This window comes from Megalops cyprinoides, chromosome 9 (assembly GCF_013368585.1).
Source record: "Megalops cyprinoides isolate fMegCyp1 chromosome 9, fMegCyp1.pri, whole genome shotgun sequence".
NCBI lineage: Eukaryota > Metazoa > Chordata > Actinopteri > Elopiformes > Megalopidae > Megalops > Megalops cyprinoides.
Window position 1 is genome coordinate 6,747,908 of NC_050591.1, and position 135,528 is coordinate 6,883,435.

General features: G+C 41.9%; 5 protein-coding genes across 10 annotated transcripts; 4 read left to right on the plus strand and 1 right to left on the minus strand.

Annotated features, from left to right (window-relative positions):
* The first annotated feature begins 3,873 nt into the window (after positions 1-3,873).
* Positions 3,874-13,903, plus strand: LOC118783493 (adapter molecule crk-like). Its single transcript, XM_036537388.1, has 3 exons — positions 3,874-4,399; positions 6,679-7,256; positions 13,722-13,903. The coding sequence occupies exons 1-3, from the start codon at positions 4,186-4,188 to the stop codon at positions 13,857-13,859; spliced, it is 930 nt and encodes a 309-aa protein (XP_036393281.1). The 5' UTR covers positions 3,874-4,185; the 3' UTR covers positions 13,860-13,903.
* Positions 13,904-21,931: 8,028 nt separating this feature from the next.
* On the plus strand, positions 21,932-40,491 carry LOC118782734 (14-3-3 protein epsilon). 3 transcript variants are annotated; one of them, XM_036536254.1, is made up of 7 exons: positions 21,932-22,147; positions 30,338-30,537; positions 30,792-30,898; positions 31,675-31,881; positions 32,140-32,276; positions 32,898-32,943; positions 40,297-40,491. In XM_036536254.1, the coding sequence occupies exons 1-6, from the start codon at positions 22,084-22,086 to the stop codon at positions 32,903-32,905; spliced, it is 723 nt and encodes a 240-aa protein (XP_036392147.1). In that variant the 5' UTR covers positions 21,932-22,083; the 3' UTR covers positions 32,906-32,943; positions 40,297-40,491. The 3 variants fall into 3 exon arrangements, with proteins under 3 accessions (XP_036392147.1, XP_036392145.1, XP_036392148.1); XM_036536252.1 differs by lacking the exon at positions 32,898-32,943; XM_036536255.1 differs by lacking the exons at positions 21,932-22,147; positions 32,898-32,943 and adding an exon at positions 22,287-22,330.
* A 9,130-nt stretch (positions 40,492-49,621) lies between these two features.
* On the plus strand, positions 49,622-98,413 carry myo1cb (myosin Ic, paralog b). Of its 4 annotated transcripts, none has more exons than XM_036536173.1 (33): positions 49,622-49,700; positions 49,842-50,039; positions 78,316-78,471; positions 78,631-78,746; positions 79,569-79,767; positions 80,372-80,452; positions 80,717-80,896; positions 81,340-81,438; positions 82,550-82,663; positions 83,934-84,005; positions 84,158-84,277; positions 84,833-84,915; positions 85,288-85,393; positions 86,304-86,384; positions 86,572-86,663; positions 86,849-86,943; positions 87,149-87,195; positions 87,573-87,653; positions 88,753-88,858; positions 89,075-89,192; positions 90,039-90,152; positions 90,946-91,022; positions 91,952-92,020; positions 92,226-92,310; positions 92,465-92,624; positions 93,908-93,991; positions 94,118-94,211; positions 94,984-95,039; positions 95,833-95,968; positions 96,069-96,139; positions 97,029-97,126; positions 97,522-97,621; positions 98,310-98,413. In XM_036536173.1, exons 2-33 carry the CDS (start codon positions 49,947-49,949, stop codon positions 98,334-98,336), a joined length of 3,210 nt encoding a protein of 1,069 aa, XP_036392066.1. In that variant the 5' UTR covers positions 49,622-49,700; positions 49,842-49,946; the 3' UTR covers positions 98,337-98,413. The 4 variants fall into 4 exon arrangements, with proteins under 4 accessions (XP_036392066.1, XP_036392068.1, XP_036392067.1 ...); XM_036536175.1 differs by having other exon boundaries at positions 49,623-49,700; positions 49,890-50,039; XM_036536174.1 differs by having other exon boundaries at positions 49,649-49,700; positions 49,865-50,039.
* A 7,219-nt stretch (positions 98,414-105,632) lies between these two features.
* Positions 105,633-113,630, plus strand: si:dkey-118k5.3 (NLR family CARD domain-containing protein 3). Its single transcript, XM_036537071.1, has 7 exons — positions 105,633-108,023; positions 108,259-108,690; positions 109,340-109,426; positions 110,550-110,633; positions 111,200-111,283; positions 111,529-111,612; positions 113,363-113,630. The coding sequence occupies exons 1-7, from the start codon at positions 106,105-106,107 to the stop codon at positions 113,454-113,456; spliced, it is 2,784 nt and encodes a 927-aa protein (XP_036392964.1). The 5' UTR covers positions 105,633-106,104; the 3' UTR covers positions 113,457-113,630.
* Positions 113,631-125,276: 11,646 nt separating this feature from the next.
* Positions 125,277-131,769, minus strand: LOC118782912 (cardiotrophin-2-like). Its single transcript, XM_036536534.1, has 5 exons — positions 131,765-131,769; positions 129,284-129,374; positions 128,860-128,961; positions 126,076-126,258; positions 125,277-125,498 (listed from the first exon to the last, which is right to left on the minus strand). The coding sequence occupies exons 1-5, from the start codon at positions 131,767-131,769 to the stop codon at positions 125,277-125,279; spliced, it is 603 nt and encodes a 200-aa protein (XP_036392427.1).
* Positions 131,770-135,528: the final 3,759 nt, after the last annotated feature.

The following is a 135,528-nucleotide window of genomic DNA, read 5'->3' on the forward strand; positions in this document are numbered from 1 at the left end:
GAAGAGTATGAAGGACACAATTCCACAGAGAGGGGGAAAGAACTGTGATCAGTAAGAGAGTGCAAAGACAGATGTACAGTGAAAAGGGGTAGACAACTGGAAGAAAAAGGAGATAATTCAATAGGAAGCATATAGGAAGCAATTTGCTTCAAAGTAGACTGAAGGATCCAGGATACAGTTCATGACTCCAGCAAATCAAGAGGGACTCTAAAATGACATGACTTGATTTGTTTGTACAGGGAGTATGAAATGAGCAGAGGGGCAGTGGAGTTTATGTAGCTTCTCTCTTTCTCTGTTAAGGGACTCCATGATATGCTCACATAAGGTGTCAATGTATTTGTTTTAGATTCATCACGTTGCATAAATATGTTTACCCTGCTTCATTGTCTGTTGACCATGTTGCTATGGTGCATGTAGCACGTACTGTATATTCTCTCACCCTGTGCATATTTCTCAGTGTTTGATGTTTTGCTGGGCCACCAAAAAATTCTTAAGAATTATAAGTATGCACTTTGCTTCCTCTTTTCTGTATGGAAGTGTAATTGGGAATGAAGTGCAATCGAATAATATGATTTATTTTGCCATATCTATTGTAAAATTGCTTCCTAAAGTGCTTTCGCATTCCGATATGTACTTCATATAAATGAAGCTTACTGGAGCTTTATCTTGAAAACCTTGATTCTTAAAACGTAAAAAAACCCCACTACTATTCCCCAGGAGAATTTCCCAGGGGCATAGACACTGGAGATCCAGCTCCAGATTTCCATCCCATTTGTGACTGAAGGCTGCATCAAGGGTCATGGCTGGGGATTTTGATGCATTTTACATATGCTTCAGGTATATTCTTTACTTTTCTGCCAAATCAATAATGCGTTTAAGACTATTAATAAAGTTTTTCATATGACAGACAAGCATTTTTCTGTGGTCAATGATAACAAATAACCTGGTATGATCCCTGCCATTTAACCAAGAGCCTGCTTTCTGACATACGAAGGAAGAACAGAACCTAGTCAAGGATGTTGTCCTTGAAGATCTTTCATGCCACTGTTTCTGCTGTTCTTGAGCATTGGCCATATTCTCATGAACAAAGTCTGCCAGCTTGTCCAATTTATCTCTTGTCTTAAAAATTTCATTTTATGTCTCAGCTGCTCTCTCTCCCAAGCCCCTCACAGCACCTCCAAGGGTCACCTCATATATCAGCACAAGGAAAGGCAAACATCCAGTTGGATGGAGGACCTCCCCTGGAGGCAAACAGGACATAAAGGAGCCACTTAATCCCAATCTAACCCTGTGTCAGCCTCTGACTTTACAACATGCTGTTGAGGGTCTGGTTAAAGCACTCAACAATGCTGTCTGCGTGAGGGTGGTATATGCATTATATACTCAACAAATACATATTTAAGCATATTAGATATAAGATTGGTACCTTAGTGTGCAAATTATTTCTCTTGGGATTCCAGACCATGAGAATAGCTGCTCCAGGGAGTTCACAACCTTATGGGCCATTGACAGGTTAACCAGAAGTAGGTTTGGATATGCTCAATCCCTGAGTGATCCCAAGCCCCTCTTATACCCCATGGTATCCTCTGGATGATCTTTTAGCAATAATGAAAGTCTTAGCCAGTTCCTGCAGCTTGTTTTGAAGTGGTGAGTCTGTGCTTTTTAATCCAGGAGTGTGGTTCTGTAATTGTTTTGTCTCATCTAGGACTGCTCCAGGACAGCGTATTTATCTTGGGGAGGTCCGTATCTCACGCAGGTCCTCCAGCCCTGCTTGAAACTTTTTGGAGATTTCAATGTTCTGTACAAGTTTTCTTGGGAGCTCTCACAACAAGATCTCAGCTGTCACAGTGTGCTCATAGCCCATGTTGACATACGTGGCCTGCACCTTGGCAGTCAGTACTGGTGCAAGGTGGACTGACCACTCCTCAAGCCCAACAGCATGCAGTAACTTTGTGCCCAAATTCTACTGTTCAATGACCACATCTTTAAGGAATGGTTGTCAAAACTGGAGTGAAATGAGATGTCAATGAAAGTGCCCTTCAAAATAAGGCTGGCTTGCTGACAGCTACACCAGCTCTCAGCCTGCATCCTTGCTGTACTTCCTACTGTCACAGTCCAAATATAGCCCAAAATAGTCTAATATGTACAGATAGTCCAGAGGACCTGTCACCTGTGTTCTGGGTTCAGTGCCCATCCCTTCAATCTTTCCACCTGGACTTGCCTTGTCAGCAGTACATGATGCAACATGCAGAGCTTTGTCACACTCTCCTATTTGCATTGAGACTGGACCTAAATCTTGGCTGCCCCCTACTGGCCAGGAATCCCTCCACTACCACCAAATGTGAGAGTGTATCATACTAGTGAAACACACTGCCAAGAGAGGTGGCAGCAGTAAAGTAAAGCACACCAAGATATCTACAGAAGGCAGTGATTTATTCACAGCAGGGGCAAAAAGAAAAACACAGTGGTATATACGTATACACAGCTACATACAACTAAAATGGTGCAGTGCAACCAGATTATAGACCTACTGTGGGAAGTCATACAACTGAGTCTGACAGACACACAGGGGTTTGTATACTCTGGGGCATCAGGGTTTGCCCTGGATCAAGCCATAATTCCACAATGAGTCGTAACTGCATTACCAATAAAAAAGTGATAAATAGCAGCAGTGGTATGGCGCAGTAGTAAGTTAGAGAGTTGCTGGTTTGATTACCCACTGGAGAATCTAGGACTGGTTTACTGTTTTTATACCCTTGGACAAGGTACTTAATCCACAATTGCCACAGTAAATATCCCGCTGTATAAATGGATAAAAACTGTAACCTACATATATGTAAGTCGCTCTGGATGAGAGCATCTGCTAAATGACAATAAGTAATGTAACAGAATATTGGACCATCTGTGCCATACAACAAAGAGCTGATTACACCACTGAAATACTGCCTCATGCACATACAAGAATTTAGTTTACACTCCTCATACATCAGTGATTATAAACGTAATTTATCTGTGGGGATATTATATGTAGTACAATATTCCTATCAGTGACACATAATACATAGCTGAAGTTTACTTGCACATTTTTCAAGAACCAGAAGGTTATTGATTGTTGCCAGCACTACTGATTTCCTTTACAAGGGAGTATGAGTAGAGCCTAACAGCTATTTTATATAAACCCCCACCACTCTGAACACAAGGGGTGTTTGTACATTTTTCAGATTTTCCTAGGTGAGATTGAAGAATTACAAGAGCAGGTTTACCTTTGAGTTTGGTGAAAGTTTCTTTGCGTGTCATACTTTTATTTCACATATATTTAATGGGGTGTTTTTTTTATTAAAAGATAACTATATTGTTCATCCTCGGTCAACTGATGTATAAAAATATATAGTAGCATGGTTATCCATATCGCAAACATACACATAATTAATATGCTGCGCTACAAAATGTAAAAATAAGAAATATGTTCTTCCTATGCGCCCTTCATATTGTGTTACTCATCGGTGCCCGTTATCTTCTACAGGACATCTTGAACATAGTCGTTTAACTCTTACTTTAATGGTAAGAGCTATCCATCTGCAAATACTGTAACAACCTATTGAGAAGACAGCTTTCGGAGCACAATATGCAATTAATGGCCACTGTCGGGGAAGATAATTTCCAGTCTATCTGAATTATACCCCTCCATGGCTGGAATGTGAGATATGTGCGGATATGCAGCGCCTTCAAGTTGCTGACACAGAATGATGAATTGATCTGCGCAGCTCCTGTTCCAAACGGATGCGAGTGAAAGAGCAGGTCAATGTACACGTAACTGGGTCGAACCATCAGGTCCAACGCGCCCTTGTTAGCCACGTTGCGTCACATCCGGAAATGAAGTCAGTTTTTCTCCCAGGTCCGCCATTTCATTATTTTCAAGTTTGTTGTCTTAACTTCTGAGATTCGTAATAAAGTTGGCATAAATATTTGGACGCGACGAGACTAAATACTGTTTTAATAAGTGCACAACAAGCGGCCCGATTGACAGAATAGCAGTTTTTTCTTAAAATAAGCGGACGAAACGTGGTAAGAATGTCGTGCATGTTCTGAACGTGTTCTTAGCAGCGAAAGTTTTTGTATGAGTTGAGTCCTAGTTGCGGAGGAGAGGCAAAGGCCTGGGAAAGCCTTGGTGTTGGATCGGCAGCCATGGCCGGGAATTTTGACGCCGAGGATCGTGCGAGCTGGTATTGGGGGAGGCTGAGTCGACAAGAGGCGGTTTCTCTTCTGCAAGGACAGAGGCACGGTGTGTTCTTGGTCAGGGACTCCATCACCAGCCCAGGCGACTGTGTGTTGTCAGTTTCGGAGAATTCAAAAGTCTCCCATTATATAATCAACAGCATCAGCAGCAGCCGGCAATCAGGTAAGGCAGGCATGGGGGGGAAGCTTGGTTTTAAGAGCTCCTCTTGTGAGGGGTCTTGTCTTGTTGATTGTGGAATGAAAATAGCGTTAGCAAGTTAACGCAGCTATCATACGAGCGAGGGATCTGTGTGTTTTATTTGTTTACTGAGTTAACTTTATAGTCTGCTAGGGTTGTTGTCAAGTAGCGTGCCAGCTAGCTAAATGAGGACGAAGCGCAATTTGTACCTTAGCTTGCTAAGCAGATCTAGCCAGTATGCTAACAATGCACCCCCTTAAATGTAACGGGGTATGTAGTTAACTTCTGGACCATTTTCCTTGTTGCCGTCTCACTAAATCAGAGATCTTGGTTAACTAGCCAGCTAACAGACTGTCTGGTCAACTTGACCGCTAATTATTTTGCCCAATGGCCACTTACCCATAAAAGACGAACCGTGAACCTGAAATCATTTTGTATCTAGCTTCACGTGAGTACTGTGTTTGAGTGAGCTAGTCTAGGTATGACTGATTACGATACTTTGATGTGTATTATGTTACGGGAAATTCTCACTGATAGGTAGGTAGCGACATTATCAGAATAATGCCAGGATCATCTAGCTAGCTATTAGACTAACTACCTATGCTAAGTGGGAGAGACATTGACCTAAAACGGGCTGAAAAATGATTAGCTTTGCTGAGTACAGCTCCTGCTGTTGGACCGTAGTCAGAGTTTCATTGATTGCTTTGTTCATGGAGTATCACTGATAACTTGCATAAATAACCGAGAGCCGACCTAATACAGATATCCTATTGCAACTTGTGAATGGCCAATTTCATTTGTTTGAGGCATGACGGCTTGGCTGGCTTGCTTTGTAATCGGTGAAAATAAAGTACTGTCGCAACGTGCAGCACGCCCAAAATCCAGAAGAAAGCATTGTTGTTGTTCGTTCAAAACCATATTGGACTATTTGATCGGGTTCCAGGTACATGGTATCTCAACAAGACGTAGAAAGCACACGGGACATAATCTAACTGATACAGATGGAAATGAATTTTGACGATGGCCAGCAGGAGAGGGAGAAAGAAATTTCCTCTAGCCCGGCTGAAATACTTCTAGACCAAAGTCCCTATCTTGTGCCATGCTTATCAAAATTCAGAAAACAAAACAAAACAAAAAAAAGATTTGCAGCAGATATCTGATGAATTGTTGATGTAAAGAAACAAACTGTGTTAAAAAGAAAACATCAATCAAGACAATAAGAGAGTAACTAGATGAAATATAGTGCGTAAAGGACGGTCCACATGTTGTCATCCAGAAAGCCGCTGGCTGTCCCTCATTGCGCGTCTAAATCATGTGCCGAATTTACGCATTAAATTAATCCCTGACAAGGGAATACCTCTTATTTTTTAAATGGACGAGTTCACTATTTTAATCAGATCAAGCGTGACTGCAGTCACTTATTTTGGATTAAATTGCAGATTTATTCAAAAGGTTCGGATCAGGCGAATACAGCCTACCACTAAACCTTTAAGCCAATCAGAAACACTGTACTGCACACAGGGCGTAAATTGGCCAATCACGTTCTGTGAAAGGAATGCGCACGAAAACATAAACAGCGCTGTTGAAACCGCACTTCCATATCCAATATAATAATGCAGCATGTAACATTTTCTCAGGCTGGGCCAAAATCAAACAGTGGATTAAACAGCTTCACAAAGAAAATGTTATTGCACAAAACGCATTTTAGGATGTCAGCCGCTAAGGAACTACTTGATGTACTTCCGGTGTGGAGTCATGCCATAAATGTTGCATGCCAAAACGTAAAAGATTAAGAGGAACAAATGTTATTCTCATATGCTGGATATATCAATCTCATGAATGTCAGTCAAAAATTGGATATAGCTTCACAAAATCAAAGTAATTTGTCTCCTGTTGCTTACAGTATGCAGTGTAGCTAAGTCATAAATTTACCATTTAGTTAAGGCATGTTTAATCCCCCAAAGAAGGTAGAATCATTACATTTGCGATTTATAGAGATTTTAGTGATGCCCTTTTTGATGGGTTTGACATTCACCACTGAGGACTTCAGATGACAGCAGCTACCAATTAAATCTCTGCTTTCTGCATTGCAGTTGAATAGGTTGACTCCTAGATGGAATGGACTTAGTTAAAGTGAATGCTTGGTCTGCAACATTTTCCTCGAGTGGGAGTTAAGTGAGGATGAGTCACTGTGGGTCTTAATAAAAGAATGACGACAGTTTGTCTAATTCTCGTGCTTCCCCTCTGTCCCCTCCCCACCTCAGGATTGGCTCCGCCACGCTTCCGCATCGGAGACCAGGAATTCGATGGCCTCCCCGGCCTGCTGGAGTTCTACAAGATCCACTACCTGGACACTACCACCCTGATCGAGCCCATCAACAAGGCCAAGCACGCGGGCTTTGTCAGCACCAGCGCGGGCACAGGGAACTCTCAGAGGCCAGAGGAGGCAGAGTATGTGCGTGCCCTCTTCGATTTCCCCGGGAATGACGAGGAGGACCTGCCCTTCCGCAAGGGCGACGTGCTGCGGGTGCTGGAGAAGCCAGAGGAGCAGTGGTGGAACGCGCAGAATTCAGAGGGGCGTGCCGGGATGATCCCTGTGCCGTACGTGGAGAAGTACCAGCCGGCGTCTCCAAACTCCACGGCCTCTGCTGTGCCGGGGGGCGCGGGCGGCACGGCGGACGGCACGGGCGCCCAGCCCCTCCCGCCGCTGGGAGAGCCGGGGCCCTACGCCCAGCCCAGCGTCAACACGCCGCTGCCCAACCTGCAGAACGGACCCGTTTTCGCCAGGGCCATCCAGAAGAGGGTTCCTAACGCCTACGACAAGACAGCCCTTGCTCTGGAGGTACTCGTTCACTCAGGCCTCTCTCCTCTGTCTCCACTCTGTCACTTTCATTTCGAGCTCTGATGACCCAAACCTCAGTCATACTAATCCTGTCCTCAAAATTTAAGGGTTTCATTTGTTTTGTGTTGGTTTGCTAGCTTGGCAGCATGTGCTCTCAACTCATAGCAGACTGCAAAGTACACCTCTTCATAAATAAGACTTCAGCTGATGTTCACTTTTGATTTTGAGGTTTGTAAGTAAATTTCCCATAAGACCAGCTGTCTAAACCAGACACCTTATTTAAGCAAGTATTGTCCTGTTCTGTACTGCACTGCATTGTTAGCAACTATCTGTCTAGCAACATCACTATCTGTTTACATCAGAGATCCGAGGTGATGTAGCTCAGTGCGAACAGGTGCAGTTTTCCTAAATTCTACTCCCCAAAGGAAGATTGTGGCATGCACATTCAGTCTTTTTAGTTTCAGTTGTCTTCAAAAGGTTTTGACAAGCAAATGTTTCAACAATCTACAGAAATGAAAAAGTATTTGGCTAACAGTTTGTTAGCATTGTTGTTTGGCTGTTGCGCCACTTTAAATTACAGACTGTCTCTGCCGTGCTAGATTGAAATAAAATGTTGACAGAATTTTGAGAAATAATGTGGAGCAAGAAATGATGGGAACTAGAGATGCACCAATACTACTTGTTGGTACTCGTATCGGGCCGATACAGCATGGTAAATACTCGTACTTGTTATTGGCATCATAATTTAATGCTTCCAATTACGAATACACTGACATACACTATATGGACAAAAGTTTTCGGACGCCTGACCATTACACCAACAGGGACTGTAGTGACATTGTATTCAAATACATATACTTTAATATGAGGTTGATACCCCTTTTGCAGCTATAACAGCTTCCACTCTTCTTGGAAGGCTTTCCACAAGATTTTGGAGTGTTTCTGTGGGAATCTGTGCCCATTTATTCTATAGAGCATTTATGAGATCAGGCACTGATGTTGGACGAGAAGACCTGGCTCGCAATCTCCATTCCAGTTCATCCCAAAGGTGCTCGATGGGGTTGAGGTCAGGGCTCTGTGCGGGCCAGTCAAGTTCTTCCACACTGAACTCATCAAACCATGTCTTTATAGTCCTTGCTTTGTGCACTGGGGCACAGTCATGTTGGAATAGAAAAGGGCCTTCCCCAAACTGTTGCCACAAAGTTGGAAGCATAGCATTGTCCAAAATGTCTTGGTATGCTGAAGCATTAAGATTGCCCTTCACTGGAGATAAGGGCCCTAGCCCAAACCCTGAAAAACAGGTGTGGCCAAATACTTTTGTCCATATAGTGTATAATGACATAGCCTGTAAACTTGCCACGAAACTAACAGCGGAGCCCTAGTATTGCAGTCAAACTTGGAATCATGTCAGCCATTTGGAATTTCTTTAAACTCAAAAACAAAGAAAGTAAAACTGCTAATTGTAATATTTGTAACACAACCAAGCAATTTGATAAAACATTTAAAGAATCATCATCCTCACGAGCACAAGACGTTTGTTGACACCAGCAATGCTAAAGCTAAGCAGGGAAAGGCATGTTACTCAGCAGACGCTGACACAGTCCCTGCATATGCAAGAAAAGCTGTCTAAGGACAGCACAAAGGCAAAGAAAATTACAGAAAAAATAACTGAATTTATTGCTCTTGATGACCAGCCTTTATCAGCTCTCGTGAAATTTCTATCAGCGCCATGCACTAGTGTTGAGAGCGAACGACTTTTCAGCGCAGCTTCTCAAGTTGTTAATGAGAGAAGAAACTGACTTGCATGTGAGAGAGCGGAAATGCTTCTCTTAGTAAGAAAACCTTCCCTTTACATTTACGTTTACTCAGACAAGCTAGATAAGCTATGTTTGGTGTCAGTTAGCTAGACTGTTTGTAGCTGGCTACTGGCTTTATAGAGAAGGCACTTTTCTGTGTTTCGAATAATAGACATTTCTTTGTGTAAAATAAGTACTCGTATCGTACTGTACTGTACTCTGTATCGGCCGATACTGTAAAACTAAATACTTGGTACTCGTATCGGTCTTAAAAAATTTGTATAGGTGCACCTCTAAATTCCGAACAAAATTCAGCCATGTCCTTTTAACAGTAAAACATTGTGGTACCATTGGATTACTGAATATTGCCATCTAATGTCAATACAATGAAATGTGAATGTTATAACACCACTTTACAGTAATTGCCAATGCTTAAGTAAGCGTTGATGTTTAATTGCGGTAGTTTCAACTAGCATTTTAGATGCAAAGTGAAGTTTCTTCCACACATATAGAAACACACACAAAGTTTTTGCAGTAATAAATCTCTTTTTGTATTCTGAATGAATAAACTTCCAGACAAAGATAACAGCAGTAGACAAGAAGTCAGTGTTTAATGTTTGAATTGTTCAGAATGTTTAGTTTTTCATCATTAGTCCATTATCCCTTCCCATTCCCTCTGGAGTGCTGCCCACCCATACTTGAATGATATTGGGGCCCATCGAACATTAAAATAAACACTAATGCATTAAAGTATTAACATTAAATTAAGCACTGACGTCTTGTCCCACTACTGTTACAACTTTGTAGGCCATCTTTGACATTATTTTGTTTGAAAGATCCAACAGAACTGACCAAAATGACCCTGGGCTCTCTCTCCTTACAAACATTTACTTTTATACCATCTAGCCCCCTTTGAACACACTGAATTCATAATAATTTACAGTAAATGGCAATACTTGGTGACATTTTGCAATTTTATTCCATCTTAAACTGCCTGCTTCACAATCCTCTATTGAGCCTAATAATACTTGTTACTACTGCTCTGTCCTGTGTGGGCAATTCTGTATCTTTTCACACTTTTTGTGAATGTGTGCCGCTTGATATCACCATTTCATAGTCTCTGACCTTCCATTAGAGATATATTAGAAGTATTTCTGGGGTTTTGCCACAGAAAATAATGACATTACTAGAAGGGCTGATTTTGGCCTGGAGCCTGCCTGTATATATGCTTTTACTTTGCTGCTTTCGCAGGCCCTTTGTCACTCTCTGTATTTTGCTGTGCTGCTTTCTTGCTTTTTTAGGCGCTCCTCGGTGTCTGTCATTTTAAATCAGACACCGAGTGTCTGTGGCGCCATTTTTTTCAGGTCATCTAAATAGACCGTCATCAACCGCATCACCGCGAAACGGGGACTGCAGCTATTTTTAAGCTGTCCTTCGATGCAGTCACAGGGTGCACACAGGTTGTGTGCGGCCAGGCTTTTTTCTTGGTTTTTTTTTGCAAGAGCAGTTGGAATTCAAATGATTTTGTAGAAATTTTCCAAGTTCTCCAAATTTTCCAAAATCCCAAATACTAGGAAAAATGTAACTATTCCAGATTCTAAAAAATGTTTTCAGCAGTTTGTGCCCAGAGCCTGCTGATTACCAACACATCTTGTGTCGTCTTGGCAGTGTTCATGCATTCACTCCAAATTTTTAATCCAGCTAAGTGGTAACAAGCTAAATATCTCGGAGCTGAAACGCGCCATCACAAATCTGATGCACAAAAGAAGGAGAGGTACGAACCAGGGTGAATCGGGTTATATTCTACTCATTGTTTTGATTTTTATGTTTGTTACATGCCCTTATTAGTTACATTCCTAGTGACTGCATATATGGACAGCAATATTTTACAGTGTGGCAATGGACAGTATTATCAGTCACTTGCAACAAGTAGCTGTTTTTGGTCCACCACACACAAGTGCCGTGGTGCATGTTTGGCGGATGTGTCAGTCTGAATGGAGTTTAAGGGCTACAACCCTGTTCCTTCCTTTTTAGACTCGGTGGCTGTCTGCGCTTGATGTGTCTTCGTCCAGACTGCAAACTTTCAAACTGTGCACTCCACTCACGTCATGTCCATAGCACGCAAGCCTAACGGGCAGATGTTAATGTTCCAGCTTGAACAGATGAGCTGGAGTGTGGAGGACTGGCTTTTCGGTCTGCGTGAGGTTTGATGCTGGAAGGATTGCAGACACCGCCAGGGCGTCACTTGTATTTGCCAAGGGAGGTGTGATGAATGAGTGATGCCTCATGTTGGAAAGCGAGTGAGGCAGTCTGTGTGGCACGTGAGACAGAACGGAAAATGGGAGCAATGCGAGATGCCCAGCCATGGATCAGCCGACAGATGGTTACGTCCATAAATAGACATCAGAGAGCCAGGTGACAAAAAGGGGAGCTTCTCTTGAGTAAAATGCTGTAGCCAGTGAGGCTTTTCCAAGTTTTTTCCCTCAGCTGGGGAGTGCAGTGTCTTCACATATGATCGGTAGACCTCTTTGGAAGACAAATCATGATTTTTGTGCTAGATCTGCACATAATCAGTGTTTTTCACCTCAGTGTCTTTGTTGCAGTCTCTCTAAATCAGGAATACGTTATGAACGAGATTTTTTCCCCCTTCATCGTTACCTTTTTAGACGCCAGTCTTTTTTCAGCTCTGCACAGCAGGAGGCAGTGAGAGGCCTTGCCGTGATGCACACTGTCAGTGTGGCTGTGTTGGAGTATCAGTCACCTCAGCTCAGGAGGGAGAAAAACCAGACTTATACTTTGCTGTCACCTCATTTTCAAGAACCTGCAACAGATGGGGAAAAGACAGCATGAATGGGGGGGGAAAATATAATTTTGTATGTAATGCATAGGTATTATGGACAGTGTCCCCTATTAGTTAATTCTAACTGTGCAGCCCAGCTTGGTACAATTCAGCACTACCACTGCATTACCACTGGGGCAGCACTGTAGCTTAGTGGTTAAGGAGCCAGACTCATAACCGAGAGGTTTGCAGTTTGATTCCCCTCTGGGGCACTGCTTCTGTACCCTTGGGCAAGGTACTTAACCTCAGCAAATATCCAGCTGTATAAACAGATAACATTGTAAAAATACCATAACCAATGTAAGTCGCTCTGGATAACAGTAATTACATTACATTACATTATTGGCATTTAGTAGACACTGAGAGAGTTGGCAGCTGAGACTGTGGGACCTTCTGCAGTGGGTTTGTGTGTACGGTAAGCTTCCTGTAATGAGTTGAGAGGGAGAGGGCAATGAAAGGCAAAGTTGCCTTACGTCTTAGAGACATTGCTAAATGTTGAATGTCTTTGGCACCCCCTAGTGGCTGTTAAGCTCAAGTGCAGTCAGATTTTGCAAGCGGGTGTTTTTGTGTGTGAATTGTTTTACACCATCATGGATTTGGGTGAAATCATTTACAGCCTAGGTGGCCTGAACCACTGAAGGTGGTTGGCCAGCTTTTATCATTTTTAATACAAGCTGTGAACAGTCAGATAACTCAGAGCACTGAGGTATTCACTTAGTTTGATTAAGTGGAGGCTAATCACTAGCTAACGATCAAGCCCAGACATTTAATGGGTAGTTTAAGTGCAGAATAATTGTCCATCAGATGCGGTCTGTTTCCAAAGGAAACTTCAATGTGACTATATTAGTCATGGCATGGGACAGTGGAACCACACTAAATGGCAGCCAGAGACCTATATATAAGATTGGTGATTCTGCTATGCACAGTGACAGGTTAAAAGGGTAACCTCTTGATTTCTTGATTTGGGGTCAAAACTCGACAAACCCTCTTGCCTTTTTTTTTTAAGATGTAGTGTAGGCAAAAAGTGTTAGTCCTTAGTTTGTGTAGTGGCAGTCTTAATGTTAGAATTTACCTACAAAGAGCACAATGTAGTAATTGATAGTCAGGAAGACATTTAGGAATAAAGAATGCCGTTTTGTCATTTTCAGATGTCCAGTCGTTGAGTACTTTTGTCAATGAATGTATAGTAAATGTTGTCATTATTAGTAATAATGAGGTGTAGGAAATATAAATTCTTCATTTTAAAGTTTCTGTGCAGAAGCATCCTGCCCACTGTCTCTCAGGCTGTGGTACGTGGATAAAGACTGTAGCAAAGGTGCAATGTCTCCCTCTCCCAGAAATATTTGTAAATTGTAAAAATTATTAATTTCTTAAATGCAGCAAGGACTAATTTTCATTTTTCAGAATATTCAATATTTTTTCCCTAGTTAATTCTTCCCTAATTTATTGCAACGTAGGAGAAAATTCATCTGTTTTTTTTCCCTGACTTGCCTCAGCCATCTCACATCTCACTTGAATTGATCTTTGTACTTTTCTCTCGGTCTCTCTCTCTAAGCAGCTGAGTGCTGTGCTCTCTCTCCCTCCCTCCCTCTCTCTCTCTCTCGCTCTCTCTCCCCCTCCCTCTCTCTCTCTCTCTCTCCCCCCCTCCCTCTCTCTCTCTCTCTCTCTCCCCCCCTCCCTCTCTCTCTCTCTCTCTCTCTCCCCCCCCCCTCTCTCTCTCTCTCTCCCCCCCCCCCCCCCCCCCCCTCTCTCTCTCTCCCCCCCCCCTCTCTCTCTCTGACTGGCTGGCTGGCGTGAGTGCAAGTTGTCAGTGTCGTTCTCTCCCTACAGGTGGGCGACATGGTGAAGGTGACTAAGATCAATGTGAACGGCCAGTGGGAGGGCGAGTGCAAGGGCAGGCGTGGCCACTTCCCCTTCACACACGTGCGACTGCTGGACCAACACAACCCTGAGGATGAGCTGAGCTGAGAGTGGAGCTGGGTCCTCGAACTTCCGCTGTGTCACTCACACACACTCACTCACTCGAATTTTTTACGGCACTATTTTGATGCACTTTGGAGTGTCGACTTTGCATGCGTGTTCTCACACACACACACACGCACACGCACACACACACACACACACACACATACACAGTCCATTTTTGCGTAGCCACTGACTGAAGGGCAGCTTCTACTTCCAGCCGGTAAAATAGCGGAATGTTTACTGTGGAGAGGAGATTTGGACTGGAAACACGGATGACCTGCCGTTTCTTTGAGGTACCGTCCCTCTGCTGGCTGTGACCGTGACTGAAGCTAACCATTGACACCACAGGACCTGCTTCAATGACACTATGAAGGGCTCCACTTTGTGCTATACTACAGATACAGTACTCAGTGCACACTACAAGTTCTGAACTGAAGTTAATAAGTCTTTTTTGTAATAAAATGAGGTAGAAAATATTATAAAGGTATTATACAAATATGTATACCATTACATGCTAAAATCATGTTAGCTTTTTTGTTAATTGTGATCTGTGCTCTCTCTAGGAGGGCTCAGTGTTTTTGTATGCTCCTGAACAGGAGCAAAAGAAGCCCCTACTGTATGTGGTGCAAGTTGTTTGTGGGAAAACCAGATTCGGGACAGCTCCATTTGGAGGGGACACATGCTCCAGTGGAAAGTTGAGAAGTTGTTCGGACAGAGAGTGGAACGTGAGCAGAAGAGCATCTTACCATTTTAGTTTGTTTTTCTACAAGAGAGGGTCTGCAAATGGGTCTCTACTGCAGAGGCGAAATCCTCTTCAAATTGTCCGTTAACCATTTCAATATTAGATTCCATCCTGCCCCTTTTTCGGACACCTCCATTCTCTCAAAATTTTGCCAGTTTATCCCATTATGTTGAGCTACATTGCAATATTTCCCACCAAGTATGAACTGAGAATTTCTGCTTCCTGTTCTAAGGATCAAGTGTTAGTTTCCTGTAGTGTGCAGGTCTCTCTTTTTTCCCTTTTCTGTTTTGGGCTGGTTGTCTGCATGCAGTCACCACCCTCTCTCCTCATGTGCACCACATTTTTGTTGCCCCCCCATCCCCATCCTACCACAGACTCCTGGGAAGTGACCTTGGTGAAGGTCAGAGGGAAGAGGCTCCCTGTGCCCACCCCCCACCACTACTAAAGGATGCTTAAAACCCTACTGCCCAGATCTCTGCCCTTGGATGTGGGTAGCTCAGTCACTGTGCAGGCTGTGACTGAAATGACTTAAGGAAATTGAAGAAGCAGCATCTCCCTCTCAGATCACCTGGAAACTCACCGCTTCACCTGTACCTGCCGTGCTCAGTCCCCTTGCCCATTGCACCGTGTTGAGTTGTAAGATGAACCATGTTTGTCATATACATGTGTTTGGTCCTGTGTGTCTGTGTAACCAGTGGTCCCAGCAGCTGTGTCTACAGATAGTTTGTAAAACACTATTTACCTGGACAGAGGGTTAAACAACACTAACAGACTGTTTAATAGCTGACCCACGGTCTGACTACACTACTCATGGTAAAGATGGACCTGATAACCACTCTTCACAGGATCTTGGTGGGATTTTACTCTAAATGTTAATCTGTAAACACAGGTCAACACAGTGTGGGTTATTGTTCTTTTTTTCCCATGACCCCCTCAATTCTTGATGAAATCTGTCTCCCAAGATGCCTGATGTCCCAGTAACTGTGCCTGATTCAAAAGCTTCTCTGTGTATTCATGAGGAGGACTGGGATGCAAGGATGAGGGTAAAAAAAGGCAAACAACGAATCACCTGAAATGCATCCTGTCTTTGAGCCTGAGATCATGTCTGTAGCCCTGCACTGAGGAAATGAGGAAGTACACACTACTTATTGTGTTAGTATGAACAGTAGCACTGTATGCAGATACCCTTAATAAAGATGTATGAGGAAAACCTTTCCCTCTTTTAAGTGTTCAGGTTGATTAGGCCATAGGCACAAAGAACCACGCCCTGAGACTCTTGCTGTAGGCAGATTTGCTGTTTGCAATTTAGAGTATTTGTGCAAGGCAGCATTTGGCATTCCCAGGCTGCAGAGGGCTGCACTAACTAATATGCCCTTACTTTTTGCTGACATATTACAAGTGTTTACATATTGTGGTGTGTGCGGCCACTGAGCTTAGTTTCGGTTCCAACATGGAAGAAAGTTGGGGACAGGGGACTATCTTCAGGGACCATGTATTCCCTGTTGTTACAAGCTAACTATAGGCTGTGTGGGTCAGTAACATTGTCTGCTTTCTAATGGTCGAAGCAAATTGTTAGAGCAAAAAGAAATGGCACTGCTTACAGAATGGCATGGAAGAGATGCTCTCAAACAACACGAGGCACCAGCTGCCAAAGTATTGAAATGTTTTTTCACTTTAATTAGGCGCCCCTGCCTTCTAACCCTTAACCGTCCAGTAGCAACCATGTCATTTTGTCTTCAGAAATTTAAGACATAACGTCAAATATGCTTTAAATGTGACATACACATTTATTTAATGAAAGTAATCACATTTCATTGGAGAGAGATGTCTAAGGTCTGCCTGTTAGCATGTGAGTTGAAGTCCTCACCTTTTCTGCTTGATTTAAAATGGTTTGAAATGTTGACCTTGCCAGACTGCTACTTTGATTTTCATGTCTCATAATTCTACTGCCCTTATGATCTGCATTTTACTATCTGGTAAATTTGATATTTGGCACATCTTTTGCCCAGGGCCACTCAGTTGCATTAGATGGCTGTTTTGATGCCACACTGCCACCAGTGAGAAGTGATAAAATGAGAAGTGAGAGAAACTTTTCATTTGAAAGGTTTATTTAAAAGGCTCTCTTGCAAGTGTCTTCACTTCGGCCTTCAGATACTGTGAACAAACAACATTCATTTACTTTTTTAAAAAAGCAAGTGCATTTGCACTATTTTGAATTGCTTCCTGTCTTTTATTTTGTGATCTTTAGACAATATTAACTTTGTTATAAAGGAGCTTCGTTCTCAAAGGCTTCAGTAGCGGAGGTATGACTGTATTGCATAATTACATAAATTGCATAGTTATGACATGTTTAAATGTTATTTCTGGGTGTTGAGAACCAATCTGCCTTCGCACACAAGTCTGTTATTAGTACAGAACAGTATTTGTGGATTTCCCCATTCATGGAGATCTCTAGAACATTTCAGTCTCCTGTAACAGAAGTCAAGTATTTAAAAAAGAAAAATCATTGCGTAATGTTGCTTATTGCACACCAAACTACTTTGCTTTTACTTCTGTCCTTGCTGTCATTATGGCTGAGGGTGGTAGTTGAATTTGTTATTATGCAAAGGTGAATGAGAAGCTGTCCCAGAATTATGCAAATTAAAATAGTGAACACTTAATCGCTATTTATTTTTCCCTTGCTACAATGCCCCATCCACTGCAGTTGTATTTCACTTTTACACGTAGTAATCCTCTAGATCTCTATACCCACCCCCCACCTCTTTTGCTGTATCTCTGTGTCACAATGAAGAATACATGAGCAAGTGGCTGAGGTGGTGGAGGCTACTTCGATAGCGCAGAGAGACAAAGTGCACCCATGCACCCATAATCAGAATTGAGCCGTTTCTTCCCTTATTGGCTAACTAATGTCTGTAGACTCTGCAGAAATTTGTAAGAGATGAGATTTAGTACGAAAAACGTCCATTTGGGGAGGGGAGGTGTTCATTTGTGTGTCCAGCGTTTCCCTTTGTGGCCTCTGTGCGATGTTTACTTTGATTACGTTTGACTGATTAACGCACCACTGTTTCAGTGTATGTGAGTGGTGTGGTGTACAGTTGCAGTGTTGTAGTTGCACTGAAATTGTGCATTACATTGCTGTCAGTCCAAGCATTTAGAAACATTTGTCCCCTCCGGTCTGTCTGTCTTTTTTTTTTTTTTTTTTTTTTTTTAACTCTTACCTGCCATACAAATGTTTGGAGTTAGTTCACGTTTACATAAGGGTAGATTGTCATAAACAACAACATTTGCATTGAAACAGATGTAAAACGTTTGGTAAAAATATTCACATGTGGTTCCTTTCACTTTCCCTGGTATTAGTCTTCTAATTGACTGTACTGCAAATGTGCTGATCAGCACTGGGAAGCAATGTGTTGGCGGTGTTCAAAAGTTAACTTCAAAAGTGGAGTTAAGGCAGCCTATGTCTAATTCTGACTCTTATTACGTGAACCTGAACCTTTCTGTATCATTTAAAGAGACAGGTGAATCAGACGGCCACCCTATTTTCAGAGGTCTAGACAAAGGATGCGTTGCCTTGTATGAGGTCACTCCATCATAGCAACAGCATACGCTCATTATGTAATTCTGTGGAAAGAGGTGATCTAGTCAAATCTGAGATTTTTGTGAGAAATGGGAAAAAAAGCATTGCTGTGATCATTGATTAGCTGTATAACCTGACAGCTTTTTGGTTTATTCAGAGTAGCTCTGCCATCACTTAAATGTTTGACATTCCTTACATTGGGCTGATGAAATTTGGTCACATAAGAAATATGACCCATCCATCTTTTTAGTTTTATTAGTATATTATGAGTATTGAGTCACATTTCATACATAATTTTCCTGCATGCATTCTCTACATGTAGTACATGTTTGAAATGAATTATTTTGTCATTCATGACTATAAATATTTTATATTTTTGTAATAATCTTTTGTAAGTAAAGTTTTTTGGGAGGGAGGTTTACATTGATTATATTATGAAGATGTTCCATTGTACTATAACACTATATTATTTGAAGACAGTTGAAATGTAACCTTTATTTGCTGTAGCATGTAATGTCCTACTTCGTAAATAAAGTCCCTTGGCAAGTGATTTTGCCTTCACTTTCTAAAAAAAAAAAAAACATCTGAAAGCAATCAGCCAATGTTTTTTTTTTTTTTTTTTTACTCTATTTTGGTCATTGATTGCATGACTACTCTTGTCCATGAAGTGAATATATATGTTTTATATATGTTTCACAGCAGCTTAATTAATTGGCTGTAGGTATCACCATTGTCAGAGGTGTCCACATCACTGTTTTAGTGGAACCCTCGCGTCTACACTCCCCCACCACACACCTGTCTAATGTGTACCCTCCACCAACACATCCAAACCCAAGCCATCCCTCATCCTTCATCTATCTGACCATTTAATTATTGCAATTAATAAAATGATCATAATAAACACATAATTATTAATATTAAAATATTATAATTAAAATATAATTACAGGAGTAGAAAACAGCTTGAGAATCTGAGCTCAGTATCAGTGTTAACAATAGATCATTAATGTTGCACACCTAAAAATGACTTCAAAGGCTGCTAAGCTTTAGAATTCAAGAGATCCTCTTGTTGAGAAACGCTCCACATCCTTAGGAGGGGAGGGTTGACCAGCATGTCCCCAGATAATGTTAATGATTTGTCCAGCCAATAGAGAAGCAATGACAAGGATATACAACTGTGTTTTCAGTAAATGTAAACCTTCTGGGGCAACTATAAAAAGCACTATGAGTGGGAGTATGGTTAATAGGCTTTTTATATCCGTAAAGCACTTGCAGTGAAAAAAAAACGGCAAGTTACTCAAAAGAAGCACGTATCCTCAGGTCAGCAGACATGCTTGGAATAATGAGTTTGCCATTAAAATTGTTACAGAAAATGGAGACAAAACACCCCAAACAATTTGAGCCACATTATCTCGTACGAACTGAACAAGTGCCATTACTAAGCAAACATCCATAACATTTCCTATATTCTTCTATGTAACCGCCCTGTAGATTTTTATATATAAGCTAGCTACCAAGAGTAAACCATTCTCAGCCTTATTTACCATCTTGCTCGCTATTTGGGGTGCAAATTTTCAAGTTCGTTATCTAGCTAGCAAGATCAGAGCTTAGTCAACTTCAGACAATTTTATCGATGTGGCATAAATAAGACAAGTCTACATGCATGCAAATAGTCTACATGCATGGCATATTAATGTAAATGCTAATTACCAACATGTTTCTGGAATTAAAAGGTGTTTTTAAATCAACACTAATAGGAAAGTTTCTGAAGCAACATGAGAGATCTTGAGAGAACAGATTTTTAAAGAGGTCAAATAGTTGGTGCCTGAATTGCAAGTGTGTCAGTCACAGAAACATCAAAATAATTTAATTTGTGAAGTGGAACAGTACTGAAAATCATGACAGCAAACCATAAAGAAAAACTGCATCAGGAAAGAGGACCAGTGGTCAAAAGTTCATGCTCACTGACAGAGATAGACAGACGCTTAATAAAAGTAAAAACAGTTCACAAATGAATACTTTGTGAACAATTCAACCGAGAAGAAGAGATGTGAATTTGGAGCAGGCTACGTCTGTCTGGCTTTCAGGGTTAAAAGTGACAAAAGCAAGTGAAAATAATTTTTTTAAAAGATTTTTCCAGAGACCCCCCAAAATTTTACTGTTGAGGCTTTCAGGGGGTCTCAAGTGTCAATCAAGGGGTCTCGGACCCCCGAGACCCCCCATATTTCGCACCTTGCCCCGTACCTGTGCCATTCATGATATTAAGTGTATCTCAGATGATCCATGGCCAGGGTTGCCGGCATTTTTAATGCTAAGTTTGACCTTTTTGCCAATTTGACATTTTGGTGCTTTTTCTAAGTCAAGGAAAAAGTGTGAAAAGAAGTAAATGGAAAAAAATATTTCAACAATAGCATTATGGCCTTTGATGAATTGGGCCTGCTTCAGTACTTCAGCTTTATAAGCAAAGCAAAACAAAGTGAAATGGGGTTAATGTCAACATTGTTTTCTTTGATATTAGGTCACAGATATTGTTTCCCATGAGAATGGTTAACATTAGCTAGTTCCAGAGGAAAACACCTAGAAAATAAGACATTGTTGTCTGACAACCCTGCCCACACCATTTGTATGATGGGCAGAGACAGCTCAAAACAGTGATCAGGTGGACAGTGGTTTAAATGTGGAGAGCAATCCAAAATGGAAATTTGGTGGACACTCAATTGATTCTATGTAAGCAGATGCACACAGGCTCATAATGTTTCTTGTCACCGTTAAAGTAATGTATTGCACTGATTCATCACCTAACCACGATGATTTGCATACCTATGTTACGTATTGAAACAACAGACTACCTGCCTAGCTTGCTAAATAAAGCAGTACATATGAGCCCGTCATTATAATTAGTTAACAGTTATATTGGCTATTTGATAATTAGCTTGCTGGCTCACTGATAATACCTAGCTAGTTCTGACAGATAGCTACCCAGCTCCGTACACTTGAAGACAACCATTTGGCACTTCGGCTGCTAGCAATAGCTGTTAACCACGTGCTGGCTGGGAGGCCAACGATTGCCTGTTAGTATAATATTTTTCTCTCTTACTCTGTGACATGACACCATTGCTTCCAGATGCTGGGACAGGTCTGAATGTGTCCTGTAGTAAAAATTTACACCTCCCGCCTTACTATTCGCCAGCTGAAGAGATTCACTCGGAGACGCCAGGAACTGTCCCCGTCGAGGGTGAAGCAGACAGAGTAGAGGAGGCGGATTGGGATGTAGCCAGAACCTCTGTACTGAATCATCAACGCTTTCACCCTTTATGCCATTCATAAAAGATGTTTTATTTAAAAAACAACAGTGGCTTATCAACTGTGGCTTCTGCTTTAATATCTTTAAATAATTATGACCTAGCCTTGATTCCGAAACACGGTCAAACGTTGTTTGTGGTATGACACGCTTTAAATGGCAGTCGATTTTAATGTGATGTTTAGAAATACATGTATTTAACTTGTTCCTGTTTGAGCCTGTTGTCATTAATAGTCATTGTTGGTCAATGTTAAGGACATATAACCTAAGCTACCGAAACACGCACCACAAAGAAAAAAAATCTGCACGTTTACCGGTATGTTTATTTCCTTGGAATGGCTGATATAGTGCCATGCTGAATAAATGTGTATGGTGGGGGTGGAGAGGGAGGTTGTGTGTGTGTGTGTGTGTGTGTGTGTGAGTTGGGAGGGGGTGGTTTCCCGGATAGAGCTCCGTCGCCATCTTTACTCCAGAGCTACCGGTACAGCGTTACGCTACTCCAGCCGCTACTGCTCCGCCAGGAACCGCCGACCGGCACGGACGGACTCGCCGCCACCGAGCGTACATCTTCTCGCACAGACAGCAACGCGTGTAGCGGCCTCAACACCATGGGAGATCGAGAGGATCTAGTCTATCAGGCCAGACTGGCCGAACAGGCAGAAAGATATGATGGTAAGAGCTGAATTAGAAAGCTTTGCTGGAAGGACCATCGGTACTGAATGGCGAGATCTGTTACATTCGCACCCTTTCGCTCACCCTCCCTCTAGCGGGGGGCTTGGAAATGAGGGGTAGCCCGGGTTTGAAGATGGATACATTTTCAGGGAGATCGGGGAAGAGACAAAATGGCGGACACTGGTAAAGTTGTGGACCTAGATAAGGTAGACTGGTTAGTTAACATGAATTCGGAGGTGATGGAGAGGTTCCGAAAAAATATCAAGGCAAGTTGGTTAGCAAGCTGCACATTCAGTTGCTGTATATCACCGCTGCCAGCAGCGCTTTTGACCAGCCTCTTCACACAGTGGATTTTGAAGTGGCTGTCCATTGACTATAACAATCTTACTAATAGGAATCGTGTAAAATGGCGGCAAACAGTCGCTACATTCCTAAAGGGGAATACATCAGAGTGAATAATAATAATTCATAAGCACACATTGACATTTCGTTGTTTTCAGAACATTAACCGTCTTGGTAGACGAAAGACGGAGGCAGACCGTTGCTGTCTGGATATTAGTTGCGCAATTGCTTCCATCAAACCAGTCAATCGGGGGACTGGGAGGTGTATTCACTATTCACCCGGCTAGCTAATTTGCACATACAAGGGAAACTAAGTTAGCCAACGTTTGTCTTCTGTTATCTGAATTGTCTATGTCATATCTCCGCTCAGATATAGTGAGGTCAATCATTGCCATGCTGTTGACCAGTTGAATAGCGCAAACGTGGGTTTCGTCAAAAATGGCGACCGCTAAGTGGAATGGGATTTAGATTGGGCTAACTTTACTAAGCTAGTTCGTCAAACACGCCTTGTTAAAGTTACACGGTCCTCTGTTACTAGTGAATGGATTTAAATAATTACATGTGTTGTCATGTAAGCTAACTAACAGCCATTCCTTAAATTATTTACATAGCTAGCTAGGCTAGGAACCTTTACATCGACTAGTGGCTAACTGTGAAGGCTAGCCGGCTAACCTGGGCTAAATTTTAAACATAGCTAAGGTTACAATGCCAGATAACTAGCATTCTATTTACTTTGGTGTTCATTTTGAAAGTGCAACCAAGTCAGATAGCTGTTTGACGTTATTTAACTTAATTGTAAAATAAACTTATGCCACTTGGGTATCTTAAGACAATGCTAGGGACATACATGTTTGTGAAGATTTTATGTAGACAGTCGAACTAAATGACTTGGCAAGCCCGCTCTCCTGTCAATCTGTGCAGTTTAATTGCGATTTTGTGGCGCTTTAGTGGGTGTGGTGTTCGCTGAGATCGCAGGGTTTTTTTTTCAGCTAGCTAGCTAGCAAGCTAACGTTAGCTAGGCAGACAGTAGTGACCCGCTGACAGCGATTCTCTGGCTTGATCAGTGCTAGCTATTTAGTTGCATGTTTAGCAATACTTCTAAAGGGAATTGCATTCATATTACGCTGTGTGGTGTAATTAACGGTACAGCCAGTATTGAGTGAGTGAGCGGCTACCCAGGTTGTTAAAAGCTAAATGGCCGCAATGATAATTAGCTAATGCTAGTAGCCCGTGTTCTTGGAATGGGTAAGTAGGTAGGTAAATGCAAAATAATGTTTTCTTACTCCACTTAGTGAATACGTGCATGAAATGCATCTTCAGAAAATTCTTAGTAAATATTTCCACACCGGTAATATTTGCTGCATTTCTTACAGTAAAATCAGTTAGCTAACGTGAGTTGGAAGAGGAGGGCTCCTCCCTGGTCCTGGCAAAGCTGCAGAGTTCATTCATTAAAATAAGGCGAGCAAATGAAGATTAAACCAGATACTTTCATGCCGTCTGCAGTGTTTTTGTAAAAAAAAAAAATACTTATCTGAAAATATCTGTATATTTCAGCAGTAATTTAAATTCCTCTTTAATTTACTGGTTATTCCTGTGTACTCCTTTTTGTCTTGCTCTCTAGGCAGTTGCTGTTTTTAGATTCATGACAGCAGGACACAATTATCCTATGCACAGTTCTAACGGTGTTTAGGCCTAGCTATACTGTGGACAGTATGTGCCAATTTTTACAATTTCCTTGCTGTCCCTTGAAGCCTTGTCATAAACAAAAAAGCTGTTGAGACCTTCTGTCCAGATTGAAAACAGTAATGCAGTGATAGGTTCACTGTAATGACATTTTAATAAGAAAATGTATTAAAAATGCATTTGCTGTGACCATGGTGCTTAATTGAGTGGCTGTTATTTGCTCAAACATTTAAGATGAAACTATAAATAGAAATGAGTGTGAATCTATAAAAAAAAATTATTGTTAATTGAGCAAGTCTAAAAATTTTGATTGACTGACTTTGAAAAAAAAAAAAACAGTTGAATCAATCAACACAGTACATTCCTAATGGTTATATTGATAGCATATACATAAAATAACTCACATGAGATTTTGCTACTTAAAACAAGACCTTATGTATGTGCAAATTACAGGCATGGGATAATATATAGAAATGCTTTTGAGGAGGAAGTATGAATGTTTCTGTGATTGCATTATGGTGGTTTATATTGCTGTCACTCTAAAAATATCAATTGTAATGAAGTGATGCTGCACTGTGGGTGTTGGGAGCAGCATGTTCTGTCTTGGTCTGTTGAGGTTGATCTTTTAGGGAATCCCTTTTGGTTTTGAACAACTCTTGGGTGTACTCTGCAATGTCAAACATTTTTTCAGGTTTAGTGATTCGTATGTAGACTGTGACATTGACTATAATAGACTGTTATTAAAATTAAGACAGTTCTACCAACACAATGTTTTATTTTGGTCTGCACACTTGCATTGCGTAAGCTTCAAAAGAAGTAGCCGAATGAAAAAGAAAAGACTAAAAACCACCATTGGGTTCACTCTGTGCCTGATGTATTAGTTGGACGTATGCAGGATTTAAAAACTTTATGTTCACATGTGAATGCTACTCTGACATTTAAGTTTGTGTAACATGGAGCAAAATATTTGATGTGTTCTGTGTCTTTAAGCAGTTCTTTATTAAATAAAATAACTTTACATTATAATTAGGAATTTTACAATACAAGTTACTAAATGCTTGATTCATAAGCAAAGTTTTTGGGGTTTGAATTAAGTGAAAATTAAGTGTTTTGGTCTGATATGACATTTGGGTGATCCAATAGGGGTTATCCTGCTAAGTGCATTGCAGAGTTAGTATTCAGTTACTTTTGGGGGAAAATGTATAAAAATAGCATTACCTCATAGATGTCTGGGTGAAGCTGAAACAAAATATACAGAATATTTAACATCCTGGTATTGGCGGGTGCTGATGTTCATCTGAAGGTGAGAAAAGACCATGCCTTGAGTTAAGGGTACCCCCCCCCCCTTTACACTACTTGCTGTTTTTGCAAAAATCTGGACTTTGAGATTTTGCTTCATATGTAGCCTCTAGCTTTATCTGCAGTCATATCATTTTATTCAGAAAATAAGGTGGAAGGTTCACTGTAGCAGTTTGAGTAGCTTTGCCCCAGTTTTATTTAATTTGTAATGTACACAGTATGGATATTGAGTAGTACTAGATTTACATTTTTATTGATGTGCTAGTTTAAGTACTTGTTTACCCCGCACCCTCACAAAGAATTGTCTGTCACACAGCAATAAGTTGCTACACTAAAAAAGTTATTAAAATAAGAATACTAAAAAGATATTAAAGTAAGAACTGGTTGTATGCCATTCATGTGCATGGTCAGTAGTGATCAGATTTGAAACCAGAGGGGTCATCTTGGTCCAAAGATGTTTATTTTAGACAAGAACTCTAACTTCTAAGTCACCTCACAGTGTTTTCTGAAAGTGGACTGCATGATATTACAGTATGGCCTCAACTTTCATATTTGTGTTTTGTAAATAAGTAAATAGAAATGAGACATTTAGCTATTTATTTGGCTGTAGAAATGCCTCATCTTTGACCTGGGTATACCTAACTTGGCTATAATGAGTCAGTGGAAATATGGCTCTGTTTTACAGTGTGTTTGTCCACATGATATAGGACAAAGTTACTTGGTCTGAAGGTGAATTTGATTCTCTTGTAGCTGGTAGCTGGGCTTCCTGGACCATTTGTATTCATTTTTAATGTATGAAACTGAACAAATTAAGCTAATTTCCTGCCATTTACTCTGACTCTTGATCCCTAATGGAATGGGACTGTGCCTCTATCGTAGTTCAAAACTTAAACAAGAGAAGCTGGCTATGCATGTGGTAAATGAAGAAAGCTGGTTAGCAAAACGAAATGGTCAACGTTTGGAACTTAATTCCACTTTTAATATGTATTATTTCTTTTTCTCTATTTTACTTTATTTTTAATCCACCCAGCTGTTTGTAGCCAGCCATCTTGCTAGCTAACAAGAAGACAAACAGTGCGTCCTCCCAGGCCATTAATTTGGTGTATCACTCAGGGAAGTACAGATCACAGTAGGTTTGGTAGCACAGGGGCCTCTGCAGGGCAGGGCTCCTAATTCATTCTGTGCGTTTCAGTTTTTGGCCTTGATATTTGGCTGCATAGTATTGTTTCATGAGGACAAGACTGAAATGTTGCAGCATTGGCACAGGGACTTTTTGGCATAAAAAATGGACACAGTGTCCAGGCAGTTCAAACTGAATGGTGAATGCTTAAAATAAAATGAAAAAAAGTAAGTAAGTTTACGGGCAAGTCCTGCATTAGTTTGCATATAGTCAGTGTGGTTTAGTGGTAAGGAGCAAGGCTCATAACCCAATAATTACCAGTTTCATTCCCTGCCAGGACATTACTGTTTTACCCTTGGAACAGGTGCTTAACCCACAGTTACCACAGTAAATATCCAGCTGTCTAAATGGGTAACATGTAAGAATTGTAACCTATGTAACTCACTTTGGATAAGAGCATCTGCTGAACAACTAAACGTAAGTGTAATTGGCATACTAACAAAGGAACAAGATAGCAGTGATTTACAGTATGTTCTACACATAGAGGAACCTCCTTGTTATGTGCAGTGTGAGTGAGGATTGTTTAACTTGAAAGGATCTGGTGAGAATCTCTTCGCTTGAACTGATCGTTAACCTTGCATGAAGCTTTGGCTGTTGTCAGACCACAGGCGATGACCACACTTCCTCGGTCAGCCATGTAATTCCGACAGTTTAAGGGTTGGTGACACTGGCTCAGAATCTTTTGTAAGAAGAATTGACTTACTAGGTAATCGGTGTCCACAGCAGCCCATGTAGTGATTTTCACACTCTTAACTCTGAAACAGCAGTTGTCAGACACATCCCAGCTAGTTTCAGTGCCCCAGCCTTTCCTGCTTCTTCACGGGTATCATTTCAGAGCATGTCCACTGATCTTCTGCAGCTGAAATAGTAAGGGATCGGTGCAGCACATGTTTTAAACCGATGCATCTGAACAAGTCTTCGTTTAACAAAAACTCAACTTTTGTGGTCATTGCATGGCATCTGCACAACTTCTTGCTCCTGGTTTGCTGCTGTTCTGTTTTTCTTGCAGGCAATCATTCTCTGGAATCATGATGCATTGCTGCTTGCTTCAGGTCTTTTTTATATGGAGTCTTTCTTCATCCTTAAACTGACATTAGTCTTTTATGTACAGGTTACATGGTCAAGAAAAGTCAGTAAATGACATACAGAAATAAAATAAACAAGACGGCATAAAGAGGGCTGTTAGTATATGTGATAGTTGAATGTAAAATTGTCCAGCCATTGACAATGTGCAATATCAGACATGGTTAGAATTTTTTTTGGCAAGATGTAAGTTAGCTACAAATATGTTTGGATAATGTGTGTAATTTGGAGCAAAACAAGCTGTCCATGTAAACTTTCTCTCTCTCTGAAAAGACAACAGCCTAAGCCTCTTAATTACAGTTTTGGAAAAAGTATTCATTTTTAGGGAATGCGATTGGAGACATAATTTTGTTATTTTATTAATCATAGACTATAAGGATGTTTTATTGGAGTTCTGCTCCTTGTAATACTTTAGCTGGTTTTACCAACAAGCCACTATATGATTGTGTGTAATACAGGTTTACTACTCTGTTGGAAACGGTACTTAATATTATAAAATATTTTAAAGTAAGAATACTGTTTGTCTGATTAGTTCTTGTTCATAATAGAACTTGTAGCCTGTGAGGTTTTGAAAAAGAGATGATTGTAAGATTGTGTTCATGCTTTACGGCTCAGTCTGAAACTCAAACCATTCAAAGTCGACCATTGGATTTGTTCATGCGCAAGTGCAGTTGGGACAGTGCCTCATCTTTGCAACCAAGTGTAAAGTGTCCCCTGTCAATCCCAGAATTCCTTTGTGATGTGAAAAATGACTCTAGAAGCCTTTGGCTAATCTTTAGTGGTAGACCTGTGGTTTAGTTAGTACGCACACAAGTATATGAAGGCAATACCTGTGGAGAATTGTACAAAATCCAGCTGTTAACCTAATTTTTGGTAAGTCATTACTTGCTGTTTAATCTTAACTGTATATTGAGTCCTTTCCTTAATAAACAACTGACACACACCTGGGGAATAACTTAAGGCTTTTAATCTATTACAGAGTTGCATGTAAAATCTTAGTAGGCATGGGAGAATTTTATATCCACTATATAGTGGCAGCAGTTTTCCTCTACAGTATATAACATACATAATAGTGCCTCAACCAAGTACAATCTTTTTTTTTAAATTACAATATTGTATCACATCCTAGACCCCCGAAATTGAATAGTGGGAGAATACATTTTTTCATAACGCACATAGTGGGTATTGATGAGAAGTTGTTCTCACACAAAGTGAGAAATGGAAGCAAAGGCAAGATTATCTGAAACTGAGAAATCCCTCTTATCTGGCAGTAAAGTATGAGCACAGCCTCATTCTTTTTGCATGTGTGATTGAGGAACTACAATGGGATAATTGTTGGACAAGCATCCTCAAATTGAAGCTATATTGACCCCTTGGAGCTGGAGGGTTGAAATGCTTTCCATAGAACAAGTGCAGAATTCCTGGCCATAATTGTTGTGCATCTCTAATCCTCAGTCATGTATTGCACTCAGAAAAGTGTATATATATTGATAATCCTGTGTACGCCATTCAAAATGACATGATATTTTTCACTCATATGTGATCAGAGGCACCACTAAGTGTAATATGGATATAATATTGGATTAATCAAAACAGAACTGATGAAAAATTATCAGCCTGGTTCCTTGTGTGCATTTATAAGGTCTATTGAATGATTTTCTCATGTGTATTTACACACATGTAGGGAAAATCACATGTAATCACATGTATGCATATATCTACATGCGCAAGCAACATGAACAATTACTACCCATACAATCAAGTATACCAAAGGATGCAGAACAGAGCAAATAGAAGTGTTTCCAAGAACTGCAGAAACACATAAATAATGAGTCTTAAGAAGGTTGCAATGGTGAATTTCCACAGAAATCCTAAAAAATATGACTGCCATGTGCCCTCTCCAGAAGGCTGAGTAATACAGTAATTTCCCATTGAAGAAACTGGTTGTTTATTAAGTTGTTCATTCCCAATACTAGCGTTGTTTGCCAGTGGTTAACTTGAAATTATATCCTTTTGGTTCCCCCTTTTATCTTTTTAATGCCTTTGAATGTTTCTCATTTTGGTGTTTATCATCAATGTTTTACTGAAATGCCCTCCTTATGCATTGGTTGGAATTGCCTAAATATTGTAAACATTATGTTTGAACAAGCTTTTTCAAATATTGCTCATTGACATGTCCTTTGTTAAACAATATGGGTCCCAGAAATCTGTTAAATTGCAAGTATAAATGAAAGTTTTCGGGTTTAATCCATCTTGGCAGGAATGTAAAGACCTATAATTTTTTGTTTTAAATAATTGTCATTTTTTTCCCCAAATTAAGTAGCTACTAATGTAGTACATTAGGAAAGTTGAAAAACTCATAAAATGCAAGCTTTGGGCTTTCCAATTGGGCTAATTGTAAACCTTTTAAGGAAGCTCCTGACCTTTGGATAACCTTGGATTTGCCTTAAAGGTCAAAGGTCTGAGTGATTTGAAATGGGCATAGGTGGACAGTTTCAATACTTGAGAGCCTCTCATTTTTTGTAATAACATTAGTGCAGATAAAATATAATGGTGTGTCAGTATTGTGATGATTAATTGGGGTTTCTCCTCCATCCTCACAGAAATGGTGGAATCCATGAAGAAGGTAGCAGGCATGGACGTAGAGCTCACGGTAGAGGAGAGGAACTTGCTATCGGTGGCGTACAAGAACGTGATCGGTGCCAGGAGAGCGTCCTGGAGGATAATCAGCAGTATTGAGCAGAAAGAGGAGAACAAGGGCGGAGAAGACAAATTAAAAATGATCCGGGAATACAGGCAAACGGTGAGCCAGAAGTGCTGTGTTATTTGCCCAGATGGGCATACTGTACAAAGAGTAGTTTCCACTGGATAGCAGGTGCACTTCTCATTTTGCAATGTATTCTACATTCTTAAACCTGCTCGCTAGTTGTGACCTTGTGAAGGTCTTTTCAAGATGAAATGTCCAGTTTTTTTTTTAAATGCACTATCAAATGTTACCTCTGCAAGATGTTTTGTGGTGGTTGTTTTATTTACTGAAATCTGCCTTTCCGTCTGAAGGTTGAGACAGAGCTGAAATCAATCTGTAATGATATTCTGGATGTACTGGACAAGCATCTCATTCCAGCTGCAAACACGGGGGAGTCCAAGGTTTTCTACTATAAAATGTGCGTTCTGTTCCTCTGTCTTCTGTTACAAATGCTGAAATATCAAATGTGCATTGGCATGAATCTGAACTGTATTCCTGGCATCAACATCATTTGTCCTTGGGCTTCCAGTCTTTCTCAAAGGGTTTTCAATAGGCATTAGGGCCAAGGACTGTAAAAGGCTTAAATATTAATAGGTAAGAATAGGAACTGAAATTTGTTTAACGGTAAAGCAAAATATTGCTGTAATAGTCACCTCATGAGAAAAAACATTTACAAGGTAAACTTAAGTTGTTAAAGCATTATTCACTTCTGAAATATAGGGATTTTTTTTTTAATGCAATATATTTTTTTCCATCCCATCAGCACATTTTGATTCCATCTCCTTGGTTAAATTACTCTGTTCTCTCTGGGATAAGGAAATTTGTTTCCTTGCATATGCTGAACTTCTGTAAATAACAAGGCAAGCATAACTCTCAGTGTTACGCCGCTGATTATCCCAGTGTGAATAAGTTCTCGAGCTCTCATATTCAGGTGTGTGACTATGTATGTAAAGAGCTAGGGGAAACACAGGACATGAGGTCATATACTTCTCAAACCCCTACAAAACTGTTACGCTAGCATGCTGAGACAGTGCATGATCCCTCTTTTGGTCAACACGACTTAAGACCACATATAAATTAGAAACTGGTGTACACCTTGAGAGCTATACCAGTAATCCTCTGTCCTAGACCATCATAGAGCTCATAATTGCTGTTCACCACTGATGTTCTGTCTCGCTCTCTTTTCCTCCTCAGGAAAGGTGATTACCACAGGTATCTGGCAGAGTTTGCCACAGGGAACGACAGGAAGGAGGCCGCAGAAAACAGTTTGGTAGCTTACAAAGCTGCTAGCGATATCGCAATGATAGAACTACCGCCAACGCACCCAATCCGTTTAGGTCTAGCACTGAATTTCTCCGTATTTTACTATGAAATCCTCAATTCTCCAGACCGCGCATGCAGGTAAGTGTTCCATTTCCCTCAAACAAACCAAAATGGTCACCTCCTAGTTTTTTGTTTTGTATTAAGTCGAGACTTCTGTGTTAAAATTTGAGGTTCTACTGACTTTAAATATGATTGGTTTACATGTTGAAGTGCCCACTATCACATCCACTCCCTCATCAGTGTAATCACATGCCATGAAGTAGATTCACTTAGCATGGCCAGTGTATTAAGGTATGTAATCGCATCCAATTGTAAGCACTTCGGTTGTGTTTTCAGGTTGGCAAAGGCGGCATTTGACGACGCCATTGCGGAGCTGGACACATTGAGCGAAGAAAGCTACAAGGACTCCACACTTATCATGCAGTTGTTACGTGACAACCTGACACTATGGACTTCAGACATGCAGGGAGATGGTAAGTGCGAGGGCGCAGATCGTTCACACTCACGCAGCACTGCACAGTGGACTGGTGGAGCAAAACGCACCTTTTAAAAAAAAACAAAAAAAAAAAAAAAAAAAAACAAACACTGAAGTGTGTTATTCCTGGTCCTGAGCCAGATAACATGCAGAAGAGGATGATGGGAATTACAGAAAGGATGATGCGTGCATTATGACATCAGCTTGGTGAGGGTTGGTGTGGGGTGCTGTGGGCTTATCTCCACAGCTTCCCCCTTTCGTGTTGAACTGAAAAACAGGAGCTGCTGAGCGGATGCTTTTCCCCTTTGGGATAGTTCTCCTACCTAATTACTCCTTGAAGAGGTTTGTTTTGTCTTTACCGATATTCCTTGTAATTATTACAAATTGAAAAAATGGTCACATTGAGGATCAATCAGTGGAACACCAGCCTCTTCTCCATTCCTGTCTGTTTTTCCTGCTTACTTCCAGACTCCCCCTCATTAATATCAGTAGCTATTGATCCTTCCAACCTTCTTACCACACTGCCTCTCCTACTGCCTCATGATCTTTTACCTCATTAATAATATGGCTTTTGTTTTTCCTCTTTTTTTTCCCTCGTTGTTTTCATTGCCTTGTGTAGATTCCTAAGGAACAACAGCTGTTCATTCCCTATAAAATGTTACTTTGTAAGTCATCTTCTCCGGCATCTGTGTTTCTCTGGCTTGCTGTTCACTCTGTCTTCACTAACTCGTAACCGCATCACCCTGCTGTCCCACTTACCTGTGTGGTAACGTTGGCCAAACGTGAGCCATTTTTCCTGGCTTTCGTGTTCCTCCGGCTTGCCGTTCTCTCTGTCTTTCTCTCCCCACTAACTCCTCACTGCATCACCACTGCCCCAACCTCATGTGCTGTAGGGTTGGCCAGATGTTCTGATTGGGGTTATTCACTCTTTATCACAGCCATTTTTGAAAGCCGTCAGCTGGTGCCTCAGCTAAGGACCCTGTCATGTGAAAGCATACTAAGTAGTTGTCATCATTAAAGGGGTGTTTGCCAGCTTTGGTCTTGCCAAGCTCTATTCCAGCAGGGCTCTTATGTATTGGCACTGTGGAAGACACCCATTTTATCCGGCCTGGTTTGTAGTTGCAGCTGATTGTTAAATTAAGCAGACAGCTGTTCAGTTCATTGTGCCCAGCTAAGTGTTTCACTCTCTTAAGTGTCTCTCCATCACACAAAGACCAGCCTCTGGGCTGTATGATGAAGTGCAGTGTGTCTGCCTCAGTGACAGAGGTTGACATGGCTTCTTTTTTTTTTGTAAGATTCATAGGTCCTCTGCTTTTGTTTCTTACATACTGGGTGATATATCTTGTATCATGTAAAGTATCTACTAAGACTAGGCTGCAGACTGAAAACTCATCTGTATCTGTTCAAACTGCACCTTGGCTCAACTAACCCTGCAATCTGACCATTCATAATATATCCCCAAATATATTCCCTAAATAAAAACATTGCATACTCAAATTCCCTCTTAGACCTACTATGGTACTAAGCAGAATGCTGTAGGTTATTTAATAGACTAAGATAGACTACCAGTAGTCACAACCAATAAACTAAGACTGTGACACATTTGGTTTGGTGTTGTCTCTGATCTTACACCAGTGCATGCAAAACACGCTAAGTGGCTCTGGATAAGAGTATCTGCTAAACGACCAAACATAAATGTAAAAGTCTGTAAAAGCGATGAAAATCAACGGCTTTCCTTAGTGCTTCCATTAACTCCCTTCAAGACACCTTTTTTTTCGTATTTACTTTTAAAAAAGAAAAAGTATATATGGGTAAAAGAAGATGGTGTCCACCACATTGTAGCCAGCTCAGGCCTACCTTCCAGCTCAGGCCATATTGTGCATCAGTAGAAGAAGGTGGCCCGGTTGTTTTCTGACTCACTCTGCAGTTGTCTCCATAGTTGCAGTTTCCTGCACATCCTTGTAGCACCAGCAGACCTTGCCTGCTGCAGGCCATGTCAGTCACGTGCCAGGAAAAGAGGACAGGACTGGCAGTTAGCAGTCCAGTCAGATTCAAACCCGTGCTCTTGTATTCACTCTGCAGTGTGGCCCAGGATTTAGCTTTGCTTGAACTCGGTTAGCTAGCTCTCTTGAAGCAGTGGCAAATTAGAATCTGAGCTATGTAGCTATAAAACAAAGGCAGGCTCCGTGTTACAGTCTGTTTTCACCATTTCTGACGGGAAGCACCAGGTCTGATGGCTCCCCTTGCTCTTCTGTCTGTCTCGGTCACTGTAGCACAGCCTCTGTCTGCTTACCATGCTCATTTATGCTGGGTGCCATGGTCTTATTTTTAATGGGTTACCCTTGTCCTGCTCAGCTGCATGGCTCATGGACCATATTAGTTTTTCATTCGCAGCTAGATAGCAACAAAATGCATTGCCAGAAATGCTGGTCTAGCTAGACGGCACAGTTTTGAAATAGGACTGTGACATACGGGCTATTTTCCAGAAACTAAGCTCCCCTTGCCCTTACAGACATTCGGCAGTTGGAAAGATTCATCCAGCCACTTAGCTATGCAAGCTTGGTTGCCATTAAGTCAGAGCTATTGCAGGTGGCTAAGCTGCTTTGGGGTCTGTAGGATGGCCGTACTCCAGTTGGCAGGGCTCAACCCTTCCCCCCAGTTAGAAGGGCAAATCAAACAGCTGTCTCTACAGCCTAGACTGTACTTCTCACTTCTCGAGAGAGTTGGGAAGGTTATTTTGAAAATGCATTTTGTTACTGGCTGTTATCTAAAAGTAACATATGCATGGTTTGATAATTACTCATAGTCAATAATTGAGTCTGTTTTCGTTTGCTTTGAGGGTACTACTTGTGTTGGATTAAACAAACTAAAAAACTGTAGTTTACCTATTAGGCAGATTTTAATTTGACTTATTTCTCCATAAATGAAATTTAAAAATATTCAAATTGATTGTACAGACTTCTGTATTTCCTCATTTTCCTCACGTTCACCGAAAAATACTTTTATTACCACTGATTCAGAAGTATTAATTTATTGATCATCTTAGACTGGCTACTGAAATTTAGATAAATGCATAAAAGTGATTTTTAGTTGCTTTGTTTGTATGCTGCAAAGGAGGCAGTAGATCAGTGTTTCTGAACTTGTACGCTGGTTGAGAAATGCTGCAGCTGGAAAACCATGTGTGTTGATTTATGTCACAGTAGGTGTTGATTTATAATTAATAATATCATAGCCAGTTCTGCCCTATAAAACTGATTTTGCAGTGGTTTGATTTGCCAACAAGTCATCATGTCCAGCTGTTATAAGAAACATGAAATTCTGTCAGTGCTGAAACTTGAACCTGGAAAAACAGGAGACAGGTAGCCGGTCAGCTGCAGATGGATACAGAAGAAATTTGACCGGATGCTTTTCTGAAAGTAGCAGTAACCTAATTACCCCTGTAGTGGCAGCGTGATGCTGCTGTGCATGGATCTCAGGAAGTTTTCAGTGACAAATGGAACCTGTTACAGCTGGTGGAAGGGATGCCGTTTGGGAAGAAACTCTGTCTTCGGCCTTGGCACCTGATCACTATGAGGAAATCCTGCCATTGGGCTTGGCCCCTGAGCGCTGAAAAGCTGCTGTCACTGTTGATGCAAGGCACAGTAAGGTAGCTGCTGTGACAGTTGCAGAATGATCCAAGTGGCACGTATACAGGCTCCAGTCGCAGTTTCAGTGATGGCACATCCCACCAGCTGTGTGCCGGCCTCAGGTGCATTGCCAGCTTGCGGCCCGGTAGGCCTCACCCTCCGTGTGTCCCAGATTCTATCATCTGAATGTTGCAGACCACCCCTTCTTTTGGGTCTACAATGGTTAGTGCCGCTTTCTTTCCCACGGTGCTGTTTAAGTGCTCATGCTGATCTGTGAGCACAGCCTGGTGTAGGAGACTAGCTCAGCAGATTGAGTCTCCACCCTTGACAGTGCCTGTTGACTTAGCTTGGTTTATGTCTGTGGCGCTTTATGGGACTTGACTCATCTAATTGGACTTGCCCTTCTTCAAGCAGTGTCCTCTGGCAGCCTCGTTAGCAAGAGCCTTTACTTAGTGTGTTTGCAGCTATATTGCGCCCAATGCCTTTCACTGGATGTGTTAGTCAGTTGATGCATGCTGCTGTCCTCTTCTTAATCTTTCATAGAGAGTATTCCACTTTGAAATTCAGCCCATCGGCAGTCTTTACAGTACAAAAAAGCCAAGTTAGCCAAGTTACAGTTATCTTGTCATTCCTAACAGTAATTTGATGAACTGTACTGTGCATGCATGCAGTGTCCTTTTATAGGTTGCCATGGCAGCAACATTTCCCTTTGTCATACAGGTAGAAGAGCAGCCGCAGAGGAGAGGGCCCTCGGTCAATGCACATGTCATCAAGAATGGACAGAAAATAGGAGATGCAAACAAGCACTTATTACAGTTAGTGCATATACTGAGGTTAGATGGGCAACACTGAACTTCTCAAGGTGAACGAAACAGCCAGGGTGGCAAACATGCCGTTTTCCCCCCCTTTTTTTTTCTAAAAGAAGTGTAACAGCTAGCTTACCTTGGTGAGAGATTTTTGATTGATTGCGCGTCCTTGTATTGCCCGGTAGCTGTCTTTCATTCAGAGAACAAAGTTACTTGGCTAACCTTGCGTTCTCTGTAGCTGTTGTCGAATAAATCCACCCTGCTCGAGCCCGTCACGGTGTCTGCACTCCCAGGATCGTAGAGGAATCGCTCTTTTTTTGCGAGCCCAATTTTTGCAGTTGTGCTGGCAGGGGTGCGGAGCCGTGGATAGAGGGGCGTGCGTTGTGTGCTGCTGGAGACCCAGCTGGTCCAGAGTGTGCCTGCTTATGGATGCAGCGCTGAAGGTTTTTGTCTGCTTGGCACGAGTCCTGTCGATGACTCACTCTGTGTGCAGCTCCTCCAGATCTTTAGGGCACACCGTAGGCTTATCCTCAGAGAGCCTGGAACACCCCTCGTAGGAACTATGCCTTTTTGTGTGTTGTCATTGTGCATCGAGAAGATGATACTGCACTGTCTTTTTCTGATCACACATGTCACCAGTCATGACTAGAGGCAGCCATTTTGGGCCTGTCCTCTTGTAATTGCTGTATATGAACGGGGGCCATATATGAAATGTGGTTGTTTTTTTTTCTTCTCAGGAAGATTGAAGAAATATTTATAGCAGTGTTGACTGATATGATACTTTGTTTTGGCTTATGGCGGTGCTATGGTAGTAGGAATGATTTCACTAGAAATAATTATTTTTGACTGTGCCGAACTCTTTATCTCTTTAACTTTTAGTCACAAAAAGGGTCTTTATGGTCCTTAGTAGAGTAGTTATGGCTCTCCCCTCTCTAGGAACAGTTCCGTAAGGTCCACAGTATTTGAATTTCTGCTTTTTTATTCTCTTGTGCCACATCTTCTCATGAACTGTTGGGCCTATCAGTGCTTAATTTTGTGTGGCTAATCCTTGTACCATGATAAATTGCAAAGGAAAGCAAAAAAAAAAGGTTTCCTGCATGAAAAAACTGGCTGTTGTAAGCTAATTGGTTTGCAGCATCTGGCATATAAGCATATGAGCTCATCTCTTATGTTGTTTAGTCATTCATTCTCAAATGCAGCTTGCGTAAAGGTTGGGCCATTCCAGTATAGTGTTACAAATTTGAACACAACATGGTTATGGATGCTGGCAGCAATTGTAAATGTACAGATTTAATCACTTAAAACACTTAAACCATGTACTCACCTGTCGTGAGTCTGATTGATGTAATGTTTTGTATGGAAGACCATACAGTGAAGGACAGTGTGGCAAAAAAAAAAAAAAAACTGATTACTGCAGTTTAGAAGTTTTGTTCCAAATGAACATGCTGCACTAGCTGGCAAGAACTGTTTGATCCAAAGGCATACAGGTGGCTGTGAGTCAAAGGACGTGTGAATGCTGATTGCAGTGGCGTGAACACATTTAATCATGTTTTTCAAAAATGCATTTTATAAAAGTTTATTGTAAACGTGCGATTTTGGCTGCCCTGTGTCGCAGTTTTGAAGTAGAACATTTTCATCTGTTGCTGAAAAATACCACTTGCTTTCCTGATTTTTTTTTTTTTCCTGTTAGTTGTTACTATATAAAAGATTAAATTTGTAAAAGAACAAATTTTGAGGCCACTATTCATGATTAATTGTTAATGAAAATACTTCCATTGCTAATGGTTCTCAGGTTCAGATGTGCATTTGGTTTGAGCTGTGTAAAAGCCCAATCTGATAATGTGTTGGTGCATGAAAGGAATTCTTAGATGTGAAATGGCCCTGTAATCCTCTGCTATTTCCAGGGCATCAGTAAATAGGCTGGCCTTGCTTCAGTGCACTGACAGATAATCTCAGTACAGGTGCTTTTCTAGAGTTGGGAGACTTGACTTTCAAACAGACACCTCAGCACAATCATGCACTGATGGTATGAAAGAAAGAATGGAGTGGAACATCACAGGAGCTGAGAGAGGCGTTTTGTAGAGGTTCTCACCGGGCTAATGCAAATGAGCTGTGCGTATTGCCAGTGAAGAGCGATTGTGTGTCGTTACCTGCTGAGCCAAACTGTGGCAGTGCGGGGACTGCATGCATCACGTGGTTTGGTCCTTCCCTTCACTCACCGCCTTCACTCCCAGTAACACACCCAAGATCGTCCTCATTTGGAGAGAGACCGTCCATCCACCTAGCACTACCTCTATGCATTGGTTAGACAAACCGTTGTTTACAGATGTGAACCAAAGTTTGACTCATTCATGGGGATCTCCTCTCCTAACTGAGGTGTTTGCTGTATGCATGTAAAGGAAGCATGAAAGAATTCTTCCAGAAATTAGCTATGGACTAATTTTACTTTCTTTAAATGTAATGTAAATTTTTACTTCTGGGATTGTTTGCAGTGTTTGTCTTGCTTGGACTCATATATTGCTTGCCCTTTTCTTTGTTTAAATAAAGGAGAAGGGTTAGCATTTAGCCTGACCAATGGTGTATGTTATAAAAGACTTAAAGCACATGAAGGTAAGGGTGTATGGTCCAATGGCTGAATAAATCTGCAGCTTTCATCAGACAGATTTTAGAAGGAAATGCCATCTTCTGTTGCTTGTGAGAGAAAATCTGTCTCTGGACTCATTCTAAAGCTCAAACCAAGAGAACAGTGTTAAGTGAAATTTGATTAACTTTGACATGTGGGGAAAGCAGTGTATGGTATGATTATTTAATGGAATATACTAAATTAAAGTGTGTGCAACATGAAACAGGCTTGGGCCTAAATGTTGACCCAAGAAAATGACAAATAGGCTGCTGGAATATATAGCAAAAAGTGCTGATTACAAACCAAAGGAGGTTATATTACTGTCTCAGCATGGCTTTGTCAGACAATATTTCACTGTAGCCGGTTAAGAGCATCTCACTATGATGAGAGCATAGAAACTGTTGAAAACTGGAAAAAAACACAAGATGCCACACATGTCATGTAGACAGACTCAAGTTAACACTTAATCCATTCAGTAACAGCAGAAAGGGGCTTTGGTCAGGGCAGATTGACATTTTACATGTTTTGAAAAGGATTAATAAAGTAGACATCAAAAGCTATTTCATGGTGATCTTTCTCAGCAGAACAAGAGGACATACGTAGAAATAATTTCAGTATAATTTTTACAGACACAACCAAGCGTTTTTCACTTAGAATGCATGGAGTTGATTAGTTGACAGCTACTTGTAGTTGAAGAGGAGACCCTTAGGGTGTTAGACGAGGCCTAACAGTGCTAGATTAACTCTATAGACTACTGGTAGAATGATGAGTTGTGCTAGTTGTACTTTTTCAAACAGGGCTGCAAGGATTTAAGAAATAAGTCCAGAGACTACAAATTGAAGGACGTTTGTAGCTAAGGCATGTGCTAATTTAGGCAGAGACCGCCTGCCTTAACTAACTAGTTCTGGGGGTAAATGCTGCATCACTCAAAGCTCCTCTCAAAAAATCTTTTTCTCCTCCCAGGTGAAGAACAGAACAAAGAAGCTCTGCAAGACGTGGAGGACGAGACCCAATGAGACTTCACAGCCAATACAAGAACCCCTACCGACCCTCACCAGAACCCCAGTATCACAGTGGGAGCCACCAACCCCAACTTGTACCTGCTGGCTCTCATTGGCTCATTGCCCCTTGAGGCATCTTTGGGTTTACCCCCACCCACCCTCCTTTTTTAAGTTTTTTTTTTTTTTTTTTTTTACTTTTACTTTCATTCAGATACATACAACTAAAATAAATACATTTTTGAGAAGGCAACACTCAAGAGTCCCTGGATTTTTTTTTCCTGGTACAGGCTGTCTTGAAGTTCTTTGTGTTCATATCTCTGTTTTCATTTGTTTTGTTTTTGATTCATTTTTTTTTTCCTCGACAGTTTCATCTGCCGCTGGATCTGTACGTATTTTTCTTAATGCAATTACGTAAAATTAACTTTTATTACAGATATGCCTTCTATGATTAGATGTGGGATCTGTAATATTTTTGTGTTTAGTGCAAACATCTGATGCAAATTAGAGGAAAATATCATTAAACAGTCATGGAGAAATGGAGCAAATTTAAAGAGGATTAAATACCACTTACTTTTACCTTCAGTTTTCAGAAGAAATTCTGCATAGCCAAGTGGAGCATAAACCTTAACAGCGTAGTGGATATCGTAATGTTCTGTAGTGTTTTGGACTGTACTTTGTGCTAAAATACTGTATGCGTACACTCTCACTGATTTCTGAAGATGGCTGGTAGCAGTTTGAAAAATCCCAAGGAGCCTTGTTGCATTATTTTCTTGGCTTGTCTCAGAAAAAAGCAGGCTTCCATTGGCATCTGTTCAAAACAACAGTGAACTAAGATAGTTTAAACCCTTCATCTGTTAGTTTTTATCCCACTCCCTTCCCCCTCTTATTTTGACCTATTTATCTCTCTCCTCTATTTTGTTTGTTCAGTATGTGTAACTTAAAGCTAATTTGTACAACTGGATATCTGACTGGAGCCACAGATACACTATCTGTATTCTTACTGAAACACAGCATGGAATTAACATTAAAATTCAAATAAAACCAACCTAAATTAAAAGTTCAAGTGTCTCTTTAAAATCCTATTTAAATTGGTTTCATCTTGTTGCCATTACAGTCAGTTCTGTGTGTTGTGCTGCGATAATTTGAAGTCAAGTTGTCATTACCTGTTAGCATGAAAAGAGTAGCAAATGTAAATGGAAGACAATCAGTCATTAAAATGGGAAGAAGCAGTGTGTGTTGGTCAGTCAATCGTAAGATTACAGTGACAGATCAAAGTGTAAAATTAAATGCATGACAAGCAGTTGACCTCAGGAGGTCACATGTTGGGTACTGCTTGCACACTATAGTTAGAATGTCTTCTGTCTGTAGCGTAGTTTTCACAGTTGGCTATTATGTGATGCACTTCAACAAGAGAACTTAATCTGATTAATGTCAGCAGTTACCTCTATTTGGTTCTGGCTTTTTAAAGCTTGAACACACATCAGTAATGAGCGTCTCATTGCCTCCAACCATCAGATATAGTCTTGTAGGCTAACAGCTGCTTTTAATCACTAAATATTCATGCTAAAGGTGTATATTTTATCTCAGACATTTATCTTAAATATGGTAATTCCATTACACATACATTAGATTACATTACATTATATATATATTTAGCAGGCACTCATCCAGAGTGACTTCCATTGCAATAGAGCATAAGTGCATGCATTCAATTTAAACAAACAATATCAGACTAGGCTCATAACACTCCCAGACCAGTGAGTGTGAGCATAACACTGTTTAAGCCTTACCACAAGTGATCTTGTGCACTCTGACAAAAGCAAAGTATACTATGATACAACAGGTCCTAGAACACAAATTCATAATGCAGCATAATAATACTTATCAAGTTAACACTGAATGCAAGAGGTAGCAGATATTAGGGGGTGGGGATAGAAGTGGAACCGAGATGCAGTCTGAAGAGGTGGGTCTTCTGTCTGTGTCGGAAGATGGCCAGTCCTAACCCCAATGGGGAGTTCATTCCACCACTGAGGGACCAGTACAGACAAGGATCATGCCTGAGAAGAGCGACCCCGTCAGGTCAGGACAGTCAGTTGCCCTGTAGCTGCAGAGGGCAGCAATCTTAAGGGAACATAGGGTTTGAAGAGGGGTTGTAGGTATGACGGTAAGTTTAGTCATTTTTGTTCTCAATTCTGTGATTAATGTGCTGTTGCTGCTGGCCCTGTGGATCTGAGATACTCCTTTGACGAAACAGGAAATGCTGTATGCTGAGTTGTGACTTCGGTTTGCCATGGCCTGCTGAAGTATTATGCAACATTGCAAGGTGCACCTGGAGCAGTCTGTCCAGTCTGTCATATGGGAACATCATGTATGCAATCTGACATGAAAATGTGTGTAAAATGTTTTTTTTTTTCTCTCAGTGCATTTGACAGGGAAGGTAAGATTGGAAGGTAAGAGGGAAGGTGCAATTGTTTCATTGGGATCTGTGAATTCCACATATTTCCTGCATCACCTACTTCAGAATTAATTATCATCAAGGGTCAGTTTTAACAAAATCTCATTTTATACAACTAATATTTTAAATCTCTTAGTCTGCAAACTTTGTATTTGCTTAACTCCTTCCCTGGCCTCTAGACAGTAGAATAGCTGGCCAATGTTAGGTTGGGAGCTACTGACACCATGGCTCACAAATGAGTTGGGTTTGGGGTTGGGGTTAGAGTTAGGGTTAAGGTTTGAGGTTGGGGTTAGGGTTTAGGTTGGAGGTTCAGAGTTTGGATTTTAGGGTTAAGGTTAGGGTTGGGGTTTGGGGATAGGGTTAGGGCCAGGGCCATGGCCAGGGCTAGGGTTGTTACGTCAGGGTTAGAAAAGGACCCCCTGTCACACAAGAATCAAAAAGTAAAAAAAAAAAAAAAAGGGGGGGGGGGGGGGGGGTGGGTGTGAAACAGGAAACACGAGGGGTCTGCATGGGTACGCGCACAGTCTCCATCACCCTACCAGGCCAAACACGCATTCACACCTTTCCACACAATTATGTGCACTATTAGAGACAGCTTGGATCTAGAGTTAGGGTTTTTGGATTGGCATTGTGGTTAGGGATTAGGGTTTCAGGGTTGGGGTTAGGGTTTTAGGATTAGAGTTTAGAGTTTAACAAGACCTCAACCACTTTTGCTTTATTGCTTTTACGAGATTGATTTATGGAAAATAAATTTGCCATATCTCTTTGACAGAAGGGTATTTTTGATACAAGTGTTAGTAGTGTATTTCAATAAATGGCACTGAACAGTAAGCTTTCAGCCATTGGAAATGTTACAGGGTGCTGCTAAGTTCCCCTGCTTTGAGATCAGTAGCAGCTCTGAGTAAGCTAGGAAGACACGAGAAAATGGCACACATAGACGCAGCCAGGAAGACACAAGTGTAGGTCTGAGTAAGCTAGGAAGACACATTTAGCTACATATGGCTAAAAATAACTGTTGATTGTTTTTGTTGTTAATTGTTACTAAATTGTTTAGAAGTGGGTGTATAAGGTGAGGCTAAGCTTCAGTTCTACCCTGCCACAGAGCAGGTTACCTGATGACTATAAGTTGCCTTAGCTACTGAGTGAGAATTATGATAAGCTTCTTTGATTGAACTAAAACTACTGGAAATTAGTCAGGCGTGTTGAAATAGGCGAGGCTAACTCATGTAGTTCACTTTGTGGAATACCTTCCTCTTTTATTAGCCTGTGGATGACTACAGACTGTTTGGCTGCAGCAAGTCTCCAGCAGTAGGGTGCAGTGTTCACATGCTAGCTCCTGTGTTTTCTTGAGATTTAAAATAAATTATTGTTTTTTTGTAAGTTTACCTCCTATTTCTTTTTTGAGAGAAGTGTCGACCAGCTTCTCCACAAGATTTCATTTTTGGTAATGTGGCAAGATGTTGAATAGACCTTTTTATTTGATTCATTTCAAATAACCAAGATTTGTCTTCATCCTGTTTCCTGAAGTTTTCTACTCACTTATTCACCAGCTAGCTGTTTCTTGTAAAGCCATAAGCTAGCTTGCAATGGGAATTTTAAGATTGTTAGCTGACCACTCATCAACCCACTTTTAAGTATTGAGCTAGATTTTGGCCGCTAACCCAAAGAATGAAAAACAAAGACATGAAATAAAGTTTTTTTTTTATTTTGAAAATAGGGTATTTGGATGTTTCTGATCAAATTGCAGCAGAAGGTGTGTTAGCTTATTTGCTGGTGATCTATTGCCATTGTCCAGCTAGTGTTTATACTCCAGGGTTCTTGGTCCTATGGTGGTCCTATGGCGCGCAGTTTTTAAAAGGTGATGCTATCCTGATGCATATTATACCTTTTTCATAAGTAGAGCCTACTGTGGCTGTGTCACATCTGGAATTTTTTACTGTTAATTGTAGAATGCAGGGAAGACTCTAGTTTCATGATTCTGCACCCCATTGTACATTCTGATAACAGTAAAAGCATTGTCAGTGTTGAATTTCATGGATTCGCAACATGTAACTGGTGGTTATCAAGATAAGATTGATTAAAATTACGTATTTACATTGATTACACTTAGATATTTGAAAAAAAAAATGCCAAAGTTCCAATTAGATAAGTGAGTTGGTTATAGGTTATATCTTTGTTCATATTAAACCCAGTGATTCCTGGATGCATTCTCAGGATTTTTATTTAACTCTTTGGGAAGGCTGTCAAGTAAGACTCAAAAGCATTTTGCATTTTGCCGTTAGCTTCATTACTGTCTTATTGAAGCTACATCAGATATTATTCAGAGCTCAAACCATGAAAATGTTTCATTCATTCATTTCTTCATATGTGTGTGAACGATTGTTTACCAGCCATTATTGCACTTAAGTTAGTTCATTTCTATTGCCACCAGAGGACAGCATAATCCACAAAAATGCATCCTCAGTCAATGTTTCTTGGGTCACTTCATATTTTTTTTTCCAGGTAACAGCCATTAGTCTTGAATTTGCACCTGAATTTTTAAAACAACAACAACCACCACCATCACCATCATCATCATCGTCATCATCATCATCATCATCATCATCGTCATCATTATCCTTATCATTATCATTATCATTATCATCATCATCATTATCATTGCCATTGTATCTTAGCCATGAGTATTGTAGGAAATATTTTGGTGGTCAAGCCAAGTCATTGATGAATTGCATTCTTTTGGCTGCTCTTACTTGTTCATTACTCGCTGTCCAGTGTCTTCCTGTGGAAACTGCTGTGCTGTAACAGGGTGTTACTGCATTCAAATAAGTGTTCTAGATAGGACTAAAAATATGACAGTGACAGACTGACTTCCTATGTTTTTTTTAGTTTTATAAATAACTGCAACTAATAAATGAAACCGACAAGAGTTCTCTTTTACAGACAAATGAATACAGAGATGCACTGTCCCACAGAAATGTCAGGTAACATTCATTTCAGTAGGAAACTGTTCATTTCATTTCCATAGGTTACGGCTCCCACTTTTGTACCCACAACTGCTACCCTGTCTTTTCCCCAGCCCAACACTGTGTGCCCTTCCTGTCCTCCACAGATATGACCCCTGTTGTTTTATCTAACAAACAGGATGTGTTTCCTCCAGCAGTCTCTGGTATGTGGGCATGTATGAATGTTTGAGTATGTAATAAGCTAGTTCTTCCCTCTGGTCGTGTGTGTGTGTGTGTGTGTCTGTAAATGTGAGTGAGTTGCTTGTTTCTGGTGGTTTTGTGTGGGTGTGAGAGAGAATGTGTTTGTGAGCGAGTATGTGTGTGCGCGGGTGCATCCCTCTGGTACCACATGTGTGAGCATTGTGTCATTGGTTCTTCTCTCCGGCTCGCGAGAGTGTGGTCAAGTGCTTTTTTTAACTTGGTTCACCAACATGGGTTCTTTTTTGGGATATCTCTGCCACAAGCCAGGGGCCATCAACATACACCCCTTTTTTATGAGATGCTTGGACTGGTTAGGTTCTTGGTAAGTAACAGTGTTCTGTGTTCTCTGCTTTGATTTCCACTGATATTACCCAGCTGTGTGTTTTCCTCGTGAGCAGTTGTCTCCTGGAGCTTGTGGAGCTCAGGAACTGCAAGGCCACTGTTTCCTGTTGATGCTCCACCATCAGGAATGTCTCAAACAGAGATCACGAGCTGAAGGACACGGGTCAATGTCACTTCCCCTCGACACCTCCTTACACACCGGCACACCCAGAACCTGGGCGTTATATACAACTGCACAAACAGCCTGGTAAGCACACCGAAGACCAAATAATATATAGCTTTGTTAGCAGCAGCCAGGGTCAGGGTCAGTTCCATTCCAATTCAGTCAATTCAGGAAATGAACTGAAATTCAGTTAAATAGCTGCAACATCTTCACAGAAAATGATGAATAATTTTCAGTTTATGTATTCAATTTCAGTTCATTTCCTTAATTGACTGAGTTGAAATGGAATTGACCCCAACTCTGGTGGTGGGTTGGTGCTATCTGGAGTGGGGATGGGGAGAAGGGAAAATGCTGGACAATGAGTATTTTGGGGTGCCTTCACTGCAATGCTGGGAGTATAAAAAAAGAAATTGCTTTTTGGAGATATTCCTGTGATGAATGGGAACTATGACATATTTAGCATTACAGTGACTTTGCTTAGCATATGGGATTGAGATGGGGGTAAGAAGATTGCTAGGTATTACATTACATTACATTACATTACATGAATTTAGCAGATGTTTTTTTATCCAGATCCAGCAATTTCCAGCATAAAAGGACAGAACTGTATCCACTGGAACAGTTAACAACACTCCCAAACCAGTGAGTGTGTGCACAACACCACTCAATCTGAAACTAAGACAATGTAGAAACTGTGGGAAGACGTCAAATACATACAATACCATAAATCACATACAATACCAATAAATCCCTTAATATACCATAACTCACAGGCAGTAATACAAGTAGACAAATAAGAAGTGAGTAATGTAAGTAATAGAAGTAGTAAAAGTAGCAAGTGCTAGGGGTGAGGATGAGAGGGAAACTGAGATGGAGTCTGAAGAGGTGGGTCTTCCGTCTGTCGATGATGGCCAGAGATTCTGCTGTTCTGACCCCCATGGGAAGTTCATTTCACTGCTGGGGAGCCAATACAGGCTGGCATCATGGTTGGAAGGAGTGACCCAACCAAGAGGAGACATTCAGTTGCCCCATGGTTGCACAGCAGAGTGATCAGGCAGGTGTGTATGGTGTGAAGATGGATTGGAGGTATAATTGACTGTACTGTATGCCAACACCAAGGACATGATGAACATGATGCAAACAATAACGGAAAGCCAGTGAGGTGAGGTAAATCGGGGTCTGATGTGAATGTGCAGGAGTGGGAAGGTATAAACACAATATATAAACTGATCAGAAAGGTTCTCATGATTTCTGAATACATGTCATTTCAAATTACTTGAGTGTGCAGTTGCTAAGGAAGTGTTATACAACAGATAAAACTGGTTGTCATACATATTCAATGCCCAGACACTCATGTTGACACTTTTAATTTACAATGCAACTTGGCTTTTATGATATGCTGGGGTTTCTTACTCGAAATGAACAAAATGTGGGGAATATTTGTTCTGCCTCTACAATGAAATGGTCCATCCTGATTCTGCTGGCAGGAGCTGGGCAGTAGAAAATGAAGGTAAGATGGAGCATTAAGTGTTGGTCATGTCCCCAAAAAATGTGAGCGTCAACTATACTTTCAGCTTCATGTTTCATGGATCTTTTTGCGAAGTGTAATGGCAAGTCCACAGTCCATAGCCCATGGCTAATTGTAATACCTCAGAAATAATACCCATTAAGATTCAGTGGACACCACTAACATAAGAAACATGTTCTCCCAAAAAGAGTGAGGCTTCACGCATGTGCAGTAATAAGACATTCACTTCATTTTTATGCAAACTAAGTTGTAAAAATGAGGGGTTAATGCAAAGCAAGGCGCCACAAGACGTAATGAGGTGGATCACAAGGAACAAGTTTTGTGCATGGGCCTTTCTCTTGCACTTTCAATAACCAGGTGTCAATTTCTGAGAGGACAGAGTGATCAGGGAGATCAGAACGCTACAGAAAAAAATGCCTGATAAGCTGTTAGCTGAATATTGTTTAGCAATTATCATTCATTAAAAAACATCCACAGACTGGAGGATAATTTAGAATGACTGTCTCAGTGAAGTATTGGTATTTTGAGATGGCACCTGAGACACTTGATCCAAAGCTTCTGTTTTCCATTTTTCTTAGCATTTGTGCTAAGTGGATGCCACCAGGGTTTTACCATTTTTCTGACTGTGTGCATTGACACTATAGTAGAGTCCAGTACTATTTAAATGGTCTTGTCAGCCAGGTAATAGGTACTTTAAACACAAACTTAAGTGCAAGTCTGTAATATCAGAACACTTAACAGGGCATAATTATGAAAAAATAAAGATTGACTGCGAGAGGCACTGACCTACATTGTTCTACAGTAACAATATTGTTTATAACACCTTTCCTGTTATGTAATGTTTTAGTTCCTATGTAATCAGGGATACAAATAAATACTGAGGGCACTGTATACATGCAGCCTAGAGTATGAATTCACCTACTACTACTATGAATTCACATCTACTATTCACATGTATATAACTGCATGCACCGAATACACACAACTGCCAAAAATATTTCACTTGCTTTCACAGTTGTACCTAGACTATGCATACTCATGGCACAATTTTTCACAGCGAAAGCCATCAATTGATGAGATGCAAGATGTCACTTGTTAATAGAGAATTAAAACCTTGTGGTACTGAGCCCACATTAGCAGGATGGTGGTGTTGCCTGTTCTGATAAGGAGTGGCTCCTGCACTTAGACAGGATGCTGCAGCCAGGATTAAGGTCAGGAAGGTCACGCGTGTGTGAGTGTGTGCGCGCGCGTGTGTCCGCAATAATGAGTCACACCCCAGTCTTTGGCTTCTTCCTTCTGTTGCTCATTAACACATAGGAAATCTGTCTACAATGTTTTTACAATCAGTTTGTTCCCCATGTCCTCAATGAAAGGAAAAGAAATAAAAAGCGAAAGCAGTAATCAACAATAAAATTCGTGTGCACTATGCAAGTTCGTGTGCCTTACTTTTGTGTATCCAGGGGAAACAGAACATGTTCCTCCGGTGTTTACGCTAGGAATATCCAAGACAGGATGCCGGGTCTTAGAGGAAGCCCTGACGACAAACTTGGAGCCCAACGAGGCAGTCTGAGAGAAGGAACATCAATTATACTGCAGGGCTGGCTGTGGGAGGACTGTATATATGTTACCCTCTCCTGTGGAGTGAAATAAACACAAGCACTCTGTGCAGCAACAGGTAACGCTCTTTTTTGTGAGTTTCTGATTTGCTGTGTTTAAAAAAGCTGGGGGGAGGGGAGCTTTGACTTTGCTTGTCACACTGAGTGCTGAGATTACCGCTCTCTGAGACACCACAGCTCTCTGTCCTACTCATTGGCAGAGCCCTGCCTTTCCTACTCACAGTGAAAGGACTGTGGCATGCTGACAGGTTGCTACCGGGCTTACTGACTGTCAGACAGCCGGAGGGAGAAGGGAGACGGACATCATGATGGAGCTGAAGATTCAGCTGGTCCCCACGGGAGAGATCATCCTGCCACCTGGGAGAAATGGGGAGAGTCACTGTCACAACTGTAGCAAGGTGAGCTGAGCTGTCGTCTGCTTGCTGATCACACACACACAAATGAAATGGGTGTTATTTACTTACGTGGAAAAAATAAACATTTATATTGAATTAAAATTGCTGCAACACCCAGATGTTTCTGTTACTGAATTAAAAGGTCAGAGTCTTCTCATATTTACTATTGGATAACAATGGGTCTTACTGTCCTCACAGCTAGTAGATAAACATTGGTCTGTAGCCAAACCTAGCCCTGACTTTTACCTGCACAGACATGGTCTGATAGCCAGTACATCACCTAAGATGAGTTGTGGATGTTGCATTTAGAATCATGTGAGATACAGCACATGGGATTCCATCTTCAGCTTGATATCACAAATAATGAGAGTGAAAACATCACAAACTCTTACTGCTTTCTGTGTGATGGCTGTGAGAAAGGAGGTTGGGTCAGTGTTAAAGAGATGGAACATTACACTGGAGTGTTAGCATGGTGACACTGAGGTTAAACAATCTGTGGCTGAATGTTCATTCAATTTCATGAAATATATCATGAGCACCCATTTACATTTCATATTTCACATGAAATGATATTCAATTACACAGACGTTATTTCTTACTGGAAATATTAGCACAGCTAATAGCTCAGCTAGTATTTTCTGATTCTTCTCATTGGAAACTGAGATAAATGGAAGAAGCAGTTCATAAAAGGGGAGGGTCTCCATTTCTGACAGATATAATTGCACAGTCTAAAGAGGGCAGGGTGTGCCTCTACCATATGTGTAGAGAAATACTGATGCTGAATGGTAAGGGGGTGTTGTTATGCGTGAGATTGCAGTGGCTGAGGAAAGGTTCTCGGCTGCCAGTAAATTTTGTGGAACTGTTTATGTCCTTGTACTTTCCGTCCATCACTCTTTCATTGTCTGAAAACAGCTTGTTTTTCCGTTTTGGATTTTTGTCAATGACAGCCTCACTATCATAAACATAAAAGGATTTATGGTTGCTATTGCATTTTTTTATAGTGATTTTGTCAGCTGAACATTAGAAATTAAATACCCACTGGTACAATATGAATAATAGCACTTTAAAATGAGTTCATAGGCTACTTTGGCTACTAATGTATTGTCGTATGACTATTATTCAGTTTTAATTTGGAAGTTATCCACAGCTAACTTTATGAAGAATTTATATATTACATAGCTGAAAACAGGCCCATTGCAACCAACATCACTTAAGCTCTTGGAGGCCAGGTAAATCAGGTTTACTGATTTATCCAGAAGAGTAAATCAAAATCTTAATACAACTGAAGGTGTGGGGTCTTGAATTTGTTATCACCTCACATTTATTAATTGTACTTTGCAGCCCTTCAAAATGAAATACAGTAAATCTATGTACGATGTTAGTTTGTATATTCCCTAATGTGACTGTGACTCGATGATGACATAAATCCTAAAAAAATATACTGTCATGTATTTACTTACTTCCCTATTATTTTGATTTTTTAAATATACTTTTTGGTATGAACTATTGAGTATTGTCACTTACATGCATTGTGATAAATACATTTTAATTGCATAATAATGCCATGTAAGCTGCCTTGGACTGATACATCTACTTAATGTGTGAAATAATAGGCAACAGGAAATGACTACATTTTGATTTTCAGTGTCAATTTCAAAAATACAAAATAGAGACCGAGCCATATTTTTGTTTTCCTGTTGGTGGTCAGAAAACAAAACTGGATGGAAAGAACATGGCCGTGATCTCTTCACTGACTGTATTTCCTCACCCCCTCTAGTTCAGCTGCACCTCCAGAATTTTTTCCAGTGTTGAGTCAGTTTAATGTACAATAAATGAGACGGATCCCAGAATGGAATGTTAGTGGGGAATGTGATGAGGAAACATCACAAATATTTGGGAAGGGCAAACTCTGTCCAACATTCTGTCCAGGTCAGATCACTGAGGGTATGGGGGTGGGGGGCGTGGATGTGTGTGTGTGTGTGTGTGTGTGTGTGTGTGTGTATGTGTGTGTGTGCATGTTTGTGTGTTTGGGGGGGAAGGGAGGTTGGATTTTTTTCCATTATCCAGGGTGGAACAATGGCAGTAATGCCCTGTCCAAAATACCCCGGGCTGATAGACAGGGACCCTCCCTGAAAGTATCACCTCCCTGTCCAGCACTGCCTTGTCAACAGGATACAACCTTTCCTCTCTGCTTAGCGGTGCTGCACAAACACGGCTAATGCACCAGTGAAATCAGCACAGCTGGAGTGATTGCAGACTGAGAGGAGTGCAGGGGATGGGTATTACGGGACTGATCCATCCCTCCCCCCTCTGGTGGTGCAGCCATACTGCAGCCTATCGCCATAATTTAACACTGAAGGATGCCCTGACAGAGGAGATTTAATGCAACAGTACTTACTGAGCTAATCTGACATGAATCACACACTGTGTCAACTCCCATCTTTGTGGGAGTGGTGATAGCACACACTGATAGTTTGTAAATCATATAGTGATAAGTTATAAGTTAATATGTTTATAGGTCATATATAGCTACTTGCTGTTGAGGTATCATTAATCAGCAAGCATAAATACTAACACTTTCATTCACAATCTATGCTGGAATCTTTTTACATTGCATTGCATAATTGGCATTTGCAGACACTCATATCCCAAGTGACTTACAGAGGTTCCCTTTTTTACATGTTAGCTGTTTATACTGCTGGATATTTACTGAGGCAATTCTGGGTTAAGCATCTTGGTTGACATTACAACAGCAGTGCCCCAGTGGGGAATCGAACTGACAGTGTTTCAGTTACAAACCCTGCTCCTTACCACTGTGCTACACCGCCACCCATCACCTCACCTCAAAAATAAAGAGGTGAATGTTGGTACACCTGGAGCAGGGTAATAAATGAGACAAGGAAGAGGACTATAAAGTCTGTGTGCATAGATTTCATAGGCTTTCAGACCTGTTGTGTAAATAATTTATTCATATTTTAGGATTTAGGAGCAATGTGCTTCAATACATAATTACTCAAGTCTCCTCAAGTCTGTTTTATTCAGTGGTGATACTTCCCTGCAAGGTGCAAAGTACAAAACTGTGACCAATCACCGGCTTTGAGATTAAAAGTAAACCACTGGTGAAGGTTCATGACTGTGAAAGCAACTACTAACCTCTTGGATGAAACAATACCCTGATTTTCAGTGTGACAAGATGTATGAGGCATGCAGATAGTCTTTTAACAACATGTTTTGACATAAAAAGGGCTAATTAAACTCATATAATCACAACAGTATAGTGACATATACAATGTTAATGTACTGCTGGTTATTTGTATCTGAATGCCTGTTGTTGGTTCAATGCTAAAATCATTTTGTTGGAGAAGATAAACCAAATTACTTTAAATAATAGAGGAAGCATTAGGTAGTATTCCTCTGGATTTGCTTCTTTGGTGTGCATGAAGAAATGTGAGCAAGTGTGTTATCTTAAGTCTAATGTCATGTGGATATCACCAGTTTGACTCACACAACTATTTTTAAGAATTTACATGCACTGACATAAAGAAAATGCTTGATCTGAATCTGTAACTTAGCATGCTTGAATGCTGAAAGTGTTTTGTTAGAGATTTACATTTATCTGTCTTTAAATGTGCCAGAACAGAGTGTAACAATGGATAATTCCACCCTGTATGGACTTTGGGATTGGTTCAGAGATGGCCATCGTGTGTTTGAAAAGGGAGGTAGGGTTCGAACATATATGCTCTGACTCAGTGTAGACTGTATGTAGAGTAGGTCGGGGTGTGAATTTCCATCACAAAGAAATAAAAGCTTCAGCTATACAGTTTAACATACCTATAGCTGTAGACATACCTATAACATTTTATGTATTTATCGCCCAGCTGTCATACACCAAGACCGCTTCACTGATGTACTTTTGAATATTTCAACCGCCGGTCAATAAATCCGCTGGAAGAGAAGCTACATGCCTATATAGCAATAATAATTAAGTAAACACTGCTCGTTAGGCGTGAATGACAAGGGTTGAGTCAAGGGCTAACTTGAGCAAACGCTTCTTTACCAAACCAGGCGTTTTTTTTTTTTTTTTTTTAATTAAGAAACTGTATAGCGGCAACAGCAGCGAGGGATAGCTGTGGACTGTGCAGGACACAGAAAGGATTGCGTTTTGGTGTGCGCCTACCATTTCAGCACTTCCGAATGAATGCAGTGTAGCACCGGTGGAATGTAATACACTTTTGAAGCGAATTACATTGGTGCTTTTTCACTTCGGCTTGTTGAATTTCAGGTAAGATATGCAGAATGCTGGCGACTCTCGTTCGTTTCATGGACTAATGCTCAAACACGTCATTCTGTTGACATTGTAATTATTAGCTAACGCTGTAAATCAGTTGGGAAAGTTTACATATGGTTTCTGAATATAGGCATTGGATAACACAGTGCGCTGTGAGCAGCATATAAATTCTCCTATTTGCTTCGACTGAGCAATGCATTTTGGATGCATGGGGGTGGTCATGTAGAAATATGTGCTTATGTATTGTAGATGGATATCACTTATTCTGTTATTCAATGAGTAAAGATAGCGGCAACTTCATTTAAAAATAGTAGGTGGCGCAGGGAACAGAAAGGATATGTAGTTCAAGGGCTACTTATACTCCTTAAAAATGTTCATGCTATATACTGAAGTAATGGTCTGTCCGACGTCTCATTGATTTTATTGTAATGGGTTGAAGTCTTCAAAAGGTAGGAGTGAAACGCAAGAGAAAACAGAGCACTTTGAGGCCGATATAGCTATGCTATCGTTTACTGTAAGTGTTTCGGTTTACAGTACAGACAGATAGCCCGTGATGACAACACATAAAATCCAAAAGAACACAGGGCGCCGCAACTATTGTCTAACCAGGACTCGATTGGACCACGTGGGCTAGTTGTCTTCTTGTGAAAATACTGATCCTTTAGTGTCATTTTAATTTTTTTTAGATATTCTTATATACTACCTATGGACTAGGGGAGTTTTTTTTTGTTTTTTTTTAATACCCCCGGCTCTTTCTGTTTGACAGAAAAAAAAACTTTCTGTCAATGAAATGCAAGTAATTTAAACAATTGTAAATTGAAGCATGCAGCATACAGATTTAGAGTTAGATAGGCCATTTAGATTAGATTTAGACATACAATCAGTACAGGTCCACACTTGCATGGACTCAAACCAAAGTTCCATGGATACACCAGTAAGTCTATACCTTAAGCATTTACATTATAAAATGTAAAGGAGAGTTTAGATTAATAAAATGTGGCCATTTATTGATGAATAAGTAATGATTAATGTAAAGTCTGCTGTATACTCAGAGCAAGTATGTGCGTTCACGTAATAAACCTCTGACGTCACAATGCTCTTTGCAGTGCAGTTCACGCATATTAACGACGTGACATTGTGCATGGCGGTGTCCTTCAAACTAGCGAACACGCTCACCCTCCACTACCCCTGCCTTCCCCAAAATTAACAACTTATCGTTTTGGAAATACATCAGATGTTGAGATATGCCTCGTGATATGTGTTTTGTTGTCGTTTAACACAATCTAGTAAAGGATAAAGCACTCTGACAGCAGGAAGCAGACCATTCTCTGTTAAGCTAGTTAGCAGGCTCCCATGAACATCCATCCCATTCACAGGGTACCAGTCCATTCCATTTTGACAAAAATGCAAATGTTTGGTCAGATTGATTTCTCTTTGCAGCACTGCTGTTGTACCCTTGGGCGAGGCACTTAACCCAGATTACTTCAGTAACTATCCAGCTGTGAAAATGGATATCATGTAAAAGCTCTGTAAGCCACTCTGGATAAGCAAATGTACCGTGCTGTAATGTATTATCAGGCTGTTTATCTCACAGTGCAGGGATGACATGGATGATGTAACCGTATTGACCATCTGAGCTGCTGCCAAGCTCAGCTTCGACCAGTGAGAAATAGCAGAAGGAGTGCAATACAGTGAGAATATTCACTCGAGTCCAGCTGCATGGCCCCCGAGCCAAAGACATCTCAAGCTTTCCCTGAGGTTGTGTCTTCTTGTCCTTCTCACTTGTTTGTTTTCACTGTGTATTTATCCCACTAAAAAGCAGTTATTGTCTTCACATTGCAATAAATGAGTGCACATTTAAAATGAAATTGGGGAGGTAATCCTGTCAGAAAGGTAGTTGTACACAGCGCTCTGCATGCGTTCTGCATCTGAATGGTTCGTCAGGGGCTGAAGTACACTGTGTTGTTCACAAGTTAGGTCATGAATTCTGCTATAAGCCTCCCTTGCTATCTGTCCCTTTTTCAGACAGCTTGTGTATTTGCAGCTCACTGAACCAACCCCAACATGGCGAGCATATTTTTCCAACAGGGAAAATTTGCACAATAGGTGACTGAAAGTTAAAATAAAAACTTGGCTACGACTTGTAATTTGAAATAGTAAAAATATGAAGTCACAGCCATCATCCAAAAGATACCAAGGCACAACTTTTTGAGGTGCAAAGAATGAAATGCCTTCATTAATTTGGCTTACCAATGTGTAGAAGGTATGCCTTTGTATCATTTTGTTGATGGCTTTCACTTTGTACTTTTTTTAGTATTTCAAATTACAAGCCATAGTCAAGTTTATTATGATTCATTTTCATTTAGTCCAAAGAGCACCTTTTTGGTTTTTTATACCTTTTGCAAAGCACTTTCCAAGTGCTCCTTATCCCTCTTTCTTTGTTCCAAGGCAGCGGTTTTATTTTTAAGTACCATAATAGTTTATCAAGGAACTGCTTCTTTCTGTGTTTACACATATCTTTTCACATAGTAGTTAACATTTATTTGTTGTACCCTGCAATTAAAACATGAGTTCTAAAGATATGTTCTGAAGCTATTTCTGTGTGACAATTTCGCTTTTGAAACCAACAGACAATATCATATTGATTGTACTCTTCAGATTATGTGTATGTCTTTTCACAACTAGCTGAATCAGCGTATAACTGATCAATAATATTGATAATGTACATCAGGCCACCCCAGGGCTGTGCTGGGCGATGTGTCCATTGGAAGAGTCAGGGATAATGCAGAGGTGCTGTGAGTTTCCGATTTGAAAGCAATGCTGCTGGGAAGTATTGGTTTTGATGGGTTTATGTTACGGTTTTGGTGAAAAGGCAGGGCATGCTCTTTTCACATGGTTGGGCATTTCCCGGGGTCTCTCAACAGATGGCCTAAGAGTTCTGGCAGAAAGACAGTGCTGCAAACCTGCAAAGGTATTCTAATTTGCTTGGCCCTTGCTCAGTCTCGCTGATGTGGTATTTAATCCATAATTGTTGAACTGTATGTTTACATGCTATGACTTTAGTGTGTGGTATCACACACTCAGGAGACTCTACACTCTGGCCCTGACACACCTCAACTAGCCTGAGTCCAGATTCTGGATTGCCAGCTACCCAGATTTCAGTTATAGGTTTTCGTGTGTTTTTCCTACTTGTGAATATTATAGGAAACACCTGCCTTTTCCACCTCTGGCTGTTGCAGCTGGAGTAGACACTCACAGTTACCCAGGAGGCTAAGGGTGGTCTTTCCCTTGGCCAGTCTTGGCGTACCCAGCAGTAACTAGATGCCACCTCTAGTCAGTGCTTGGGTTTTTCTTCCATTTCCTACTTTAAAATGGAAGGTTATCTAAATTGTGAAGGTAAGGGAGAGCATGTAAAAGCTAAAGAAAATCAGGTGTTGCTGCCGCAGTGTGGAGTACCAGGACTGAGGGAGGGTAACGGTGTGTGCATAGGGCAAGATAGCTCAGTGTAGCGTGCAAGTGAAATGTCTCTGACCTCAGGGTAACGCACAAGGATGTGTGTTTTTTAGTACACTCCGCTGTGGTTGGCCTTTCTGAGCTTTCTTTGACTACATTTGTGCACACTGTGCTCTTTTGCAAATGCTTAACCATACCAGAGAAACCCGCTCAGGGCCGGATGCTCAGGCCCTCACAGCATAAATCTGATTGGCTGAGCCACTGACTGCTGCCACCTTGTAAAACATGGAGGCACTCAGTTTCATCTGTGAGCTCACATTCTCAGTTTAGAGGATAGGGCATATTGTACAGTATTTTTTATTGAACTATAACATTTATGGACATGTCCTATAATAACCTTTCAGACGACTTTCTTTTGATCTATCAGATATACTGTATGTCAGATAAAGAGCCCCTAATCTACAATATAGATTCACTGATCTGATTTGTCCTTTCATGAACTCTTGATTATTTGGAATAATGGAAGGGAGACATTGTGTAGATCAAAAACAGTGATCACCTGTTAAAAGGTATTTTTGTAGTTAATCTTCATCTCCCTTGAGAGCCAACAACTTGTTTAAATACTGCATACAGAACTTAATTTGCTTCTGAGAGAGACAGTGACAGATACTGTGCATATTACAATGTAGGACAACTAATATTATCATGTATGGTTACAGGTCCTTTGCTAGCTGTGTAACTTTGATGACCAGCTCACTGTATTATTTGGTTGTATTTTAAGATACCATTTTAATGGCACCAGAATTTGGTACCTTTCTCTTTGGTAATGTCTCAGCTTGATTGCCTGGTCAGCATTAGACAGACCCTCTAAACCCTCCCTGTAGCATCAAAATTTGGAGAGCATTTTTTGTCTCTTTTTATTTAATTTAAACTGCACATATACACATTTGGCAATTGGTTTGGATATTCTGCAAACCAAATAATATGCAGGCAGGTAATTGGGAGTTTATGAGAATTGTTTTGTTTACAGTGCCATGTCTAGAAAATTTGAAAAGATTTTGATTTATAAGCTTTCAAAGAATAGATGGGCATAGGATACAAATACAGTATATGTAAATGCCTCAATTAAGGCAAGTTTTTTATGGAAAACCCTACTGTGATTTGAAAAGTCTGGATGAAAATGCAGAGTACTGAGGTGAGAGAAGGTTTCAGAGAGCAGGGAGTAGCTGAGATACAGTGTCATTATTGATCAGTTAGTTTGGGGTTAAATTTCCCATGAAGATGTTCCAGCAGAGGCTCTGTATTATGTAGTTAACCTGTTGTGGGAAGCAATAAGAAGTCCTGTTCGCTATGTTGGATTTTTATCCCTGCCTTGTATATTATTTATTGATGGTATTATTTTAATTGGCTGACATCCTTATCCACTTGCTCTTAGAGAACAATATGTAACAAAGTGTAGAATTCAAATAGCAAATAAGTTGGTAACCTACAGCATACTCATAGCTGATAAACTGCAAATTATAGGTGTAGCAATATAAGTCATGATCATAACTTGTTGCTTGTTATCAGTGGCATAAATGGCAGACAGATGTACTGCAGGTTACAGTTCAGTGAGCAGATAAGAGCAGATAAGAACTTTATTTATATAGTGGTTTTCATACTTTGTATTCAAAGCGCCTTCCAAAACAAGATTGAAACATGACATGGAACCAGAATAACAATGGGATAGGTTGCCAAGTTGAAGAAACATATCTTTGAAAGGTTTTGAATAGAGGAAACTCAGAGGACAAGACATGGCCTGTAGGGAGAAAAGAGGGACTTGGAGTCCCTTCCTTGAAGTGGAAGAAGGGGCAACCAACCAGGAGTTCCTTAGTTGACATGGGCTGTGATTGGCTGTCAGCAGAAGGAAAGGAGGACAGTGGTCTTCCAATGGTAAACTGTGAAAAAGAAGACGAGTCGAGCTGCAGTCTGAGAAAATGAGTGTGTTGGCATCTGTGCATTGCACGGACAGGCGCAAGCTCCCAGGAGGGTTTAGAGTTTATCTGTGGTGGTTATTCTGGAAGTTTCCATGCTGCAAAGAGCCCTAACCCTTGAACAGAGTCCTCTTTCATATAGCAGTACAGCATTTGAGCCTTATGTGGCAGCACTTTCATTATTTTTCTATTTTCCTCTCTATCTAAAGAAGTCATATGATGACATGGTATGCAATTGCATGACTAGTTTAACCAAAATGTGGGTCATAAATATAAGCCCACAATTGCAATACCATGAATAAAGATGCACCAGGACTCTTCTGACTGTAAACCAGTAAGAGCCTCTCTGGGGTGCTTTTTCAGCTATATGCCATGGGCTTCCTCACCTGTAAATTCCCTTTCAGTTCTAACATTCCCTCAGCACTCTGACGAGTATTTGATAATTGTGTTTTCCTCTTTATGTTGCACTCTGAGAATTACAGTACCGCTGCTCCGGTTGAGCACTTTGTACATTTGAAAATCACCCTTTATCTTCTCTCTCTCTCTCTCTCACACACACACACACACACACACACACACACACACACACACACACACACACACACACACCAACATGCACACTTTCACACACGTGCAGTCCTTTACTGAATAGTCAGGTGGTATCAGATTTTCTGTAATCTCTCTTTCCCTTTATCTCTGAATCTGTGGACTAAGCTGACAGGCCATCTCTCTCCACCTCCTGACTTTCTTTGTGGCCATTCAGTCCTTCTGCTGTCCTTTGCCTCTTCCTCCTCTTACGCATGAGAATGAGAGCTTGGTGTCAATGATGACTTTATCTAAATGACTGAAATGAAGGTAAAATGTCACTGGTGATGATTTTAAACAGAATATGGATTATGGGTTTATGGTGCCCCCTGCCAAATAGGTCCATGAACAAATAAATCATTGAAATGATGCATATTGGACTCAGTGGTTCTCTTCACCTGAAGTATTTTTATTAATCCATTAATACTGTGTTAATACTGTATGGCCCATTGTATTCCAGTCCTCTTGCTCCACAGAGATGACGCTAGGTGTGGAAACAGCCATTCTGTATGGTTTACTTGTGGCCCTAAGAATGGGAGTGGACACTTTTGAACCTGTAGTTGTGTGCACTGGTGCATTTGAAAACTTGAGCTAATCTGTGTCAAGACGATAAACTGTCTGGCCACTTACCCATAGACCAGAAGCTATGTTTGTATTTTACTTGTGTCACTACAGAAACATGAACAAGAGGGCACTTTACACCTTTCCTTTCCCTCCTCTCTTTCACGCACAGAACTGCCAGCTCCACGTTAAAATTTAACCAAGTGCCCTACATATCTCTGTGATAAGCTGCCAACAGAATCTCTGCCAGAGGTGTGGACTATGTGGAGGGAGGCAGTGTGGGTCAGAAGAACAGGCCTGCAGTTAGGAGGGAGGGAGAGTGTTTGAGGGGAACAGCCTTGTAATTAGTAGAGAGGGAGAGCGGGTTAGAGGAACAGCCCTGCAGGTAGAAGGAGGGAGGGAGAGTGGATAGGGGGAATAGCCCTGTATTCAGGAGGGAGGGAGAGTGGGTAAGGAGGTAGGGAGAGATGGAGGGAAGGTGGGGCAAGGATACAGCAGTGCTCCACAGTATATTCAGGCCAGTGTGGAAGACTGCTCAGGTGACGTTTGGCAAAAAATGCAGTGTAACCCACACAAAATCCTGTCTGCTGTGCAGAACAGATGTTCGGGAGTGTGATTTTAACAGGGGTCCAATATCATCCAATGGCGTCACCGCATGGGAGAACAAAGAATGGTATTTTAACCATGATTATTCATGCATTTTTCAGTTAAATAAATAAACTGAACAAGTTACATTTCACATATTATATTAAGTGCTATTCCTATTAGTGTTGTACTATTGCAGTACATGTCAATATATTGTGTACAACCAGTGTTTTCAATAACATTGTGTGCTTGAAAACAGTATCATCAGATTTTGTCATACAGCATAGTACTTTAACAGCATGTCAAACACCTGTATTCCTAAAAATTATATAAACTGTAGTCAGTAGAGCATGCTACAGGATCAAATAGGTAAACCGTGTATAACATGCTAGAGCTAGTAAGGCAGCTAGTAAGAACAGTCCACTGCCCCTGAAAATGTTGGGACACTATTTGGCTATTTATAATTTGACTCAAAGAGAAAATTTAATAATTAGCTAGCCATATACTTTTCTGGTTTGTATCTGGTTGCAGCATTTACCTGTAATTGTTTGCTGTAAGTGTTTCGTCCATAGATTGTTGTTAATCAAACACATACAGACACACATGAACTCTGAGGTGAGTGTACCCACAACACACACAAGCACACGCCCATGCACGCTTTTTTGCACGCTGGTGTACCCTGTGTTCGTGTCAGCAGTGTAGGTGGTGTAAACTGCCAAAAAGGAGCATAAATGGAGGTGTTACTAGTGAAGCCTGACAGATCAGGAAGCGATGTGAGATCGATTACTACAAGCAGGAGCTGTGTCCCTGACTGTTGACAGCTGTCAGTAGCCACCCACTCACTGCTCTGCTGCATGCAGAATGAATGATCAGTGTAGGTATGACTTTTCACCCATCTTTTGCCAATGCGTTCATGTGAATGACATATTTGGTCATGTGCATTCTGTTCTCACATCATTTGCTGTTCAGCTGGGTTTGCCTTCATTTCTGAGCGGGTTGGTCGGTGTACACTGCGGGGCTGATGATTTTAAACCTGAGAACAAACTCCACCCGCCAGGGTGCAAAAGTGCATCCACACACAGCGCATCTCTCTCTTACAATACACTCGAGCACCAAAAATCCACACACTGCAAGGTTCATGGATGTAGAAATGTCATTCATAAGAGGTTAAAATTTTTGCTTTAGAACACTAATGCCATCAGCTAATGGGTCATCCCGTCTCTTAGACAGAGGCCTCGTAATCTGTTATCTCTCCTTGTGTGCCCTCTAGTCATCTGTTCCTCTCCCTGTGTGACCCAGGCCCTCTCTGGAGAATGGCCTGCGTCGTCCCATGTGCTTTCTGACCACATTCCAGGGGATTGTGAGATGTCTTTGTCATGAGCGCTATGCGTGGAATGATGGGCCGTGTGGCAGGACTCGTCCCTGTGGTGCCGTGATTCTGTTGTAATCACTCCAACGCTGTCTGGTCATTGGTTTGTCATAACGCCCTGTGACCTGGTATGGTTTTGACTGCTGTTTTTGGAAAGAATGTACACCAGACAGTTGTACTTAGGATGAGCTTGCCCCTCTGACTCCATCCGATAGGGTAAAGTGGATGCAGGGGTAATGGGTGTTGTTCAGTGCTGTTCCAAAAAAAAAATGTTGAAACATGAAGACAGTCTGTCCTTTGACTCAGTTGCGAGAGAGCTTGCTCCCCCGCCCCGTGTCTGGGTTGTCCGTCACAGAATGTCCAGCTGTTGCTTTCAGTGAGTAAAAATTGCTCTGGAGTTCACTGACACATCCACATGCACACGTTCACACAGTGTTGATGGGATTTCCTGTGAGTGTGCCCGTGTGTGTGAGCATGTGCCTGTGTGGAAAATCCTGAGAATAGGTGTGGCTTCCCTGAGTCTGTGGGTGGGTGAGAACTTCAATTTTTCATGAAATGTGTATTAAACACTGACAGCACAAATGTTTCCTCTGCACTGGACATGACGGAGAAAGGAACCTTTCAGAGAAGGTCTGGAGCAAAGGACTGTATTCTAAAGTGAGGCAAAAAATGAAATGAAAAAAGAAAACAGACTGCGAATGTTTGGCAGTGTTTTTTTTTCTGCAATAGACAATAAATACATAAGAGTGAACCATGACAAACATGTTAAATTCAATGCATATGACGCAGTATCTTCGCCCTGTGCTGCAAATTTTCTCTTGAGGTTGCAAGCAGCTGTGTGTGAAGGAATGCAGGCCAAGGCCCTGTGTTGTGGTGATATTTGCATTATTTCCGAGTGATCGTATTCTGATGCCCGCCTGCTACTGTATGCAGTGGAGGAGGGAAGGAAGTGGCGTCAGTGAAAAATTTGGCTCCTCGAATAAAGGGGGATATGGAGATGGATGTGGGCAGGACTCCTGCCCCCTGCGTTCCCTGTGGGAACCCCCTGCCCTATGTGCAGCGGCCAGACCTCGCCTTATAAGGATATGTGGGTATTAATAATCCTAAATGGGCCGTGGCTGAGCCGTGGGGGAGGAGACAGGGGCGGGGGGCTCACGGACAGCGCAGCTGTGTTTACGCTCTGTCTGTTCCGCTGGGCTTGCAGCAGGACGGAGCAGCGCCTCTGGAGAGAGAAAGGTGAGGCAGAATGGGATCTGAGATGTGGGATGCAGGAAAGACTTTTATTTCCACAGCCACGAGTGTCACTTTGGCTTGGTTATGTCCCCTGCCTCCCTTCTGCAACATGGCGCAAACAGTTCTCCCTTTGTAACGGTTTCTTGAGTGAAGGCCCTCCCTCCAGCCGCACATCCAGATTTGTCTCGGCTGCCTGTTGAGCCACAGTGCAAGGACGTGCGTGCGTTATTTGAGCAGACACATACATGCACGCGTCGCACACCCGCGCACACACGCCTACGTGCATACTCCATCACATACATGGGCAGCAGTGTAGAGTAGTGGTAAAGGAGCAGGACTCGTAACCAAAAGGTTGCTAGTTTGATCTCTTGCAGGTGCACTGCTGCTGTACCCTGCTGCTGGGCAAGATGCTCAGCTCACAATGGCCTCAATAAATATTAGGGCTGCCCTCGACCAAAGATTTTCCTAGTTGACTAGTAGTCGTTAGTTCCAGCCATTAGTCGACTAGTCGTCACACGTTCAAGATGTTAATTTAATTATTTAAATATATATTTTTTGGGGCATCAGAAAATGGTTTGAGTTCCAGGGCTGAGGAAGAATGTTACAAGTAACACTGTTAACACTGTGCTACATTACAGAGAAATAGAAAACCGTAATAATGAGCCTTTAAAATATAAATTTTACAAGCGCACGCACGAAGTGAGCCGTCTGTTAATGACAATGCTAACAGCAAAAGCGGTAATGATTCTGAATGTGTCGGAACAACCAGCAAGGAGACTGAACATTTTGTTAATTTATTTCAACACAGTATAACATAATGCAATTTATGAACTTGTAACACCAACACAATAGCTTATAAAACAAACGATAAATAAAAAAACAGAACATATGAAGTTAAACATGCAGTAAGCAAGGTAATTTAGCTTCCCCATTCCCCACGAACACTTGGATAAGCCTAATAGCGCATATGACAATATATTTATTGAGCTGCATAGGCCTATAGCCGTAACGTTGCAATTCGTTAATGTTAATTATGCCATTAATTATGTAGCATAATGGAATAACCCTTTTGCACATACGGTCATACTGGTTTAGCCTGTATGCTAAAACCGGTGCGAATAGAACACTAGATTGGAAAAATTCTAGCTAATTTTAGCTTTGAGGAAACAGTGATTTAATGTTAAAAAATATAGCAAATGCTAACTGAAAACTATGAGAAGCTTAATAACGCTAATGAAAACATAACAAACCATGTAAGATAACAGTGAGCTACATTGCATAAAAATAAGTTACGTGCGAAAGGAATAATAACGTTAGGCTACTTAGGGGAGAGCCGGGACGAAAGTAACACTTTTCGGGTAAACGTCATTTTAAAAGATAGGCTAATGTCACAGACAGTTTTTGTTGTGATCAACAACTCACGTGTGTGTTCTATCAAAACCAAGGTGCTATTTTGTACAAATGTGGAACGACCTTGGTATAATAATATAATAAGTAGGCTATAGTTGTTATTGTAGAGGGACGAAAGAAACAACTGTTACAATCGTCTCGACAATGACTCCTGACAGTTAAACCTGACTTGCTTCTAAGCTGAGAAACTCTGACACGGCAAACTTCAGGATGTGTTAAAAGTACAAATTATTCTGTCAAATGATCATGACTATGACACATGAAACAATAGACACAACTTGTCATTCAAAACAATTTTTACCGCTTGAGTGAATTTACTTTCTGTGATCGAAAACAGCTTCTCGGGCGTAACTCCGCGAAAGCATGATGTATCCACGCAATTTTTGGGGGTTCTGGTAAATGTTGCATGCTGTACATGCTGACGCATATCAGAATTGTATGGGCTCAGAAAAAAATTGCTGTTACTTTCATCCCGGCTCTCCCCTACATGTTTCAAATGATATGTCATGTTTGAGGTCGACGAATGATAGGCGAGTCTTTGCACGCAGAGTTTGCATGTCACATTCTTGGGGTCGTCCTTTACATGCTCGAAATGATCCCACACTTTGGATGATTTCCTGCCCGACATAGTCGAATAACTTTTTAACTACAAAGCGCAGCTCCCAAATGGAGTTTGAGGGGTTTTTTGTTTCTGCGACTAACCGACCAATGAAAACTTGGTCGACTAAGACTCTTCTGATCGACCAACATTTGGTCGACTATTAGGGGGCAGCCTTAGTAAGTATCCAGCTGTATAAATGGATATGAAACTGTAGCCCACGTAAGTTGCTCTGGATAAAAGCTTCTGCTAAATGACAATAATGTAATACGCATACATGAATTTATATACGCATGCACATACTCACACTACACTCTGCAACACGCACTCAAGCATACACACAGGTGCCTTGGTGACTGATATACTTTCCCTCCCAGTCTCATAAACTTGTGAGGTTTTCTCTCTTCTCTGCCCTGGAAATGCAGAGGAGTGGAGCTGCTATTAATTCCTTTACGGAACACTTTAGGAAATGCCTGCTGAGCCAAACTGCTGACTGTGCACAAACTGCAAGTATGTGTGAGTGTGTGTGTCAGCTTTTGAGCTCTGTGCGTGTCAGCTCCTTAGCTCTGTGTGTGTGCGTGTGTGTGTGTTTGTGTGTGCATGTGTCTATGTATGTGTGTGTGTGTGTGCACATGCGTGTGTTCGTGTGCATGCATGTGTGTGTGTGATTTGTACTGTACGCGTTCGTCTTAGAAATACTTGCTTGTCTCTCACAAAGTAAATCATATTCTTCATATAACAACCAGTTCCTAGGAGTGGAATAGATTGTTGTTGAAGAACACCATTCTAAAAGGGTTATGTTCATGCTTGTGCTTTCGCATACTTCAGAGGAGATGTTTTTTCTACCAGTTTCTGAGGTTGATGGGGTACCTGCCTCGTCTGCTTGGTGTGGAATGTCAATCTTTTGGTGATGCAGACATGTAACATTCATTCTAACAGAGTGTTCTGGATTGACTGGAGAGAGTACAGGCTGTACCAGTCTCCTGGTTGGGGCTGGGGGCTTTTTCCCCCTCTGTCTTCCTCATTCTATCCCTCTCCTCCTGTGTTCTGCCTGCATTGTTTGCATTCCTCTGCCCTCACAATGTCCTCTTCCATATCCTCTTACTTCCTGTCTCTCCTCATTTGTCTTTTTCCTCCTCCATCCTTCCCTCTTTTCTCGTAAGTCATTCTCCACATCGCTCTGCCCTTACCTCCTTTTCCTCTCCTCCTCACCCCCACCCTTCCCTTTTCTTCTGTCGTCCCTCCCACCTTCACACCATTTCCCTCGCTTTAACTCCCCCCACATCTTATTTCCCTCTCAGCTGTTCCCTGGGCTTCCTGTCTTTCTCATGTCCAGTGCTCCTCCCTCTCTCCCTTACACTAACCCCACCTCAGTTCTATGGGTCAGTCATTATTCTCACCCAGCCAATAGTCCAAACTTTATCTAGTCTGCAACCCCCCCCCCCCCCTTCCCCCAAAGGAAAAAAAAAACTGGATTTGGGAGGGGGGAGACGGTAAAATGCGTTTTTAAATGTTTCTGTCACTGTCACTGTGTTTTGACACTTAGCATTCAAAAACAAGCCGTGGCGGCAGAGAGAGAAGCGAGATAAAAATAGGTGGAAGGGCAGGGGAGAACAGGAATTCTTTGTCATTGCTGTCTAATTTCACATGGGCTGTTGAATTAGGAGGCCCTCTACTCTCCTCTCCAGCACACTTGGTGACATCGCAGCACCTCAGCTGTGTGGCAGTCGCTTCATTTGAATCTGGTAGAAGCATTGAATGCTAAACGTCATTACAGATAAATTGCTGAGCAAGGTAAATACTGAGAGCTTTTGCACGAAGGCAAGGAGCTTAGAACAGAGCGTATGGTAGTGGTGCACTGAGGGTCCGAGTCTGTCTCAAACCTCCAGTCTCTGCCTGTGACTCACAGTGCACTGACTCCCTCTGTGCAGCAGAACTGGGTGGATCTGGGGCTTGTGAGTTTGTGCACTATAAGTCACACACAGCCTATGCCATCACAGCAAAAATTGTCAAATTATGTTGTTTTTGCCTATGATAAAGAAACGACTAAATTGCCAATGTGGTTGCCTGTAGCTCCTCTAAATTGGACAAACACAAATCTGCACTTGCAAAAACTGGGGAGGTGAGAACAGAGGAAGAAAGAGACAGGGGGAAGGCTGAGATATGTGGAGAGTAAGGAGAGTAAGGAGGGAACTGATGAATGGAAGCACCTTTATTTTCACTCGGCGCCTTTCAAGACAGACCTTTCACAGCATTGCTTTGCAAGGTGACCACTGGAGGGCAGCGACAAGAATTTAAATGTGAATATAATGGCCAGATGGTACATGGGGAAAAAAAATGGAATGACAGAAACAACAAAAATGCTAGCAAGATGAGAGCGCAGCAAAATGAGTGAGTGCCAACACGAGGCCACAATGGTGATAGAAGCAGTGTAATACTCTAGGCAGAGGGATGGAACTGAACGGGGAAAAGGAACGAGGGGGGCAGGGGGCGGTAAAATTCGGGAAGAGGCCTGAGTAAAACTCTCCTCACCTAATGTCCCACAGATTGGAGGCCCTGCGACCACACTGATGAAACAGTCTTCAGTGTTCTCCCTACAGCTTTTTTTCCCCCCTGAATGGTCTGATCTGTGGCAGGAAGCTTCTGGAAGCTGTGCAGCCAGGGGAGTATTCTCTGAGAGCAAATGTGGACGGGATTATTTTAATGATTCTCTCAGAGAGCTGAGTCAGTGTGTTGCTGAGTCTCTGCAGCTTGGTCTTTTATTTTATCTAGTCATCCGCGTAATGGAGGCCTTTGTCCAGGGCGATTTACATGGCTTACCTATAGTTATATAGCTCACATTCCTGTACTTAATTTTAGCTGGATATTTATCTGAGCAATTGCGGGTAGAGCAGCAGTGCTCTACTTGGGAATTGCTTCAGTCTTTAGGATACAAGCTCTAGCCCTGGCTACACCATAACCGTGATATTCTTCAGCACCTCTCATGTCTGTGCCATCAGTCGATTACACTTATATCCACACATTACTGCAGTATTAAGTTGCTAATATTGCAGTCAGACAAAGAAACCACATTTGACAATGTATGTTTTTTTAAGCAGTTTTGTGCAACAAGCACAGCACTTCATTATTCTCGGTCAGTCCAGTTCCAGTGTAAAAGCACATTACTCATTACTGTGACATCATCAAAGTGTTAGCCTGCTCCACTAACTCCATCTGCCCCTCTCTCCTGTCTGCCCCTGTCTGCTCCTGCCCCTCACGCCTCTTTCCCCTTTTTCTTCTTACTGCCCCTCTCTTCTCCTGCCGCTCTTTCTTCTTGTCCCTCTTAGCTCCTGCCCCTCTCTTCCCCTCTTTTTGCTCCTGCCTCCCACTGTCTGCTTCTCTGTCCTCCTGCCCCCTGCTTGCGGGTCTCCTCGATGTGTTGCTCGTGATTCCAGACTGAGAGAAAAAGAGAAACTTTCACCGTCTGGAAAAAATTACTCAGATTCCTGCAGGCAGAACTGCTGATTGTGTTGGCACAGGAAAGGGAGAGAGAAGGGAGAGAGAGAGAGAGAGAGAGAGAGAGAGAAGGCATGTATGACTGTATGATAGAAATTCTCTTAGTTTTTCCAGTGTTTGTGCCCAAGTGAAATGTACAGAACTGGATTAAGTTTTCACATTTTTGAAACAGATCTTTGGTGCGTGGTGTGTTATGTCCAATAGAGGGCACTACCTGTCAGCTTTTGAGAGTGCCAGATGACCTTTGCCAGGGCTTCACCTGTGCTTCATGTGCACAAACACAGACAGGTGGTCTGATTACTCCTTGGGGGGGAGGGAGAGGGAAAGGCAGGTGTTAATCTGTGAGTGACTCACTCCCTACACATCTCAGTGAACTTTGCATTGATGTGTAGCCTGCACTGGGGTACAGAAGCGTCGGTAGGGTGGGGAGGGGAGTTCATCTGGGTGTCGCTGGTAAGAGTCTCAGCGAACGGCATAGCCTGGATGCCCCTGAACCATGCCCCCCAGAGGGGCACACAGAACCGAGATGGATCCCATTTCTCAGGGAGTCCTGGGATGGAGTTGTGAAGTCACATGGAGCGTGGTTGTGCTGGAGCGGTTTTAATGCCCTCGTCCTCCCCCCCTCTCAGGTTCCAGGTCCTTTAGAGTCCCCCGTGCATTACGCCATATCGGTTGAGAGAGAGCTCTTGCCACACGCTCCCTCATTCCCGACTGGCTACCATGTCCCATGATTTTACTTTCACTGTATTTCATCTGCATTACATCAACATTATTACATTAATTTATTTTGAATCGCCACCTATCGCACAAAAAATGAGACATGTTTTATGTGTTATATATAAAGTGATAATATCTTTGTATAATAATCGTGATCGTAAGATTAATGCCACCATCCATGGAGCTCATGACGCCAGTTTGGGAGGGGAGCTGGATTGAACAAGATCATTTACTGCCATGTGTCTGTTTCCTCATGGTATTTTATTCTAGGATACATAAGAATGGCATTTTATTTCCCAAGACACTTCTTGGGAAATACAAGCAAGGAGAAACAGGGAGAGGGAGGGAGAGAGGGAGGAAGAGGGAGAGAGGGAGGAAGAGGGAGGGAGGGAGAGAGGGAGGAAGAGGGAGGGAGGGAGGCCTAGGGTAGGCATTTGGCCTTAATCATATGATTTTTCAGTTATTTATTTATTTTTACTTGAAGTGCTATTTGTTTGTTGGGGTGGTAATGGAGCATGTTCCAGACTTTGCATGGTCCTTTATCCCAACGCATTGCTTACAGTAATTAGCTTTGCTCCTTATGCGTAGTGGCAGCACATTTTTTTCTGTATTTTTTTTTTCCAAGGGTGGTTTCCAAAGACTTTTCGTCCAGATGTGTGCAGTTGGTGACGCCTGGTATGGCTTTCTATAGCCGTATGCCTTGATTTAAGAGGAGACAAGGACAGAGGAAAAGACGGAGAGGCTTCAAAGCTGACGCTTCTTTTACCTATCACTGTGAACCTCTGAAAAAGCAAGAGTCATAGAAGAGGGGGGATCCTGGGTCTGGGAAGTAGGAGTGTGTGTCCTCTTTTCTGAGGGATTGATTTGGCTGTGTGGAGAGAGGGAGGGGGGGCAGACAGAGTGAGAGAGAGAGAGAGAGAGAGGGAGAGAGAGAGAGGTCGTAACTGGAGAAGAGATGGCAGCTGGGCTGCTCCCTCACATGGAGTTAGAAAAGTTATAAAAACAAACTTTCGCCGTCTGTCTGACGTGGATTAACATTTTAAAAACGCCAACCACCAGAAAACAAGGACAGAAAAACAGGAAGCGAGGAAGGGAATATGAAGTACAGAGGAATGGTAAGGACAGTGCGCCGAGCTTACAGTGTGCAAGTTCATAAGCTGCTGCTTTTGGTGTCGTTGTCAGTGCTTGTGCGTGACCGTGCTGGGAGAAGGGAGAGGGGAAAGGGAAGCAGAGGGCTAATATGCTGGCTATAAATGTAGCTGTTGTGCGGTCTGGTGGGGAGGGAGGGAGGAGAGTCTTTCGCAGAAGATCTTCTCAGTAATGTGCACGCAGAGTGTATCAGTAAGGCTGAGTCAGTCTTGTGTGCGAGTGTTGGTGAGGCCACATGCAGTCGCGATTTGCGCTACCCCTGCTCGTAATGTCTCTCTCTAGCAGGTCTCCGATTTCACATCTGAGAGGGTGTGTGTGTGTGTGTGTGCGTGCAGTCCTGTCCCTGTGTGTGTATCGCACGAAGGCTGTTTGTGTCACACACACATGTAGCATGTTTGATGCAGCGTGTGTGGGTGTGTTGCTGGTTCCCTCCTGCCTCTCAGCTGCGCTCCTTTGGCACGGCGAGTGAGCGATGATGTCGGCGAAACCAACCAAACCTTTTCGTCGCACCCCAGGTTCCCACACCGATGTCAATGTCAAAGAATACATTGTGCTGACGTCAGTGTGCAGCAACGAACAATCTGCATTACTCCGCAAGCTATTGTATTTTGCTGAATAACCAGCACCAACCAAACGCACTGTACTGCTCTCAGCCAGCTGTGTGACTCCATTTTCTGTTGTGTGGTGACCTGAAACAGTATGTTTCGCAGTACAAAAAAAAAACGCAAGATGCTTTCCCTACTGTGCGGTGCTTTGATTTTGTTGCCCTCAGGTGAAAGTGCAACAGGATACCAACTACTTCAAAGTTTATATTACCGATAGCAGTCTCTGCCATTTTCTCTAGTTACACTAAACCACCATTGAAATTCTTACTGTACCTCTCCTAATTAAGATGCAATTATACCTCTGATCTATACCTCCAGAGTATGTGATGTTGTAATATGAGCAAGCTGCAGGTTTGCACGCTGAATCATAGAAAGTATGCTGCTCAAAACACGCCCCAGGGCTCTTTTCTAGCGTCCTAACCCAAACATGCTGAACTAGTAGAACACCCCTTCCCGACTCACTGTTTTTTACTGACCCAGCTGCAAAGGGGAAGACCTTATAAGGAAGAGGCATCATTCGAAAGAGCCCCGATTATCAGAGAGTGAGAGTCCACTCCAGTGAGCACGCTACAACTCCCACAGTGCTCCTCGCCAGTGAAGAGCTGTCTGTGGCATTCATGCTGATATTGCCAGTATCACTGCTGCTGCTTTGTTTGATGTGCATTACCCCTGGCTTTGTTACTGTTGACCAGCTGTAGTATTATGGTCTTTCATTCCCGCTGAATGCAGATGTTTTCTATGTTGCTGTCTGTGTAGTGGGTGGGACTGGTTATCAAATTGTTTTCTTGTGCTTGTGTTTAGTCCAGGGGAGTGTTACTGTCAGAATTTACAGCAGATGGAAAGGTGTGTTGAGCACTTGTATCAGGCTGAAGCAGACCACTGCTGTGTGTCCCTCTCTGACTGCCCTCCATACCCCCCTGAGATTTTCAGGCTCACCACAGGAGGAAATTCTGTTTATTTAGTTTTGTGCTTCACTGAACAGCTAAAGGATTATCACAGATTGTGGCAATTACGAAAAACAACAAGCATGTCGCTTGAAAAAAATGTAAGAGCTGACTCTTGCGTAGTTATCACAGGAAGTCATTACAGGAAGTAGTCATCACAGAAGAGGGCAATGCAGTGAGAAAACCATGTGTGTGTGCCTGAGGCCGCCTGGAGGCTGTGGCCTTTCACAGTTCAGTTATTTTTTATTTAAAATACTTTTTTTTTCATTTATGCAACCCTATTTTTGGAATTGCCAGCTGTAACCGTAGTAGGCTCATTTCACTGTGAGAGTGACTGCACTCATGCAGTGCTTTGGAGAGATGAATGCAATCCTCTGATACATGCACACATAGCAAACAGCTATGTTTCACACACAACAGTTATGTTTGTGCATTACAGTGGAGTGGACACTCATTGGAGGACAGGAGCTACTCAGCTGACGTCATCCAAGTAACTTGTGGGCACCTGATGAATGGCGGGGTGCCTGAGAGCAGTGAGACGAGCAACCCCTGCAGACATACCCACTCGTATCCCTGGGGGAACAAAGCTGACTTGTTCTGCTGTGGGCACTTGGTTATTGTCGGCCAATGCCATGACTAGGATGAAATACATTCGGGAGCACAGGGTTCAAAGTTAAATAGAGCTCATTATGGTACAGCACAACATTTTCAAGCTAATGTGTCTTGATCATGAAATATGTTTCACCTTGTCTGTGTGTTTTGTACACGATTTAGGATTATGTATGGCATGTTCCCTATGATAAGTGTCATGAACAGGTGTGATAATGAAGGCTTTTTCTAGGGCTTTTCTGGTGTAGCACCCACCTGGGTGGTGCATGGAAGCCATTTTTGAATGCTCACTATACATCAGGTGTGGGAATTATCAGCCATTTAAGCTGGGGGACTGTTAGATGGGTGAGGTTTCAGAGAAGCTGACTGAATTTTGTGAGGACACTGGGGAAGCCCCTTCTCTTAGTGATGCTATGGGATCGCTAGTAACCACAGTAAGTCAGAACCTGGGTTTATAATTTCCTCTGAGAGATTACGCCTTCTGAGCTGGGGCATTGGTTTACTGTTTGCTCCAGAGGGAAGACTGCCCCTTGCTGGATTAACAGCTCCACTTCAAACAGCGATGTGGTCTTCCCAAAATGCCTTCCATCCAAATACTAACCATGCCCAGCTCTGCTTAGGTTCAGCCGTCAGACTATCAAGCCGTTGTTGTGATACAATTATGTGTCATAATATATACATTATTATTGTACACTATACACTATACTTTCACATGCTCAGACTGCCAGCTACATGACTTCATGTGGGTAGCAGTTAAGGGCGTTTATTATTTTGCTAAAAATAAGTTCAAGTAAGTACATTTAATGATGTTAGATGATCTAATTTTTAGTATGGCTGTGCTAATGACAGTTTTGTAGTACGGCTAGGCTAATGACAGGTTTGTAGTACAGCTGGGCTAATGGCAGGTTTGTAGTACGGCTAGGCTAATGGCAGGTTTGTAGTATAGCTGAGCTAATGACAGATTTGTAGTATGGCTAGGCTAATGGCAGGTTTGTAGTATGACTGAGATATTAATGGCAGGTCTGTACTGTGGCTGGGCTAATGGCAAGTCTGTAGTGTATTTCAGAGGCTCAGAAGGAGCATTTGATGTGGCTTTTTCATTTGCAAGGGCGGTCCTCGTCACACCTGTTGGACTGCTTTCCTGTGATGGTTCTAACCTGCTGCCTCTTCGTGGGAAATATTTTTTTCTGAACCAAAGTCTTGAGGGGGGACTCCAGGAGCAAAACATTGAATAAAAGGGAATGAAGGGCTTTATTCCCTACAGGAGAAATCTTACACCACACAAACACTAAGGAGGCAAATCATTAACAAAAAGATCATTAACATGCAAGGCTGCAAGAGAAAGCTTTGACTTTAAAACCTTCACATGTTCTTTATTTAAAAGACATACAAGCTTTACTGTGGATATTATATCTCATATTCCCCCTTTTGTATCGAAGTCATAGGACAAAGGCTCTTTGTACATTATCATTTCCCAGAAGTTTGAAGGGAAAGAGACATAGTCAAGAGGATAATGAGTTAGAGAGGACTTTAGGTTAGATATCTTTCTTTGCCTTTGAATTGCTTAACATTGATAACATTCATATATGTATGAACCAGTAATGCCCATAGTGGAAAAAAATCTGTCTAGCCCAGCTCAGTTGTCATCTCTCACCTGTGTAATTTCTGCATGCAGTGAGCAGTCTGGAAAGCACTTGTCACTCTTTCTGTGGATTTTCAATCTCTCAGTATACCCCCTCCCCCTTCACTGTTACTCTCTCTGTAGTCGTCCCCATTGATATGCTCTCTTTGGTTTGAGACATGTAATGGATCACAATAAAAGCAATCCATGTGCTCTGGCATGATTCACATTTATCACAAAAGTTCAGCTCTATGAATCGCTATGCTGTTACCTAACACCAGGATTCACCTTCATTTTCTACGGCCACAAATTCCTCTGGTACATCTCCTTTTTGATGTGTTAGAATGTTCGTTTGATTTTTTATATCATTGGATTGACTCTTGATTTCAGGCCTTACATGTTCATGTTCTCCCTGTCAACCCAACATCACACCTTCACTCTGCCACCACACCTTCCCTCCTTTATGTAACATTACATACTCCTTATAAAAATAAATGATAACCTTTGAAGCTGTGATGGGAAAAAGACTGGGACGTGTATACAGAAATAGAAGCATTGAGTTCGGTTTCTGTCCACAATCTCCCAGCAATTAGGGTTACCATGAAAATGCAGACAGGGGATGAGAGGCCTGGTGAACCCAGAATGGAGAGAAAGAGGACTTGTGCTCTGATTCAGATGGGGGGGGGGGATGGGGGGTGCAGAGGTTCACAGAACCTGAGCGGGAGTGCCATGGCTGCCCCTGAGCCCGACTCCCATCGCTATTGTTTCCTTCACAGGATTTGGAAAATATTACCGGGCTGCAGTGTTGGGGAGGCAGCGTGGGGGTGTTGGTGTGGTGTGCTGTGCAGATCCTGTACTGGGATGGAGACAGTGGTGGGAAGGAAAGCAAAGCTCTAAAGCTCCATTGAAGAACAATGGAGTGGTTGGGGGGGAAGAGGTAGCAGGATTTGGGAGGGACCGGGTGTGAAAAGGGGGTTCCTCTCCATGATTTACCCTGGTTGCTGAAGTCAAGTGTCAAAAGAGAAACTCGTATTATGACCTTTACTAGCTTAACGAGCCATTAACAAGCACCTGGACATCACCAAACCACAAGAGACGAGACCCAAAACCACACTTGCAGGAACTTCCGCCTTATTTTTATTCCTCTGCGACTGTATCATATCGCAGTCTGGAACACTGAGAAACATAAGAAGGAAGAAAGGAAGAACCAAACCAAGAAACCAAGGACCAAGCAATATCATCCAAGGACAGAATTAGAGGAATTTTGTCTCCCAGATGTAAAACAAAGATGATCACCTTATAAAGAGAAGAAACCATTCTGCTCTTATTTATCAATGTCTTTATGTGTCTGTACTCTGTGGTAGCATGTTGTTCGTTTTATGTCCTTGATGTCCAGACGCCTTGATGACCTAAAATACGTTAGTAACCAAGGTTATTATGACTGGACCAATGCTATTAACAATCATTTGTTCCCATGTTATTCCTGGTCTTTATAAAGCAATGAGGTGCTGTGAACTGCACTAAACTACACTGAGGTCCTGCAGCCTCAGCAGCCAAGTTAAAGCATTACAGTGAAATAAATGCTGATACGATCATATCCCACTCATATTTGAATCAGACCATTCCTGGCAATATCAGTCTTTGAGAGACTTCTGAGATTAACAGTATAAATAGCTCTTTTTTATATTTTAGCAACAGATTAACATCTTCATATGAGAGAGGGACGTGGTTAGCCCTCCTATTGTAATAAACCTGCAGCCACCACGCCTGCTCCCACATGCAGCCTGTGACTGTTATCACTCCAAAAGGGCAGACAAATGAAGGAAGTGAGCTGGTTGGTGATTGTGGTAGCAGCTGAAACAGCCTGCAGCGAAACCCTTATGAACTCCTGCCGAATTGAAATGTAACTAACAAGGTGCTTCCGACCCCAGAATGGACGCAAAGGCACTGCAATCATTTGAGAAAATTTCACCACATGTCTGGTGGTTGTGGGCACATGCTCCCTGCTGCTCTAAGCTGTAGACACATCAGTGAGTGTGAGGAGAGAGCCAAAAGGTTGTAGCGGAGGGGAGAGTGTCATTCTGGAAGTTTTTGAGTGCAGGTAATGCAACGATGGATTAGAGGAGGACTCAGTTCCTGCTTTTCTTTTGCATGTCCCTCCCATTGTCCCTCCCCCTGTCACAAGCTCTTTTCCTGCCTTGCTGTCCACCTTACATGCCCTCAGTCCTGATCTCATTCACATGTTCCTGCTGATATTTCCTCCAATCAATATTGGTATTATCACCATTTATAATCGTGTCCATCCCCCTCACAGGGAGTCAGTTACTGCTGTTGACTCGTGATCTCATATTCAGTTACTTACAAGGCTTTATCCAGCCCTTCCTGTGTCAATAATCTAAGAACAGTATGGGATATATTCAGTTCCTTTGGGCTGAGTTAGCTCATGAAGGGTAAAATTTGGCTTCTAAATCTTCAGTTTCTCAAGAAGTTTTTGTGTTAAGGATTATAGGTTACAGGTTATAGCCTTTATTATTTTGGTTGTGGAAGGCCATTGTTCTGCTTGGTTTATTCCTGTCCTGGAAAGTGGGATTATCTGAGAGCAATGAATAATGGACAATTTTGTGTGTCTTACACACGCAATGTATTATTCTCATGACATATTTGATATTGAATAATCTGCACAGTTGCATTTTTCCTGGTTTTTCAGACAATATCTTTTTTGCATGAATCACGTTTTTGTTGTATGTACACACATGAGCAAAATGCCTCCACAGAGAGAACTCCACAGCAGTGTATGCACACGGCCGTTGTCTGGCCACAGCACAGCAGCTCAGGGAACAGCACTGCAGCCCCTTTCCAGGGAAAACGGTGTGAGGGCATTGAGCACGTAGAGAGGAGCGAACACAAGACACGTTGCTCTGCGTAGATTTACCCCAGTTAAAAACAAAATATTTTAGGTTTGCTAAGACTTTTCCGTTATTTTGCTCACTGCTGACCTCACTGGCTGCAGTGTTTTGTTTTTGGAAACCGGAGCTCAGCCCTGAAAGTCTCTCTCTTCCCCCTCCTCTCCTCTTCCATGGGCAGGCGGTGGGCAGCGAGGGGGTGCGGGTCATGATGGAGAGCGCCTTAACGGCCCGGGACCGTGTGGGGGTGCAGGACTTTGTTCTGCTGGAGAACCACACCAGCGAGGCGGCCTTCATCGAGAACCTGCGCAAGAGGTTCAAGGAGAACCTCATATATGTAAGCAGTGAATGCATATCCTCTTCTTAAAGGACACGTTTTTCAAACTTGCGTCCCTGAGATCAGGGAGGGTGTGTGCGTGTGTGTGTGTGTGTGAGTGTGTGTGTGTGTGTGTTGGGGGGGTTATTAAATTGACATGGATGTTTCTTCTTATTTCAGACATATATTGGGTCGGTACTGGTGTCAGTGAACCCATACAAGGAGCTAGAAATCTACACCAAGCAGCACATGGAGCGATACAGAGGGGTCAACTTTTATGAGGTCTCGCCCCACATGTGAGTGATGTCACAGCCCAGGCCACTTCTAGTCACCCATAGATAAGATCTATGGACAACAAATACAGAGAGGTGCATAGCTGGTCACGTATTCCCAGCTGCTCTCTGTATGCTCCAGAGTGCTTGTGTGTGCTCTGTGTGTTAGAACAGTTGCAGGGGGGAGATGTGAGTCCCTGAACTATATTCAGACATTATGAGTGTCCCAAACAAGAAGCGCATTATGCAGGTTCTGCCATGAGCTCAACATTATGAGTGGCTGCTCACTTCTCCAGCTCCACTCCACTGTGCCAGCAAATGGTTTCTTTCTGTCAGAGGGAATACAGATGTTTTGGCTGGGGGGTGTGGAGGGAGAGAGGGAGGAGTTGCTCATTTGACCACGCCAGGCAGGTCTTTCCTCTAAGACACGGAGCCCCTCCCCTCCTTTCTGCGGCTCAGATGAGACTCTGTGCCAGCTGGTAACAGCTTCCTCCGCACCTTCACATAGAGGTGGAATTCCATTGCCTTTTTCTCCAGCCTCCAGTGACTCATATAATCCAAAACAACTCTAAAACCATCCTACCACCCCCTCCACTCCCCTCCTTACTCCCACAGTGGGTCAGCAAATCATGTTATTTGGCATCCCTGAAAAAATCCTCTTTACGACATCCAGTTTGGTGTTAGGAAGTCCACCAACCTTCTCCTTTACTGTCATTGTATGTCACCCAAGCCTTTCTGCTTGTAGCAGGGCATGATGGGAATGTACCTCTTGCTGTGCGTAACACAGAATGCCCCCCACAGAGGGGCTTCCTGCTAATCCGTATGCTGCCTCACCCCCTTAAACAGCTACGCGGTGTCGGACAACGCATACCGCTCCATGCGGACGGAGCGGCGGGATCAGTGCATCCTGATCTCGGGGGAGAGCGGGGCGGGAAAGACGGAGGCATCCAAAAAGATCCTGCAGTACTACGCCGTCACCTGCCCCGCCAGCGACAAGGTGCAGACCATCAAGGACAGACTGCTGCAGTCCAACCCCGTCCTGGAGGTGATGCACGGCTCACACTCACTTCTCAAAAGCTTTTTGGATTTGTCTCTCAGTGTGCATCAGATCCTGTATTTCAGTGACACTCTTAAAGATACCATGGATGTTTTTGTTGCGGTCAGATATTGTAACTGTAGTGGTGTTTAAGACCGCAGTGTTGTCATATTAGAAAATGACTCCAGAGGGAAAGATTTTGAAAGGATATTTGATAGCATTTATATGTCCACGTTGTAAGGGCGTTTTACTTTGAGTGCTTAGTGCGGTAAACTTTTGTCTTTGCTTGGGGAACATTTTTAAACACATTTTTGACCTTTTCCCAAAGACTAAATTAAACTAAATGCTACATTTATAAGGGCATGGCATTTAATAAGGAATTCTAAGAACTGCAGAATTGGTGTAACTGCTAATTAGAACACAATATAGCACAGAAGTACATGGAAAAATCAAATTCTGCTGGTGGGAAGTGCTGCATACATTTTATTATGGACGCATAATACTCTGCAATGCACCCCAGTCTTAGGAGACAGAAGTCCAGCAAGCCTGACACTTCTCTTTGTGTTTCTTTCTTTATCCTCTTTTCAATCAATTCCCCTATCCCTGGTCCCAGGCTTTTGGAAATGCCAAAACCTTGCGCAACGACAACTCCAGTCGCTTTGGTAAATACATGGACATCCAGTTTGACTTCAAGGTAGGGCACCACTCTGTCCACCATTCAGTCTCTGTAGCTGAAAATTGTTAGAAATGGGTAATGTAAATAGGGCCATGCCAAAGAGGGGTCTATGCCTGAACGCTAGCCATGTCAGTGATGCAGTGATTTCAACTTTGCTGCCCGTGCTAATGGGCCTGTGTTTTTATTTCTCTATCCCCGCGTTGCTCTCTGTTGATGGGTATCTTGGAGGCGTGTGTCCGTCCCTGCATGTCTCCCAGTGTCCCTCCCTCTTTCCGTCTCCAGGGAGCCCCCGTTGGTGGACACATACTCAACTACCTGCTGGAGAAGTCCCGCGTGGTGCACCAGAACCACGGTGAGAGGAACTTCCACATCTTCTACCAGCTGATCGAGGGCGGAGAGGAGGACCTGCTGAGGAGGCTGGGTCTGGAGAAGAACCCCCAGCAGTACCAGTACCTGGTGAAGGTGAGCGCAGTCATAAGAGCCCTGCCCACGCATGACACCGGCTGTCTCCCCTGTTCCCCATGCAGTACTTGCTATATAGTGCACTACATGAGAAGAGAGTGCAAAAAATTCACCTTAGCTGTGACTGTCCAATGTACAATCTTGCTGCACCAACTGTTAACGCATATTAATACATTGTTATCTAGGTAGTTAGTTAGCTTTTGTTGTTGATTTATGTAGCCTTTCCAGTCTGTTTGTAGCTATCAGTTTTTGTGTCTCATAAAACAGATTTTGCAGTTGTTTGTCATCTAGCTCATTTGTATGCTCATGTAAGCTAGCCAGCTCCCAGATGTGCTAGGAAGCAGGAATTTTCAATGGTGAAAGCTGAATATTGATTCATGCAAGAAAAAGAATTAAATGTTACAAGGTAAATGTCTAACAGCGTTGTCTCACGTGGATCTCAGGGGAACTGTCCGAAGGTGAGCTCCATTAACGACCGCAGTGACTGGAAGGTGGTGAGGAAGGCCCTGACTGTAATTGGCTTCAATGACGATGACGTGGAGGTAAGAGGAGACACACACAATGCAGACTACCCGTCACTTCAAACACCCATAATCAAGGACCCTCAGGCACCGCAGCTATTCTGTACTATCCACCCACCAGGATCAGTGTCATGGTTCTCTTTGTCATAATTCTCCATCAACTGATGTTGAGCTATAGGGACCCTCCAAGATTACTCTTTTAGCCACACCTAAAGATCTGCCTGTGTAAGAGGCAAAGAGAAGAGCTTGGTAGAAAATGGAGGTAAACAAAGGTTCGGTTGCATCCAGGGGGCGTTACACCAGGAAACTTGGAAAATGTTTCTTCTTGAATCTCCCCTTTTTCCTTTTCCTTTTTTGTGGATAACATTTGTTTGACTGTACAGGACCCCTCAAGACTGGTAAAAATCAATTCCTTTTGTATTTCTCACTGAATTTGGATTTTGCATTTGTGGATTACTTTTTATTGGTGGGATTACTTTTTTCTTTTTTCTGTATCTTTTGGGACTGAGAAGACAAAGGCTTTCAATACATTTCTGTTTCATAGTTTTGGTTAATACAAACATTTATGATCAGGTAAGGTATGGTATGGCAAGGCATTCATTCCTTCCCTTTGTCTTGTATCAGCAGCAGTAAACAATGATTTAATAAACCAAACCATTACAAGGTGGACAAGTGTGGACCTATTGGTATATGAACATAGCATATTAGGTTCTGTTACATACAGGCATGCTCCAACCTTATCCATTGACAGAAGCAGGCAAAGAGCAGGTAAAGCCCAGCAGCTGGGAAAGAGTGCAGTGAGGGCAAGAGCAGGTGAATTCTGTGTGCAGGAACATGTTTCAACTCCAAGTGCTACTGGGCCTGGACGCAGTGCACAGCTCACACAGCTGATAGCTGGAGAGAGGTTTGGGGGAGGGGAGTGCAGGAACCAGAGCTGCAGTGTGTGTTGTGTGTGTGTGTGTGTGTGTGTGTGTGTGTGTGTGTGTGTGTGTATGTGTGTATGATCACCAAACTTACCCCTCAGAACTTACCTATAAGATCACTGGGGATGAATGGGCTCTCTCTCTAAGAGTTCAAGGATATGTCAATCAGTGTCAATGTTGTTTCCTTGTACAACTGTTCTACTCTGCAGGAGCTGCTGAACATCATCGCTAGTGTCCTTCACCTGGGAAATATTCAGTTTGGGGGAGAGGAAAGTGGCAATGCTTACATCACCGCAGATACACAGATAAAATACCTTGCAAGGGTAAGACATGTACATAGCTTTCATGTACAACCCAGATTGGCTGCCAAGACAGCTATAATGAACAGATGTGGCAATTTGCTAAATATGAGGAGAGACTGATGATGGAGCATAATTCAGTGCCCAGGGCATTATAGATCATGTAATGAGGAAGGAAAAAATAAGATGTGGAAATATGAGGAATGAGAAAAAGGAAGAGTGTGAAAAGAGTCCAGGTTTTGGTGTTTATTGTGTAGGTTTCATTGTTTAGATTTTCTATTCAAATTCTGTATGTTCAAATGAGATTAGACAGCACATAGTCAGTGTCTGTAATGACTCAGACCTCAGAGTCATTGTGATTATTTCTGTAGCCAACCCCAAAAGGGGCCGAGGCCTCTGTGCTATGTAGGTATGGGATATGCCCCGGCAATCTGTAACTTGGTCGATGGCATGCCTGCCATCCCAATACACACATGTATATTTAACTCTGTGTCAGCATTGCTAGCATACTAGTGTATTGCTTATATTATTAGCATGAATATAATTGTTGGTGTTATAATATATACTTTGCCCTCATTTTATAATTTGGTTGCATAGGCTGTTTGGCTGTTTGGTTGCATAGCTGTTTTGCCCTTGTTCCTTCCCAACTACGACGCTCTGCTACTGAATGGTGTCTGGTGGTCCCATCACTTCGTGGCACAAAATCACTGTCCAGAACTTTCTCTGCCATTGTCCCCCAGTGGTGAAACGACCTTCCACACTTCATCCATTCTGCCGAATCCCTCACTATTTTTAAGTAACATCTGAAGACACAGCTCTTCTGCACTCACCTGATCACCTGAATTGCTACCACCTAAAGCAATTTCTCTGTCCTAAACTCTGTTTTCCAAAAAAAATTAATGGTGTTTCTACCAGCTAGCTTGTACTTTGTCTGGCCAACTATTGAAACTTGTCATGCAGCATTTCTAATATTGTGACTCCATGTATGGCTCTCCCTTGTGTTGTACTATGCCTCACTTGTAAGTTACTTTGGATGAAAGCACCTACCAAATGAATAAATGTAAATGTCTGCCCAGTGAATAAATGTGTAGTGTTTGGATACTTTGTGATTCCAAAGTCACCAGTTTGAATGAATTCTAAACATTTCCAAGTGTGGCATGAAGACATAAAACATTGCATTTTATAAGATATGATTCTGCATTATTTTTGTTGAGACATGTAATGCATAACAGTTAACCTTGGTTTTTGGTGTTGTTTTTGCCTTAATATTGATATTGTAATTGTGAATCTGCAGCTGCTTGGTGTGGATGGATCAATACTGAAGGAAGCTCTCGTGAACAAGAAGATCATTGCCAAGGGGGAGGAGGTAAGCATGACCTGCCACTCACCTGGCAGTATTCATATTACAGATGGTGTCATCTCACCAAGCACTGGACAAGCACTGCACAGTGCACTAGCTAAAGTAGGAACCCTCTCTGTGTTCTCGCCCTGGTGACACTCTGGTCATGTATGCTTCAGCTGATGAGCCCGCTGAACCTGGAACAGGCAGCCTCTGCTCGGGACGCCCTGTCCAAGGCTGTGTACGGACGCACCTTCAGCTGGCTGGTCAATAAGATCAACATCTCGCTGGCTTTCAAGGTACAAGGCAGCCGTGCTGTGAAGTGTTGCAACATGGCACCTGGGGGTGACTGACCTTCAGTTTGGTTTACCACGCAATGGGTTCTGAATGGACTGGATCGGGGCTGCTCAACTCATACACTCTGGGGATGACAGCTAAATTGGTTCAATCAAATGCTGGCGGTGATAAAGTGAGCCGGCAGAAAATACAGCCCTCTGAGATCAGGGTGGAGTAGGTCTGGGCAGTAGAAACCAAAGCCATAAAATTAGTACAAGGATTGGCTGTTAGTCATATACTGGCATTTTACAACCCTTTGTGGCTTTAACATTACTCAGCAGTTTAAATTGAGTTATGGCCTCTTGTTGCTGGTGGATTGGATTGTGCAGTTTACAGCTGGCTATTTATTGTGCACTGACATCTTTGTAATGTTTTGGATCGAAGTGTTTTGCTTTAGCCAAATCATTTATGAGGGTGTCAGTGAAAAAAAATGGTTTAATTCAGAAATCTGCACCCTGGATAAGCAAACTAGGGCTCTTACAAAATATGTTGTGTTTTTCCTGTGACATGTTTTCCAGGATGAAGTATATCCCACCAGTAAAAGTGCCTCAGTCATTGGTCTGCTGGACATCTATGGCTTTGAGGTCTTCCAGCACAATAGGTAATTGTGTTGTGGGCTTATGTCAATCTACTATGCAATGTGTACAACGTGCATTTTTTTGTGGTTCTTCTGCCTTAAAGAAATTAAGATGCTTTAATTGCTTGGACTTTATTTTAACTAAAACACAATGACAGTATTGCTCAGATGGTAAATATTATTATGTGGAACAGGTGTGTCTTGTACATTGTATTGAAATGTGAGTACAGTGAATTAGGATGTTACATCGTTAACAACTGGGGGGCATACTAAATCATATCTTACCTCAGATATCAATATATGTATTCAGCTAATGTTAAGCCCCATGGTCATTGCCCTAATTTTTATTGGCTCCAGCACAGTACAGTATGTCTCTGACATTTTGGTTTCTCACAGTTTTGAGCAGTTCTGCATCAATTACTGCAATGAGAAGCTGCAGCAGCTCTTCATTGAGCTGACCCTGAAGTCTGAGCAGGAGGAGTATGAGTCTGAGGGTATTACGGTGAGTTATTAGCTGTTTATTAAACTACTAACCAAAGAGGGATGTAGACATATGTGTGGTGATACAGAGCTGTAACAACAAGTGCTTTCTGCCAGAGTTCAGCTTGGCTTTGGTTTGCTCGATTGCATCCATTTAACATGGAAACCATTGTCAGCTCTTACTACCACTGTCCTTAATATATCCCAGTTCTGAGACATTGTCCTGGGGACTGATAGATTGTGAAATGAACAGGATTGCCACCTGCCACAGGACCTGATCTGCTCTGACTCCTGTCCCACCAAGACCAGAACTCAGGGTCAGCTGGCTCAGAGCTCTTTTTTTTTGCCCTCACACCACTTTCAGTGCACCTGTTAGCCAAGTTTTTCACCAAGGACAACAGTACCCTGTATGATATATGATATATGATATATGAGGCGGATGCATGCATTTATGGCCCTGTCTCCTTGCTAGTACCAAGCTCTTCCACAGAAATACGAAGTTGCTGGGTATTGAACACATTCATGGAGGTTAAGTCTGAATTCACTGTTAACCCTGTGCATGGTTTTGTGCTGAGGACGAAAGTGGAGACAAGGAGAACAGAGGGGGAAAGGGACTTAAAAACTGTGAGAGAAACAGAGAGAAAGAGTGAGAGAGAAAGAATGAGAAAGTGAGAGATTTCTTGTATCTGTATAGAGTACCCCCAATCTGTGCAGTGTTGCTGAAGTTGACAGGGTTAATGAAAGCACACATTTACCCACATAAGTAGAGAGAAGACTGGGAGGAGTATTCACTTGAGAGTAGAATCACAGTGTGGTTTTGCTGGTATCTTCTGAGCTCTATAAATATTAATTTCCAGGACAGGAATAAACATAAATCATTAACAATAGCTTTCTGTAGAGTGATGCAGCAATACTGTCTTTTTCCATTTTAGTGGGAACCAGTGCAATATTTCAACAATAAGATCATCTGTGATCTGGTGGAAGAGAAGTTCAAGGGAATAATTTCCATTCTGGTGAGTGAAGGTTGGCTTGTGTTTCCAGTTGTGTCTCTCTCTGTCTCCCTCACTGAGGATGTACATTCTATTCTCTCTAATTCTGAACATCTTATTTGTCTGCCCCTCCACCCTTCTGTGTTTTTTACCCCCCTGTACTTTTCTCCCGGTTCTACCACCCTTCTCTCCCCTCCCCCCCACCCTTCAGGACGAGGAGTGCCTCAGGCCTGGGGATGCCAGTGACATCACCTTCCTGGAGAAGCTGGAGGACACATTGGGGGGCCACGCCCACTTTGTTACGTGAGTCTTCATTTCTCTGTCCATTTCCACACAGGTTCTCCAATTTATACTTTGCCATCTCTGTAATTGGCTCATAATCATCGACCTTTTCCCCTTGAGAGAATTGTCTAAGGTTACTGAACAGTGTGAATGGTTTCTCTCAGCTGAGGCAGTCACCATGTTGTCTGTTGGTCTTTTTACCTCAGTCATAAGCTGGCGGATGGAAAGACCCGGAAGGCAATGGGCAGGGAGGAATTCAGACTGTTGCACTATGCAGGAGAGGTCAACTACAACGTCACTGGTGAGTGAGAGGTGGAGAGGGTGATGGGAAGGGATGTGTAATTAATTGATAGCAAGAGAGAGGAAGTGAAGCACATTGCTGGGCCCGTGGCACCTTCATATCCATTCATTAGCTTTGTTGTAGGATGTGATAGCAAGGGAGATTTATTTTTTACAGGACTTTATTTATTGAACTTTCTGTCAGTATTGGACTTTTTCTCTCTTAGGGTTTTTGGACAAGAACAATGACCTTCTCTTCAGGAACTTAAAAGAGGTGAGTGTGAGTAGTTAGCCCTGAAGTTTGAACATTCATGTTATATACACAGTTATTGTATCCTTAGACTTAGTCTTGCACTGTGTCCTACTGTGACACTTAGCACAATGTTTTATGTTATGTAATGACTCTTAGCCTGACCTTCCTGTGTGCACTTTTGTAAGCTGCTCAGGATAAGAGTATTTGCTAAATGACTAATTAGTGCTGGAACTAATAACTGGAATCAATGAAAAGGAAAATAGCCCTGAAACGGAAGTTGCAGTATATGCACTGCGCTGCTTGTATGCATCCTCTGAATGTTGCATGTAGCCACATGGCCTCTGCCTCCGTGTGCGAACTGTGCTGCACTGCCCTGACTGTGCTGTTCTCCTGAGCAGGTCATGTGTCAATCAGAAAACAAGATCCTGACGCAGTGCTTTCAGAGGGAGGAGCTGACTGACAAGAAGCGGCCAGAGACGGTGAGAGCGCTCGTTCACATTCTTATATGCACGGCCTCCCGTATTGATACATATCTCTGATTAAACAGGAGCAAAGAATACGGTGCAACAGAAGAATTCACCTTCCACTGTAGTGTGCATTATTAGGAAAGCTAAAGCTACTGGTGATGGCGTAACCCTGCCAGGAGGAGACAAGTGAATCTTGCCATCACGGTCTGTGAGACAAATGGTTGTGGAGGCAACCACAAATTTAAGGCAACAGCTGGTCTCCCAGTCAAACTTCCAATTTTAAGGTGCACAGTTTCAAAAAGTGCTAAAGTTGGTGTATTATTGAAGAAGCCGCTTTTGACAGGAAATGACAAAAATAGGCATCTTGAACTACATCTGAAAGAGCAGACGTGTCTACTTACTTCTACTGAGCCAGTTGCGGAGACATCATAATGGTTCAAAGCTTTGAGCAGTTGGAGGAACAGGCAGTAGATATAAGTAATCTTGTTTTATCTGAAGAATAGTCTGAAGTTTTTTATAAATTAAACATTCCATTCAAAACCCCAGTAGGCTACTCTGTATTATTGGCCATCAAATGTGTTTATTCCTCTTCAAAGGATGAACTCACACAGTGCCTCACTTGTAATTGTCCAACATAACAATTGTGGCTGATATTAGTCATAGACATTAAAAATGAAGAACTCCTGTTAACTGTGTTAAAAAATAACACCATATTAAAATGAACAGCATTAATTAACACATTAGTATTAACAGCCCTCAGACTCAACAGACTAACGCCAATGCGTGCCAGTCTGACTGAGAGGACACTCCTACTGCCCACAGCCTCTAGGCAGCCCTGACTCTCAGGCAGTCTTCCAGCACTACTGTACTTCACTCTACTGCTGCCAAGCTCCTCCTTCTTTGCCTGCCGAGATAGACAGGCACTAGCAGGCATAATGCTATTTGTTGTTTGTGTGCACAGCTCTGTCAGTTGGGCTCAGTCCCCCCGCACTGTTGCTGCCTGGTCCGACCAGGCACGGACACCTCTGTTCTCCTCGTCTGTACTCTGTCCGCCTCACCACCGAGTTCACCCCTGTCCTTTGCGGGCTCCCTGCTCCCTCTCCGTCCACAGGCGGTGACTCAGTTTAAGAACAGCCTGGCCAAGCTGATGGAGATCCTGATATCCAAGGAGCCGTCGTACATCCGCTGCATCAAACCCAACGACGCCAAGCAAGCAGGTACCGTATATGCCATCCTGTGTGGTTCAGCAGTTCTACTTGCAATTGTGCTTGAAGGTCTAAAACTGTCATGCATTTGTCTTATTTCTGTATCTCAAATTGTTTTTAGACTTTTAGACTTTTCCCTAAACATGTGTCTGTATATTGCACTCTGGTTCTAGTGAGCTCATTGTGTTGATCTTAAGTCTTCCTATGACCCTCCTACCCCTCCTCTAGGTCGTTTTGATGAGGTTCTGATCCGACACCAGGTGAAGTACCTTGGGCTGATGGAGAACCTACGAGTGAGGCGAGCAGGGTTCGCTTATCGTCGTCGCTATGAGACCTTCTTGCAGAGGTGAGCTGTGGCCAGGGAGCACTGATGCAGTGGCGTCGTTAGGTCCAATCATTCAGGGCTATAGCCCCAAATATTTTAAGCCTAGCCCCGAATATTTTTGCGCCGAAAAAGGAGGTGTTTATAGCAAAACAACAGACAGACTGTGTAACAGAGCGGAACTTGACTCGCAGCGTCCGAAGGTGTGATAATATTTATTTATTATAAAGGTAGATACAACCTCCCCAACCTACTGATGCCGATCTCCCTTCAAAAAAAAATACAAGCCCCAGGCAAACTTGACTTAGCCCCGGATCTTTTCAATAGCTAGAAATGCCTCTGGCCCTATGGTACGTAACTGCATAAAGAGCTCTGGATTGAGTTCCAGCTCAGTAAGTAATGTTGTGTAGATCTAGTTAATGTGCTTCAGATCCCAGAGACTTGCACTTGCTGGAACCCATTTGGCTGTTTGACAATGCTCAGTTCCCTCACACACATCTGCAGCTGGGTGGTCTCTTGACTGCTGCTATTCATCATCATGAGTGTTGTATTGTTAGTAAATTCCACACTCCTGTATATCTGTGAAAAGTGTAAAGCAGTATGTGTCACAGAGCTGTGTCTGCATTCACGGGTCCATTGCAGCTCTGTTTTCGTACATATATATGTCTGTGTGTCTGTGTCTGTATGTGTGTGTATATGTGTGTGTGTGTGTATGTCTGCATGTCTGTATCTGTGTCTCTGTGTATGTGTATGAGTCTGTGTGCATGTGCATGTGTGCATGTGTGCGTGTGTGTCTGTGCTTGTGTGTGTGTGTGTGCGTGTACGTATGTATATTCTGTATATATGTGTGTGTGGGCGCTTACCCTACAGGTACAAGTCTCTCTGCCCTGAGACCTGGCCCAATTGGCAGGGGCGGCTGGCTGATGGAGTCTCCACACTGGTCAAACATCTGGGCTATAAGCCTGAGGAATACAAACTGGGCAGGTGAGCTTAAGATAACTACAGAGACATCATGAGATGATGGTGACTCCTCCACACTCAGCCACCCGCGGCCATTCTCACTCCTGGTGCACTTGCTCCCATTCTGTTCCTTTCTCTACCTCACTCCAATTCCATACATTCGTATGATGTTTATTCAGTTCCAAATCATGCCAGACCTTTCTGGGAGGGCTGTATGAAAGATGATTTGTACCAAACTGAAAAAGAAAGTTCAAAAGTGAAAGTGTAGCTGCAAATGGACATTACCTTGTGTTTGTTCTATGCAGGCCATATCTGTGCAAAACCTTGCTATTACAACTGGTTTTACATGCACATGCAAATAATACGGACAATTTTTTGATCCCTTGGGATCTTCGTCAGGTGTAGTTGGTCATCTTCGTCATAGTTGGTGAACTTCTGTTTCACCAACTATGCATGTAATTGATGTAATCATTCTTGGCTTCAATAGTTAAAAGTTAATTATGTGCAATGCAAATGTTAATGCAAAACTAGTGGAAATTGGTGGCAATAGCTTAAGGCTGTGTGCCTTGTGACAGCATTTATAATTCGAGTATGGCAATGTTTCCCACACTGGGAATACTACAAGGATGGCACAAACGAATCAGTATCTGTGTTCCTATATGCATAACCCTATTGAATACACTGCTTGTAAGTTACTCTGGAGAAGAGCCTCTACCTACATGAGTGAATGTAAACGTATTGCTATTTTTGATCTAAAAAAAACATGTAGTTTAAATATTGGTTTGGTTTCCCATTGTTTACATTTGGCTTTTTTCAGATCTAAAATATTCATCCGTTTTCCAAAGACCCTGTTTGCCACAGAGGATGCACTAGAAGTGAGGAAACACAGTCTAGGTAAGAGACAACTGACCGCTGTTTATCTGTCTGTCTATTTACACGAAAAGTAAGAGGATGACATTAACAATCGTATGCTATAAAGCTAACAATCATGATTACACTGAGGATGTAAGCATTATCAGTCATAGCTCCCCTTTTTTGTTTCAGATTACACTCATATTCAGCACAGGCTTGGGGTATGACCCATGTGTCTACACAATTTGACTGAGATACACTTGTTGTATTTTTGTTTGTAAATGGCAGTGAAGCTCTTTCATTAGTCAGCTTTTCCTTTGCAACTATTTTATTTAGCGCTGACTGGCCCAGCAGTTCATGAGGAGTTTGTGTGTTCAAGTGTGCTGTCCATAAAAAATCAAAATGCCAGAAAATGCAGTGTGAGTTCTTATGAGCTCTTGGAGCAGAATTGTTAGTTGTGAGGAAAAGAACGTCAATTGACTGGTGACTTTGAATGAACATACTGTTATAGCGCCACCGTGTGTCTGATCAGTGCCATACATAGGTGCTACATGCTAACAGCAATAACAACTGGTGACATTTTTAATAAATGTATTAAAATCAGTGCACCTCTAGGTTGTACACAAAAGGTGTGAGTGGATTAGTGTTATGTCAAGTTTCAGCTACACTGCTAAGGGTAATTCTTGCAAGATATTTGTACCAGTTATTTTAGAATAAGTGTATAAAATGTGTAGTATTAGTAGTTTTTTTTCATGTGTCCCATTTCTCTCAAAAATGTTTCTTATTTCAGAATGTTATTAAATTAAGAAACATGATCTTTTTGGAAAAGGAGTCCGTGTAATATGTCTTTATAAACAAAGTCATTTACATTGTTATTATTAAATATTTTAAAATGAGATGATTTTGTACTCATCCTCTCATTTCTGGAGGAACAACACAATGACTGTGTTTTCTCCTGTTACCTCTCGCAGCAACCAAACTACAAGCATCATGGAAGGGCTACAGCCAGAAGTCAAAATACCGCAAACTGAGGCATTCCGGTGAGTGTATTCACCTCAAGTTGTAATTTTCCTCCTGTCTACAGTTTTTCTAAACCCTCCATATCTGCAATACATTCCTCTGTTTATTGAATTGTCACCATAAAGCATGTTTCCACATCAGCCACTGTACAGAGGGAATTTTACATGTCAGTGCTCTGGTTTTATCTTATGAACCCTGCTTGCGGTTACATTTCTCCGTCCACAGCAATCCTGATCCAGGCGTGGTGGAGGGGCATCCTGGCGCGGCGGAGAGCGAAGCTCAGAAGACAGGCTGCTGACACCATCCGCAGGTGCGCTCAGACTGGCATCACTTTAACGGTCTACATCTCATATGGAGCAACCCTGCTTTCTCTCAGTGACTCATTAGCGCTGATGTCTCCACACTGAGGAGGCTTGTACAGATGAGGCACACAGGAGCAGTAAAACGCTCACTCTCTGTCTCAGGTTCATCAAGGGCTTCATCTACCGCCACCAGCCACGCTGCCCGGAAAACGAGTACTTCCTGGACTACGTGCGATACTCCTTCCTCATGAACCTGTGTAGGAACCTGCCCAAAACTGTCCTGGACAAGAGCTGGCCCCCAGCCCCCCCTGCTTTGGCTGAGGTACAGGTGCCATCTACACCCTCTACACAGACACAGAAACATATCACGGAGTGGCCAGGGGCGTAACAAGCCAACAATGCAGGATGGTCAAGGTGGGCCCCCAGCCCATCTCACTTTACCAGAACGCGTGGTGACGTAATGCCAATAGCGAACGGGAGAAGTATTTTGAAGCACGGGACTTTAGAATGATCAGCAACAGCAAAATGCACTGCACAGTTGATGCCACAATTATATTATTAGACCACTAGTAATAGGCAACATACTACTGTACATTATAGGAAAGGAGAGAAAATAGCAAGGCCTATCCATGGGCCTAATATATATTATTGATGGAAGATAGAAGATGGAATGCATTAGCATTTCCCAAGTCAAATCAAGATAGTGATGGGCGACTTGACAAAATCTGGTGTTGGCGCACCACAACAGATGAAAAACATTATTGGTGACGGCGCACCACAACAGATGATAAACATTGCACCATGACACAGATATACAACATTGCTATGGCTGTGCACACATAGCCTCCGGCATGTCCTCAACCTCTTCCTCCTCCACATTCTCACCTTCTCCAGTGCTGTTGGATGGCCCGCTGGTGCTAGCATTAGCCGCTGAGCTGCTGCTGCTAACAGTCGCTGCAGGTGCCTCATTGAGCTCTTGCTCCAGCTCGACCTCAAAACCACTGCCTGTTGTCTCCAGCCCTTTCTTTTTAAAGAAATTACTTATTTTTGGAAGCTTTGCTTTTTGTTTCTCAGCTGTTTCTTTTACTTTTTGTTTTCGAAACCCGCTTTTATGTTTGTACCTGTACTCCATTGCTTCTTGACTCGCCATTTCACTGTGTGGAAATTTAGCCAGCTCAAGTTCAACGTAGTGTTTTTGCCACGCGGTACGCATGTTCATAATTACCGTGTCCCAGAATTCCGAGTGCCCACTTTTTTGAACATCAAATCAAGTCCATTAATCCTCATGAATACTTCATTTAGAACTATAATATGTAGCTATGAGTTCATACAAATATATACAGTATGTATGTATTACTGTTATATCCTAGTGTGTTATTTATTTGGTCAATGACATTAAGAATGACACACCATCAAGCAGATGACTCTGCACGATATATACTTAAAAGGCCCGATTACACTGATAAGTAACCCACGCTCACGGGCCCCCAATTGTCACGGTCTCCAATGCAACCGCATTACCTGCTTACGGCCCCTTAGTTATGCCCCTGGGAATGGTACACAAATGGTACAAAGACCTGATGTTCACTTTTTGCTGCCTCACAGGCATCAGAACATCTACGCAACCTGTGCATGCAGAATATGGTGTGGAGCTACTGTAAGAAGATCAGCCCGGAGTGGAAGCACCAGGTACAGTGAAGCACAGCGGTCAGTCAGTGGCCTCTGGGGGGCGGGAGGGTCATCATCCTTCTTTATTTCTTTTTTCTTTCTCCTGATTCCTGCTTTTCCACTCTTTTCATGTATTCTCTCCTTTAGCTGGAGCAGAAAATGGTGGCCAGTGAGATCTTCAAGGACAAAAAGGACAACTACCCCCAGAGTGTTCCCAGGCTGTTTGTGGGAACCAGGCTCAGTGAGTCCCCAAAGACCCAGACACGCAATACAGCTCATATCCTCAGACTAAGAGACATGCAATATAGCTCATATCCTCAGACTAACAGATGCACATTCACACTCATATCCTCAGACTAACAGACACATATTCACATTCATGTCTCACACCCTCACAGGCTACCAGACAAACACAAATTTAATGACAAGAAGAGGCCATTCAGCAAAACTATGCTTGTCATTTTGCCCATGGCCTAGCCTGTATCTAGCACTGTGTCAAGTCTCTTCTTGAACAAAAATTCTCTTCTTCCTCTATGAAGTATGCACCAATAACTCTGGGTTTAAAATACTTGATGCTCTGAAACTGACCTAGTCCTCATATGTTGTCTTGTTCTGCTGACTCCACTTAGAATAGCTCCTGTTGTCCATTTTATTAATCTCTTTTAATGACAAAAAATCTCAATCAAATCTCCCTGAGTCTTTATTTGCATAGAGAAGAAAGTAGGGGCCTTTTTAGCTGGTATATGCCCAGTTTTCAAGCTATTTCCATGTAAAAAAACAATTTAAAATGAAATAAGTATCAGAAAAATGAAACAGAAAGCAAGTTTTTAAAAAAATCTTATGAAACATGGGCTCAAAATGTACAGTAAAATTAATGGCATGAAAATTACCAAAAGAGATGCATCTCTTAATTGATGCATAGTTCAACCTGATCAGCTTTAGCTGTAGCTCTGGTGCTTTTAGCTATGCCTTTACTCGTTTGCGGTGCACTCTCTCTCCTTTCCCATGTTTAGATGGTGAGGATATAAATCCAAAGGTGATCCAGGCTCTGGGCAGTGAGAGAATGAAGGTGAGAGTTTGGTCACAGGACTTCTGTAGAGCCCTGCTGTGTTTCTAGAATGCATCACTCTCTGAGTGTGGGTGTCTGTGTGTGTGTCTGTATGTGTCTGTTGTCTGTGCATGTGTGTGTCTGTGTGTGTTTTGGGGGTAGGAGTTCAGGGTTGGGTTGGGTTTGTGAGGTGTCTCTGGGACCATGTCAGTCTGTGTCTGAGAATATCTGTTGGACTCATCATGCCTTAAGGTCTCTGTAAGCTCCTGTCCTCTCACAATGTATTTGTGGGTCTCCGTCTGCAGGTCCGCGGTGCCCTCCATAGTTACCCATACTGTTGTCACACTAGAACTGTCCATTATCAGCCAATTTTCAGATTGAGCATGGCAGAGGGAATCAGGCGCTGGAACATGCTGGAGTTCATGATTCCATCTGTCTTAATAGTCTGAAATGATCATACATACCTGCCATACTGGGTATGAGGATTTAATCATTGTATGCTTTTAACCCCAATCATAATGCTGATGAGCCTGTCTGAAAAGCCACATTTTTGTTTCGTCTGACCAAAAGACATGCCTCTAGTTGTCATTTAGCATGACAGTCCTTTCTTGTAACCTAGCCATGAATGCAACATCCATAAAATATTACTTAAAGGTGTGAATGTTTTAAACTGAACAAAATCCATATATTTTTCTGCAGTATCCTTTTTTTGCTACTAATCGGGGGTGTAGATAAATATGGAGGGCACCATGTGTTTCTTCACATGTGTCCGTGTGTCTGTTTGACTCCTCACCGTCACGCCTCTCTCCCTCAGTACGGTGTCCCGGTGACCAAGTACGACAGAAAGGGTTTCCGCGCCCGCCCGCGGCAGCTCCTGCTCACCGGTAACAGCGCCATCATCGTGGAGGAGGCCAAAATGAAGCAGCGCATTGAATACTCAGTGCTCAGAGGTGAGGGGTGGGGAGGTGACAGGCGGGGGGTGTGGGGGTGGTGGGGGGAGGGTGAGGCTAAGCACCGCCCACTGTAACACGGGCCCCTCTTTCCCTGCAGGCGTCTCTGTCAGCTCCCTAAGTGATGGGGTGTTTGTCCTGCACGTGGTCTGTGAGGACAACAAACAGAAGGTGAGAGTAGTGCTTGTTTTTTTGCATTTCACTGTGTTGACTGTGCTTTTCATAAGACTGTCATAAAAACTTTTGTCACACACTTGATACCGTCCCCATGTTTCCTGAGCTCATTTCCTGGTAGATTAGCTTTTAGTTTCTTGGTTCCTCTGTGGTGGAATGAACTTCTCGCCAACATCACACTGGGGTCTCATATTAGCTGTGTCTAGGGGCAGCGCAACAGTGTAGCATAGGTGTAAGGAGCAGAACTCATAACTGAGTAAATAACTCAGTAAATATCCGGCTGTATAAATGGGTAACACTTAAAAAAAAACTGTAACCTATGTAAGTCTCTTTGAATAAGAGCGTCTGCTAAATGCCAATAATGTAATGTATATGACATTGATAGTTACTTGATGTATTCAAATTATTATTTTCCATTCCTGATATTGTTGCTTACATTTTTTCTTACCCTATTTTAATGATCTCATGCATTTCAATTCGCACTGGATAAGGGAGTCTTGCTAAATGACACAGTCATAACATCAGTAGTAATCATCATCATTATGCTTGTCATACAGCTGCCTTGTATCAACATCACTATGCTAGTGATGCATCAGTATGACAACACAGCCATGAAATGCATGACTGACTTCTTGGAACTGTATAATATCTTTCACTTACGCGATTTCACAGAGGTAGGAAAAAAAATCACCTCAGCCACTGCTGACACTTATCTAAGCCTAGCTGATGCAAGGCGGTCATTTTGAATATTGGTTTTAAGTAGAGAGGTATGCAGCTGTTCACCCAATCACACTTGACTAATGCGCCACCTCTAGTTATCATCTAGTCCTTTCAGTTGCTGAGTTTTGTGCCCTGTTTGCTCTGGGGGAACCTCTCTGTTTTCCAGGGTGACGTCATCCTGCAGAGTGACCACATCATTGAGGCACTGACCAAGCTGGCTATCTGCGCCGACAAGATCAACAGCATTAACATCAACCAGAGCAGGTGAGCGACCAGTAAGGACAAACCCCATCAATGACGATTTCCTTACTCCTTTCGGGAGTTATTTTACTTAATGTGTCATCTACAACATGCACTGTATTCGTGAATGAAGACTGTACATTTAGCTGTGTTCAGAATTTTCTTCCTGAGAGTGGGGAACCTTATGGACCACTGTTACCATTAAACATGTTTTAGAGAAAATACATGGAAACACAACTGAGTATAGGTGAAGCTGGGCGTATTTATTTCTTTGTAAAGGAATGTCCTTTAGGTGATTCTGTATTGTTGTCAAGATAAGTGGTTGATTTAAAACTCAAGGTGAACAATAGTTTTAATTAAACAATTGAAACTGGTTTGTCTTTCCCTCTATCTGTTCCCCTTACTGTGTTCCTGTTCAGTATAAAGTTCACAACGCGTCAAGGGAAGGAAGGGATCATAGACTTCACCTCTGGCTCAGCACTCCTTGTTGCTAAGGCCAAGAATGGACACCTTTCTGTGGTGAGTATGCATGCAAGAAAAAGGTTGTCAAAAATACAGATATTTATACTTAATATACCATACTGTACTGAGATACTAAATTTCAAGAAAAGTTCCAAACGTCATTAATTATGCATTCACTAGTGCTGAAATAGCATAAGTATCAGAGCGGTCTGTACTTGTTTGATGAAAATTCTTTGTGTTCATGTAAAATATGATGTTAATTACTAACAAAATAAAGCTTCCTGTTATGTCTACAGTCACACCATACACAGAACTCATTTTTGAAGTTCTGAAATAGGATGAGATTTAGCAACTCTAATCCTAACATGTATTATATAAAGCAAAATTAGTCTTATGGGTGTTTAGTAATATAAGAGTAATATAATATAATATAAACTAATATAAGAGTCTGACTCATAAGAATCAGTTTCTGAGTTTAAACATACTGCAGAATCTTGTGAATTTGAGCCATAAATGACTGTACTTGCTATTATATCATTAAACATTAAATTAAATATCAGAAGTATGGTGTATTTCAAGAAATCCAGGAAGAGTTATGTGCAGAAAACCTTTGAGGGCACACTAGTATTTAAAATAGAAATACAGACAGGTAAATGTAGGTATAGACAGGTTACTTTGATAATATGGAAAGAATGTAACAGTCATCTGTATTAATATATTTTCTTTTTGTAATACGGTTTTCCAGACTGCCCCACGACTCAACTCAAGATGATGATGGCAATGAACCAAAGACTCCCTGTAAACGCAGTAGATTACCTGCTCATACGCACTCTTTTTCACCAAACAGATGATCACAGATGAAGCTCTACCTTAGTCAAACAGACCCTGTCTTTAGCTAAGGGTCATGAAAAAATCTGCCAAACTAATTAATTGTTGTGTTTTTTATTATAATAATTATTATTTTATTATATATTTTTCTTTTCTTTGGGGGTGGGGGGGCTTTAACCTGTGCCCAAAAATGAATTTGCATGTATAATTTGGTGTATGGTATAATTTTCATGGATTTAAAAAGGAAATAAATATCTGTGTAGTCCTTTCTACATGAGCCACATGACATTGTGTATTTGTACAGGGAGAGCAAATTCAATAAAATGTAAGAGGCCTCTTGAGTGTGTCTGAAGCGGTGATCTGCACCAGCATATCTGCATAGCCCTGGTCCAGGTGGGTTCATAGTTCAGCTCAGTTCACAATGGGGAGTGCGTGTAACTGTAGGACCTAACTAATTATACGCTTGTCCATCAACGACCTGGTCTGTACTTGGGATCTGAAGGGTTTATTTGCATTTGTTCCTCAGATTAAATGCGCAGTAGTTGCCTAAATGGTAATTTGAAGGTGGTCAACCAAGCTTGCTGAAACTGGGGTCTCGAGCACCATTTTGTCTTTTCCTCCAAATATAATGTTTTCTAAGGTAGAGTTACCATCTTTGGTTTATTTCATATTTTGGTGCATCTCTATCTGTTCTGTGTCTGTCTATATCTGTACAGATACATTTTTTTTGGTCATAAAAGAGGAGTCTACCCCTTTAAAAACAACTTGTGCCTCTACCTCTCCAGACACTCCTCCTGCACACTAGTGAAAGTGCTGAAGTTTTCATTTCTGCCCTTCATTTGGATTCCCTCACCTCAGTCATTAATCTAAACCTCTGTGGGACTATTATGTGTGTTTAATTCTGTGTACTAATTGTAGCTCCTCTGTGTTATGATCCTCTTAGACACGCAAAAATTACATTGTTGGTGCCCTCTATTACCAGGTTGTTTGTAGACAACATGCTGTAGATTATTTAGAATATCATTTGTGTTTTTGGCTTTGCACCTGGAAAATGCAAGGAAAAAAATGTCAGTGAATCTGTTGTTGTCAGATACCCGTCATAGATCGTTTTGTTTGTATAAATGTATTCTCGGCCAAAGGAACACACGTAAACCAACAATGTAACTTTCCATGTTGTGTTCTACATTTTGTTTTATTTTTTTGCACTCATTCCACAAAGGTGGCCTTGATTTGAATCTGAACACTGCAGTGTTGAGCATGAAAAATATTTGTTGGTCCGATTTTGTTATTGTGTGCCTGTTTTAAAGTTGTGTTTTGTACTTGAAACATTCTAGCCTGCCATAGTGTTGAAGCAAACAATCTGAGGAGCACAAAAATACTTTTGAAATCAGACAATCAAAATTGTCTTGTGAAGTGTTAGCTGTACCAAACAATCAGTATGTGCAAGCTTTTGCACATATACATGGATATATTTGATCATTTTGAAAGCTTTTTATAGAAGCCTAAAAAATTAATAATTTGCGTGTATGTTTTCTAAAGCCACTGTATTCCTGCTGCACAAACAATATTCTTTTAAAATTATTGAGCTGGAATGAACAATTTTGCATTTGCTGGCTGTATAATGAGCAGCATTAAAAACAGATACTCGCAAAGATGCTAAAATGGTGATTTTAAAAGAAACAGAATATACAGGAGCTGAATTTGCAAAATGATAATATTTGGCCAAAGAGGAATTTTCTGCAAAGTATATCTTGTCTCTCAACAGCCTTCACAAATATGTGCAATAAGTAGCTTGTCAAAATTATTAATGCCATCAATTTATATATATATACTTACCAGAAGCTTTGGGTTTACTTCATGTAATTTCAGGAACTCCTCTTTTTTATATGCATGACTTACATTCAAAATTTCTGCATTTCAATTCTCTTTTTTATAACTTCACCCCATCTCCAACCATCATTAAATAATGTGGTCACATCTGTTTTTTTTCCCGTTTTAACACATATTTTCCCATTCTGTCATTTTGCTTACCCTAACCTTGCTGTCTTCTTTGTGCACTCACATTTCCATTCCTCTCCTCTGACCTTTAACCTTTGACCCATCCATTTTCTTTACAGAGAAAAAGTAGAACAGTGTGGCAGATGCAAAAACGTCACAATGGTGTGCTCCAGAGTAGGGGTGAATTCCATTCATGAACTGAAAAATTTTTCCTAGAACATTATGGGTGCTTTTCAACTCTTGAATTGTTCATTCCCTGAATTGATAGAGTTGAAATGAAACTGGCCCGACTCTGGTGTGCTCATGCGCTGATGATACCAGCCAAACTCAACCTACAGAAGCTTTTGATGACTTGCCGTTTATACATTTCTGCTAATTGTTTTCTCTTTTCTGGAAGAGGTTGTGTTTTTGAAGTGTAGAGATGATGAGCATTTTGAGCCAGTTGACAATGCCAAGAACATGCTTGCACTTCTCTTTTCACATTTCAGAGAAAGCACAAGGATCTTGTGAACGTGCCCTGTATCACTGTAAATGGAGACATTCATTTTAATGAATTAATTTATCAAATCGGCATCACTGATAATTTGTTTTTACCTACAGATGCCTTCCTGATTATGTCAATTATTTCAAAAGTAGTGTAATAACATGGTTACAGCAGAAATATTATCAAGTATGAGAACCTCAAGACAAATGGTCTCCTTCCTTCAAAATGTCATCATTCAGTTCTTCTCCTTTCAGTGAGTCTTGATCCAAACTGTGTGATTTTGATCCAAACTTGATCCAAACTTAATTGATTTACAACATATGTACAAACATGATGTATCACTGCTGAATTATTGCATACTCTTGTATAATCAAACACTAAGATTAAAAAATAAAACAAATAAATTAAAAGTGGCTGTATCATTTTTTTGAACATTTTATATTGGCAGGGCTACCTCCAGTGCAATTGGTAGCAATGGCAAAAGGTAGAGGGATCAGTTACCTTTACACGTCATGTTTTGCAACAGTAGCAAATTCTGATGAAGCAGCAAATAACCTGGCTTACTCTAAGCTGTTACCAGTGTTGGGTTCCCCCTGTCAGAATTGGTTCCCCATAGGATTAAGCTTAGGGCAAGGGTTGGGTTTCAATGGTACCATAAGGGACAGCAGAAAAGACTGCAAAACTGGCATCTTAATGAGCAGATAAATTATAAGCTTTTAAATAAGGAGTGCGTACAATATAAGCACTTGGGTATGCTTGAAAGGGAACCAAAACTGGAATCAAATGTGATGCAACACCAGCATGCCCCAAGCGGCTGTTAGTTCTATTTTACACCTTACAACATCAGAGTCGATCAGGGAAGCTCTCGGATGGAGCAAGTTAAGCGGGATTTTTTGTATAACCATCATTCCTTCTGTACATGCATAGTCCCTTAGTGGTGACATTCATGTAAACCAAAGTTCCAGGTTTCATCTGATATCAGTCTGATATTAGTGTTATTTGATGAATATGTTGAACATTTTGATGCAAATGTTGGCACATGCTAAATGGGGCAAGAATTAACTTTATCACCATTTCCAAAAAATCATCTTGCATTTCAATCTCTTTGCAAAAGGTTTCTACATTGACACGGCATCAGATGGTCAAGTTACAAATCCAGAAGCTCAGAGTGGGTTATAGCTGTTTATACTGTATATGTAATGGATTTAGTAAGGCTTACACTTGTCCCCTTTATACAAAATCAACTTATTTAATAATAATAATAATATGACTTTATTGTCCACAAATGTGGAAATTTGTCTTTGGCTCCACAGGTAGTTGTTAAAAATACAGACACAATAAACACAATGAAACACGGTTAATAAATAGCACACATACACGAAACAGACAGCAGTATAAAAAAATATGGATTCCATATGAGTGGCCTATTGTGAGTTAAGCAAAGTTATTGCACTTGGTATGAATGATTTTTTGTAGATATTCTTAGTTGCTGTTGCAGCTCTATAACGTCTTCCTGAGGGCAGTTTAATGAATTTCAGTTAGCTCACTTCAATGTATACTGTATGTATAAATATTAAGTGGTCGAGTTGGCTGGCATTGGCATCTAAGTGAGATTGCAACTGTACACTCAGTTTACAGTTGTCATGCCAGCAATGGAGCTAACTAGCTAGCATACTGTAGGGGAGATGCAGTGTAACCAATACTGCTATTTTATTTTCATGCCAGTGAGAGCACTAGCTACCTTGTAACCCTGGACTATTGAAGGCTGCACATTCATGGTGGCACTTTGTTCATTTATCAGGTACACAAATGAATCACTAAATAATCTTTTCTACATAAACCTGTTCAGGACAATGCTTGACAGTGGGTCCAAGTAGCAACAAGGTGTTTGACTGCTGAGTGTCAATCCCAACTTTCATTGTTGACAGCCAAGCAGATGATATTATTTTGGGTAGTGATGTCATCAAACATCTCATCTGTGAACTGAAAATATCTGGAGATTTCTGGGAGATGTTAAAGTCCAATCAAGGTTATGGAAGAGGACATGACTTAATATAGCTTTTCTCAAATGCTGTAAAATGAAGAGATGGAGCTGAGACAGAGAATGTTGGGATTGTCAAACTTAAACATGCTGTCATGGTTCAGCCCATGCAAGAAACTACTACTCAGTGCCTCTGGTAGCACAGCTGTTGTGGTGCTTACCACTGCATGGACTGTGCCTAGGACCGTTTTAGTGGGGACGGTGGTGACACCACTATGGGGCAATGAATGGATTCTAGTGAAAGTTATTAATTCTTCCTTAAAGCAAGTGACACTGAAATGCACCTGCAAATTAGCTGATGTCTATATGTGTGTTGCTTTAGTCTTTGACAATGACTGTCTGTACGTGACAGATTGACCATCGCCTCATTAAATGCCATGTGAACAAGAGTGATGGAATGACTGACTGCAGCAGTGTGAACACCCTGACAGTTGACAGTAACTGTGATCCAAGCAGGCAGACCAGCTCTGTTTTACAGAATTTGGGAACGCACGATATCGAAATTGACTCTAGCCAATTATCACCTTAGTGGAAATGGAAGCTAACTGAGGTTATAGCAAAATACAAGTCCCTCTTCTCACAATTTTGATTTTGGCAAAGTGACAGATTTTGTTGAAATTATTCACCGAGATGATGACTTACCTTTCAGATACAGAGAGCCATATCACAGGCTCCCCCATCATGATAAACTCAGTGAAGTACTAGTGATATGGAGGAGCAGAACATCATCAGGAAATAAAGCTGTGTTCTTGTATCCTCACTAGTTCTGAAGACCTATTGCTGCGCATTCGGTTGGCTTAATGCTCAATCCACTTGGTGTCATACTTACTTTGTATGTCCGGTGCATCAATAAAGAGGCTGACAGTGAACTGTATGACTTAGGCCATTCCTTCAACACAATGCAGATTCACCCTGTTACATATACATTTAACCAGATAAAGGATTGATGATATACACCTGTACTTGATAGCAGATTCTTAATAAAATATAGCATGTATGTGCATGTGTGTGCAAAATAGCTTCTTCTTTCATGTTGCTTACGCAGTTTGACCTCCATTAAAAGCCCCGCAACCCTTCCTAAGGCAAAGCTTTCAATTTATCTAGTTTGTTTTGGTTAGTGGGGTTTCCTCTGAGTACATTGAACCCAGATATTATTAATACCTTCTTTTTTCTCTACAGCCCAATATATATATATATAGTATTGCCCTATCTGCACCATGGCACTTATGAAGCCTACTGGGCTGCAGTAAAAGCCCAGCAACACCAAATAAGGTATTTTCTGTTAAACCTCACGTGTTTGTGTTAGAGTGCATATTGAGGAGTACATAATCTTTCGTTATAAGACGTTCCTTCTATCTACAGCACAATATGTATGTACCATACATCTTGAACGGTGTGCTTTATTCAATGAGCCATAAAATGGGCCATTAAATGTTCTAAAAGGCTCAAAATGTTTCTAATTTCACTTACATATGATCATTGTATATTATAACTGATATTATCATATTAATGGTGACCTCATCCAAATATGTATTAATTTGTTTCAAACTTAAAAATTAAAAATTTCAAAACACCCGTCCAGAGTGTTTTAATTTAAGCCGTTTTTAAAATTGAAATTCCATTCATTTCCAATTTCGTCATTGAAGACTTTGGCGTATTTCAAGTATTTCGCAATGTACTACAGTCAGCTGACAAACAAAAAATGTTGAAATATTTGTTTCTCACTTGATTTACTGGAAGTAAAAAGAGGTATTGGGAAAAAGAATCATTCAAGTCCATCAACAATGAAAAAACAAGTTTTGAACATAAATTTAATTTTGTTGCCATAACTTTAAAACGCGAAGACACAACCAGAGCTGCCATGTTGGAACTTCCTTGATAGGATACGTTTAACTTTCGCTTTGCAGACCTGATGTATTACAGTATTTGTGCGCTTTATGTTTACACGCGTAGTTTCTGCTTTTTTCACTTGGAAACTTAAGGTAAGGAATAACTCTTTTCATGGTTTGTTAACATGTGATATTTAATGAACTGAGGGAGGGAGTTTCCTTGAAATCAAATAGGTCTTTTTATTTGAATCACATTTACGTGACGTTAACTGTTGTCTACTGAGAGTGAGGGTTTTAAAAGACCGCGGCAGCTAAAAACAAGCAGAGGAAAATTCGATCGTCGTTGTGTTTCCACGCGTTAATTACAATCCACCACGCTTGCATTTCAGAAATAGATTGGTAGGCGTGTTTATTCTGGATTTTAGCCTACATAGCCTACGCGAACAAGCTTAAATTAAGTCAGAGTAATTAAATTCTTGATGAGCGCGAGATGAAGGATCCAAATTTAAATAAGTGTTCCAGACCAAAACTGAGATCCCCAAACTGATAATATAAAATATGAAAATAACGACATGAAAATTAAGCAAACCTATCATCATTAACTCGAGTGTAATATTTTGGGGAAACACCCATGGTGCTTCCCCGGCAGACAAAGCAATAAGTAGTGAAGAATAATAAATTTCAAGTAAATTCTTTTTTTTTTTTTTTTTTTATTTGTTGTATTTGGTCTATTCGTGGATTCCAGTCTGAGTCTGATCGCTAAAGTTGCTAATATTACAGATTTATTTGTTTTAATTTATTTGCGTTTTTAATAATGATTAAAGTAATTTAAAAAAGTAATAAAAGGTAATACTATATTATACTATTTCTTTCTCCGATGTGAGGTCAGATGTCTAGGTGGATGAAGAAGTAGAAGTAGGAACTGGAAGCAGATTGGCACTGCAGCTACATGCTCAGCCCAGCACTATCACTGCGGTAAGAAGGAGGAAGGCAGACATCAGGGAGCAAATCTGCCTCTGTTCTGGGAACGGACTGGAGGGGCACTGCTGTTTACGGAAAAAAGCACTGCAGTGACACTTGCACAGTCCTCAAAATTGAAAAGACATGAACGAAATGGACCCAAATGAGCTATCCTTGTATTGAGCTGTGTAGCTCCTCATCTTGATATGGGTGGCACACTGTATAACTGTAATGTTAAGTATAGTCATTGCAGATTTAACTGTCTTACAAACACACTGATGGACTGGTGATTGGATACTTGGATAATGCTATGGGATAGTGTGACCACTTTCTGAGAGAGACGTGAACAAAGCGAAGGCGTGGACTGGTATCTGTTTCGTGCCAAAACAAAGGCTTTGGAATGGCGGTGGGGCCGTGTGGCCGAGAGCTGCAGGAGCAGCGTGTGAAGCTGGTGGAGGACTACAGCCGGCATGTGACTTTCCTTCTGGAGATGCTCTACCGGGCGGGGGAAGTGACAGAGGAGGATGTGAGTCTTGTGAGAGGCGGGGGGCGTCTGGGGGAGCGCGACCGCATGAGGATGCTGCTGGACGTCCTGCAGGGGAGGGGAGAGGAGGCCTGCCGCGCTTTCCTTCTTTTGCTGCCGACGGTCACAGCCATGCCAGCTGGAACACACCCACCGAAAGACGCAGCACACCATGGACAGTGCACCCAAGATGACATGCAAGAGCTGCTGAAAAAGCACAAGGGGATTCTGGGTAGGCAGCACAGCCTGACCGATTACCTCAACATCAGGGGCGGGGCTTCTGAGTGCCGCGAGGGCGGGACTTTCACAGAGATCACTCTGTCACAGCGCGTGGGCTACACTGTTCCCCTGCAGTACCAGCACGAGACCACGGAGGTCGGGGACGCTTTCAGGATAGTGGGGCTGGAGGGCGGCAGACACGAGAAGATGTGCGAGTTTCGGGAGGTGTGTCAGAGTTTGCTGTCGGCGCGAGGAGAAGGGGTTACACTGCTTTCGGGGGTTGCTGGCAGCGGGAAGACCACGGTGGTGAGGCGGCTGGTGCGCGAGTGGGCCACCGACACAGACTCGCAGAAAGTCATCTTTTCCCTGACTTTTAGAGAGCTGAACCTGATCAGTACGCCGCAGAGCCTACACAAGCTGCTGTCTGTGCACTACAGCCACCTCAGGCCTATCCTGGACCATATCTTGGCCTCCGATCCTGCCAAAATTCTGATCATCCTGGACGGGCTCGATGAGTTTTGCCTTCCCCTGGACTTTGCCAGGACTCCGAAGTGTTCAGACCCGGAACTGGCGCAGAGCGTTGGGGAGATGGTGGTGAACCTGATCAAGGGGAACCTGCTGCCCGGCGTCTCCCTCCTGCTCACCTCGCGGCCCCACGCCATCTCCAAGGTCCCGCCCCAGCAGGTGACAGTGCTCTACAGTGTCCTGGGCTTCTCTCGGGCCCAGCAGCAGCAGTACTTCGGGCGGAGCTGCGGAGCCCCCGAGGCGGCGGCGGCCGTGTGGCGCTACGTGTCTTCGCACCAGCCGCTGCTGCGCATGTGCCACATCCCCGCCTTCTGCTGGATCGTCGCCACGGCGCTGCGGGGTTGCACGTCATTCCTCGGCGAGGACGCCGCTGCGCTCAGCGGAGGCTATCCACCGGTGGAGCCTGCGGGCGTGAGTGCACTCAAAGACACGCCCTCCCAGACACCTCCCGGTACGAATGCTTTGCTTATCACCGCCGGCGCTGCAGGCAATTTAGATAAGCCGGCCACGGTCACAGAGATCTACTGCTGCTTCCTGAAAGCGGTATTGGTGTTCCACGGGGAGGGGCGCGAAGGGGGGTCTCAGGTGTCCCGTCTGCAGGATGCCCCTCGGGTGCTGCGCGAGACACGCCCGCTGCTGCGGGATCTGGGCGCGCTGGCCTTCAAGGGGTTGCTGGAGAGGCGCTTTGTCTTCAGCAGCGATGACCTGGGCGTCTTCTCCCTGGACTGCCGGGAGCTCTCCCAGGCCTTCCTCGTGGAGATCCTCCAGGAGGACCGCGTCTCGCTCACTTACGAGAAGAGCTTCCACTTCATCCACACCAGCGTGCAGGAGTTCCTGGCAGCTCTGTACTATGTCCTGGAGGCCCTCTCTGGTTCTGATCCGTTCTCTGGCCTCAAGCCCGCGGCCATGCTGCTCCCACCCGCTCTGCGGAAGGCGCTAGCTGCTACCACACGCAGGCTACTGGGACAGAGGCGTCTCCTGCTTAGGCATGTCAAGAAGGCTTTCCATTGGAGTGAACATCACCAGTCAGGCCACCTGGATCTCTTCTGCAGGTGTGACCTTGTATATGCCTGTTTTTATTTTACTTCTTGGATTTGTCTCCAGTACACATTTTCCCATCCTCATGCTGTTATGATCCTGTCTGTATTTCTCCATCTTGTCCATATTTCAACATCATTGTTCAGTCTCATGTCTCAGTTACCTGCTGTCCTCATAGTCACAATGTGTGTGTGTGTGACTGAATCTGTCAATCTCTCCCTTTCTCTTGCTCACTCCCCCCCTGCACAGGTTTGTGTCAGGGCTCCTAGTGCCTCGAACACGCCTCATTTTGGAAGGGCTGTTCCCAAAAGAACCACGGAGACCCCTGTTTCGCTCTCACGCCCATCGCGCCCTGCCCCCCACCCCTCACTTCCTCCTGTGCCTGCTCCAGTCCCAGCTACAGTGCAAAGGACTGAGCCCTGAGAGGCAGGTCAATGCCTGTTACTGCCTGTATGAGGCCCAGGATCCCGGGCTGTCCCGGAGGATGCAGGGGTGGCTGCAGCTCCTGGCCCAGCAGGCCCAGGCATTCCCACCGGAGCAGGCGGAGAGAGACTGGAGCGAGCTGGCCTTCCTGCTGCAGCTCAACCCTGGGCTGCCTGAGCTGAGCCTGGAAGCGCAGGGTCTGGATGCCCAGGGCCTGCGCAGGCTGTTGCCTGTGCTGCCACTCTTCAGCACTCTAAGGTAGGCTAACTCGTAAGATCTTTGGAAAAACAGCCAGGAATACAGGACATATTTAAGTGTACCTACAGGCCAAGGCAAACTGCAGATTTTGAATAAACCATCAGCATTGTTAGCACATCCACAGTATTTGCTTCAATATTACAGTATACACATGAAATCATCAGTCAGTCAGAAACGGTGTACTGCTATCAACTGAACTTTTTTAGAGAAGAAACTGATCTGGTTGTAGAAAAAGCATTTATTACTTAGAATCAAGTTGTCATTGTGTCTACAGGATGCAGTGATAAGTGAGGACAGTCTGCTAATGTGGTGGCAAAATAGCAAAACGCACCACAGGGTATCTGTACATTGGTACCACAAGCGCACTATAGCTCTTAGCAAACAATTTAGTAAGTTGATTGACCACTTTGAGCATTATGAGTGAGCCCAAAATTACTCTCTTATATTATGTATCTTAAGAGTAGATTGCTTGATTCTTAGAAGTTGAGCGTTTAGAGTCACTTTGTCCCAGTATGTGCAGTTGGTTCTTATATCAGCAATTATTATAGACAGTGGGCATGGCACTATGTTCTCAGATTGTATGTATACTGGCAGAAATGAAGGTGTAACTTCCACAGTCATGTGTTACCTCTTCCATTTTCTCTTCTAGGCTTGGGCAAAATCCACTGGGGCCTGAGGGAGCAGCTGTCCTATCCTCTGCCCTCCAGAGCCCAGACTGTCGCATTGAGAGGCTGTGGTGAGTGGAAGCTGACCCTGACAGTCAGCCCTCGCATACTGTTAGCACTGCTGCTACTGTAGAATTACAGTCTCCGTTACAAGTGACAGCTGAAGTTAACTACAGCTGCAGTGAGTAAATGGCATTGTTCTTCTGAATAGCAGAAGAGGAAAGAGGTGGAATTGCAGTGTTTCCTGTATGCTATCCCTTCTCACATGAAATATGTGATATTAAGCGGAGTGTGATTTTAACAGGGTGCTGTTGCTAGTGAATCATGAAAATAAAATTTAAAAAAATCATTACGGTACTTTAACTGTTCTTACTCATGTGTCATGTGTTTACAGTGGAAATCACAAAGAAATAACACAAATCAACTTAAATTGCATTTTCTACAATTTATAGGTATAATATATTACTTATTACAGTATTAAGTGGAAAGTTCATTGATTTGAGTTCAATGATTTCAGAAGTATCAATATGTGCTTGAACAGTGTCCTCATGGATTATTAACAGTCCAGTATAGTACATACAGTTTTCAAAAATACATATAGCATTTCCACTACCATATGGTGTTTCTCAAAAATTAGCAAGGACCGAATTAAGGATACAACACAACTGTATATTAGTTACAAATGTAACAGGGGCCAGATCATTGGCCTTTAAAACATCCTAATGCTGCCATGAGAACAGGAGCAGCCACAGCATCATATCACAAACTGGTTTATTTTAGACAGCTGATCCAGCCTTAGATCCCGAGGAGCCCCAGAGTGAACTGAAGTTTGACAATATTCTACAAGTTGTTCGTTGTTAACTCCCTACAGCTTAATTGACAAGCTGACATTTTCAGCAAGGTTGATAACCACTGCTAGTTTAGCTGATGATAGCATACCCCTGGAGTATTGCTTTGCCTTCTCAATGTGTTTGATCAGTTGTACACAATGTTTGTATAGCTAAATTATCAATTTTCTTAAAATGTACAACCAAAGCTATAATAACTTTCAGTCACCAACTCTTGTGGTGACAATAAACATGAGTTGTTGAATGTGACAGTAATGAATGTGACAGAGGGCTGTGATATTAAATGTATGGTTATATTAAATGGGTTCATGTATGCCAGTATAATTTGTGTACTGTGTGTGTTTAGGGTCGTAGCGACAGGTCTTGGCTGTGAGGGGCTGAAGGTCCTGGCTCAGGCTCTGAAGCAGAACAGCACGGTGGTGGACCTCAGGTGAGACGAAACATACCCCCACATTAGGTTCAGGTTCAGGTTCAGGTTACTTTATTTGTACCCAGAGGTAGATTTGGTTTGCAGTAAAGAGTCCTAATTCATGTACACACATGTAGTAACAGACAGACATACATCATTCATCTTCACACTTGCTCTACAGGCAACAAAGATCATAACACATAAAACATAAAACATAACATAAAAGTTCCCAGGGGTCCATTGTTTCCTAAGACATTTAAAAGTGTACTAAAAGACGATAAAACAGTCAATAAAAGAGTTCAATCATTTAAAATAAATAAATAAAATAAAACTGAAAAAAAAATATTTTAACAATTATACTATGAACAATTATACTCTGACTTATTCTTCTGTGTGATGGCTGCTGGAACAAAACTGTTTTTGTGTCGTTCTGTTCTACAACTAGGAACTAAAAGCCTGCGACCAGAAGGAAGGAGCTGAAACTTTGTGTGTAGGGGGTGGGAGGCGTCACAATTAGCTGTTATTTCACTTTATTTAATGTTACAAGAGGCCCTGATGCAGTCCAAATTGTGGTGCTGTGTGTGCAGGATGGCCATCAATGGAATTGGGGATGTGGGAGCAGCCCACCTGGCGGAGCTGCTGAGGGCTAACCGTACCCTTAAAGACATCAGGTGAGGTGGAGACATAATGACCGGGAGAATAAAGGAAAAGGAATTAGTACAGGTCCCCACACCCATCCACCACTTTTTAGGTTAGTTTTAATGCAACATAATGCCTTTCATTACTCATTACATGTGGCAAAGAGTAATTATCAGCACCCAGACTGCGTGCCAGATTTAGGGGTCAGGGGTCATCCATTACGTGTTGCATGTTGCTATGTACACTATGCTCACACTGCCTCTGTGGTGACAAACAGGTTGCGTGACAACCAGGTGACGGACAAGGGGGCAGAGCTTCTCATGGCTGCTCTGATTGAGAACACCACCCTGGAGTTCCTGTGGTAAGCTAAGGCAACTGAAGACAATAGCATGTACACTCATGCTATTCTCAAATGGCTACGTATGTAGTTAATTGTAAACATTGTAAGGCTGACATGGTGTCATTTTTTTTTTTTTTTGCAAATTCTGATTTTCTTAAATCTGGTTTAACTATACTAGTTTCATCCCTTTTTGCATGTAACTGTGTGTTGTGCTTAGTAGTAAAGTCATTATTGAATCTTCCTTAAATTGTTCATACAGTACAAACCAGTGGTGATTAGCATATTCTGTATTATGTATTATGTATATTCTGAAGTGTGATGGTGGCTCCAGAGAATCTGTTACAAAATGTGGCAGGAAATTTAAGAAAGGGGAAGAAGAATCAGAAAACAAGGAAGAAAGTGCAAAATGGTCCAATTTTGACCATTTTGTGTATGTACTATGTCAGCTGTCAGCCCACTCTTTTTGTATGATATTCACTGAATCACTGGGGCATAAGAAAGATGAAGGGTTATAGGTTAAAACTACAGTTTCAACTAATGAGCAATGGATTTGCTACTACTTCTTTTTAGTCTACAACCTTACAGGTTGTTGTAGAACATGCTTGCTGCCACTGTCAGTCATTCAGTAGTGAACTCTCTCCTTTTTATCCATGTTGCACGGATCATTAACCTATTCCCTTTGAGAATTTTCTTTTCCATAAACCAAATATCTTTGGGAAATGAATAGATTTTCACTGATTTGTAAACATTGATTTCTCTGAATTTATCTGAATTTTGCAGTCAAAAATATGCACCTACAGTTGCATATGGTTGCTTGCGTTTTTTATATTGTAGGGATCTACTTACATGGCGGGTCTGTCACAGCATGGCAGGCATGTTTTACTGTTGTCTCAGGTGTAGTCTCAGCCTAATATTCACTTAAGAGAATTCCATAGTCAAGTGACTGAAAAATGTCCATAGATGCAATTAATAATTTCCAGTGTTTTTTGACTACTGTTACTGTATCACAGAGGTGAAACAGGAACATCTGATTCTGAAAGCAGTATGTCCCCACAGTCCAAATGCTGGTGATACTCACATGCACTGCATGTTACGTATTTGGCGGTAATGCTTCTGAAAAGGACAAAACACTAGATTTTGGCAGCTTAAACAAATTTTACTTCCTGCACAGATCAGTTCAAGTATTTCAAATGTTCTGTCTTTATGGAAACAAATAAGTCTACATAAGCCTCTGGTAGCTTTCCTTTGTACCTTAAACAGCAACAAAAATGCTTTAAAATAACTTTGAATGTATGTGTTGTAATTCTTGCATAGTATATAGTTATGGGGCAGCCGTGTAGCATAATGGTTAAGGAGTAGGACTTGTAACCAAAAGGTTGCTGGTTTGATTCCCTACTGGGGCACTGCTGCTGTACCCTTGGGCAAGGTACTTAACCCACAGTTGCCTCAGTAAATATCCAGCTGCATAAATGGATAACATTGTGTGATGTAAGTCTCTCTGGGTGAGAGTCTGCTAAATGCCAATATAGTTAACAGAGTAGGCTCTATGATGAAATACATTATTACCTGACCTCATCAAAGTAGTAAGTCAGATATGTTTATGTAGCATGTAAACAGAATTATTAAATCTTTTTAGCCTAATAAACATTATTTGACAGAAATTGCTATAGCATCCACCCACCACCCACTCAGCAGCCTGCCCCCCACGGCATCTGATATGTCAACCACTTGTCTTACCCCACTAACTTATGTATTGTGTGCATCCATGCAGGATGTATGACAACAAGGTCTCCAAGGAAGGCGTTAAGAAGCTGAAGGAGTTTGCCAAAAGTAGACCTGGCCTGGACATCAAGGTGTGCGTCTGACACCTGGTCAACCCCTTGGCAAGGATTGATGCTGTCCTGTATGAGGAGTGAGGCTAGAGGCCTCATCTGCCCTGTGCAGAGGGGGGAACCCTGAACTGAACGTTGGCTTGCTGGGTGTGCCTCACTGAATTTGGTTGCAAGCAATTGTGTTCTTCTGATACTGCTCTTATTTGACGGGTGCATATTGACGGAGCATCAAAGCTGTGGTGCTGTGTCTCGATGAACATGACAACTGAGGTATTACATAGTCAGCCCAGCAGAGGGCAGACTGGAGCACATAATTGTCCTCTGTTGTGCATAAGCTCTTGTCTTGTTTATAACTCAAGTATGCAAATAGAAATGTTACTGCCTGCTAGTATTTTTCAATTTTGTACAAAGTGCTGTTTTAATATCTCTCATTTTCTCATGAGTTGAAGATATCTGCTTTATGCAAGGCTCAGTACTTTTAAGTAATATCCTCAATTTCACTTCCTTAAGGGATATAAAAAACAGCCTCTGTGAAGGATTACAACGTTAAAGTTATATGCCAGTTCAAAATAAAAGTCTATTTTGTCGAAGCAGGTTTTTTCATTTCTGCATTTTTACTGTAGCATTATTTGCTGCAATTGCATTTCAAAAAAAAATTAAGAGTTGTCTTGTTTTTGTAATAGTGCAAAACTTGTTTGCACTATTACAAAGTTTTTTTTTAATTGTTTTATTAGTTAAACTAGCATTTGCCATTGACCAGGCCTCAATCAAGTAGTTTCCTTCACTTAAATGCCTCACTCCTTTGCTATGAAAAGAATGGAAAGACTTTCAGTAAGTTAGCTGCTAACATGAACTCACAAATACTCATTGCATATACATTTCAGGTTAATTTCAGTCTTCAGTCAGTCTTTGGTGATCATTTTAACTTCCTAGTGATCAAGTTAGCTGGTAAAATATTTTTGAATACCAATTTAGTTAACATCCCCAGAAGTTAAAAAATAATTGTATAAAATGCTCATCTTGACACAGAGATGAGCAAATATATATTGTAAGTTATTATAAGGCTCACTTAAATTTGTTAGGGAACGATCATGAAGAATGGATTCCTTAATTAAAAGAAAGGGGGGGAAATAGTAATATTGAAAACATCTCTATGATGGACAGGCTCTGTGTGACAGGAAATCCAGGTCAACTGACTGGAGTGTACGTTGATTTTGCCCAAATGCACATTGGATGCAGGCTTTAATCAACTTGAGGGGCACAAAGGCAGAAAAACTGAGGTCAAAGCGACAGTTACAGACATTGCCGGTAATGAAAAGACACAATAGAAGGACGGGAGGCCTGGAGGGACATCAGGACACTGCAGGCCCAGTCTGGTGCAGCCCCTGAGAGAGAACCAAATGTCCCTGTGTTCTGATTCATGTTTGGATGCAACTGGACCACAGACTGTTTGCTGGCCGTCGGCACGCTAATATGACCTGTCATCAAACCATCTGGATACCCAACTATGTCCATGTGCAAAGGTCAAGCATTTGAAGATCTTATGTGTGGAACAGGGTCTACATCCAATTTACCAGGGAGGTAAGGGCTTATAACCAAAGTTTTCTGGTTCAGGCAATGCTGTTTTACCCTTGGATAATATACTTAACCCAAACCACAGCAGTAGCTGTCCAGATGTATGTAAGGATAAGATACCAAAATTATAAGCTATGGATAATAGTGTCTTCTACACAAGTGAAGTGCACTCAAGGTGGTGATAAGTTTTGGCTTTATTCTCAGCAGTATTCTATATGACAATGGGTCCCCCTTATTGTTAGGTTTGATCACAATATCAGGAAAGATAAGTTTAAACGTTGAAAGAAACAGTGGCACAAAACGATGAAAGACATGCTGTACCAACTGCATCTTTTTTTCTGGCAGTTTTTCATTTCTGATTCGGGAGATCCAAACTACTCAAGAAATCGCTATTGGCTGTAGTGGAATCCAACAAAGGTTCTGCCTCTGGATCCTGGATAAAGCCTTGTGGTCTTATTTGAAGTAGGTGATATGAGGGGGGGGTGCTATCCCCATTATTAGCAAAATGACCAAAATGCATCCCCCTTGTTAACCTTCCATACTCTTTCTCCATCCCCTGGTTAGTAGCAAAGAGTGTGCTACATGTGCATCTGCCATCCCCCCTGTTAAAAATGAACTAATCACCTACTGCTTATTTGTAAACCCGTGTTTGTTGGTAATCCATGTAATGTAAATGAATGTAATTTAATCCTGTGTCCCTTTTATTTTTCTTTATCTGGATTGCTTTTGGGCTTTCCTTATGTTTTAAGAACCCATTTTAAGCAACTGCAGACAAAAAGAGCACATGAGGAAGCATGATTGTGTAATAATCCTGATAGAATCGGCAGTATTGAGGTAGGGGAACCACTCGGTACAAGTGACCATAGTTCAATTACATTTGAAGTTTTTTGGCAAATTAAGTCTGCATTCTCCAATGCTAGAGTATTCAACTTTAGGCAAGCTGACTTTATTAAGATGCGTGATTATACAAGGAATATAAACTGGGTACCTCTTCTAGGTGGTAAAACTGTAAAAGAAATGTGGTGCATATTTAAAACGATTATTCTGGATGTACAGCGTAAATTCATTCCGCAAGTGAGAAAAGGAAAGCTGAAAAAGAAGCATCCACAGTGGATAAATAAGTCGCTACGGAACAGTTTGAAACAAAAAAGGAAATTATTTAGAAAATACAAGTTGGAGAGCTCAGATAGTAATAAGATTGAATACAGTAATATGCAAGCTCAAGTTAAGAAAAAAAATAAGGGAAGGTAAAAGGTGTTTTGAAAGACAAATTGCACTAGATGCAAAGAGCAACTCTAAACGTTTTTTTCAATATTATGGTCAAAAAAAGATAGTTGAAGGATGAAATAAGAGGTATAAAAAATAAGGATGGGGTTATGGTTTACGATAACAAAGCTATTGCTGATACACTAAGCAGTTACTTTGTGGAGAATTTCACTAGTGAAGTGTTTTTGCACATGCCTTCAGGTGCAGTCAGTTCTCAGAGACTTATAGAGGAAATTGATTTAAATGATGCAGAAGTACTAGATGAACTTCAAAAACTTAAAACAAATAAGGCAGCAGGCCCTGATGGAATGTATCCAAGAGTTCTCAGAGAACTAGCAGAGGTGGTTTACAAGCCTCTGACAGTTATTTTTAAGCAATCCCTTAAAACTGGAGAAATACCAGATGACTGGAAACATGGCAGTGTAGTACCTATCTACAAGAAAGGAGACCGGACTGAACCAGGAAACTATAGGCCTGTCATCTTAACTTGTATCGCATGCAAAATACTGGAATCCATCATTAGGGATAATTTGGAATTATTCCTGGAACGAAATGGTGTTCTAAATGATAGCCAACACGGTTTTCGCAGAGGGAGGTCGTGCTTAACAAACCTCCTGTACTTCTTTGAGAAAGCTACAGCATGTCTGGACTCAAACCAAGCTTATGATATTATCTATTTGGACTTTCAAAAGGCATTTGACAAAGTTCTGCACGAAAGACTCATATTGAAAATGACATCTGCGGGAATTACAGGAGCTATCACCGAGTGGGTTCGAAGTTGGTTGTCTAATAGAAAGCAGACTGTAACTGTGGGAGGAATTGTATCAGAGCAGGGTCCTGTACGAAGTGGAGTCCCGCAGGGATCGGTGTTGGGGCCTTTGCTATTTCTTATATACATAAATGATCTTGATGCAGAGGTTAGTAGTAAAATAGTAAAATTTGCAGATGACACAAAACTAGGGGGTCTAGCCAACAGTATAGAATCAACTAAGGTAATACAGGAAGACCTAAACAGCATCCAAAAGTGGGCAGATACCTGGCAGATGACATTCAATTTAGATAAATGTAAAGTCTTGCATGTGGGAAATAAGAACCTTAGACAAGACTACTTCATGGGTGGAAAAAAACTAGAATGTGCTCAATTTGAAAAGGACTTGGGAGTAATGGTTGACCCAAGCTTAACAGGATCTAGGCAGTGTGCTGTAGCAGTAAAAAAGGCCAACAGGATGCTGGGATATATAGCCAAAAGTATTGAGTATAAATCTAAAGAGGTTATATTGAAATTATACAATGCCTTAGTCAGACCGCACCTGGAATACTGTGTGCAGTTCTGGGCACCGCACTATAAAAAAGATACCGAAGCTCTAGAAAAGGTTCAAAGAAGGGCAACTAAATTAGTTCCTGGCATGAAATATAAAAGCTATGAGGAAAGACTCAAGTTACTTAACCTATTTAGACTAAGCGAGAGGAGGCTTAGGGGTGATTTAATTGAGGTATTTAAATTTATAAAAGGAATCAATAAGGTTAACTATAATAGACTCTTTAGGGTGAGTTCAGTCTGTAAAACAAGAGGACATAAATGGAAACTAGTTAAGAGTAAGTTCCGCACTGATATAAGGAAATATTATTTTACACAAAGAGTTATCAATACATGGAATAGGTTGCCAGGTCATGTAGTTGAGGCAGAGACCCTTGCTGTGTTCAAGTCTAGACTTGATGCAGTTTTGGATACTCTTTAATTAAGAAATGGCGAGCTTAGTTGGGCCGAATGGCCTGTTCTCGTCATCATATGTTCTTATGTTCTTATGTGTAGGCTCTGTACATATAGATTTGATATAGGCCTATAGGCAATTTAAAACCTGGGGTGTCAGGATCATCGTCAAAGTCTTTCCTAACAATGATTAAAATAGTTACTACTTTGACTGCATTGCTACTGCAACATGAAGGCAGATATTACTTCAAAACTGGTCCACAATATTTGCTTTTCTGCAACTCTCATTTGCTATGTAACCTGGCTGGGGTGGGCTATTTCTACTGGCAGGAACGGGCTAAACAGCTCGACTTTTATGTAACATTGCAAAAAATAATAAGAGAGAGAGAGAGAGAGAAGAGAGAGAAAAAAGGACTTGCTTTTATAATCTTATAAGAAAACCCAAATCTTCCTGCTCAGCTGATAATGTAATGGGCCATGGCCTGTCAAAATAAGTTACATACCAGCTATATATGGGCTAGCCCTAGATTTAGATCCTTTTGCTACTCCAGGTTGTTCTATCACATTCCAGCATTTTCAGCACCCTCTACTGGACTAATCACTAAATAATCATTTCAAAATCTAACAACCAGACCTCAGTATGCAAAAATTTACATTCCCAGGGATGCTGTTTTTGTCACTATAATAACCAGATAATATGTTCATGTATGATGGGGTGATAAAAAGACAGATACCGATTGTTTAAAAGAAATGAATTATTGGCTAATACCGTAAATGAAAAGATACACTGGTCAGGCTGTAATTTAGCTTTTAAGATTTTAAACAGAAAAACGTCCATCTAATACGTACATTTTTGTTCTATCATGTTTTATACCCATTTAATCAATTCAATTCAATTCAATTTTATTTGTATAGCGCTTTTTACAACACAAGTTGTCACAAAGCAGCTTTACATTGATCCCAGGCCTGAGACCCCCTGAGAGCAAGCCTAAGGCAACGGTGGCAAGGAAAAACTCCCCAATTAACAGGAGGGAACCTTGAGCAGAACACAGCTCAGAGGGGGAGCCCATCTGCTTCTGGCCGGCACTGGGCAGATAGAATTAGAGAGAGTCTTAAAGTTGTACAATGTACTTTAAGACATTTGAGTTTGATAGACAGCAGTAATTAACAACATAGTAATTATAAAATCTATCCTATAATGTCCGGTTCTTGGCACGCAGTTGGCTTGACGGGCAGGGCAGCGAGGTAACAGGACTGGAAATCGGGGTGTGACGCTTGGGCTACAGCTCCAGGCAGGAGCCCGGAGCAGGGATAGGAAACAAACAGAACAGTGATTAGTGGATGTTAAGTGTGGAAATGGAAACAAAAGGCATAAAGGCAAAGGAGGGAACAGAGGGGGGAAGAGGGATGCATGTGTGTAATAGGGAAAAGTCCCGGCAGATAAGGACTATGGCAGCATACCTAGGGGACGAGAGCCAAAGGGCCAGCACAATCATGAGGGTCATCGGGGGTATGAATAAATGTGGAAGGCACTTAAGTATAACAGGTAATAACAGACGTCATAAAAAAGAGGCAAATGAATACTTTCTCGAGATCAAATAAATGGTTAACTGTAAAAGTGTCACGATAGGTGAGCCCACCCCCAACCTTAAGTGCAGTGAACCTTCTCAGTCATACATAGTAACCATAAAAAGCATGCTACTCACCTATGGTGCCATAAATCAGACTGAATACCACCTTTAGCAGTGTGAGAGATAAGGGTAACATGACATCTTTTTGGCGTGAAGGAGAGGGAAACCGTGGCATTCCTAACATTCTTTAACTTAAGGCAAAGGTGGGGAGGCATGACATTGACCAGAGATGGAAAAAGTGTAGCTCTCGCTTTGAACGTCAGAGATGGGGAGAGACAGAGCAACTGTAGAGATGGGGAAGTAGTACATCTTACCTAATATGAGAGACAGGAAAATATACGAGGCCTTGAAAACACAAGTGTCTTGTTCTTTGTTCATTGGTCCTCCTATATGGCTTAGTCTGCCTCGTAGGCTCTCAGTGTTTGTCCAGAGTTTGTGTCTCATCCTTAACTGGAGCGTACATGAGGGGTAGTGTAAAATCCAGTGCTAATGACCACCCCCAGGTGTTTGGCCAGACAGCTCAGCTCTGGAGCAGAGGTGTAAAGAGTACTAAATTACTAAGTTACTATGGTGAAATTGTACTAAAGTAAAAGCAAAATTACTTGTGTAAAAATCCACTCAAATAAAAGTAAAATGTAACTTATTTAAAATTTACTTTGAGTAAAAGTTACTTAGTTACTTTTTTTTAACTGTGTGGTTGGTGAGGTGCAAATAGATTGTCCTCTAGGACTTTTCCCAGGCAATGCAGACAGGACAAGAGCATGTATATAACATGTTATTTTTACCTTCACCTTTATAAAATAAAGTAAATTAAAATAAATTAAATTAAAACATAAAATAAACATTGCATAAATATTTGCATAAATATTGTTAAATGGAATAAAATATAAAAATGATATAAAATAAAGTGCATTAATAAAAAGTTAAATAAAAAAACATGAAATAAATACAATTAAAAACTGAAATAAAAAATAAACATGATATAAAATAAAGTATACTAACAAATTAAAATCAATTGCCTCCTCAAGGACATTAATTCTTGTCATTGGATTTAAAACACATGTGGCGACAGACTTAATGAGACCAGTCACTGAAGTTTCTAAAAGCCTGAGCAGGTCTCCTTGCTCAGCTTCAAAAGTCTTCACAGCTGCTTGGACCTCTGATAGAATTGACCTTAAAAATGTTAGGTATAGTACACTCTGAGGGTCACTGTACATTACATAAAGTGTCTCCGCCATGTAGCAATGCTAAGAAGACTCTGTAAGGCCAAAGCGCAGCTTCAACTCATCCCACTGGTTTAGGATGCGGTCAACTGCGGGCTCAATGGACAGCCACCGTGTTGCACACACCTGAGTGATTTGCAGGGGCTTTTCTCCAATGTTTATTGTCTCATAAACTGCCCCGTAAGAATCCCTCCATTTAGAAGACACAGAAAACCAATTATATGTCTCCCTCACAAGGTACTCCACACTTCTTGGTATGGTGTCATGTGATGCATGGCTGACAGCTAGCTGGAGAGAATATGGCACGCACATCTAATGAGTACAAGACTGGACAGGCCGTACTCATTCCGAAGGACTTTGTAAACACCATTATTTATGCCAGTCATTACAGAGGCATTGTCTGTCCCAATGCCAATCAGATGCTCCTTTTTTAAACCACATTTGACCAGAAAATCCATTAGTGCAGTCGCAGTAGCCCTAGCATTACCACCCGTTAGCTCAACCAAACCAAGATATGTGGAGTTGACCTGATTTTTATTCTTATTTAAGTCATTAAATGCTGCTTTGCAGGCTTCTCCCAACTGAGATATGGTTAGCAACGAGCAGGGGCACCTGCAGGATTTCTTTTTGGGGTACGCACAGAAACCTGACCACGCACGTGCACGTGCACGTACATGCACACACACATCGAGAGAGAGAGCTGGGAGAGAGAAACGCCACTGACTGACTACTGAATAATGAAATCTGGTCTACCTATTTGAAGTTTACCCTCCTTCTCCCGGTCGTATCGAATTGTTTGCGCACTTCCTCACTGTCGATTTTCATTTCAGGATGAATGTTCATAAGGGCAAGTCCAGTGAGTCTGCCGTCTGTCATCGTGGTAGTGGTGACAACAGACCAGACATTGATCACATAGCCTAATTGAAGAGCGTTTAGCCGGAGGAGAATATATGAAGTGGACTTGCACATGATATGTGAATATCATGGCGGTCACCATGTCATGCCCGGTACTTAATAAAGTCGGTGTATCACAGTTTGTTGTTTGTTTTCCAGCTACTTTCCTCAGTGTGCCGAGAGCTAGCTGCAGGTGACTAGTAAGCTACTTTAGCTTACAAGCTAGCTTGCTAATTGATACACCTAGTTAGCAAGCTAATTTCTGCTTCGATAGAAATTGAATAAAGCACAATAAATTCCAAATGTTAATAAATGCTCACATTATTACGAAAAGTAAAATTACAGTTTTTAAAAAATACTCAAAAAAGTATAAGTACACAAAAAATCAACTTTGTTACAGTAACGAGAGTAATTGTTATTCGTTACTTCCATCCCTGCTCTGGAGTGAGAAGCCCAGCTGTCAGGGACAAGGCCTTTGAAGCTGCACCTTTTGGACAGTCTGTGACTTCTGCAATGCATTTCAGTCTCTTTTCAGCAACGGGAAGGTCCCAGAAATATCTTTACAATGAGTAGGGATGTTTCACATTTCTGTATAATCACACAAGAGAGATTAGTCTGCTCATAACCTTTGGTCACAGCCATAGCCTGGAGATTCTGAGTACATTAAGTAATACTGTATATTGCAATGAAACAAATCACATACTTGTAGTATATACATATTGTAGCGTTCACGCGGGGGTTCAGGAAGAATGATGCTAGGGTTGCATAAATTTGGCTAGCCAGCCATTTATTAGGAAAACAAACAGACTCACATACAAGGAAAAGAAAGGAAGGGACTAACTAAATCCGCTACAACACACAGTCACGGTGGGCAACTTTGTACATACATCAAATCACATATCGCAGAGCATGCTGGTCGGGCTCCGCCCACTTCCCCAACCATCACACTGCCCCTGCCCCTGGCTGCTGTCCCCAGTGCCCGACAACAAAGTCCCGTCGTTGGGGAAGACGCCGCTGTTGTGGCGCCGTGGAAGTTCCCCGGTGCCCTCTGGCGTCGCAACGGGAGTCATCGGCTGGCGTGGAGACCGCGGCAGAAGTCCTCCAGCAACCCTGGGCGGCATGGCAGACCTCGAAATGGTAATCCTGCAGCGCTTTGAGCCACCGAGCCAGCTGCCCTGCTGGCTCCTTGAAGTTGAGGATCCAGGTGAGGGAGGCGTGGTCGGTGCACAGGATGAGCTTGTGCCCGTAAAGGTACGGCCTGAATGGCGAAGCCCCAGGACAACGGCTAGCAGCTCCCTCCGGGTGACGCAGTAATTCCGGTCTGTTTGACTGAGGGAGCGGCTGAAGTACACGACTTGCTCCCCTTGCTCCGCCTCCTGGGAAAGCACCATGCCGAGTCCTGCGTTGTTGGCATCCGTGTCCATGATGAATGGACGCCGGGGGTCGGGGTAAGCCAGCACGGGGGCCCTGATGAGTGCCGACCGGAGCTGGGCAAAGGTGGGGGCACAGTCTTCACCCCACCGGAATGCCTGGCCCTTCTGGGTAAGACGATGCAGCTAGCAGGTTGGTCAGGGCACCCCCGAAGTCCGCAGCGTGGATGAGGAGGTCGTCCAGGTAGATGATGCAGCGGCTCCGGGGGATGTCAGCCAGGACCCTCTCCATCAGGCGCTCGAAGGTGGCTGGGGCATTGCAGAGACCGAAGGGCATGACCCAAAACTGCCACAGCCCTTGGTTGATGGAGAAGGCAGTCTTGGGGCGCGCATCCGGCGTCAATTCCACCTGCCAGTAGCCGCTGCGGGGATCGAGGGAGCTGAACCAGTGGGACCCGGTGATGTGGTTGACGGCGTCATTGATGCGCGGAAGGGGGTAGGAGTCTTTGCGGGTTACGCTGTTGAGGAGGCGGTAGTCCACGCAGAAGCGCCAGGTGCTGTCTTTCGTCTGGACCAGGACGGTAGGGGCGGCTCAGGGACTACTGGAGGGCTTGATGACGCCCACCTCCGCCATCTCCTTCACCTTCTGCTCCGCTGCCGCTCGCTTGGCGGGGGGAAGGCGACGGGGGCGGAGGCAGATGTGGCGTGCATTCACCGGTGTCAATGTCGTGGCGCACCAGGCTGGTATGTGTGCAGTCTTCGTCCTGGGCGGGGAAGATGTTGATGAAATACTCCAGTAAGTCTCGTAGCTGGCGCTTCTGGTGCTCCTTGAGGCTGCTGCAACTCCGCTGGTATAAGTCATTGATCGCCTGGTTGGTCTCAGGCAAGACTTGGGGCGGCGGTGAGGATGTGGAGACCCCCTTGATCGCAGGCAGCGGCACGGTGGACCTCCGGGCTGGCACTGGTGACAGGGCGGTCCCTCTGGCTGGGGGCAGCGACAAGGTGGACCCTCGGGCTGATGGCGTTGGCACCGCCCACTTCCCCAGCCATCACAATATGTATATGAAGTAATACAATTTTGTAAGTACTCAGTGCAGTACAGATACAGATACAGTGCTTTTGGGGCCTCACTCCTAAAATAACACTTTAATCCTTTGATATAAGAACTACATATAATCCTGGCTACATTTATTCTTGTGTTTATATTGCTGTTATATATTGAAAATTGAAAATTATATTGAAAATTACCCAAGCCAATTGTTTACCTCTCCCAAGGAAGAACACAGGAACCACTCACAATAGCAGCAAAACTCCAAAAGGAAACATCCAAAATGTTGCGGGAGAAACTGAGCCACGGACTGGATGACTGAATGGATGACTGAGCGTCTATCTGAGCTGGCTGAACATCAAGGCTGAGTGTAGGCAAAAACTGAGCGATGAGGCCTGTTCTAGGCCTGATTTGAAAAGATGCTCTCTCCACTTCCCTGACCCACGCATAATTAATTTCAATTAAACAATCTCACGTTGTAGCTTTCGCAAGCACACAAACTACAGACAATCTGCGCTGTTTCGCAAGCATAAGCATTTACTCCATTTACGTGATTGGTGTCAATTATTCTGTGAATTAATTGTTTTATTGTTAATCAAGGAAGATAAAGGGGAACAGGCTGAAAGTAATGATAGATTTAAAGGTAATGTTTCAGTCTCCCCTGTTTCCAGCTCACCAGCCGCCACTGCCAATGCCAAAAAGCGGGCGTACCATGCCCCACTTCCGCTTTTATCTGGCAAAATCAAATGCGTATCCAAACAGTCAATCATTAGTCTGAGGTTTTAAGTATCTGGCTGGGTTTTAGGTGACTTCTTGCAATCTTAAAGCAATGACTGCTTATTTTAAGTAGGTATGTCACCTGAGGTCACTGATTTAGGGGTATTTATGGTGGTAGGCCAATCGCCCACTTGCCTGCTATGTGTGTGTATTTGTTGACTTATCTTTTCTGCCCTTGATCTGGTCCTGGGTAGGGCAAGGAACCATAAAATGCCTGGTACTCTCTCGACACAGTCTTACAATAGTTGCACCCCATTATGTGTATGTGCACCAAGTGTCTGTGAGGGTGTGTGTGTGTGTGCACGCATGCATGTTTTCTCTTTTTATGTGGGTGTGACAGTGTTTTTGAGCTGCAGCCCTAGCCCCCATGTCTTGATTTCAGGAGGGTGAAGTCACGGGATAGTTTTGCCAGGTATCGCTCCAGGTCCCTCAGGATCACGTAGCCCTGCAGCCGTCTGCACCAGGTCTCAGGAGGCAGGAACTGGGGAAGGAGGAGGAGCTTCTCTGGAGGACTGTGGGTGGGGCCGGAGAGGGGGCAGGGGAGGGGTCTGGTGGAAGCAACACTCCACAGGTACCTCAACTGCAAAGCGTGGGGAAATGAAAGAGCTGGATTTCAGCCTTTGTTTTGTCTTCCATTCCTCTTAGGGGCAAATACTGAAACCCTGCTGCCAAAATTGAAATAAGACTGCCATTATACTGTACAATACTAGAATCAGTGCATCAACCAAACACATGAATAAATAAGGGAATCATTCCAGTAAAGAGTTATTGGGGTAATTCACAGACATACAAGGGATGATCAGATGGACTGATCTAGAACAAGGATGGGGGGGTGGGGTGGGGGCAAGTATTTAATGAGAGCACTGAAAGAAGAGAGACCAATGTGAGAGTAGTGAGACCTTTCTGAACAGTGATTGTATGGGCCTAATTTTATTTCTTTACCCACAGAGGGTAATGTAATAACATATCGATAACATATGCAATAATATATATATATATGCAACAGCTATTTTTACTGAAACTGCTGATGTGCATTGTGTAATGAGTGCGTTCATGGTCTGCACTGTCTTCCTGTGCTGTTAAAATTGGGCTCTATGTGCTCAAATAATACCTTGACTGGCTAATTTTGAACACAAGAGTTAAAATCATGTGTGTACCTGTGAGTTAATTTGATGTGCAAGCTTTTGTAGGTCCACCTGGATGGCTAGGACAGCCTGAATTAGCCTGTTTCTCTGACCCTTCCTCTCTCCTCTCTCTTCCTCTATCTGCCGTCTCTGCAAGTCAAGGTGAACCCAGAAAGAACGCAGGTCTCGGGCAGCCAACCCCAGCCTCTCCACATCCTGCACCAACACAGACACACACATACACATACGCCGTGGCTTTACCGGGGGTAAGGTCATTGACCATGTCTGCTATCCTACGAAATGGTGCCACCTGGCGGACAGCCACATTATTAAGCTCATTTAGCTGGTAAGGAGCTAGTAAGGCTGGCTGCTAAATCCCCAATGACACTTACACTACATTCATGCTGCAGGCATAATGTTCAATTCCCAATTGTTGCTCAGATCTGATTTTTTGTCTGTTGTTGTTCAAATTCATTTTTGAATGAGTGGCCTGTCTGCAATATCAGCATGAACAGACCACTCCATCCTGAAATGTACTGCATGCTCATATAAACAACAAAAAAAGCATCCACATGCAGATTTGGCTAGATTTATTTATTTCCACATATTCAGGGCGAGTTGTGGCAACCAGCTGTCTTGTTCAGAACATACTGAGCGTCTTAGGTTTTCATCTCCATAACCTGTCACAGAGAGCATGCCTTGATTAACAAACACCATCTTTATTATTGTAGAGAGATGCCTAATTATGAAAGATAGCATCAATATGTGTTCAGAGATGTTTGTCCTTGTTGCAAAACATTGGATAACAATTAGGCTTTAATACTGATACTGTATACTTAGGATACAACAAATCTAATAAATATGATGTCATTACAGCTGTTTACATGACCAATCATTGTTTCTTCACAAATTGAAGAATTTGGTTTGGTGTGTTTACAAATATTCACGCATTTGTTCTGTTTTTTGTCTTCCAGTTCCCAGATTAACTGTTTTAAAATCACACAGAATATGTTTTAATGCTAAGAAGATAAGATGTCAAGTTTCCTCAAGTTCAGGGTTTTCAACATGCACATCATAATGAGCATAATTTAACACACCCACCTTTATAGAGCCTACTTTAAAACATTATTGGTAATCAATCACACTCTTGGTTGATGAGGTGACCAGAGTAAGTATGGATTTGTAGAAGGGAGTGAGCCTTCAGCATGTAGTGAGGTTTCAAGGAATTGAACTCTCAGATGAACTTGTCTGTATCATATAGGGTGGAAATGTAGCACAGTGGTAAGGAGCAGGGCTCATAACTGAAAGGTTGCTGGTTTGATTCCCTACTGGGGCACTGCTGCTGTACCCTTGGGCAAGGTACCTAACTAACTAATTGGCTCAGTAAATTTTCAGCTGTACAAATGGATAATATGAAAAAATTGTAACCAATGTAAGTCATTCTGGATAAGAGCATCTGCTAAATGCCAATAATCTAATATAATGAATTGACACAACCTCTGTTGTGTCACCACAGGGACGTTTGTAAACATGTGAACTTATGTCCGGTTCTCCAGTTGTCAATGAAACATCATGAGTTTGAGAGTTAATTCCTGTGTTGACACAAATGTTCCCACTGTAATGCCAATGAAACATCACCTTGGGCTGAGGAGTGAGGAAGTGTCAATACATGTTATCCTCCTGCATCATCTCTAGAATTAATGAGACACAGCATGGAAAATGTGGTTTGAAAGTGGGTTTGAATGTGTATGCTATAACACAACTGACTTTTGAGGATTCATTCTAATTAAATAAAGTCAGACGCACAAAGAACCTATGGAAATCATCAGAGAAATTACACAGAATGACTACCTTCAACAGGACACACTAAATTGGCCTGTGAAAGCTGTCATAATAAAATCATATTAATTTGATGAATTCAAATCAGGAAATGTACTAACTTTGTACTTTGTACTACTAATGTACTAACTTTATCTTGAGAAAAACATTGCACATCCAGTTGTTTGTTTTTCTAATTTGGAAAGTCCACAGTTTTTTTCAATGTTCATCCAATATGGAATGCCCAATTATGTCATGCCCAAGCAACTTCCACTGATAATCTGCAGGGTGGGTGGCCACAGGCAAATACCTGCTCTCCTCCAACACACGAGATATTACCACTACTTCACACACCGCAGTCCCCATATGAAGCTTGTGCAGACATTACCTGGAAGAAGACATTTCATGTAAAGCTTGAGGGCAGGCAGGCCACAGCGCCCAATTCACCAGCGGAGGTTTCTGATGTGCATTGAAACAGACAAACCCCTCGCCACCCTCACTTAGCGGGTGGAATGAAGCCAGTTCTTTTCTGTAGCATTTTCCGGAATAAAATGAATTTGTAAATAATATGACTTGCTGTGCGATATGCAATTAAAAAAAAAAAAAAGTTTAAAAACATAAAAATGGAAAAAGGAACAAATACTTATATTTTTCTGTTTCATCATATATTTATTTGTTCATATGTTTTACTTCCTATTTAATCAGGAGTATGAATAAATATGGAGGGCACTGTACATATCAGCAGAATTACACCTCCATTGCATGTAAATGTTCTTGTCTGAGTAGAGATAAAAACGGCACGCTTTAGAACTCAAAACTCCTGACGCCATATAAAATTATCCCACTGTGTAAAAGACCCTGATTCCTTCCACTGTGGTTTAAATAAACACGTTTCAAGGAAATCTTCAGAGGGGATAGACATAGAGTTTAAAGTGCTTTCCACTATAAAACCCCCCACTAACACCACTAAATGCACTGTTAAGCCTCATCTGCCCATACCTGCATGTGCAGCCATTTGGAGTAGTCCACACTAATGGAGGGCAAGGTATGTAGAACCAAGCGTCGGTCCTCAAACTGGGGGTCTCCCAATTCCTGTGCCTTCTGAAAAGAGGGATTCCACACCTCAGTTACAAATCATTTTTAGAGAAGTACTTGCATCAACATTTGAATGAATTCTGAAATGAGCATGTATATAAGGGTACAGGCTAGGTGTTCAGAAGCATGTACGTTGCCCATGTTAGGGAAAACATTTCAATGTTTTTTTTTCATTAAATGTAGCAGAGCAAGGTGATCTTTCTCTTAAATGTTGTAAAAGCTTTTCTACAGCTTACATTAAAATGACTGTACTTTGACCCCTCGTAACCATGCATTTAAGAGACTGCCTATGTATTCATGAGTGTCGTTGCTGTCATGGGATCCTCACAAATTTCAGAAAAAGTTCTTGGACACTGGTGCGAATCCTGATGGTGAAGCGGAGGGAGTAGGAGAATTTCAGCGCCCTCTGCTGGTAGGGCCTTACAGGACAGCATGGGAAAAAACACACAGGCAACAGCAGTAGCAAGAACACCACCTGCCGTGCAATGGACTTCCTGTGGGGAGGAAACATGGAAAAGAAATGTAAATTAGAGAATGTACAGTATGTAGAAAAACTGAGGGGGAGGTGAGCAGGAGGAGAATGACAAAAGAGCAACTGAATGGAGAGCAGTCATGAATAACTCAATGTAGAACCACAGTCATGAGTATGTGTATTTAGTAGGGATATGCCGTCACGGTCATTTTTGTTACTAGTGTCAGATATAGTAGTGGTTGGACTGAAAAGCACAAAAATCATTCCTTTCCAGCTGTTATTGTCCAGAGATGCCTTTTCATTTCTTTTTGCATATGAATATACCATTAATTGATCCATTATGCAATGGTTTGCCTGACCATAAATTGCTGTTAAGAGAATGCTCACCTGAATTTGTTTCAGCTGTCTTATTTTAATATAGTTATTTTTTTTTAACAATATGAGTGCATCCAAACTTTGGGTTCTTCTCCTTTTGGCAAAAAAACCAATAATAATAATATTCACTCATCTTGAGTTTGTTGTAGAGGACAGCTGGAGGCATGCAGATTTCTCTTCTCAAGTTCAAATCAATCAAAATCAAATCACAAAGTGGAAATTGCCTATAACCTGAGTAAAGTGATGCTGTATGCAGTGATGTAAATGCAGATAGGAGGACAGGTGTGGCTCATAGCTATCTGATGAGTTACAAGGTGCCTGAGAGTGATGCCATCAAACCCACCCCTATCCCCTGTGGAACAAAGCCAATTTATCTCACAACAGAGTTATTTTTATTTTCACATTTGTGTCACCTCATTTTTTTCAAATGTACTATATAAAGATAAAGTTTTCCCACATCTGCTGATAAGGGCCAATAAAAATATTCTTCATATGATGCTTCCCACATATCAGACATACTGACAGAGAGATCAACTGCATAAAGTTTTCAAAAAAAATCAAGAAATCTGATTAAAACACCATTTTCAGCTCAGAGACATGTAATATGATACTCATAATCAATGTCACGTGAGTAAATAAAAAGCTGTATAGAACCTGAGTACAATATATTCCCAATTTGTAATAAAATGTTAGAAAAAGCTTGTGCTGCTAAGTGCCGTGATGTCTTTAGTTGAGTGTTTGCATGCCAGCTGAGAAAGAGAAAGGCAAGAAAAAGGAAGATGCTCCCCACTTTCTCCCCCTGCTGCATGTTTTAATACTATACTAGAGTATTACCAAAGAGACGTAGCTTTGAAACTGTGCATTCCATAGTTCACACTGTCACACAATTCTAAAAGATCGTCATTTTGAAGAGGAAGGAAGACGAATGTCAACCGGAAAGACACCTTTTCTGCCTACACCTCACCAATCACAGAAACACACAAACATTAATGTAAGTGAAGCTATTGTTTTATTTCTACATTTGTTTGAGGATTGACTGTTCCCTGATTGTTGTATTCCATAGCTAAGGATATTTCTCAGTCAAATGTGAGAAAAACATTATATAAAACATAAAGACCAATTTGGTACTTTGTTTTTAAGTTAAGTATCAGCCACTGATGAGAATAAAATCATGCAGGACTCAAGTAATTCTTATTACTGGTCTGCACTGCCCTTGAAAAGTTCACTCACCAGTCAAAAATGTACATTTTCTTGTGCTTTTCAAAATGGACAATATTCCCCTGCCCCTCTGTTCTCATCTAACTCATCCATTCCTTGTCTGTCTACACATAAGGACATTTCACCAGGGTAAATATATGAAAAGCACTGTAAAACCACAGGTTTTCTCTGTTTCTCCACTGAGCACACTGTCTAATGAGAGAGAAACAATCATGATGAAGCCACCTGTACTAGAGTACCAAAACACTACATTCAATGGAAGCACTCAATATTGAGAAACCAATAGCAGTAATAACACAGTAAAAGCTGTTTTCACATCACTCCGTCTGACCTCTGTTGAATTTCTCTCTGTTAAATTCTCCCCAGTTTTGCGCAAAGCCACAACACTGCACAGTTTACAGTTCAACAAAAAAGACATGACCTCTAACAAAGCACTGGCTGGAAAAATATTCACATAGAGTTGACCACAGCACAGCAGAGCACATACTTATTTGTGTATATCAAGTTATTAAACAATAACCGAACAGTATAGTGTTTTCTACGAAGCATAACACTGAACAGTTCATCAAATCACAGGGAATGCAGTGATTGATTGGAATACAGTCCAATGCAGTTACGCTGCAAAGCTGGTGGCAACACAGAGGGCTTCAACCCAGCAAATCACAGTGCAGTGGACTGTGGATGAATGAGCTGTGGCACAGCAAACATGGTGCAAAACAACAAATTACAAACAAATAATCTCACCGCATAGCGATAGGGCAGAGAAAAATGATCCACCTTGTCCCTGGCATTCTCCCCACTCCAGGTCCAGAGCTGTGTACAACTTCCTACACAGTGTAAAGTGCATGTGCTTAGGTAATAGAAGTGAATGGCTGTAAATATCTGCTCCAGTTCATTTTAGTGTAGATGTCAAAGTGTGTGAGAGACTGGGGAGGAGGATAAACATGTTTTACTGTGACACAGGTTAAGCCAAATGACTCTCCTGAAGATTCCAGATTGCTTGGATAGCCCTGCACATTGGTAATGTATAATCGTTTTTGAGGGAGGCACAGTATGGTAGTTTGTACTCTGACCGAGATGAGGGTCCAGGCCCCCTCATTGCTGCTTGCAGCTATATTTTATGTTTAAGTTTTACGTAACGGTTTTCTCCTATGCAATTGAGGAATGTCTTTATATCGGGCTCCTTAATTGTGTGGAAACATACAAATATTCAGGGCTATGTAGGCCACCATGCCATGCACATTCAGTGTTTAATGATTTTGTTTTTTCCCCCCAAAACATAACATGGTAATTTGTCTTACATTCATTATTTTGAGCGTCTCTGTTTTAGTTGCCGTTGTGTAGTTGCATGTTCTTCTATATTAGGACTCATGGTCCCATTTTTCCATTACCAGAACACAGACATCTTTTTTTTTTAGCGCCTGGTACAATATACAATTTCTAAACTCCTTTTTTTGCTTATTAGGCACAATTACATTTGACTGAGTATAATATTATATGTAGGTAAGATGGAAATTATTATTATAAACAGCTTTTCTGATTCAAGCAGAGAAATTAAACATGGTCCCATTGCTTTTGATCACCATATGCAGGCGATTCTTATATCAGTAATTCTAATAAAAGGAGTACACTGTAACTGCATGTGTAAAATAGAAAAAAATACCACAACATATAAAACAACAAAAAGACCAATGTTTATTGATATATGTTACTGAAAAGGCACAAAATATTATTTATGTTACGTTATTTTATTTTTATTTTTATTTGAATGTTTATTTGATAGAGACAGACACACATATGCTCCTCCTTACCTGGGCTTTTAAGAACACATCTTGTAATTATCATAGGAGTGGTATGGTATTGCTGGTAATACATGAAGATAACCTACAAATATTGTTTCAATTGAAACTATAATTCTGTCTTGAACTGTGCAGGTAATGAATTCCAAATGTTAACTCCCTGTATAAAAAAGACTGTCTGGCCAAGAGAAGTTTTGTGATAAGGCACCTTATAATTTACTACAGTGGTGCCCCAAGTGGGCAAACAAAAATTCTTCAAATGCCCCCCAAAAGCAAACAGAGTCAAAGAACATGGTGGGATTGAGTATAATTACCATTTGAAATGTAACTTGTAGTTTAGAGAGACTTTATATTTTGGTGTGGATATATTCATTGAAGGCATCTGTGTCAGTACTTTAGCTTGAGATGTCTTGCTTGTGTCACCCATTTGATCTCCTGTGAATGACCTCTGCCTGCATTTTTGGATTTGTCTTTGCCTTGTGTTTTTGGATATTCTGCCTGTTTTTGTGGATCCTCTGTCTGACTACTGTTTTGCGGCTTGTGCTGTCTAATAAAATGCCTAAGTTTGGCATTCTGGTCTGCGCCTGGGTCCTTCCACCTGAAAGCCTGACAATCTGTCAATCTATCTGAGATGGTCTGTGGTGCAGTTAACTGTGGCTGCTTCTGTGGTTTACTGACCTGAGCACTGTTCAGCAGGAAATGAAGCTTTGTTGTTCCCTGCCCAAAGGAGTTTGCGAAACCAGTGGCTGGAAAGAAGGCAGCCATGTTCAGTGGTCAACAGCAGATCTGAGGGGCTTTGTGCATGGGAGTGTGACTGAATTGAAGTAGAGAGTATAAGTGATGGGAACGTTACATATTGAATAGGAACATCTTGGTTGACTTTGGTTTACTTGAAGTGGAATCAGGTAACCTCATGGTTTGTATTTCAGACCAGAGGAGGTGGAAAGAATGCCAAAACAGCCTGCGATACAAGAGGCCAGGTTGGCAGAGGAGAATTTTGCATCATCTAAACCAAGTCACATTAGGTTGGGATCCACTTGTGGCAAATGGTGCACCAAGTGACACAAACACCCTTGAAAACCTGTGTGTGTGTATATTGCAATAATTGTAACCCCACTAGACCTGTTGGTTCCACTGTAGTAGATGTACAGTGGTTTGAGGACAATTTGTGGTATGTGTAATACTGTGACCTCCCCCAAAATAAATTTATTCAACTGATCAGTTCCCAATGATGGTTTGGTATCAACAGAACAGATACCTACAGTGAAATAGGAAAAGGCCAGGGAAACCTAAGAATGACACTGATCAGAAGTCCTTGGACTGGTCTCATGTTTTAACCATGATTTCACAACAGGCAAGGCAAATGACATCTGTAAAAGTGTTGTAAGGGTAAGGGGTTAAACCTGAAGTGAGACTGAGGATGGAAAGAAAATAAAAGCTTGGAGGGACTCATCACAATGGGGCAACATAGCTATTGAAAAATACAATGATGGGCCTGCTGTGAGAGAAGTATGCCAAAACTCCTCTTTCCTCAACACGGTATCAAAGACATGCATGTGCAAAATCAAACACTACTGGGTCCCCATCCTACAGCTGACTATCTGCCAAGCTTAAGCTTGAACATTAGTTTAATAGCATTTGGCCTCTGGGTCATGATTATCAAGCATGTGTTTCAAACTGAAATGGGAAAAATGTCTAATTAGCTGCTTCCATAAAACTGCAGAATCACTTACCATCTTCAGTAGCAGACAAAAACACATACAGTATATTTAGTTTCCCTGTTTGCTTAGTGAGTACAGCCTCTAGGTGACACCATTTCAAAGTGATACAAAGTTTCTGAGCCATCTGTTTTACAAGAGATTCAAAACAACTGCAAAACACAGGAGATTTCCCTCCATATTTCACAGTAGGCAGGTTTTCTTTTTTCAACATAAGCTTAGACTTTGCTGTACCATTACCATTAGATAATGCTGATTAACATGCCCAAAAAGCTTAATTTTCCTTGCATATGACAATGCAACATGCTACTGATGGTCGTTCTGAAATTGTCCAACAAATCCTTACTTCCACTGGTACCACATCAATGCAACTGATGTTGGATGGTACTTTTTGACACTTTCTATCTTGATGAAGCTGGTTTGTTCTGAAGGTCTCAAAATGTTCATTTTGGATTACTTTCTCCTCCTGAAACATGTCTCACAGTCAGTGGTGGAAAGATACACTTGCATACTCTTTCGGTTACTGATGAACCAGTAGCCTTCAGTTTCTTAAAATAGACACTACAATGCAAAGTGATAAAGTGATATAGTCATCTCCCAACTTGTGGAGATCAGAGACCTCTCTGACCTTAACCATGATAATGCATGCTATCAATTTATTTCTTCTTTGTGTTACCTCCATTAATGATGGAAACTAGGAAAAATTAGTCTCTGTACAGCTCCAGAAGCTTCCATTGTACGTCCAAAAGGCAGAATGGTGGTGTTATTTTTGAGGGATTTTTTTTAAAAAAAGAGCTCTCTTAAAATTTGTGAATAAATGGGCCCTTCTTTTTTGGAATATATTTTATAAAGCAGTGGAGAGGCACACAGCACTGCAAATATTAGGGATTTGTTTAGCATGTCACTCTGTCTTGGTTTATCTTATCTGTTCGGTGTCTGCCTGGCCTGCCACCCTTATATCAATGTGAGAAAGGCATTACATAAGGGTATT

Coding starts and splice junctions, on each gene's coding strand:
- LOC118782734 (XM_036536252.1), top strand. CDS start 22,084: ATGGGAGATCGAGAGGATCTAGTCTATCAGGCCAGACTGGCCGAACAG. Junction 22,148..30,337: donor ACAGGCAGAAAGATATGATG/GTAAGAGCTGAA, acceptor CCATCCTCACAG/AAATGGTGGAATCCATGAAG. Junction 32,277..40,296: donor TTCAGACATGCAGGGAGATG/GTAAGTGCGAGG, acceptor TTCTCCTCCCAG/GTGAAGAACAGAACAAAGAA.
- LOC118782912 (XM_036536534.1), bottom strand. Junction 126,259..128,859: donor CCAAATGGCTGCACATGCAG/GTATGGGCAGAT, acceptor GTGTTGGTGCAG/GATGTGGAGAGGCTGGGGTT. Junction 125,499..126,075: donor CACATCAAATTAACTCACAG/GTACACACATGA, acceptor CACGCTTTGCAG/TTGAGGTACCTGTGGAGTGT.
- si:dkey-118k5.3 (XM_036537071.1), top strand. CDS start 106,105: ATGGCGGTGGGGCCGTGTGGCCGAGAGCTGCAGGAGCAGCGTGTGAAG. Junction 109,427..110,549: donor TGTCGCATTGAGAGGCTGTG/GTGAGTGGAAGC, acceptor GTGTGTGTTTAG/GGTCGTAGCGACAGGTCTTG. Junction 111,284..111,528: donor CGTACCCTTAAAGACATCAG/GTGAGGTGGAGA, acceptor GGTGACAAACAG/GTTGCGTGACAACCAGGTGA.
- LOC118783493 (XM_036537388.1), top strand. CDS start 4,186: ATGGCCGGGAATTTTGACGCCGAGGATCGTGCGAGCTGGTATTGGGGG. Junction 4,400..6,678: donor CAGCAGCAGCCGGCAATCAG/GTAAGGCAGGCA, acceptor TCCCCACCTCAG/GATTGGCTCCGCCACGCTTC. Junction 7,257..13,721: donor AGACAGCCCTTGCTCTGGAG/GTACTCGTTCAC, acceptor CTCTCCCTACAG/GTGGGCGACATGGTGAAGGT.
- myo1cb (XM_036536173.1), top strand. CDS start 49,947: ATGATGGAGCTGAAGATTCAGCTGGTCCCCACGGGAGAGATCATCCTG. Junction 85,394..86,303: donor ATGAGTCTGAGGGTATTACG/GTGAGTTATTAG, acceptor TTTCCATTTTAG/TGGGAACCAGTGCAATATTT. Junction 95,040..95,832: donor TGGGCAGTGAGAGAATGAAG/GTGAGAGTTTGG, acceptor TCTCTCCCTCAG/TACGGTGTCCCGGTGACCAA.